This window comes from Lynx rufus, unplaced genomic scaffold (genome assembly GCF_022079265.1).
Source record: "Lynx rufus isolate CCGP_SWC_20201006 ecotype Redwood Valley unplaced genomic scaffold, mLynRuf1.p SCAF_15, whole genome shotgun sequence".
Taxonomy (NCBI): domain Eukaryota; kingdom Metazoa; phylum Chordata; class Mammalia; order Carnivora; family Felidae; genus Lynx; species Lynx rufus.
The window spans coordinates 32,953,734-33,096,110 of record NW_025814829.1 but is presented as its reverse complement, the minus strand read 5'-3'; the positions used below and the strand labels follow the sequence as shown (position 1 = coordinate 33,096,110).

Genomic DNA, 142,377 nt, shown 5'->3' with positions numbered 1-142,377 from the left:
TAATTGAAGCTCCTAAACATAAGTTTTCTTTTTCCTGTCTACTCCTCACAAGTTTATTGTCTCTTTGATGAAAAAGTTTAAAAACTGCCTGCCTTGTCATTGCTTTAGGTCTCAATTTCATTATTGGGCCTGTGTGTACACATAATTAAATTTTTGGGTTTTTGGGGTTTTTTTTCCTCTTCTGTTAATCTGCCTCATGTTAACTTAATCCTTAGACCAGATAAAAGAAGCTTGAAGGGTACAGGAAATTTTTTACTCCCGGAGAGCAGTTCATTTCATACAGAGTCACTGGCATCTAACTCAACAAATGTTTTTAGGTGGCAGTGACTAGTATTAGGAAAATGGCCAGCCCCATTATTGCAAAATTTTAAAAATGAAATTATATCAGAGGTTAAACCAGGCCCTGTCTCCCTCTGAAACGTAACTAAACACACTTTAAATTCAATTTTACATATTTGGCCATGACTGTGCATGCCTGGTGTTGTATCCTACAACCTTAGAATAGGAACGAAATGAGACCTTGGTAATGTCTGAAGTGAGTAGCTGTCAGGAAGGGGGAAATTTCCCCCCTCACCCTCTTAGCTATTTTGGCTGGTCAAATAATTAAAACAATGTAAGACAGATTAATAGGAGAAAGCAAGTTTAATTACATACGCACAGGGAATCCAAAACATAAGAGATTCCAAAGACAGGCAAAATGAGGTATATATGTCATCCTGAACTAAGGAGAAAGGAGTAAGGGTCTGGTACTTCAAAAGAAAGGAAGCGATTCAGAGGGAGGTGAAACCGGGTGCACGTCTGGTGAACAGATGTTTTCTGGGGCCTTACAGAAACAATGAGGCCCAAAGAGGAATTTTAGCAAACTGACTTGGCTAGCACACCTAGTTCATATTATAATGTAGTTAGTTGTCTGTGGTGATAGCTCCCTTCCTGGAGCAGGTCTCCTATCTAAATTATTCTAGGAAGTTTGAGGTGTAAGAATGAGTAAAGGAAACCTCATTTCAAATGGAGTCTCAAAGCCCTGACAGGGGAGCTCTCGCACCTGTACCCCTCCTTGCAGCAGGGAGAAGGAAGATAAGAATTCTCTTGACAAGGGAGGGCATTTTTCACAGAGGTATTTATCTCTTGCTTTTAAGAAAAAGAAGGAATTTCCCTCCCAGCCCCAGCAACAAAGCACTAATCACTGCTTACAGCTGGTGAGAAATTTCCACAACCCCAAACTCTTGTTCTTCTCCAATGAACTCTTTTTTTGTTGTTTATTTATTTATTTTGAGAGACAGAGAGAAAAAATGCAAGTGGGGGAGGGGCAGAGAAAGAGAAAAGGAGAGAGAGAGAATCCCAAGCAGGCTCCAAGCTGTCAGCACAGAACCCTACATGGGGCTTGAACCCACGAACCAAGAGATCATGACCTAAGCTGAAGTCAGACGTTTAAGCAACTGACCCATCCCGGCGCTCCTCCAACGAACTTTTGTTCAAAACAACCCTCTGCCATTTTCTTCTAAAACCTACTAAAAGCTGACCTTCCCTTTGTCTCTTTGGACTCGCCTATGTTCACCATAGTTTGCCTGTCCTGAATTGCAATTCCTCTGCTATTCCCAAATAAAGTAACTGGCAATTTTATTTGTAAGATTGACAGGGGAAAGGTCTTAGGTTCTTCCTGAGCCTTTCGGGCCTTCATTGTTTTTAACTCAAAATAATCTTCATGCCAAAGCAGCACATCCTGGGGTGGCCTGCCCTGAACCTCAGCAGTTTCTTCCTCTGACACTTCCTTAGATGTTTCACGTATTAAAAGTTGATGGGGCGCCTGGGTGGCTCAGCCAGTTAAGCGTCCGACTCTTGATTTCGGCTCAGGTCATGATCTCATAGTCATGAGATTGAGTCCCATCTTCGGCTCTGTGATGAGCTTGGTGCCTTCTTGGTCTCTCTCCTTTCTCTGTCCCTTCCTCTCTCTCTCTCTCTCTCAATAAATAAATAAACAAACATTTTTTTTTTAAGTTGAGCTGGTGGCTGTGGAGAGTTAGTAACTGAGTGGCAAGAGATCTGTAAAAGGAGAACACAATGCAGGTGAAAATGAGGATGAACAAACAGAAAAGAACAGATTGAAGCATGTTACCCCACACCCCGTTAGATCAGTCTCCTACTCTGGGAATAGGTCAGTCTCATATAATGGGTAAAATTAGTTTATTTGCTGAAAAATACTAATCTTTTAACAGATTTTATTCATAGAAGCAACATTTTCCCCCCATGAGTACACAAATTCCTCCTTGTTGAGCCAGAGAAACACATTTTGGGGTGGTACATTTTGCTCCTCCACAGTCCTGCCTTTGAAATTTCCTCAAGAAATTTCATCGTCCAGAAGTTGAGCCAGTAGATTGTTCAGTCTCATCGAACTAGACTCAGTCCTGATGATAGGTCAGTTCAGTTAAATTCATTTCAGAAGGCCATCTTTCAGGTAGGCTACCAGTTAGGCCTATATTATGCAAACAATCAGGTATTTAATCAGAGGCATTTCTGTGGAAACAAAAGAAAAATAATGGTTAATGATTGGAACAAGTTGTAAACCAGTTTCTGAGTTCTGAGGGTAGCCACTTGAGATTTCTAGATGTTAGATTTGAAGTATTTCTAGATGGACTGAGGGAAGATAGTAGCAATCTGATAGACTTTCCTAGTTTGCAGTTTGAGTGTCTCTGTGATTTTTCTGAGTGGCGCCCATAATAATAGTCAACAAGGATCATCCACACATGAGCTCTTGTGGTGATTTCTCTGAATTTTATATACCAAGTTGTCCAACTTTAGTTTGCATGGCTTTGGAAAAAGGGCAGTTTTAGTTCTTAATGATTTCAAGACAATGGTAGGGAAAAATTGGAAATGATAGTTTGAAGATTTATAGCTAGAAGAGTTTAGGATCCAGTCCAATTTACGATGAATAGTATTAGCTTCTAATATCCACAAAGGTATGTTATTGAAACATAATTTTTCTTTATAAATACTGTGATTTCTACCAAAGATAGCAAAGCAAAGACTAATTTGTTTGCAAAATAAATCTACTTTCAATAAGCTTGGCTTGATTATATAAATACAGCAGGAGTGATGATTGATTATATACGCTCCTTTCGGTTTGCTTGCTGGAACTTTTCATAAGGAATCTCCTTTTAACAGCTTCTCAAGGTGAAGAAGTCAAACCAAATACTTGCAGTCAAACTTTGTAATACCTATAGATTTGGATTAGTTACTCTCTTCTTGGGGTCCCCCGAATATCCTGAGAGACTTGCACCTGCCAGGAAGTGACCTTCCTTACTCAACTGGTAAGGCTGTTAGGAATCCTGCAAGGAAGGTACCATGCTGATATTTCCAAGGAGTTTTATTGACTCCATAAAGTCAACCTTAGTTCTTTAAAGCAGTCTGGTCACACCTAAATCTATGCATGTCTCTTTCAAATATGACATTCCAGTCAAAGCCTTTGTAATATAACCAGCTTCCAACTGTGTCATGTTACAAGGAGAGCAGATTCTTATTGAACTTGGGCAAATAACTATATTGCCATGAAAATATAAGAATATCACTGAGAGTTTCTGAATTCTGGAGAGATCAGATAGGGAGAAAAAGATATTTCAATTCTGGTTACAAAGGTATAATTTATCAAATTGCTATAAGTCATAGCTTAATAGGAAAGGCTTCCTTCTATCTATAAAACAGAAGATTAAAGAACCAACTATATTTTAAACAAAAAGTCATAAAATTAAAATCATCCTCATCAGTTCACTTGGTCCCATATAATTAATTCTTGTTCGGCTTGAATTCAGTTTTTTCATTAGTTCCAGAAATTTACCCAGTTTGATGCATATTTACATCTATTTAATTCATTTATTAATAATCATACTGAGAGGGGCGCCTGGGTGGCTCAGTTGGTTAAGCTTCCAACTTCAGCTCAGGTCATGATCTCATGGTCCATGAGTTCGAGTCCCACGTCAGGCTCTGTGCTGACAGCTCAGAGCCTGGAGTCTGCTTCAGATTCTGTGTCTCCCTCTCTCTCTGCCCCTCCGCTGCTCATGCTCTGTCTCTGTCTCAAAAATAAGTAAAACATTTAAAAAAATGATCATACCAAGATTACTCATGAAAAATTTATGAAACATTAAAGCAGTTAGCCACCATCTTAAGTTATTTATTTATTTATTTATTTATTTATTTATTTATTTATTTAGGCTGACAATTTTGGTAACAAAGATAACATGAGCTTGTTTGACTTTTAGTAAACCAAGGTGGAAAAGTATCATACTTAATGCTGATAACTCTAAAGACTTATTTTTTTCAGCATCTGTATCATACTTTTTTTCTCTTTTTTAAATTGAAATGTAAGTAACATATAATGTAATACTAGTTTCAAGAGTACAATATAGTGAGTCAACAATTCTTTTAATGTTTATTTATTTTTGAGAGAGACAGAGCATGAGTGGGGGAGGGACAGAGAGAGATGGAGACAGAATCTGAAGCAGGTTCCAGGCCCTGAGCTGTCAGCACAGAGCCTCATGTGGGGCTCAAACCCACAAACTGTGAGATCATGACCTGAGCCAGAGTCAGAGGCTTAACTGGCTGAGCTACCCAGGCACCCTGAGTCAACAATTCTATACTTTACTCAGTGCTCATCACGATAAGTATACTCTTAATCCCCTTCACCTATTTCACCCATCCCCCTTTTGATCTCCCCTCTGGTAACCACCAGTTTCTTCTCTGTATTTAAGGGTCTGTGTTTTTTTTGTCTCTTTTTTCCTTTATTTGTTCACTTGTTTTGTTTCTTAAATTACACATATGAATGAAATATGATATTTGTCTTTCTCTGACTGACTTATTTCACTTAGTGGTATACCCTCTAGGTCCATCCATGTCGTTGCAAATGGCAAGGTCTTATTCCTTTTATGGCCGAGGAATATTCCATTGCATATATTATATGTTATGTAATAGTCCATTGTATATATTACATATATATCACATCTTCTTTATCCATTCATCTATGGATAGACACTTGGGCCGCTTCCATATCTTGGCTGTTGTCAATAATATTGCAAAAAACATAGGGGTGTATATATTTTTTTGAGTTAATGTTTTCATTTTCTTTGGGTACATACCCAGTAGTGTGATTCCTGGATCATATAGTGTTCTATTTTTAATTTTTTGACAAACTTCCGTACTGTTTTCCACAGTAGCTACATCAGTTTGTGTTCCCACCAACAGTGTATGAGGAGTCCATTTTCTCCACATCCCCACCAACATTTGTTGTTTCTTGTTTTGTTTTTTTAACGTTTATTTATTTTTGAGAGAGAGAGAGACAGAGCACGAACGGGGGAGGGTCAGAGAGAGAGAGGGAGACACAGAATCTGAAGCAGTCTCCAGGCTCTGACCTGTCAGCACAGAGCCCGAAGTGGGGCTTGAACTCACAAACCACAAGATCATGACCTGAGCCGAAGTCACTGAGCCACCCAGGCGCTCCTGTTGTTTGTTGTTTTTGATGTTAGCCATTCTGACAGGTGTGAGGTGGTTTGTCCTTATAGCTTTGATTTGCATTTCCCTGGTGATGAGTGATGTTGAACATCTCTTCATGTGTCTATTGGCCATCTGTATTTCCTATATTTATTAAACCAACAAATTTAAACTTTGCTTTTATTAACTGAAAAATTTCCTAGATCACATGAACCTGAAAAACATTTAGCTTAGTTTCTAATATATTTTTGAGATTTAGAACTGCTTGAGTTATAAGTGCTTAATTTTAAGCCAGTTATATAGTGCTCTTTTACAAGTTAATTCTGGTAATACCATCTGGAGGTAGAAAAACACCATATTTGTAATGTAGAAAAACAGAGTTTTTATAGCTTTCCATTAAAAATTGTTAGCTACGAATCAAGTATAGCAATATAAAACTCACTAGTATATAAGTTAAGTTTATCTACTTGGATGGCTAAAGCTTTTTACCAGTAGTATTTGTGGAGAAGGCACATGATTTGTATTTGCTCTTGACAAGTAATCTTATGGAAGCTGTGGAGCACTTTGTATTTTTTAAAAGGTCATTTTTCCTGCTCCTACCCCGTTTAGTCTTAGGCAATTGTGGCCATTGTTTTAGATACCCCCTGGGGTGTTTATATTGCAAAGGCAACAAACGTAAGATTTATATCTCGAAAGGACAGAGAAAGAATGTAAGTTCCTCCGAGAAGAACTTTGGTTTTTTAAGGTCAATAATTTACAAGCCTTATAAGAAAAATGGGGGAAGTTTTAGGATTGGTGAAAGCAATAGATAGACTTTGCATTGCCTCTAGAGCTGCATTTAAAAAAAATGTTTATATATTTTTGAGAAAGAGAGAGTGGGACAGAGGATCCCAAGCGGGCTCTGTGCTGACAGCAGAGAGCTTGATCAAAAGGGGGGTGGGAATTGTTAAAAAGAAAACCACAGGCCCAAAATGGCATCAATTAGGTTAAGGTCTCAATTCCGTAACCCAAAGGCTTAGTACCTAACCTGACTGCAGTTTCAACCCCCCAGGAGTGCAAGCTTTACGTAGTCAACATGAAAAGTTCCTGGTCAGCACTAGGAAATTTACTCATGGGCCCTTCCCATTCCCTTTAAGAAGGTAACTTTGCCTGAAACAATGGATTCTTTGCAAATAATTTTCTTTTTTCCATTTTCTGTCTACCTTTAAAAACCTTTGCTTTTCTGTAGCCCGTTGGAGCTCCCCTCTACTTCCTAGGTAGGATGCTACCCAATTCATGGATCAACTAATAAAGCCAATTAGACCATTAAAATGTCCTCAGTTGAATTTTTGTCATTTAACAGGGCATATAGTTTTATTTTAGCATGGGGGGGAGACCTAAAAAAAAATTCCTATCAGGCTTTGACTATCAGCTTCCACTTTCTGATCAATTTTTAACCATTAGCTACTTAAAAAATGTTTTTTTTTTTTAAATATCCTGTCAATTTTTAGCTGGGATGGATAGTAAATATTTCTGGCAGTATTAAACAACTTTATGGACCCTTCAAAGGGTCTTCAAAGAGGGTGCAAAGATTATTACCTTCTCAAGATCCAGAATCATTCTCAAAGATAGCCAAAAGAAAGAACTGACAGCCAGCATGTCCCAGGCAGGCAGAAAGCCAAGCCAAGCTCCCAGGACACAAAACAAGCTTAGTAAGATTTTACTAGTTTTTTCCTACTTTTTAGATACCTACAGTTTCCAGGACCACAGCTCTTAGACATAAAATAAACAGGTGTGCCAGAAGATGGTCTGCTTAATTGTTTGGATCTTAAGAAGGAAGAACTTATGTTGGATGCAGAGTTTTAATTTTTGGTCTAAGGACTAATTTCTGTTTTTTCATCTTGGAAAAAGGATTCTCTGAGGTTTGCTGTTACATTCTTTTGTATCTACTTTTTAATTTTAATAAGACAATTCTTTAGGATGAGAGCTCTCTAAAATTTTTCAAATACAGTAGTTTTTCTAATTTAGAAGATCTGTTGTCTGGCCACGGATGAGTAGGATCTATTCATCTCAGTAGTGAGTCGAGCTTAAGCCTTCTTATGCCTTAACCAAGGACACAAGAGGCATCCCACAAGACAGTGTAAAATATGCAGCTCTCACAAAGATCTAGAGAGTTCATTTCCAAAGATAGACTGTGAAAGCAAAGTTTTGGATCTGGACCCTTGGTCTAAACTCCCCTTCTCTGGGGCACCTGGGTGGCTCAGTCGGTTGAGTTTCTGACTTCGGTTCAGGTCATGATCTCATGGTCTGTGAGTTCGAGCCCCACGTCAGGCTCTTTGCTGACAGCTCGGAGCCTGAAGCCTTCTTCGGATTCTTTGTCTCCCTCTCTCTCTGACCCTCCCCCATTCATGCTCTGTCTCTCTCTGTTTCAAAAATAAACATTAAAAAAAAATTAGAAAATAAAATAAAATAAACTCCCCTTCTCAAAGCCCAGCCCCATCTCCTCGAATCCTAAAACTCCAACTTCCCCAGGAAAAAAAACATTTTAACAACCAGCTGCCTGTTACAATTTCCCTTTCCTGACAATATTTGCAGAGCACTTCTGCCTGACCTCTAATCCTAGGGAAAACAACTTACTTAGGTAAATACTGAATGTCAGCAAGTGAACTGAGCAAAAGCACCCAGGAAGAGCAACAGGGCTTTGCTCTTATTATTCGACTCCTGCCACTTTCTAGGGCTCTGTAATCAAGTTCTGCCAGTTGCAGGCATTCCTGTGCCATGTCCTTTGTGGATGTATCCTGGCAAAGAATTCATGTCCCCAGGACAGCAGCAGATCTTTTAAATTATAAAGCCCCTAGGGGCACCTGGGTGGCTCAGGCAGTTAAGCTTCCAACTCTTGATTTCGGCTCAGGTCATGATCTCACGGTTCCTGAGATCAAGCCCCACGTCGGGCTCTGTGCTGAAAAATGAAGAGCCTGCTCGGTGTTCTCTCTCTCTCTCCCTCTCTTTATATCCCTCCCCTGCTCTCTCTCTCTCTCAAAATAAATTTTTAAAAAACATTAAAAAAATAAAAATAAAACCCCTTTACCTATGCTCTGGGAGGATCCTACCAAATTTACAGAAGAATTAGAAAGATTAGTGGCTATTTACAACCCCACTCACACTGGCCTAGACTGGCTATTAAGGACTGTTCTTCCCACCCATGATTATATTGACGTGGGAAAGAAAGGCAAAAGAAAACAATTAAATTTCCTTACAATTTACAGTCCACTGACAAGTCCTTGAGACAGGCAAAGTGACCTTCCTCTAGGAAGTCAGCTGCCTGGATGATGGCACTTCGCTGAGGGCAAAAGGCACTCTTAGCCAACCCCCCAGGATCCTGTAAGTCTACTTAAACGTGTAAAAACTCTTTTCGAAATTCCTTTATCTCTACCCCCCAAGATATATGTTGGCAATTATACTCTAAGCATATGGCCCCCTGAAAGATATCTAAAGGGTCTCATAACTAAGGTTTTATTAGACAGTAATAAATGGCCCTTTCCTAACCATAGCTAGCCCCCTCGAGGTCCTGGAAACCTTGCTTCCAAAATTCCTTAGAGACTTACATTTTCCCTAACCCCCTGGTATAATCAGTCACCCGTCACAACCCCAGTGCAGCTCTTTCTGCCCACCATCCTGTCCCCATGTTTTAATAAAACCACCTTTTCACATTGAAGATGTCTCAAAAATTCTATCTTGGTCATTGGCTACAATCCCCAACATTTCCACATCAATATGATGGTTATGAGACAAGCTAGATGGTCCCCTGGAGAATACCGCCCTCACTAAGGAAACAGATGGCCCTAGCCGTTCCCAGCCCCTCCTGCACATGACCAGGAAACAGTTCAGTTGGAGGCTGATATCTAAGGCTTCATAGGAGCAATGTTCGAGGTGTTCCCCCTCAGAGTAAATTGGTCTGAGGTTGAACTATGTACTTAGTTGTTCTTTGAGCACATAATAGCTCTTCTTTGAGCTCTCCTTTGAGCACTCTACATAGTACTATGAACTATGTACTTAGCTCTTCTTTGAGCACATAAAAGCCTTTGTTGAATGTTCTGTACATACTTTGCAAAGACAAACTGCATTAAATCCAGAAGCCCTGGAACATAGCAATCTTTTAATTTCTGCTTTAGTGGGAAATTTTCTCCCGGATGTTAAATAACAAATCCACCTGCTCTGTTGGTGAGGGCAACCACTAAGCATAATAATGGAGACAGCTACTTTAAAAAAAATTTTTTTAATGTTTATTTTCTGAGAGAGAGTGTGTGTGTGTGCATGAGCAGGAGAGAGGCAGAGAGAGGGAGACACAGAACCCAAAGCAGGCTCCAGGTTCCGAGCTGTCAGCACAGAGCCTGATGCGGGGCTCGAACTCACAAGCCATGAGATTGTGACCTGAGCCGAAGTTGGACGCTTAACCGCTTAACCGACTGAGCCACCCAGCTGCCCCTGAAGGCAGCTAATTAATTCTTTGAAAATAGCTTGCAGGAAAGCAGGAGAAAAAGAACTGATAGCAACAATTCCTGCTTTGCAACCTGAATCTTTGGAAAGGCAAAAGCAGGACTCTGAGAGTAATTCAAGGCCCATTCAGATCTCCCCCTATTCGCCTCCAGACAAGCACAGATATTGCAAGAATCCAGGTCACTGGAAGAGAAATTGTCCTGTATTAAGAAAGAGGAAAATTTAAGAAGCAATTTCCCTAAACCCTATCACCCTCAGAGAGTGTGCTTTTCTCCTGAGGGACAATTCCCCCTTGAATGACAGTGCCAGCCGGTCCTCAGTCACACCCCAGAGCCCACCATTAACCTTAAAATGAGGATCAGGAATTGGATTTCTTAATTGACACTCATGTGACTTTCTCTACCATCTGCTCCGAGGATTTATCTCTACCTGTCACCTCTGATTTTAATCAGGGGGTAATCAAACTAAGTAGGGAACTTGTATAGACTCCCTCATCCCCCTAAAGGCACTGGCTGAGTGAGACCATAAAGCCTCCAGATCTAAACTTCAATGGTTGCAAACAACCACTAACTACCTAGGACATGAGACATCTCAGGGCATCAGAAGCTTACTCCACAACACCATCCATCAATTTTGTCCATCTATCTCCCTGAAACAAATCAATGGTTATGTAAATTGGAGGGGGGGGAGAGGCAGCTGACTATTGCAGCCAAAGAATTCCTAATTTTGTAGACCTTGATAAACCTCTGTATGCCCTTCTCCCAGACACCAGCCAGAGCCCATTTCCTGGCTTTCAGAGACATTAACCTCCTTTCAAGCCTGGAAACTAACATTGTCAACGCCCCCCCAGCTCTTGGTTTACCTAATTTTAACAAACCTTTTCATCTATACTGCCATGAAAATAATGGCATCGCTGCAAGCATTCCAGGACAATCTTTTGCTCTCAGATACAACCAATAGCATATTTCTCATGCCAGTTAGACCCTGTGGCATTGGCTTGACCCCCATGTTTATTTATTTGTGGTGACCACAGCTGCCACCTTGATTGACAAAGCCAGTACTCTTACATTAGGCTCCCCCATTCACCTGTGTGTTCCCCATGCTGTGTCTGCTCACTTACGAGTTCATAAGACACGGCACCTCTCTACACAGTGACAGACCACTTACAAACAAGCTCTTTTTTTTTCTTTTTTTTTTTAATATATATTTTTTTCAACGTTTTATTTTTATTTTTGGGACAGAGAGAGACAGAGCATGAACGGGGGAGGGGCAGAGAAAGAGGGAGACACAGAATCGGAAATAGGCTCCAGGCTCTGAGCCATCAGCCCAGAGCCTGACGCGGGGCTCGAACTCACGGACCGCGAGATCGTGACCTGGCTGAAGTCGGACGCTTAACTGACTGCGCCACCCAGGCGCCCCACAAACAAGCTCTTTTGACTAGCCCTCCCATCATCTCACATCGTTGTAACACTTTAAATCCAGCTACCTTACTACCCCTCCCTGACAATGGAGAGCCCACGCTATTCCCAGTGATTGCTTTACAACTATAGAAATGGTCTCAAAGCCATGAGAGGATTTCTCAGACATCCCTTTAGACAACCCAGACTTAACTTCTAGTTTTTGATGGCTCCTGTTAATGACATTTATGGGGAAACATAACTAGTTATGCCATAGTTTCCCCATAGGAAACAATGGAGGCATGTTCTTTGCCCACTGTAAAGTCAGCCCAAGCAGCTGAACTCACAGCTCTTACTAGAGATGATAGTTTGACATAGGGAAAACTGCTACTATTTACACAGAGTCCAAATATGCTGTTGGCACCATTTGAAAATCCTATGGATTCTGCAGGTACTCCCATTGCTAATGGGCATATAATTGCTGCCTACCACAAGCTCTTCATCTCCCTTTTAGAACTGTCATTGTTCACTGTTCAGCCCATACTAAGAAAACTGATGCTATATCTTTCGGAAATGATAGGACTGACAGAGCTACTGTCAGTAGCTGTCTGTCAGAGCTACTGACAGCTACTGTCGGAAATGATAGGACTGACAGAATACGCAGCCCCCAAACAGACCTCTTTATCCTTTCTCCACCCAATTTTAAAACCCGCCTTTATTCCTGACTGACAGAACCAAGTTTTACAGCTGCCCAAACCAGACTATAGGCTTCCTATAACAACTATAGTATTCTGCAATCTTACAGATTGACAGGAACTCATGGATCATGGAAATGTATGAAAGTTCACTTTACCAATGGCAAAAGTCATGGAATACTCCAGACCCTGGGAATTACAGGTTCAACTCCAACCTTGTCTGTAAACCACATTGGTCTTTCTATTTTATGTGGCAACAAAGTATGTAAAGGGTTCCCACCTAAATGGTCAGAATGATGTGAACTTGGATACTTGGCCTCTTCTGTCACTGAATACTCCACCCTAAATGCCAGGCAAATTACAAACGTGGGCTCCTCTGTTCTTAAATGCGTGCTATGTAAATGTATCACTCGGGAAGTCAAAAAATCTGCTTGTACATCACAACTCCAAGGTTTTTTATCAGCATTGAGGGTCGTATTTCCAAACTTTGGAGATTATGAATTGGGAAAAGCAATCCTAAATCTCTCTGTGGTAATGGAACAAGAGTTTGATATCACTATGCAAACTTTGAAAATACTCGAGTCAGAAGTTAACAGCTTAGCCTGCATGGCACTCCAAAACCAATGTACCCTAGATACACTGCCCAGCAAGGAGAAGTTTGTACAATCATCAGTGAAAAATGCTACTTCCGTGTAAATCAAACACTGCAAATAGTATCTAGCTTATATCTGTTAAAAAAAAGGATTAATATTTTTCATCAGGTAAATGAAGTTCAGACATTTTGTTGCACCGACCTATTTCCAGAATTGGGGAACTGGTTTAACGTTGTATGGGACATGTGCTTTGATTTGTTCTTTTCTGTTTGCTCCTCATTCTACTCTGTTTTTCTCTCCCTTTGCAGATCTCTTGGCTCCTAACCCATTTTCTCTTTCCACAGTCACCAACTTAGCTTTTAATATGTAAAAATTCCAGGGAAGTTTCAGAGGAGAGAACTGTAAGGATTCAGAACAGTGGCCCCAAGATGTACCATTTGGCATGCAGATTATTTCAAGATGAAAACAATTGTTGGGAAGGAAAAATTTTCCTCTCCCATTCAAGATTCATCTAACTGGTCTAAGAATTAAATTGACATGAGATAGATTAACAGGACAGAATCCAATTTAATTATGAATGTACAGGAAATCCACATAAACATGAGAGATTCCAAAGACAGTCAGGAAAGTGGGGGTATATATGTCATCCTGAACAATGGAGATGAAAGTAGGGGTTTGAGACTTCAAAGGGAAGTAAAGAAAATCCCAGGAAGATGAAAAAGATAAATTTTCAGTAAGTAAATGTTTGCAGGGCCATATAGAAACAATGAGATATAGAGAAATTTTAACAAACTTGGCTAGGTTCCTCCCTGTCCACCAATGTAGTTCATATTATACTGTAGTTATCTGCGGTGATTGCTCCCTTTCTGGACCAGGTCCTCTATTTGAATTCTTTTAGGCAGCCAAGGGGAAAGTCAAAGTTTCTTCCTGAACTGTTTGGGCCTTGATTGTTTTTGGCTCAAAATAATGCTCATGCTTAAGCATCACATCCTGTGGTGGCCTACCCATCATAGCAAATAAGAGTAAATCTAGGAAAATGGGGATAGGATACCTTAGAATGTAGCCTAAAGTCTTTATTGGAAGAGTAACCTTTGAGCGAGGAAAAATTGTTGGCTTAAGAATTATTCAAATTGGCTCTCTTATGTGACATATGATTGCCTTGTAAAATAATGATAGAGCATTACTCTTAGATACAACACACATAACTTTCTGAATTGATAAACTAATCTAACCAATGTACATTTTAGAAAAAACTTATAATGCTTTGTTGGGGCTCAGGGAAGGCTACCCCAAAATATCCCACTTTGGCATCTTGATTATTTTGAGTTAAAGTTACTTAAGAAACAGCCAATGCAAAAAGGAGACCCTGACACTCCTTTGTCTCCAGAAAGCAAGAAATTAATCTCCCATGTGAAAGGTACCCTCCCTGTACCAGGAGGTAGAGAGACATCCTTATCATCAGAGAGAGAGAATTCAGGGTGAAGAAGCCTTTATAAACAAACCTTCTTACTTTTACTAACTTACTGCCCCAGTCCAAATTCTGTTTAGAAATTCTTACTAGTTAAAGTTCCCAAACATAAGTTTTCTTTATCCTGTCAACTCCTCACTAATTTATTGTTTCTTTGTAAAAAACAAGCTGCCAGCCTCGGTCGTATCTGTAGGACCTCTGTACGTACAAATTAACTTTGATTCTTTCCTGTTATCTGTCTTATGTCAATTTAATTCTTAGACCAGCCAGAAGAATCTTGAAGTTAGAGGAAAATTTTCCCTCCCCAACACTTGCTTTATATACTTTATAGTTTACAAGTCCCTTCATCTGTTGTCTCATTTCATCCTCACAATACCTCAGTACTGATATCAGCCCATTTCAGCTAAGGACGCTGAAGCTCACAGATGCAGAAATATTCTTCCAGGTTGCACTCTAACGAGGGAGGATTTAGCCCCTGGCCCACAGGTGCCAGGGTTGTGCCCAACTAATTAGATCTCTTGATAAGCCTTTTGGATTATCTGGGAGCTTTACAAAAAAAACAAAACCAACAGCAAAATACCTTCTTATCTTCAGCAGCTGCCCTGCACTGGTCTCATCAGAGACACCAAACTCATCAGAGTTGGGTGGTCTTCTTTTGCTGACCCTTCATATAGTTCTTTAGGGAATTCATTTCTCTGGCATTGTGAACTGCTCTCTTCAATACCAGTCTTATTTCTACTATCCTGTATTCCTGTAAAAAGAAAAAGAAATGATTACTTTTGTATTTCTGAAGATTTTTTTTACAGGGAGTCTTCCTCTTCTGATAAAAAAAAAAAGACACATGAATAAAATAATTCCCCAAGTGAAATAAGAAGTTTTAATAAAACCAATAAAAATAGCTGTGGTTTACTAAGTACCTACCTTAAACCTTTAGACTATAAGCTCCATTGGGATAGGTATCCATTTGTCCCCAGTACCCAGAACAACACCAGGCACAGAGCAGGTGTTCAACAAATATCAGTATGTGTAATAAATTGATGCCAGGCACAATGTAAAGAGCTTTCCATGCACATCTCATTGAATTCCAACTTCTTCCCTACCTCCTACAGTATACACACAAACCTACAAATTAATGAAATAGGTATCTTTATCCCAGATGAAGAGATTGATATTGAGAGATTGAGTAATTTATTAGAGGATACATGGCTGATAAGTAAATGGTCTCTCTAATTCCGAAACTTCTCTTAATTAGGGTTCTATGAATAGAACAAAGTTGGAATGGCTTAGCTCATAATGTCCCATCACCAAGGTAATATCTCAGTGGGCTGATCCAAACCAGTGGACTTCAAATAGGCTTTGGGTTGCTGTACATTAAAGGTAATTTATAATAACATACCTGTAGAAACAGGAGTATATTTTCTATATCTATGCAGTTGATTCTTGTTTTTGCAGTAGTTATGTTCTATAAAGTGGCCCCAAGTATTGAATTAGCAAATATTCAGTCAGTTGCTCTTAGGGAAATACAGGGATAGGTCCTTGTGAGTCTCTGGTAATAAGATTTTTGTCAACCAATCAATATATAACCTTATTTCATGTATGTATCTGTATGTATAATTATTTAATACATACTGTTGATTCATTAACATTGAACTCACAACCAACAGCACTATACTTGCTTGAACAAAGCTTATCTAACACACATAAAGCACATTACAGCCTTCTTGCTGCTTAGGAGCACTAGCCAGCACTTTAGCACTATACTTGGGGAGCATTCTAAAAAAAAAGAAAAACAAACAAACAAAAAACCCTAGTAATACTAAACCGATCAGGAAAAGGACACTTGTTTATAGGATGAAAGCTGAATCAAGAAGGCGGAGTGTCCCCTTGTTTGACCTTAGCTGGGAATATGCACATCAAGGAGACTCAGATTTTTGCTACTCTGTGCATTTCTGGGAATGACTATTAAAATGCCACAAGTATTGATTTTGAGATAACAAATAAGTATTTATGAGTAGGCAAATTTACAAAGATGGAATTCATGAATAATGAGGATGTACTGTATATACATGCTTAATATTTTCAAAGTCCTTTATTTTTTATTTTTGGGGTTTTTTTTGCCTATTTGTATTTATTTATTTCAAAGTTTTATTTAAATTCTAGTTAGTTAACATATAGTGTAATATTGGTTTCAGGAGTAGAATTTAGTGATTCATTGCTTACATATAACACCCAGTACTCCATAACAAGTGCCCTCCTTAATACCCATCACCCACCCACCAACCCTTGGTTTGTTCTCTATCACTAAGAGTCTTTTATGGTTTGTTTCCCTCTCTCTCTCTCTCTCTCTCTGTTTTTCTTTTCCCTTCCCATATGTTATCTGTTTTGTTTCTTAAATTCCACATATGAGTGAAGTCATATAGTATTTGTCTTTCTCTGCCTGTCTCGTTTCAATGAGCATAATACACTCAAGCTCCATCCATGTCATTGCAAATGGCAAAATTTCATTCTTTTTGATGGCTGAGTAATATTTCATTATAAATATATATACCACATCTTCTTTATCCATTCATCAGTTGATGGACATTTGGGCTGTTTCCATAGTTTGGCTATTGTTGGTAATAAGGCTGTAAGTATCGAGGTACACACACGTGTGTGTGTGTGTGTGTGTGTGTGTGTGTGTGTTTTGATTTTTAAAAAGTAATCTCTACACCCAACATGGGGCTCAAACTTCCAAACTGAGACCAAGAGTCACATGCTCCACCAACTGAGTCAGCGAGGTGCCACTCAAAGCTCTTTAAAAATTCGTATGTTTTTTTTTAATTTTTAAAAATTTTTATTTATTTTTGAGAGAGAGAGAGACACACACACAGCACAAGAGGGGGAGGGGCAGAGAGAGAGGGAGACACAGAATTTGAAGCAGGCTCCAGGCTCTGAGCTGTCAGTGCACAGCCCGATGCGGGGCTCGAATTCACAAACTGTGAGATCATGACCTGAGCTGAAGTTGGATGTTTAACCAACTGAGTCACCCAGGTGCCCCTAAAAAGTCATATGTTATACACCTTATTTATCTCCACTTAAGAGACTGTAAAACTGGGTGAAGTAACCATAGAAACCATCCTGTTACTATGTCATACACAGAGTCAGTTTCATAGGCATGTGACCTCTTCACTAACACAAGGCCCCCATGTTCAAAAGGGCCCATGAATTTTCAACACAGGGCCCTGCAATTTCATTTTTCACTGGGCCCCACAAATTATGTAGCTGGTTCTGGCTGCATGGCAAGTAAACAGATTAATAACTGGAGGGACAAACAAACAAACCCAAATGAAAAAATACTGTACATCCAGCTGAACAAATCCCTTATTTCACTGTGCCTGATATATTAAAGTTACCATTTATTGAGGATTGGCTATATTAGGCTCTTGTATGTATTAAGTTATTTAATCCTTATGACACTCTGTGAGTTGGGTATTATTTCCACTTAACATACAAGGAGAGGCACCTGGAGACTCAGGGGTTAAGCTTCCAACTCTTGATTTCTGCTCAGGTCACGATCTCATGGGTTCGTGAATTCTAGCCCCACATCTGGCTCTGCACTGACAGCATGGAGCCTACTTGGGATCTCTCTCCCTCTCTGCCCCTCCTCTGCTCACTCTCTCTCTCCCAAGATAAATAAATAAACATTAAAAAACTAAAAACAAAAAACAAAAAGCAAAACAAGGAAACTGAGTGCCCAGAGAAGGTAACTTAACTGTAGTCATACAGTTAGCGTAGCTTGAATAGGGACCAAATCGGACTCAAAACTTCATGCTCTTGCTGTTAGACACTTACTGTGTCTAATTTTAGTTGGCTCCAGTTTCCAGGTAATTTGTAATGAGAATTTAAATTTTTTGATCTCCTCAGTGAGCTTTTAACTAACACGTCTAGATTTCATTTGCAGTAAACATATATAATGGGCTTTTAACAGAATATAAATTCAGCTCGAAAGTACATAAGAGACAATTACCTTGTTTTCCTTTCTTTTTCTTTAGTCATGTCCCAATTTGATTTCATTTGTACATCTCCTAGGCAGGATAAACAATCAAAGTGTTAGAGGAGATATAATTTAAAAAGTTTAAATTCTGATCACCCTCACTTTCTCTGAAATTAATGTTCAGTTAATTCAAGTTGAAAATACTAAACACCTCTAAGTAATTAGTCCATTTACAAACCTAGCCAATACTTTAAATATTTTAAACTTCTTTCATAAATTTAACATATTTGATTTTTTAAGTACTTCACATGCCTGAAAAGACAAATTTATAGCCCTAACAAGCAAATTCTTCCTAAATACTTAACAACACTTTAGTTTTTAAGTTCATGTCCTGCCATAGCCAATTTAATGTCTTTTTTCTGTACTTTTAAAAATAAATATTGATTTATTTTGAGAGTAGGAGAAAGAGAGAGAGAGAATGAGCAGGGAAGGGGCAGAAGGAGAAGGAGAGAGAGAAAATCTTTAGCACGTTCCATGCCCAGTGCAGAGCCTAACACAGGGCTGAATCTCACAACCCTGAGCTGAAATTAAGAGTCAGATGCTTAACTGACTGAACCACCCAGGCACCCCTGTACTTTTTTTTTTTAATGTTTATTTATTCTTGGGAGAGAGAGACAGAGCACAAGCAGGGGAGGTGCAGAGAAGAGGCAGACACAGAATGTGAAGCAGGGTCCAGGCTCTGAGTTGTCAGCAAAGAACCTGACACAGGGCTCGAACCCATGAACCACGAGATTATGGCCTAAGCCAAAGTTGGACACTTAACCGACTGAGCCACCCAGGGCCCCATCCCCGCACTTTTTATAATAAAATCCCTTTAGATATTTATTGGGAAGGAAACTTCCAAAATGTTAATTTCATTGTCTCTAGACAATGATCAAGAGTGATTTTTACCTTGTCTACCTTATGCTTTTCTGTATTTTCTTAATTGTCTACAATGACTATGTATTATTTTTATAATCAAAAGAAACAATGAGGGTTCCTAAAAGCAAGAATCAATACATAGTATCAATTTCAAAAACAAAATATCTTTTCTTACTACAATCCTCTTTTTATGATTTTTTTTTCCTCCGAAGAAACATCAAAAAACAAAAAGACCTTAGGAAACAATAATAAAAATGGAGTGAGATGTGGGGTCAGGGGCACAGTGGTGGTGGTATTTTACAGGAAGAGAAGAAAGAACTGGTAAAAACCTGATGGTGAATACTGGCTGCTAGGTCAAGCAGCAACTGATTGTATTTTTTCATGTGTTTCAGGATACTAAGAATCACTTGATGATTAGTTTGTCACCATGACCTCTAAAAACAGAACCAATGAAATCATTAAAAAACTTAAAGCTAGCAAAAAACATCTCCTGGAGGAGATGAACGAAAAGCGTGACTCCAACTGTTTTGCGGAAAGAAGCAATCAAGTCAGTTTATTGAGAGTTCAAAAGAGGCATTTCAGTGGTGCCTACCAGTCCTTTACTCACACCCAAATCAAAGAACCCGTTCCTGACAGTGGCAGGAGCTCCTGGGTCACACTGAGTCTCCTGGTTCACACCGAGAAAAAGCACTTTCCTGCAAAAAGTAAGTTGTTATGTATGGTAGGATTCCATCCCCAACTGACAGGAGGGATTTATAAATAAACTTGAGGAGGATTTCTGGGGTTGAGAGAGGTTCAGTAAGTATCGTTCTGGGACAGTTTAAAGGAGGTCTGTCTGAGGTGAAAAGCATCAGTAAACTAGGTTAGTGGATGTAAGATCTGCTGTAGACCAGAGATTTTCTTTTTCTTGTGCTTCCAGAATCCTGAGCTCCACCTCTCGACTGACTCATTCCGTAGGCCCTCCTTTGGTCCTAGAATCCGTGTTTTCATCAGGCTAAGGGAATTTTGATGCTGAAGGCCTGAGAACCATATTTTGAGAGAAGTTGTTATAGATAATTATAATAGCCCACAAAAGCTCCAGAGACTACCTATCTCACCAATTTGTTGCCTGTGCAAAAATTTCATGTGCAAAATTGAGATACAATGGAAATGATTTTGATAACAAATATCAAACAAAAAGCCCTGATTAACAATAGTACAATGTGGAGGGAGGTTGGTGTGAGGGTTGATGGTGGTGGTAGTATTATTTCGCAGGAGGAGGAAGAGAAAGAGTAACCATTTTTGATTGTGAATACTTGTTTCCAAGTCAAGACAAGCAACCGATGGCATTTTTTTCATGTTTAAAAAAAAATAAAGTAGAGTGTAATTGTATTAAATACAAACAACACGCGATTAAGTTAGATCTGCAACAAGAAAAATCAGTATTTTGGAGATTTAACTTCTTTGATGACTTTACATTTACCCCCATGCTCTTGGTAAGTGGTGTGAAGAGGGTGATACAGTGTGGCATTGAAAATTGAGATTCTTGGGGTGCCTGGGTGGCTCAGCTGGTTAAACATCTGGCTTCAGCTCAGGTCATGATCTCGCGGTTCGTGGGTTCGAGCCCCGCGTCGGGCTCTATGCTGACAGCTTAGAGCCTGGAGCCTGCTTCAGATTCTGTGTCTCCCTCTCTCTCTGCCCCTCCCCCACTTGTGCTCTCTCTCTCAAAAATAAATAAAAACATTAAAAAATTAAAAAAAAAGAAAACTGAGATTCTCCATTGTGCTTTAAAGTTAATCTGTAACAGCCATGTGTTAATTTTACTCAAAAAATAACTCTTTACAAGGGCCTTTAGTGTTCCTAATTCTAAGTGGATCTGCATAATCTTTTATTCTGCTTGAATTACTCAGTACTAGGTGAGTTAAACCACATAGAGTTGGTTAGGCTCACAAGCTTAATAGTGGAGGGTAATATCCACCTTCTATAACAAACACAGTTTAACATTTTACACGAATACACATGGTTTTCTACAAAACAGGGCCTAACAAATATAATTTCCATAACCAATATTAATGATACCAAAGTTATAAGCCAATAATTCTGGAACATTAAATCTTGCAGAAAAGCTCTTTGTTCTTTTAAATAAACAGGCTTAAATAGAAATTCAAGTTTATGATGACAAGATACAGAATAAGCATGGACTTAATTGAAATGTTCTGGTAATTAGCATGTAAATGCATGCTTTTTGTTTTTTAGTCTAAACTATTCATTCTTAAATGGTGGTGTGGGAACCACTGAGTATTCAGGTCTTTTTCAGGAACCCACAGGGTCAAAGTTTTCATGAGGATGCCGTGATATTATTTGCCTTTTTTACTCTCATGGGAGTACATTGGAGTTTTCCAGAAGCAATGTGATGTGCAATCACATCATTCTTCTGACCATTAAATGGAATGTGGGCTTGTATTCTTAAGTTTTATTTTTTTCCCTCAGTTTACATTTCTAATGTAAATATTGAGAGGTACAACACCCATGAACAAAACCTTGATAAAGTCTTCAATAATTTATAGGAATATAATGGATCTTGAGACGAAAAAGGTTGAGAAACACTTGTTTGAACAAATGGTAGGTAATTACTGACCCGGTGCTGTTTATTCTCAAGCTTATTAGAATTTTTTCCCATGGTTTTCTCATTAATCTCTAATTAAAAATCAAGATCTTTCCTCTCTGACCTCAGCCGTAGCAATCTCTTACTCGACACATCCCCAAAGGCAAGGGAATTAAAAGCAAAAATGAATTACTGGGACCTTATGAAGATAAAAAGCTTCTGCACAGCAAAGGAAACAACCAACAAAACTAAAAGGCAACCAACGGAATGGGAAAAGATATTTGCAAATGACATATCGGACAAAGGGCTAGTATCCAAAATCTATAAAGAGCTCACCAAACTCCACACCCGAAAAACAAATAACCCAGTGAAGAAATGGGCAGAAAACATGAATAGACACTTCTCTAAAGAAGACATCCGGATGGCCAACAGGCACATGAAAAGATGCTCAACGTCGCTCCTTATCAGGGAAATACAAATCAAAACCACACTCAGATATCACCTCACGCCAGTCAGAGTGGCCAAAATGAACAAATCAGGAGACTATAGATGCTGGCGAGGATGTGGAGAAACGGGAACCCTCTTGCACTGTTGGTGGAAATGCAAATTGGTGCAGCCACTCTGGAAAGCAGTGTGGAGGTTCCTCAGAAAATTAAAAATAGACCTACCCTATGACCCAGCGATAGCACTGCTAGGAATTTACCCAAGGGATACAGGAGTACTGATGCATAGGGGCACTTGTACCCCAATGTTTAGAGCAGCACTCTCAACAATAGCCAAATTATGGAAAGAGCCTAAATGTCCATCAACTGATGAATGGATAAAGAAATTGTGGTTTATATACACAATGGAGTACTACATGGCAATGAGAAAGAACGAAATAAGGCCCTTTGTAGCAATGTGGATGGAACTGGAGAGTGTGATGCTAAGTGAAATAAGCCATACAGAGAAAGACAGATACCATATGGTTTCACTCTTATGTGGATCCTGAGAAACTTAACAGAAACCCATGGAGGAGGGGAAGGAAAAAAAAAAAAAAGAGGTTAGAGTGGGAGAGAGCCAAAGCATAAGAGACTCTTAAAAACTGAGAACAAACTGAGGGTTGATGGGGGGTGGGAGGGAGGGGAGGGTGGGTGATGGGTATTGAGGAGGGCACCTTTTGGGATGAGCACTGGGTGTTGTATGGAAACCAATTTGACAATAAATTTCATATATTGAAAAAAACAATGAAAGAAAAAAAAGAAAAAATAAATAAAATAAAATCAAGGTCTTTGGCTTCAACTTTAATTTTCATCAAGGATAAATAAGAGATATTGGGGCTTATTTATTTTTTATTTCCACAAGTAGAAAGTGCATGGATATAGAGAAGGGCGCTAACATTTTTTTTGAGTGTATACTTTATTCTGAATACTGTTAAGGTTTGAAAAGGTCAACAATAAGACCCTTCTGTTCCTGACTTTATATCAATTGACAGATGGAGGTTAAAATGTTGGCTTTGTTACTGGAAAACTATTTATATTGGAGAAACTGGCTTAAAAGCAGTGAATGGTGAACTCACCCCAAGAGAGAACTTGCCCCATTCCAAACCAAAAGTTTGGCCCTGCCACACTAAACTGAGAACACAGATATATATCAGAGAGTACCCCCTCCCCCAGGAAACCAACAGATGCAAAGAGAAAATCCTCATTTGTAAAATAAGGAGATGGGACATTACTTATAAAACATGATGAACATATTACTCCAGTAAACCATTCACAAATATGTACTCAATTAAATGATAAACACCATTAGCTGTAAAATAACATCCTTTTTAGATAAGATTACCTGCTTCTGATCAACTACACTTAGTTTTTAGGTGATCTCAACGCGACAGTTTGCTGGTCTTCAACCTGTTACAGGACTTAAAAATACCATCCTAATTCTGATGACTCTCACATTTCTATTTCTGGCCTTGACCTTTCTCCTGAGTTTGAAACGCATCCATGAGGACTTCCACCTCTACTTGATATCTCAAATTTACCATTGCCAAAAAGAAATCCTATCCTCCGCCCCCAAACATACATACTCACCCCTTCCCCCTCCTCATTTCAGAAAATGGTCAAAAATCTAGGATTTTTGTGTCAGATATCTAGGATAGTGTCAGAGTCTGACACTCTTCTTTGTCCCACATTCCACATCCAATCTGTCTGGAAGTCCTATCAATTGTTCCTTCAAAATCAGTCCTGAATCTGACCACTATCACCCTGATTCAATCCGTAATCATCTCTCTCCCAAAGTACAGCCTGCCAGCTGTCCTCCCGCCTCTGTGCTTGCTGCCTCCCACACTTCTTTACACAACAGCCTGAGTGATCTTTTTAAAACATGTATTAGATACATTATTTATTGCTCAAAACTGGTCTATGGTCTCACAGCACACTTAGGTGAAATCCACACACCTTCTCCTGTGCTTATAGGCTCTCAATGAACAAGCCCCTAATTATCTTTTCATCCTTATCTCTCCACTGTCCCTGGCCTCATTTCACTTAACTACCATGGCTTTCTTCCTGTTCCTGGTCCATAACATTCTGGTTCCCATCTCAGGGACTTGGCACATGCCGTTTCCTCTGCCTGGAGTTCTCTCTCTTTCCCTCACTTTATTCAGATCTTTGTTCAAAATCCAATTAATCAGAAACTATCCTATATAAATAGAACTCTCCAGTATCCTGGGGCACCTGGGTGGCTCAGTCAGTTAAGCTTCTGACTGTGGCTCAGGTCACAATATCCCAGTTCAGGAATTCGAGCCTCACATTAGGCTCTCTGCTGTCAACACAAGAGTCCGCTTTGGGTCCTCTGTCCCCCTCTCTCTCTGCTCCTCCCCTGCTCATTCTCTCTCTCTCAAATTAAAAAAAAAAAAAAACACTTTTAAAGAACTCTCCAATATCCTGCAATACCATACCTGGCTTTCTTTTCCTCTGTAGGGTTAAGCAGAGATGATGTCTGTTTTTTCACTGCTTTGTCCATTCTTTTCCAAAAATGGTGTCAGACATAAATTAGGTACATAGAAAATATTCATTTGGTAGTTGAATAAATATTAGGACATAGTATGTATTTTTCCAGAAATAATGGTAAATCTTACCTCATTCCTCTTGAGACCAGTAGTCGTGCCCTTGGGCAATGGCTCACAAACTTAGAGTCTCCCGGGGCACATTTGTTGCTGTAGAATAATCTTTAGAAATGGAAGAGGATAATAAGAAGGTATGTTTTTAATGTTTTATTTTAATTTTGAGAGAGAGAGAGAGAGACAGAGCATGAGTGGGTGAGGGGCAGAGAGAGAGGGAGACACAGAATCTGAAGCAGACTCCGAGCTGTCAGCACAGAGCCTGACGTGATGCTCGAACCCATGAACCGCGACATCATGACCTGAGCTAAAGTCAGATGCTTAGGCAACTGAGCCACCTAGGCACCCCAGGATGTATACAGTAAGAATTAGAAAGCACTTTACTCTTTTCCTTTATACATACCTGTGTTAGAGGAAGAAACACATTCATTCAGCAAATTTTTAGGAGCATCTACTTTCTGTCAGGCACTACTCTATGTGCTTGGCAATACAGTGATAGAGAAAACCTCTGCCTTATAAAACTTAGATTTCAGTGGGTATTTGAGTGGATAGATGCACGTATTATAAGTGGGTAAGTGCTATGGGGAAACATAAAGCAGGAGGATGGGAAGTGTTAGAGTAGGGATGTTTGGGCTCCCAGAGCATGGGGTTGGCATCCGGGGCACGTGGGACAACCCAGAACTCCTGGCTTCTTTGTTTCCCCCTTTGTTTTTATTTTGTTATTCTTATTCTTATATTTTCATCGTGCTAAGTGTGCTTTTTAATCCCCATCACCTATTTGACCCATCCCCCACTCACCTCCCAGCTGGTAACGTAACTGTCAGTTTGTTCTTTACAGTGAAGAGTCTGTTTCTTGGTTTCTTTCTCTCTCAGAACTCCTGGCTTCTGGAGGTAGCCAAAGTAAACAGGGAAAAGGAACAGAATGAGATTGGTCTTAATGGTCTCAAGCGGTGGTCAGGCCATGAGTGTTAAGGATGAGAAGTGTTGGGGATTTTGCTAAGAGCACTTGGGACTTCTGGGCACTCCTCTTTGCTTCTATCAATAGTGAATGATAGACCAGGGAATGAGTTTTCTTAGCCAGGGATCTCCAAACTCTTTTCAGTCTTCTAGTTGGAGATGTGGAGGCCGAAAGAGGGACAGTCTTACGTAAACATACAAGCCTTCAAAACAGAAGATGCAGGTATTTTGGTTCAGGCTGTTATAACCAGTTACAACAGACAGGGTGGCTTAAACAGCAAACATTCATTTCTCACAGTTCTGGAGGCTGGAAGCCTGATTTCGGGATGCCAGCACAGTGGGGTTCTTGACAAATGTCCTCTCTCTGGCTCACAGGGGGCTGTTTTCTTGCTGTGTTTCTACTTCTAAGAGCGCTAATCCCATTTATGAGGACTCCACTCATGTGACTTAATTACCTCCCAAAGCCCCCATGTCTTGACTCCATCACACTGTGATTAGGGCTTCGACATAGGAATTTGGGCAGGAGGACACAGACATTCAGTACATTGCATTTGGATTCAAGTTCTGCTTCTGCCATTGACTAGTCTCACGCTTTTAGTCACTTAGTGTTTCTAAGCCTTACTTTCTTTACCTGTGAAGCAGTACTCATCCTGTCTGCCCTCAGGGTTATTTTGGAACTATAAAATGTAGCATACATGGTATAACAAATACTTCTGATTTTTTATTTTTCAGATAATGCCATATTTGGATAACGTGCATCTCCAGAGACACACAGAAATACAACCTCTTTGATCCTTCTTCAATGTCTGTCTTATTTACAAACATTAATTATAAAAGAAACAAAAAAATCATTAACCAGATCACCAAGAAAACATTTTATTGTCACATAAAACACATATATATTTTTTAAAAATTTTTAAATGTTTATTTCTGAAGGAGAGAGACAGAGCATGGGTGGGGGAGGGGCAGAGAGAGAGAGAGGCACAGAATCTAAAGCAGGCTCCAGGCTCTGAGCTGTCAGCACAGAGCCTGATGTGGGGCTTGAACTCACAGTCTGTGAGATCATGACCTGAGCAAAGTGGACGCCCAACCACCTGAGCCACCAAGCACTCCACATAAAACATATTTTTATTCATTCCATCCCATTATTTAGACTTAGATGTTTTGAAGAGGTTTTAAGTGATTAAAGATAGTTTCAAAGATGAAGATAGTTTACAGTGATCTTCTCTTTTAAATTTTTAGAAGTTTATTTATTATCTAAGTAATCTCTACACCTAACATGGGACTCAAACCCATGACCCAAGATCAAGAGTCGCATGCTCTTCCAACTGAGCCAGCCAGGTGCCCCTAACCTAAAATGTTTAAAAGTTTGTTTCTGAAATTAGTAGAATATGTTGACCAATTCTACTAATCAAGTTGAAGGCTAAAGTCAACGTTTGCTTCTATTGCTAAATTGCATTAACTTACTCTGTTAAAGCTACCATTTTGGTAATTTGAATAAGTACCTACTTGAGAAGGTAATATTAGGTACCTATAGAGAATTTGTCCTATTTCATTGCCCATCCCCAAAGTGGGCATTGCTAGAGTCATCTCGTCGCCAAATCCTATTTGGCTACTGTCACCTTTGTGTCATTATTTCCTGCATAGCAGACTAATTTTTAAATTTTAACCTGCCTTGTGTTCCTTGTGGTAGTTTGAGGTAACAGCCTCTTCTATTCTATTTGGTAAGCCAAGCACTGCCTGGCTTCTTGGCATTTGTCTCTACATCAGTGAAATATTCGCCTTGTATTTGGTGGCCCTTTGCCTCCACAGAAAGCTCAGATTCATAAGCCAAGGCGTTTTAATATTGGAAGGGATATGGATCCTACTGGCCTAAATCCTACCTCAGCTAGGGCTACGCAAGGGCGCAGCGGACAGGATTCATTACCTCTGAAAGTGCAGTAAAAAGCCAGACTCAAAACTAATTTTTTGCTTCTCAAAAAGCAAACACCTAGTGTCACGAGCTATGAAGTGTTCGCCTACCAAGCTTCATGAGCGTTGACAGAGGACAGAAGACTCCTGGCTCTGAGGCAAAAGACTCTATTATGCAGAGCACAGCAAGTAGCACAAGCCTCATGTTTAGGTTGGTCCCCCTTGCACTTCCCCACCCCCTTCAAGGCGATGGGAAACTGTTCAGATAATGCCACACACAGAGGTTTTGCCTCACACCCAAGGACCCCTGCGCTTAAGAAACCCAACCTTTATTATACTGCACGGTAAATAAACCTGCCCTCTGTTACAGTGAGAGACATTATTTCTGTCATCCAAGGTCCTTGACTACAAACATCCTTGAAGAGATAGTCTAGAACAAAAGCTATCAGTGCCTCTGCTCCCAAGACATGCAGAAATGTGAGAGACCTATGGAGAATTATCTCCCAGCACCTAGCAGCCCAAATAAAGACCATCAGGTAAAACATTATTCCTTGGGTCCAATCTAAGATGAATCCTGGGGAATAAACACATAGTAAAGGAGTGTCAGGTTATGAATTATACAATTAACAACCTTTCTAACCTCATTCCTCTGTCATCCTGTCCTACCTTCTCTCCTAGGCACCTCTGGTTTTAAGGAATTATTAGTGGTTCTTTGCTTTATTCTGTTGTCCCTCCTTCACCTGATTCCTGGAATCACCACTGTCTCCTGGAAGCCATCCCTACCCCAGCCTCTTTCCCTAATAGGTGTTTCCACAGACTCCTCCTCTATATACCCTCTATACAACAGCCAAGGGCTAAAACCAGAAACCAAAATGTCACAAGACCATATGTATCTTGGACTCTGAACCTACCTGAAATCACAAGAAGTCCAGCCACCTCCTCTTCCCCCTCCCAGGAATGTTTCATATCTGTTGATGCACGTGTTCCCTAATAAACATGTGGGGACCAGCATTTTCCTCCGTTTCTCCTCTGGCTCCCTGTAGAGCTGTCTGCAGATTCTCCCTCTGACTCTCCCTCTCTCTCTTCCTCTCGAGAGAAGTCAAGAAGTTTCCAAGTCAAGGCCACTAATGTTTGTGCAGGAAGTCTTCCTGTGGCACCTCCAAGACTCCAGAAAAGACATTGGTATGGCCCACTACTGCTATTGAAGCTGCTATTGGGGTTCAGAATGAGTTGTCCTAACATGTGCCATTTTGGCACGTAGATTATTCTGAGCTGAAAACCATCAAGGCCCAAAAGACTCAAGAAGAAACTTTGACCCTCCCCCTACCTACCTGAAAGAATTTAGACAGATGACCTGCTCCAGGAAGAGAGCTATCACCATCAATAACTACTGTGTAATATGAACTAGGTTTGGAACAGGGAGGAACCTAGAAAAGTCTGCTACAATTCCTCTTTGTGTCTCATTATTTCTGTATGGCCCAATTCATCTTCCCGTGAATTGCTTTCCTTCTCTTTGAAGTCCCAGTCCCCCACCCCTTTCTCCTTAGTATAGGATGACATATATACCTCATTTTGCTGGTCTTTGGAATCTCTCATGTATGTGGATTCCCTGTACATACATAATTAGATTTGATATTCTCCTATTAATCTGTCTCATGTCAATTTGATTCTTAGACCAGCCAGAAGAATCTTGAAGGGTACAATAAAATTCTTGCATCCCAACACTGCCAACATCCAATGCCTCTTCCCTGGAGAGGGTCTTGCAGGCCACAGTAAGGGAGCTACATCTCTTTTCTGGCACTGCAGATGCATCCAAAGAGAGGCGCCAGGCAGAACCAGAAGCCAGGCAGCACCAACCAGGACTCTCAGCTAAATAAGACCTCGGAACAAGAAGGGTTGGATGGTGAACCCAGGGAATGAAGAGGTGTGGGTGGACAGGTTTGAGGACACTCAGTTATGAAAATATTGCCTAAACCTTCACTCTTCTTTCTACAGTGTGAACAACTCCACTTACAGTGCCAGAGAAGAAGCAGAGACTAGAGAATCTAAGGAAGTTTCCCTGGGGGTTTTAGTGGAAAATTTCTTTTAAATCATTCCTCTTTTACTGCAGGCACCTCTTCCACATGCATAAGTTTGTGGAGCTGTTCTAGAGAAAAATATGAATGACAGCTATCACACTGGAGTTTGAATCACCCAAAAAATGGGGGCACTTGAGTGGCTCAAGTCGTTAAGTGTCCGACTTCAGCTCAGGTCATGATCTCACGGTTCATGACTTCAAGCCCCGCATCAGACTCTCGGCTGTCAACAGGGAGCCTGCTTCAGTCTCTAGGTGCTCCTCCCCTGCTCGCTCTCTCACTCTCTCTCTCTCTCAAATGAATAACATTAAAACAAACAAACAAAAAAAGAATCACCCAAAATTTGAGTCGTGGGACTCAACTCTCTTTTTGCCTTGAGCACAGGGTGAGTAATATCCTGATTTTCTATTTCAAGAACTGATTTCAAGGATGAACTGATGCATCCCCTTTTTAAATGTTATCTTCCCCTAAAATGAAACAAACTGAGCATCACATTTGTCACGCTATATTCACACAGGCCAGTCAAAAGTGAGTCCTTCTTGCTTTAGAGTCTTCACATTGGCCCCTCTCTGCCTGGGAAGTTCTTTCCCCATTCTTCTCAGATCTGGCCCCTTGTCACCTTTAGCAACTCAACTAGCATGTCGCCTCCTCAGAGGCGTCAACTAAAGTAGAAAGAACTCTGTTATGCAACTATATATTACTAAGCAGGCAAAAATATGTCATGGAACATGTTCTATAAGTTCGTGAAGTCCTTGCCCTTGCCTTACTACTCAAAGTGTGGTCCATAGGCCAGCAGCACCAGTAACATCTGGAAGTTTTTTGAAATACAAAATCTCAGGTGTAGGAGAGAAAAACTTTCCTTTCTCCCTTTCTAGGTACTTTGGCTGGCTTAATAATTAAATGACATATTAATCAATTAATTATTAACAATATTTAGGAACATTAATAAACAATTTTAATACTATTGATTTATTTACTAAATAGATTATTGTTTATCCACTAAATTATTTTTTATTAAATAATTATTAAACTATGTATTAGATAATTGATATTATTAATCAGTTTATTATTAATAATTAATCTAATTATGAATTAAAACAGGTTAACAGGAGAGAAACACAGTTAGTTTCATATGGGAGTTCACAAAAATATGAAACTCAAGGGAAGTGAGCGAAGCAGTCAGTGTGTATACCTTTATACCAGATACAAGAAATTTGTGAGGAATTGACAAGACAAGTCTGGGCTTGGGGTAGTAAATTGGTGAAGGAAAAACAAGTGCTGTTTATACAGCCTCTCTCTGCTGCGTTCCCAGGCTCTGGTGATAAGGAGTTCTCTTTACCTCCTGGTACAGGAGGGTACCTTTCACACAGGAGACTGACTTCCTGCTTGCAGGGGGACACAGGGGGCTCCGAGTGTCCTTCCTGCACCACTGCTTTGTAAGTCACTTGAATTCAAAATAACCCAAATAATCGATCTTGCAGAGTGGCATATTTTAGGGGGCCTGCCCTAGACCCCATCACCCCAGCTCTCCTGAAATGGAATCTGTCCTTTAACCAGATCCTCAGTTGACTTCTATATACATTCAAGTTTGAAAAGCACTGCAGTTTAAGGCACGCCCACAAATGCCTTTCTTGGAGTCACTCCAGTTTTTAGCACCTGGTTCTCAACTTTGGCTGCACCTCAGAAGCATCTAGTGAGCATCTAGGAAATTCATTTCCCTAGACCTTGATTCCAGCAGTTGTCACTTAAATGACCTGGGTCATGGGAACTTTTTAAAAGCCCCTCTGCCAGGCAGGAATGAGAACCACCAGTGTAGCTGGGACTGAGTGAGACTTGCAGTTAAATTCAGGTGACAGGATCCTCTTTAGAGGCTGAATTCCAGACTAGAAGAAATCCCAGGCCTCAGGCATCATTCTGAAAAGTATAGGCCAGGGGTCAGCAAACCATTTTCTGTAAAAGGTTAAAAGGTATTTTAGTCTTTACATCCATGTGATCTCTGATGCAACTACCCAATTCTGTCACTGTAGAATGAACACAGACATTGGAAATGAATGAGCGTGTAACTGTGTTTCAGTAAATCTTTATGGACACTGAAATCGAATTTCATATAATATTCACATATTATGAAATACTATTCTTTTGATTTTTTCAGCCATTTAAAAATCTAACTCATGCAATAATTGTATATCTAGCTAATCCAAATATCTGAGCCTCACTTATTTCACCAATGAAAAGTTTTGCTATATTTAAATTTTTTTAATGTTTATTTATTTTTGAAAGAGAGAGAGAGAGAGAGAGACAGAGCATGAGTGGGGGAGGGGTAGAGAGAGAGGGAGACACAGAATCTGAAGCAGGCTCCAGGCTCTGAGCTGTCAGCACAGAGCCCAACACGGGGCTCGAACTCACAAAACTGCTAGATCATGACCTGAGCCTAAGTCGGATGCTTAACCAACTGAGCCATCCAGACACACCTATAGTTTTTAAACTTTTAGATATTTCAATGACAATTCTAGACTCCTTACCTTCTATTCATAATAAATACCACCGGTTGGGCCCAAGATAAGAAAGTCAGAAGAAGCGGAAGAAAATGGATTTACAAGTAGAATTCCACTATAGGGAGCTACTGATTTCAGAAGGTACCTGTTAAGATGGACTTGAAATTTGTTTGGTGACAGTACTGCATTGATGACCCCTGTTGTGGTGGTGAGGGTAGCCATGTAAGACACCCTCAGTCCAGAGAGGAGCCTTGAGAAGCGAGCCTGAAGGGAGATCTCTTGTGAACTTTGAAGATTGGGGAAAATTTCTGTCAGGGCTTGTTCTGTGGAGGGTTTGGGGACACAACTTTATAGGTTCAATCTTCTGTCTGATTCCAAAGGGTATATGCTTTCTAGCCAAATAAATTCCTGCCTTTTCTTCTGAATCCCCAACAAGAGTCCTTTCATTATAAAAGGACTAATAAATAGGCACTGAATTGTGGCTACCGATGAACGAACTCCAAGACATGACCAACCCTCAGGGCTAATGACTCAAGATCATCTCTGGGGTTAAGGTCAAGGGGGTCCTGCTAAATTCAACGTGCTTCTTCCCCATCCTGACATTTTAAAACTGGGAATCAGGTCCAAAATGAACTGCAAAGTGCCAAGAAGGGCAAGAAGTCATAAACGCCAAGGACAGGAGTGAAAGAAAGGAAGTTAAGCTTTGGACTTGGAGGTGGTGGAGTTTTGTGGGCTCACTGCCTACTATAGCAGTCAGATTCCTCAGTTTCGAGAAACAGAACCAACTTTGAATAATTTGAGCGGACAAGGAATTTATTAAATATGTTGGGTAGCTCGCACAAGCTGCAAGAAGTCCAGAGAACCAGGTTTCTGTAGAAACAATGCCCAAATTGGGCCACAAGGCACATGAAGACTCACTGCCTTTGGATACTGGATACTGCAGTACCCTCGATGGCACCGTTGCCTCATCTGGGTACAGAGGTCACCTCCCACAGCAGCGTGGCGTCCACACGGCCTGAATTTCTTTATGTCCCATCCAGCTTCCAAGTCTGGGTTGGGTGCAACTTATTGGAGGAACTTAGGTCATGTAACTGTCATAGTTGTGAGAAAATTTGGGAAAGCAAGTGTGCATTTTCAGTTTCTAGGGTGGAAGATGGGCTATGCCTCATAAAGGTAAGAGATTTCACAAGTACAGGAAAAGTGGATGAAAAGAAAATGTTTACTGCAGTATATCTTTGTGTTATCCCCCAAATCAACATATATCCTTCTTGCCCTAAGAATGTCTTTTTTAAATTCTTTCACAAGATCAACCACCATCTGCTATGGACTGCCAGTGTCTCACCCCTTAGCATGAACGGGACATGTGCTGCCTGGAAAGCTCTCCAGACTCTGTAATGAGTCCCAGATTTCCTTCTCTTCTTCTTTTTTTCCTTCATTTCCCCAAGGGTCTCTTGGTGACAACAACTTCAGGGCGTCAATGTTCTCATCAATCAGGGTTTTTTTTTTTTTTTTTTTTTAATTTTTTTTGTCAACATTTATTTATTTTTGGGACAGAGAGAGACAGAGCATGAACGGGGGAGGGGCAGAGAGAGAGGGAGACACAGAATCGGAAACAGGCTCCAGGCTCCGAGCCATCAGCCCAGAGCCCGACGCGGGGCTCGAACTCACGGACCGCGAGATCGTGACCTGGCTGAAGTCGGACGCTTAACCGACTACGCCACCCAGGCGCCCCAATCAGGGTTTTTAAAGATATAAGCAATGGATACTGAATTTGGCTAATTTAAGGAAATGAATTTACCAAAGGATACTGGATGGTTCATAAAATCTCCAAGAAGGCTGAAAAAAACCAAATTCATGCCACTGAACCAAAAGCATAAAGACCACTGCCACAGACCCTGCAGTGAACACTGTCAACCTTGCCAAACTGGACTCTAAATTTGCTGCTATACTGCCCACCCTCACCAGAACGGAGTCGGATCAGTCCTGGCCTCCTCACGTCCCTAGCATCATTTTAATCCAGGGTGGGTAAGAGTATCAGTGTCTTGGTGGCAAAGAAGGCTGGAGAGTGACTGCTTGGCATTTTGGACCTCTATAGTGGGAAGCAGTCTCTGCATATTAAGGTGAGAGATACTCTACAGAAAGGAATTCACATGTGCGATGGCCAAAAAAAGATAGACGTCCATCCATATGAACCTGAAGGCCCCTTCTCTCTTCTACCGCTTCCTTTAGTCACTGCCTATCCACTCAGTTTCAGAGCTCTTAATTTGTAATACCTGGAGAATGGCTTTTGAAAGATGTTAAACTCATGCAGAGATCAAATTGGGAGGTACTGGGATATTTGGAAAAAAGTGCTGGAATGGAAGTCAGGGGATTATAACTCTAAATGTATCCTACATTAGCCGTGAGCATTAATACAATTTGTTTAAATGACTTGGGCTTCAGAGCAATCCACAGAAAGGTCCTCCACGGAGGACATTAAACTTTTAACACTTTTTGTTCTTATATGCTATACATGGTTCTCCATATTTATTATACTAAACTATTAACTTGAGAAATGTTATTTGAACCGGTTTTCAAAGATTATTTATTTTTTTAAATGTTTTTTATTTTTATTTTTATTTTTGAGACAGAGAGAGAAGGAGCATGAACGGGGGAGGGTCAGAGAGAGAGGGAGACACAGAATCTGAAGCAGGCTCCAGGCTCTGCGCTGTCAGCACAGAGCCCGACGCGGGGCTCGAACTCACGGACCGTGAGATCATGCCCTGAGCCGAAGTCGGACACTTAACCCACTGAGCCACCCAGGCGCCCCGATTATTTATTTTTTTAATTTACATCCAAGTTAGTTAGCAAATAGTGCAATAATAATTTTAGGAGTAGATTCGAGAAATTATACATTATCATTCCTATGTTTAACACCCAGGGCTCATCCCAACAAGTGTCTTCCTTAATGCCCCTTACAAAATTAGCCCATCCCCCCCCCCCCCCCGTGGGGGGAAAAATAAAAAGGACAGTGAGATTTGCTTATGCTTGAAAAGCTAAGCTCTAAAAAAGCACAGAACACTCTCTGGAAATCCTTTCTAAGTTACTCAGATCCTGTAAGTGAAATGTCACTTCACATCTGCTATGCTGAAGTATTCAGTCAAAAGCATGAAAGGGGCAAGAAAGGGCAAATAAAAAAATTAAACTCTGAAGTAGGAGTGTAACTCAAGTACACAAAAAGACTTTTTTTTTTTAATAGAGCTACATGCTACTTTTCATTTTTAATGTTTATTTATTTACTTTTGAGAGAAAGACAGTGGAGAGGGAGAGAGGGAGAGAGAATCCCAAGCAGGCTTCACACTGCCAACACAGCCTGATGTGGAGCTCAAGTGGGACGCTTAACTGACTGAGCCACTCAGGTGCTCCAAGACCCTTATGTTTAGTTTGGAAGAGGGATCTGGGAGAGGCAAAGGAAACACACAACAGCTATAGGCTGGAGGATTATGACCAAAAGGGGGCGGGAGATCGAGAGCAAGCAGCAAAGTGATCAAATGAACATTTAGTTGCATAATAATGAAAGAAAAGAGCTGGTATTGAGTCTTCTTTTTTAATTTAAAAAATGATACATATTCATCTGATTCTTACCAGAATAATAAAAGACAAAAGTTGGAATAAGAAAGGTTTCTTTTAGTAAGGAAAGTCACCATGTGCTTGGGCTGGGGTGTGGGAAGAAGAAAAGTCCTCTTTGCCTTTCACCTGGGGGCGGGCATTCCTATAGGAACAAAAGATTTGCTTTTCCAGACCATAAGGCTTTATTCCTATTTTTCAGAATGTTTAACCTTTGAAAATCTTTGAATAGTATTAAATACATTTATAGGCTGGAGGAGAAAAATATGCATCTACAAAACAACAAACAAACAAACCCAACCAGCTGAAAGGTACACAGTATTAAATCTCCATTTTGGGACGCCTGGTGGCTCAGTCCATTGGGTGTCTTTGACTCGGGTCATGATCTCACAGCTTGTTGAGTTCGAGCCCCGTGTAGGGCTCTGTGCTGACAGCTCAGAGCCTGGAGCCTGTTTTGGATTCTGTGTCTCCCTCTCTCTCTGCCCCTCCCCTGCTTGCACTCTGTCTCTCTCTCAAAAATAAACATTAAAAAAAAAAAAAAGAGATCTCCATTTCAAAGAGTAGATTGAAAGATAACATACCTGACTTGTCAGCTGCAGTCAGTTGGACTTACTGCCTCCATTTGCACATTTAAAAGATAAGTGAGAGTATATGATATTGCAAACCTTGTTTCAGGCCACAGAGAAGATGCAAAAAGAAAGTAGTTCTCACATGGTCCGCAACCTCTAGATTTGAAAGACATGCACAAAGTAAGCCTAGTAAAAAGGAATGTGTGTTGAAGCACCTTGGTGGCTCAGTCGGTGAAGTGTCCTTGATCTTGATCTTGGCTCAGGTCATGATCTCATGGGTCACGGATTCCGGCCCCGCTTTGGGCTTTGCACAGAATGGAGCCTGCTTGCAATTCTGTCTTCCTCTCTCCCTGCCCCTCCTGCACTTGCGTTCCCTCAAAAATAAATGAATAAACTTAAAAAAAAGGTAAAAGGTAATGCATGTTGTCATCAGACTGGTTTTATAGAACTCTATTCCTTCTATATTATAGTGCTTCTCAACATAGTTTTGAAATTACTTTTCCACTTTATAAATTTTGAACTGAAGGCAAGGACCATGTCTCATTCCTCTCTGTAGCCTATGGGCCTAGATTAGTGGGAAACACACAAGGAGGGGCTCAAGAACTGTTTGTGTAATCAATGAAACAAATAAATTGAGGAGTAAATGAAGAAAGTGGCTACCCGATTTGGAGGGAGGGGTCATGTCTGGCTGGGATGACCAGGCAAGGGAAAGTCATGTAAGCTGGGTCTTAAAGGATTTAAAGGTGAGATATGGACAAAGGGGGTGTGGGCAGAAGGGGTGGGAAATAGTCAGAAGAAATACAGAGGTGAAAGAGAGCTCCGAAGTCCGATTTTAATGGAACCTCCCACTACATGTAGGAATTTCATCTCTCATGATGCTGATGGGCAGTTAAGCTCCTCATGAAGCACCCTCTTTGGTTTCTTAGCTAGTCTAGTTCACTTTGGGCCATCTGCCCTAGAACTAGTTTCGATTCCTACATAAATAATTTCAAAATATTAAAGATTATGTAAAATCACCTAATTTGTAGGAAGTCAATTTTTTTCTATGATAGGTACTTTGTCCAGTATTTGCTGATTGTATAATTTAGTAAAATTCAATAATGAGGTTTTGGTATGGTCATAACACCTGGTCAACTACATATAAGATTTAAAAAAAAATTGTGGTTAAAATACACACTGTGGTTAAAATCTACCACTTTAATAACTTCTAAGTGTATAGTTTAATGACATTATGTACATTCATTATGTATGATGGTGGGGACATTGCATACATCCCCACCAATCCATCCACAAAACTCTTTGCAGCCACGATTTTTAAAACTTAAAAATATAAAATATCACTACATGCAAAAATAGATACACTTTTAACAAACCTATGTACATTTTAAACATGTGACAAAATTCAGATTGGATCTTAAACTTAGTTACTACCTAACCTTTGGGGCTTAGTATTTAATGGTGATTAGACACACCATTCGCCTCACACGTCAAAGTCTAAGATCAATATAAGAACCTATACATTTCTTTCTTAAAAAAGAAGTAATTCAAAGTCCTGACAATTCAATTTTACAAACCCAGAAAAAAGAGATTTCTGACAGTATAAAAAACTAGATCTCCTTTCACCAGATAAATCCTATGGGAAATCTAACAGGTGGTGAAGGATCAAACTTTAGCCACCACGGTAGCACTCACATCTTACCCGTGGGAACCACCCTTGCCAGAAGAAATGGTTTCGGTTCATCTGGTGGTTCTACTTAATGGGGAAGGTAAGAAGCAGTGGTGTTTCCCAATCTCCTGCTAGGGCCCCAATAATTAAAAAGAAGCACAAAGTGGAATCAGAACCCAGGGTTTCAGGATCCAAGCCCAGTTTGAGGAGAAATACCTTCTCCAAAATTATAATCTTCTCTACCTTTATATAATGGCTTCTTCAGTTCAGACTCTTTTCTTTTTTTAACGTTTATTTATTTATTTATTTATTTTTTTTTTTTTTTTTTTGGGACAGAGAGAGACAGAGCATGAACGGGGGAGGGGCAGAGAGAGAGGGAGACACAGAATCGGAAACAGGCTCCAGGCTCCGAGCCATCAGCCCAGAGCCTGACGCGGGGCTCGAACTCACGGACCGCGAGATCGTGACCTGGATGAAGTCGGACGCTTAACCGACTGCGCCACCCAGGCGCCCCAACGTTTATTTATTTTTGAGAGACAGAGACAGACAGAGCATGAGTGGAGAGGAACAGAGAGAGGGAGACACAGAATCTGAAGCAGGTTCCAGGCTCTGAGATGTCATCACAGAGCCCAACACAGGGCTCGAAGCCACGAACTGTGAGATCACGACCTGAGCTGAAGTCAGATGCTTAATTGACTGGGTGTCCACCTGGGTGCCCCTAGTTCAGACTCTTAATCGGAACCTTTTTTTTTTTTTTCAATATATGAAGTTTATTGTCAAATTGGTTTCCATACAACACCCAGTGCTCATCCCAAAAGGTGCCCTCCTCAATACCCATCACCCACCCTCCCCTCCCTCCCACCCCCCATCAACCCTCAGCTTTAATCGGAACATTTCTTTCTCTCGGATGCTGCTCTCTGCAGCAGATTTGGTTTTGAAGCTACTTCTGGAGCAGCTGCCGAAGCTTGGGGAATAGTTTCAATGCATTCTGTGTTGTCACTTCTATAACTTCTTCCACTGAGATCCCCTTCACCTGGGCAATATATTCTGCTGAAATGGAAATGTTTTGGGGTTCATTTCGTACCTGAAACAGAACAAAGCAGACAGTGAATCAGACATGACACTCAAGGGAAGCAATCTTAGAGACCATAGATAGAGCAGAACAAAGTGAGTTGGTAAAAGCCAGTGAGGTTTTTTTGTTTTTGTTTTTTTCTTTTCTTAATGGCAGGGGAGGTGAGGCAAGGCTGGGGAGAAGGCCCTGAACTTCAGCTTAAAAGCTACAGCCACAACATTGGCCTGTACAACGTTGACTGTAAGTCGATGTCGTTCTTGAAAAGAGTCCTCGGGTATTAACACTGAGGCCCAGGGCCCAGCACATAAAGCAGTCTGCAGGTGGTGAACACTTGGTGACCTGCCTGTCTGATGCATTAACTGTGCTTTGGTCTGTTGTATAAGTGACTAGCTTGTAAAGGTCACTGCTCTGCTGCCTGACCTCTTCACCTCACAGGTTTATTACAGTTGGATTCAAGAATTGCTATTGTGGGGCGCCTGGGTGGCGCAGTCGGTTAAGCGTCCGACTTCAGCCAGGTCACGATCTCGCGGTGCGTGAGTTCGAGCCCCGCGTCGGGCTCTGGGCTGATGGCTCGGAGCCTGGAGCCTGTTTCCGATTCTGTGTCTCCCTCTCTCTCTGCCCCTCCCCCATTCATGCTCTGTCTCCCCCCAAAAAATAAATAAATAAACGTTGAAAAAAAAAAAAAGGATTGCTATTGTGTGTCTGGAAGAATAAATAGATTACGTACTGGTATTTCACTGATTCTAAGATGTTTAATATCTCTGAAATTGATACTGGTTTTACTTACATTCGATGGCATGTCATAGCATAATTGTCAGTGATTTTTCTTTCTTAGTTGTTACAAAACAGTGGTGTATCTATAATCAGTAGCACTCAGATTTTACAAATTATTATTATTATGTTTTCTACTCAGGATGATAATACTCAGGGGAATAAGATAACTGTTAAAATTAAAAAAAAAAAAAAACCACCTTGATAATTAGCCTAAAAAAACAATGAAAAATATGCACCAAGATTTTTGCTCAAGGATGTTCATCATGTTGTTTATCATGCTGTGTTGGAAACAATGTAAATAACAATATCAAGTTACAGATATTATGGTATGTTCACATACTGGAATATTACACAGTTATTAAACATGATGAGGAAAAGCATATTGACAAATACAGATGTTTACCAGATAAAGCAAGTTATGAAATTTGTTCAGGCTATTCTTGTTTTTATGAAAAATATATATGTACATATATGGATATTAAGAAGGCTGGAAGGACATAAAAACTAACATTTATTTAGTGCTTATTGTAGGCAAGATTTTGTTGTAAACTTTTCATAGGATTTCTCATTTATTCCTCAAAGTAACTCTATGAGATAGGTACTATTATTATCTGCTTTATTAGTGTCACTTTTTTTTTTTATAGGTAAGAAGGAATCCTAAATGGCTGGTTTGTAGGCTGGTTGAGGTTTAAACCTGAGAAATCTGGTATCAGGGTTTATGCTCGTAGCCACTGCTCTCTAGTGATAACTTTTCAGTAGTACATGGTTCTATTTTCTTGTTTATGATTTTCTGTGCTTTCTGATTTTCTAAACAAATGCACTTTACTTAACAAAAATTATATCCAGGGGCGCCTGGGTGGCGCAGTCGGTTGAGCGTCCGACTTCAGCCAGGTCACGATCTCGCAGTCCGTGAGTTCGATCGAGCCCCGCGTCAGGCTCTGGGCTGATGGCTCGGAGCCTGGAGCCTGTTTCCGATTCTGTGTCTCCCTCTCTCTCTGCCCCTCCCCCGTTCATGCTCTGTCTCTCTCTGTCCCAAAAATAAATAAACGTTGAAAAAAAATTTAAAAAAAAAATTATATCCAGCTACAAAATTCATTTATTCAACAAATATTTCTGAGTACCTGCTATGCACAAGGCTCTATGCCGGAAACCCAGAATTTTTGTCAAATCAGCTAGAGGCAAATATAAACTGAGTTAGAACAGCATTTGAAATTCATTTCTGTTTAGGGGGAAAATGCTACGTTCTGTTCCTTCTAGTATACGCTAACCAGGAAAGCAATTCTGTACCATCTTGTCCTATACCCAAACAAAAAAATAACTGGAGTTGTGATCGTCTATTTCCTCATTCCTCTGTCTTCTATATTCTTTAAAGAGCCAACTTACACAGATATGTAACTAATTGGACTTTGATTAGCAAAAGTCACATTGCAATCGTAAATAATCATAGTTTATTAAAAATCACATCACTACTGCTCCCAAACTTCTGAGTCTTGAGTGCCAGTCCTCTGAACCTGGTAGGCATGGAGACACAGATCTGATGGGCAGTCAAGGGCACTCAGTAAGCCACACTCGGAGGTCAGTGTAACAGGTCGTGTCCAAAGCAAACAGAGCAGATACTCTGGCTTCCTTTCAGTTACAATTTTAAAAGGTAGCAATACTTAAAATATGACATTTTGTGGCCTACAATAATAAAATGTACAGCAAAGATCACATCAATAAATCTATGATTACATCAATATTTGTGCTGAAAGAAACAGAGCCTCATTGTAACACGCTAATTGACAGAAGAAAAAGAAACATTTCTTGAACATCTACTATAAACCAGACACTGCTGGACATTCATATACATTATTTCATTTAATACTCACTGTAATATTCTCAAATATTTTATTACTATTTTGCCCACATTTTGTAAACGAGGACACACTTTCAAAGAGATTAAGCAACTTGCCCAAAGTCACACAGCTAGTGGGTAGCAGAGACAGGACTTGAATCCAGATCTTTCTGACTCTAGATACTGAACTTTTTATTGTACTTGTCTGGCTCTCATTATTACATACATTAAGACATGGCTGATATCCAATAATATGTGCTGGAGCATAAGAGCTATATAATTAATAAAATCTCTCAACCTAGCATTAAAATAGGATTCCACTGTATTTACACTGTAATGAGACACACGGCTAAACTGAAAATAGCTCAAAAGAAAGAGACAATCTAAATAATGTAGATTTTAGATAAGCACTTACCTGTTTTTCTGGTCCTAGTGCAGGTGAATCTGTTTCTAAGCAAATTGAAGTTAAAGGCAACTGTTTCACAAGTTTCTGCTTCTTGGAGAAAAGAGAGAGCCAGTTTAAAACATGAGCCATAAAGATAAAAAAGGTGCACTAAACCCATATACCAATGCATCCTACTCTCCAGGAACCTAAAATTCATGCTTTCCTATTCAATCAATAATTGTTCACTGTGTTCTCATCCTTCTACTACCAACTGATAGATTTAAACAGAAACATTCATTGCCCCAAATTATCCAAAGCCTCCAGGGACCCAAGCAGCAGTAACCAATAGCCAAAGATGAAGCACACCCAGCAAGAAAGCCAAACATCTGGTATCACACACCCAATTGTGACCCAAGGAAGAGACTTCTGTGGTGTCTCCACCACCACCACCCACCACGCTCAGTGTTTGCTCCTACTATTCGCTGTGAGTCACTCAAGGCTTTGCGTTTACCAATTCAATTCATGTGCACATTTACAGTTTCAGATTGGGTAGGAGATGGCTTTATTTTCCTGTTTATGATTTTCTGTCTGGATTACAAGGATTGTAATGAACTTCATGAGTTTTAAAGCAAGAACAGAATTCTCTTGCTGCCACTGCACTTTTAAAGTAAAAATGGGAAGTGAATCACTACGTTGTACACCTGAAACTAATGTAACATTGTGTGTCAACTATACCCAAACGAAAAAAAATTAAAAATGTAAAAGATGGGCGACAGATGATACAAAATGAAACATGGTTAAAGTATTTTAAGATTAAAATTTCAAAAAGCATTGAAATATTATGCATTATTGGTAGATAAACGCTAAACTGTCATAAACTTCCTTTAAGGAAATATGACAATCTAACCAAAAATTTAAAAATGTATCCCTTTTCCTCAATGATTCCGTTTATAGGAAATACTGCACAAATGTGCACGTGTATTTGTGGATGTACAAAGGTATCCACTGAAGTACCTTAAAATGTTTTTTAACGTTCATTTATTACTTTTGAGAGACACAGACAGACAGAGCATGAGCGGGGTAGGGGCAGAGAGAGACAGAAAGGGAGACACAGAATCCAAAGCAGGCTCCAGGCTCCAAGCTGTCAGCACAGAGCCCGATACGGGGCTCGAACTCATGACTGTGAGATCACAACCTGAGTAGAAGTCGGATGCTTAACCGACTGAGCCACCCAGGTGCCCCATCCACTGAAGTACTTTAAATTGAAGTATAGTTGACATGCAATATTATATTAGTTTCAGGTGTACAACATAGTGATTTGATAAATACTTACATTACTAAGTGTTACCCTAATACTGTCAGTATACAACGTTATTACAATAGTATTGACTATATTCCCTGTGCTGTACTTTTCAACTCCATGACTTATTTTGTAACTGAAAGTCTGTACCTCTTAATCTCCTTCACCTACTTTGCCCATTTCCCCACTCCCTTCCTCTCTGACAACCACTAGTTCTCTTATGAGTCTGTTTGGTTTTATTTGTTCATTTGTTTCTTTTTTTAGATTCCACACAGAAGTAAAATCATACGGTATTTATCTTTTTCTGTCTGATTTATTTCCGTTAGCATAATACCCTGTAGGTCCATCCATATTGTTGCAAATGGCAAGAATGCATTCTTTTTTATAGCTGAGTACTGAAGCACTGTTCATTAACAGTGAAAAACTAGAAATGACCTAATCTTTACTTACAGTAATGATTAAATAAATTATGGTACATCCGTAGTGTGAAATATTATGCAATCACTTTAAAGATGAAGTAGATCAATATTTATAGACACTAATATCCATGAAGCTGACTCAAAACAAAAAGACTAAGAATTGATCTGAATCAATGTTATCAATGATTATTTTTGAGTGGTAGGATTTAGGCTGACTTGAAATTTGTTCTTTTCTGAAGTCTTTCAATTTTCTATAATGTACATATACTGTCTTTAAAATTAGAAAAAATAGTATTTTCATTTTGGAAAAGAAATGATACAGCTAAAAATTATTACCAAATAGGAAATTTTTCCACACTTGATAAAAATAGGAGAAATAAAAATAATCTTGAACTATCAATTAACTTGACCTAACTGACATTTTAGAACACTCCATCCCCCAGTAGCAGAATACACATTCTTTTCAAGTTATGTATGTTCTATTTACCAAGACCGACCATATTCTGGGCCACTAAGCCTCAACTAATTTATTTTATTAAAAAAATTTTATTTCAATGTTTATTTTTGAGAGAGACGGGGGTGGGGGGAGGGGCAGAGAGAGGAGACACAGAATCCGAAGCAGCCTCCAAGCTCCAAGTCTTCAGCACAGAGCCTGATGTGGGGCTCAAACTCTCAAACTGTGATATCATGACCTGAGCTGAAGTCAGACATTTAACTGACTGAGGCATCCAAGGCGCCCCCTCAACTAATTTGGAAGAATTAAAATTACATAATGTATGTTTCCTGAACACAATAGAATTAGTGATCAGATCCTAATAACAAAGTTATCAGGAAAATTCCTAAGTATTTGGAAATTAAGCAACACACTTTGAAATAATCAATATGGTCAAAGAGGAAGTCACAAGGTAAATTAGAAAATATTTCAAGCTGAAAGAAAGTGAAAATACAGCATCCATCAAAATTTGTGGATTGTAACTATAAGAACTGGTTAGTGCTAATGCAACTATAGCATTAAAGGTTTATATTAGAAAACAGGGAAGATTTTAAATATATAATCTGAAACTTAACTATAAACTATACTTTAACTATAAAAAGGATAATATATAGGCAACCTTGCTTTACTGTGTTTCACAGATATCGAGGCTTTGTTTTTGTTTTTTTCTTTTTACAAATTGAAGGTTTACAGCAACCCTGTATCTAGCAAGTCTATCAGCGCCATTTTTCCAAAAGCATTTACTCAGTTTGTGTCACTGTCTCACATTTTGGTGATTCTTGCAATAACCCAAACATCTTCATTGTTATTATATCTGTTATGCTGATATGTGACCAGAGACCTCTGATGTTACTACTGTAACTGCTTTGTGGCACCGCGAACTGTGCCTATACAAGACGGTACACGTAACCGATAAATGTGTATGTCCACCCACCAGCCATTCCCTTGTCTCTCTCTCCCTCTCCCCAGGCCTCCCTACTCCCTGAGACACACAATACTGAAATTAGGCCAATTAATCACCCTACAATGGCCTTTAAGTGTTCAAGGGAAAGGAAGAATCACATAGCTCTCATTTTAAATCAAAAGCTAGATACGATTAAGCTTGGTGAGGAAAGCCGAGACAGGCAGAAAGTGAGGTCTCTTGTGCCAGTTAGCCGTGGCGAATGCAAAGAAAAAGTTCTTGGAGGAAATGAAAAGTGCTGCTCCAGTGAACACATGAATGAGAAGAAAGGGAAACACCCTTATTGCTGATATGGAGAAAGTTTGAGTGTCCTGGAAAGGAGACGAAACCAGCCACAACATTCCCTTCTGCCAAAGCCCAATCCAGAGCAAAGCCCTTTAATTCTATGAAAGCTGAAAGAGGCGAGGAAGCTGCAGAAGTAAATTCTGAAACCAGCAGAGGTTGGTCCCTGAAGTTTAAGGAAAGACACCGTCTCCAAAACATGAAAGTGCAAGGCGGAGCAGCAAGTGCTGACGTGGAAGCTGCAGCAAGTTCTCCAGAAGATCCAGCTCAGAGAATTCAGGAAGGTGGCTACGCTATAAAACAGATTTTCAGTGTAGACAGAACAGCCTTCTATTGGAAGAAGATGCCATCTAGGACCTGCACAGCTAGAGAGAAAAAGTCAATGCCTGGCTCCCAAAATTCGAAGGACAGGCTGACTTTCTTGTTAGGTGCTAATGCAGCTGGTGACTTTAACGTTTACCTACCATTCTAAAAATCCTAGAGCCCTTAAGAATAATGCTAAATTTATTCTGCTTGTGCTCTATAAATGGAACAACAAAGCTTGGATGACAGCACATCTGTTTACAATGGGATTTAATAATTACTAAGCCCACTGTTGAGACACAGCTTTATTGTGATATTTGCTTTATTGCAGCATACTCACACTACCTGATTTCAAAACTTACTATAAATCTAACATAATCACGGTTGTGTGATATTGGCATATGAACAGACATATACATCAATGGAACAGAATTGAAAAATGAGAAGTAGATCCAGATATACAGTCAATTATTTTTTTTACAGTGCCAAAGTAGTTTTAGGGAGAAAGGATCATCTTTCCAGCAAATTATACCAGAACCAGATATCTATAGGCAAAATAGTGAATCTTGCCTCATACTTCACAACATATACAAAATAGATCACAAATCTAAATGTAAAACTAAATCTGTCAGTCTTCTAGAAGAAAACATAAGAGAAAATCTTTTTGACCTTGGGTTAGATAGATTTCTTAGATATGATACTAAGAGCGCAAATCCTAGAAGAAAAATAGTAACTGAAGCTCATCAAAATAACGAACTTCCCTTTGAAAGACACTAGAGAAAATAAAAGAATATATTTGCGAGAAAATGAGAGAAGGCATTTGCAAAACACTTAGCAGATAAAGGACTTGCATCCAGAATATATAAAGACCTTCGCCAACTCAACAACAAAAAACAAACCAAATAAAAAGGTGCAAAATATGTGAATGAAATTTTACCAAAGAAGAGACGTGGATGTATGGATGTTAAATAAGCACATGAAATGATGTGCTTTTATTTTAAATTTTTTAAAACATTTTATTTCTAAGTAATCTTTACACCCAATGTGGGGCTCACAACTCTGAGATGAAGAGTCACATGCTGTACTGACTGGGCCACCTAGGCACCCCTGCAAAGATGTGCTTTTAAATTTTTTAAAACTTTTTATTTGAGAGAGAGCACGAGTGAGGGAGGGACACAAAGAGAAGGAGATTGAGGGAGAGGGAGTGAGAGAGAATCCCAAGCAGGCTCTGCACTGTCAGCATGGAACATAAATTTTAAACATCATTAATCGAGGAAATGCAATGGAAACCACAATGAGAGATGGTTATACACGTATCAGAATAGCTATAAAAATGACAACACCAAGTACTAGTAAGGAGGCAGAACCAAGACTTTGGCTTACTGCTGTTGAGAATCCAAAATGGGACAGCCAATTGGAAGTCAGTTTGACAGTTTCTTAATAAGGTAAACATACACTTAACCTTATGACTCAGCAATAGCACCTCTAGGTTTTAACACAGAAGAAATGAAAATATATGTCCAAACAAAGATCTGTATGTTAATGTCTATATCAGCTCTATCCATAATAGTGTGAAACTGGAAACAATCTAAATGTTTATCAACTGGTAAATGGGTAATCTGGAAAATCCACATGCAATCAAAATAAACTACATATACAAAATAGACTACTCATATATGCAACAACACGGATGAATCCAAAAGCATTAAGTAAAAGAAGCCAGATCCAAAAGCTTACATGAATTATTTCATTTAGATCGCATTCTAGAATAGGTAAAACCATAGGGACAGAAATCAGTGGTTGCCAGGGATTGGGGGTGGAAGGAGGAATTTACTAGAAAGGTGCATGAAGCAACTTTTTGGGATGATGGAAATACTCTGTATCTTGAATGTGGTGGTAGTACACCTTTGTTAAAACCATTAGAATTGTGTATGTAAAAAAGGCAAATCACAATAGGTATATTTCTCAATAAACCTGATTTTAAAAACTACAATTCAAAAAATAATAAAACATAAATAATTGTTACTGGAGATTTTTTTTTAATTTTATTTTATTTTAGAGAGAGAGGGAGCAAGGGAGGGAGCAGAAGGAGAGAGAGAAAGAATCGTAAGCAGGCTCCATGCAGGCAGTGTGGAGCCTGATGTGGGGCTTGATCCCACAACGCTGGGATCATGACCTGAGCTGAAGTCAAGAGTTGGATGCTTAACCAATTAGCCATCCAGATGCCCCTTGGAGACATTTCTAAAAAATCTTGGCTATACCTCAATTCTGTACTCTTTACTTACATTAGTTCTGAATACTGGTAGACAATTTCCTGTATTTCACAGAATTTAAGGTGCCATTGACTGTAACATGCACCTCAGTATCAAAGACAATAAAATATAAAAAAAAAAGAGTGTCTAAAAATATGGTAAATTACCTAAATTAGTTTTTGTTGCATTTTTAATTGATAGAATTCACATACCATAATATTCATTCTTTAAAAGTATACATTTCAGGGGCGCCTGGGTAGCTCTGTCAGTTGAGTGTCCGACTTCGGCTCAGATCACGATCTCGTGGTCTGTGAGTTCGAGTCCCGTGTCAGGCTCTGTGCTCACAGCTCAGAGCCTGGAGTCTGCTTCAGATTCTGTGTCTCCCTCTCTCTGCCCCTCCCCTGCTCACTCTCTGTCTCTCTCAAAAATAAATAAACATTAAAAAAAATTTTTTTAAATAAAATAAAAGTATACATTTCAATGGTTTTTACTATATTCACAAGGTGGTACAACCATCAGCAGTATGTAATTCAACTTTTCGTCACCCCAGAAAGACACGCTTTACCCATTATTAGTAGTCCCTAATGATTAGTAGCAATCATTAGTCTACTTTCAGCCTCTGTGAAATTTGCCTAGTCTGGACAGTTCATATAAATGGAATGATATGTGTTCTTTTGTGTCTGGCTTTTTTCTTAGCATAATGTTTTCAAGGTTCATCCATGTTTTAGCAGGAATGAGCACTTCAATTCTTTTTATGATTGAATAATATTCCATTATTTGGGCACACCACATTTTGTTTATCCACTCATCGGCTGATGGACATTTGGGTTGTTTCTAGTTTTTGGCAATTATGAATCCTGCTGCTGTGAACATTCATGTACAAGTTTGTGTGTGGATATGTTTTCATTTCTCTTGGGTATCTACCAAGGAGTGGAATTGCTGGGTCATATGTTAACTGTGTTTAATTTTTTGAGAAACTGTCAAACCGAGTAGGTGTGAAGTGGTATTGCATAGTACCCTTGATTTGTGCTTTCTTTTTGGCTAATGTCTTTTCACGTCTTTATGACCATTTGTATGTCTTCTGGAGAAAATCTACTTAAATCCTTCGTCCATTTTTAAACTGGGTTATTTGCCCGTTTATTATTTATTTATTTATTTTTGAGAGAGAGAGTGAGAGCAAGAGCATGAACAGGAAAGGGGCAGAGAAAGAGGGAAAGAGAGAATCCCAAGCAGGCTCTGTGCCCAGTGCAGAGCCTGACACAGGACTCGGTCCCACAACCCTGGGTTCATGACCTGAGCTGAAATCAAGGGTTGGACGCTCAACGGACTGAGCACCCAGGCACACCTATTTTTTTTCTAATTGGTGAGTAGTAATGGTGTTTTATATACTCTGGACACTAAACCCTTATCAGATATAATTTGCAAATACTTTTTCTCATTCTGTAGGTTATCTTTTCACTTTCTCGATAGTATCTCTTCTAGTATAAAAAGTATAAGAATTGTTTTACTGTGGAAGTTTTAAATTTTGGTGAAGTCTATTTTTTCTTTGACTGCTTGTGCTTTTGGTGTCATATCTAAGAAACCATTGCCAATTCCAAGGTTATAAAGATTTTGATCTGTTTTCTTCTAATAATTTTATAGATTTAGCTCTTGTGTTTATGTCTTTGATCCATTTTTGAGTTAATTTTCATGTCAGTGTGCGGTAGGGACCTATGATTAATTTTTGTAATGTAACCAGAATAAGTATTACAAGTGTGTAATAAAAGCTCGTATTTTAAAGTGTATTTCACAAAGCATAAATTGAGGCTTAATGAAAGAACTTACCTGTCCACTTCTTATGATAGAAGGAGGAATTGAGAAGAAGTACCCAGCTCTTACTCCTTCCATGGCTACAGATGGCCGGCCATCAAATGCATGCAGAAGCACTTTGTCAGCACCTGTCAAAGGTTAATGATAAGCTAGAGTTTCCTTTCATTTCCTTAATGAGAAGTTTTTCCACTAATCAAATTGGGCAACATAGATTGTAAATTTTAAGTAAATGTTGATCACAAGGACATAAGGATGAGGTTCTATGACTTCCAACGGGTAACTGTACAGTGTTCAAACAGTACAATAAAAAATACAGCACGTTGTTAATCTTCAGAATAAAATTGAAATACAATTTTTTAAACAAATTTCTAAACATCCTTTATCATCAAACCTTTTCTAGACATTTGGAAATTATTCTAGTAGGAACAATTATTGTTCCTACTACGTCTTTAAGCAGTGAAATTATCCTTCGCAAGAATGCTTGTGAAAGAGACAGGGAATCAGTGACTGAGAGATTCTGTAGTCAGGGCTGGCTTCACAAGATCACCTTCAGTTCTTAAAGGATGGCCACTCAGCCTGCCTAAAAATCCCAGTAATTTTTAGTAATCCCAGTGATTCTCATCACTGAGAAATACAATACTTTCTAGCTGCAGGCAATTACATTTACTTTACTATTTGATACTGTTTTTTTTCAAATAGTAGGTGTGATCATTTGTGGATTGCGACTATTAAGTGAACTATGAAATCAATTTAGTGAGTCACGACTGACCAGCATGTGCTTATATGTATATGTGTGTCTGCATATATGTATGCACACATATTTATATATACCATATAAATATACTGCTCCTTAAACGTTTCTCAGGTTTCTTTATGCACATATACGAAGTCTCGAAATAAAGTCATACTACAAAAAAAGTATACATGTGTATATATTGCGACTCAAAATAAAGTATATTTCTTACTGTGTATAACACTTTATAAAGTCTGAAAAGTAATTCTGTAAGATATACTTTTACTTTAGAAGCAGCTGAAGTTGACAGTGCATTTTATGTATCATGGCCTCAGCCTGTATAATTACCATTTTCTGAAGCAGCAGCCAGAAAACATGCAAAACAGTAACACATCTTTGCTCTGTTTTTTCCTGTCTTTAATCAGCTGGTTAAGCTGATTAAAAAATTGGAACTGCTAATTTTTAAATTAGGGAATATAAATTACTTGATCCAAGTTTTCATTTGCTTTATGCTGGCCTTTTAAATGGCATAGTCACACCTGGAAGTAGACTGACTTGCAAAATCACCTTAGTTGGTTTCCACCTCCACCCTTGCCCCATTTCATTCCCTTTAAGAAATCAAAGTGAAACATGGTTTATTCCGTGAGAACATGGACTGGAACTGTCAGACTGAAATATTAGGCACATTTCTCTCAGGAACCTAAATACCTTGCTCACTTAAGAGGCTGATGGTGGGTCTTCCAGCTGAGCGTGAGTGAACATTTCTGTTTAACAACAAAAAATTCTTTTTAGGTACTTAATCTGTAAGTATTATTTTGTTCTATTAAAGCAATTCAGAGAAAAAGAAATGCAAAGCTCCATCTCAGGAGAATCATTATTTAATTTGCTCCATAGCTATTAATACAGAAAGATGATTAATTAACCTACAGAGGCAAATTTAATCTTTTGGCTAATTGGACCTGTCGGATTAGGACTTGTCGCTGCTCTTCCTTCTGTTCATCAGTGCCAGCAAATCTGGGGGAGAAATCTAGTCCCACCTGTAATGGAAAAATAGAACAGATTTACACGTTTATGGTTTAATGAACCTAAAAGCCATGCCTTGGAGCCATGCTGTCCAAGAAACATGACGGGAACCATACATGCAAGCCACATGTGTAACTTTACAGTTTCTAGTAGCCTTGTTAAAAACACTAACAAGGAGCACCTAGGTTGGCTCAGTCGGTTAAGTGTCCGACTTCGGCTCAGGTCATGATGTCACAGTTCGCGGGTTTAAGACCTGCATCAGGCTCTGTGCAGACAGCTCAGGGACTAGAGCCTGCGTCAGACTGTGTTTCCCTCTCTTTCTCTGCCTCTCCCTTGCTTATGCTCCCTCTCTCTCTCAAAAATAAATAAACATTTTTTAAAAAATAAAATAAAAACACTAACAAGAATCAGGTGAAATTAATTTTAATAATATAATCCTATTAATACAATATGTCAAAAACATCATTATTATATAGTAATATTATTATTTCAATACAAAATCAATATAAGAAATCATTGTTATTTTACATTCTTGTTTTGGGTACTAAGACTTTGAAATGCTGTGTATTTTACATTTATAGCACATCTCAGTTTGGACCAGTCACATTTCAAGTGCTGAACAGTTGTATGTGGTTACTACATTGGACAGGGAAGATTATAATGCCTGTTTCCCTTGACACTATTTTGGCACGCATTGCTATATTCTAAATTTAAGTGTTACTCTTATCTTTTATCTTTGATTAGAAGTGGAGTTTATTACCAAGTGATAAAAATGTTTCACAACTGTAAATTGTATAATAAAAATGTTTTTTAATTACAAACTCTAGCCTAGTTAATGTCAGTATACACCAAGTTAACTACCACAGAGATGACCCTATTTAAGAAAAGGAAAAGAAAATAATTAGAAACGCTAACAAAGCAGTTTTCTTTCATTAACATAAGCCTATGGTGAAGTTTTCTATTGTTTTATCCGCAAGCTATTTTGCTTTTTGAGGAAGTACTGACAAATTATCATTCAGCTAAATAGGGTGAAGATAATTATCTAAGTCAGTTGTAACCACCAACAGTGAATTAAAGATTATATTCATATATCATATTTAAGTCTGGATTGGAAGTCATTTGATCGGCTATTTGGTGTTACCTCTCCAATTGCCAATAATCGATCCTTGTAATTCTCCATAATGGGCAAAGCTACATCCAAATCCTGGGAGAAAAAGAAGTAAATTTGCTTAAATAAAGAGGAAGGGAACTGATACTTTAGAAAAAACATTTTATATGCCAGGCACTGTACTATACTGGATCCTTTACATACATTCAATACCTTTAACCAGTGAAGAAGTATTAATAGTCATCCTACAATGGTACATACTACTATTTGGAAATTTGAGTAGAAACATCCCACACTCATTCAGGTTACAAGAACAAGACTTTCAATGAAAAGTTCCACCAGAACACTTCCTAATATTTAAGAAGAATTCTCTGGCATTTAAGACTGATTTGGATTTCCTCCTGGAATAGCTGAGCAAGAGAGAAGAAAGCCAACAGGTAGTCACCCTTGTAATTGAGCTTTTGGGAGTGCACTGTGGTATGTCCACCTCTGAGGATGTTTTTTTAGTTTTTTCATAGTGACAATCCTATACATCCTCCTGCACTGTTTTCACTGATTTCTTCTGTCTTTACAGTCATGCCTAGCCTATTTTTTCCCTAAAGATTCAACAGCATAAACACTAAATATCACACATATGCTTCTTTGTCAACTACTGAAATAACTGTATACTATTAGTTTCCATGATATTACTATTTCCATTTAAAGAGAATTCACCCTGTGAGAGTTCCCTTGTAAGAAAAGGGAAAGACAAATAAATACATATATGGAAAATTTGCTTCTAGATATCTTATAAACTACTTTGAGAGTTTCAGTCTCAGGATATGTAAATTGCAAAGAATTCTACTGAAGATAATCAGAACAAAGAAGAATTAAGAAGAGGGAGGTGAAACAGATGGTAAAGGAACAGGAGATTTTACAGTTCTACCTCTAGAGACAGAAAGGATGAGGGAGAGAGTAGATCAAGGCCTCAGAAATACATTCTAGTAGACTCAACGAAGAGGAATTAACATTGTTGTAGGAGCTAAGAGTATAAAACCTTAGAGACCAGAGAAGGCGTCTGACAACAGCTGAGGAGGTTAAACAGTGTCATCCAAAGTTTCTTCCATATCAAATATACAAGTTACTCTGTCTTGAAAGCTCAGAGGCACTGGAAAAGTTGGGGATTACCCAGGAAATGGCTGATATTTGGAAAGTCTTAGAAAGAAGGTGTACGTTTGGATGAAGACCAGATATAGGAAAAATTGTGCTTCTTGGAATATGTATTATCTGTGAAAAAAAACAAAACAAATTTATAATAAGACTGTTCCAACTTCTCACGAAATAGTCTGGAAGTTCTGGCAAGTCAGGGATAGTAAATAGAAATTAATATAATTCATACTACTAACTTAATACATGTGTGTATTTGTGTGTGTGGTCTCTAGTATTTCAATAGATGTAAAAAGTTTTATAAAGACATTCATAAATCTATTTCTGACTTCATTTCTGTTCCAACTTCCTCCATAAGGTCTCAAGTTCCTTAATAGCTAATGGTTCTATTATGGGGCTTCAAAAATCCTAAACCTCTATAACTATGACTAGGACTACTATTGTATAATTATTCATGGTTTATAAGTGAGGAAATTGTGGGGCATCTGGGCGGCTCAGTGGGTTAAGTGACCAACTCTTGATCTCAGTGCAGGTCTTGATCACAAGGTTATGAGTTCAAGCCCCATATTGGGCTCTGCGCTGGGCATGAAGCCTCTTTAAAAAAAAAAAAAAAAGAGGGAATTAAGACTTAGCAAAGTGCCACAGATCACAGAAGCCAGTAGGACAGGCCTTTCTGACTTCAAAGCCCATGCTGTTCCTACTATGCTGCTGACAGAAAAAAAGAGACAAGGAAGAGGGAGGAGGAAAAAAGGGGACAAAGGGCAAAAGGGAAGGAGAGATTTATTCTGACTGATTTTAAATAATTACAAAAGATTTTTTATCAAAGAAAATGTTTAGTCTTCAGAACCTTTAGAACAGGTCAGGTGTGTAACACAAATGAATGAAGTGGGCCAAGAAGGGACCAGAGCCAACTGCAGAGCACATGCCCTATTTTCAGGGGGCACTAGATTGCAGACAGTGAATTTTGGTTCCCTGAAGTGTCTCCAGGGTCCAAGCCCTGCCTGGTAATTATACTGAATGAATTAATTCAGTAATGTGCTGGAAGATTTGTGTGATCTAGGCAACTTTACACTTGATCTTAGCCAAAGGGCCGGGAAGCGATGCTAGGCCACTTTAATTTTATAAACCAAATTAACTTAATAAATGCTTACTACATACCTAGCTTTGTACCACATATTAGGGGCTTATAATTTAATCAATATGGGAAAATGAATCTAGGGTATGGACAAACACACTAGGAGTAAAATAGGAATAACTGCTTATCTGTGGTGTTTTTCAGAGGGCTATCCTGAGATTTCCTAAGTTCATATCTGCTTTAAGAATCGAGAATTACCCATCTATTGTTGGTATTTTAACTACTTTTATAAATTAAACAGTCCTATCAGTTCTACATCTGTGCCAAAATATGTCAAATCCACCCACCTCCTTTCACCCCTGCTGCCACCACTCTGGTCCAGTCTACCACCGTCTCTCTCTCTGTAATAGTCTCCTAGCTCCTTCTGTCTTCCTCTTTTGCTCCTGTCTTAAATCTCCCATTGAATTGATGAAATCCAACAAGGCCCTTACGACGTGATCCCTGCCCAGTCCCTCTGACCTCACCACTGTTACTTCCCCTTGCCACCAGTCACATCAGCACTTTATTTCTTGTTCCTACCTTAGGACATTCGTGCTTGGTTGTTTCCTTTGCCTACAACACTTGGATGCCTCTCTCTGCAGGGCCAATTCCTTCCAGGTTGCATTTCTAACATCACCACCTCAGAGAGGCTTTCCTTGACTACAATCTAAAAAACAGCATCCACAATCCCTATCACATAATCTTGTTTTATTGTCTTTAAAGCACTAAGTGCTACCTAAAGTTTTCCTGTTTGTGTATCTAATTGTTGATGGTCTGTCTGCCCCTATCTAGAATCTAGCCTCCACGAGAGGGATTTCACTCCATGCTGCTTGGAGGAGTGCTTGAAATGCAGTAGGTGCTCAGTAAACACTTGTTGACTAACTAAATGAATGCCTATTAATAGAAATCTCAAGATCAACGAAAGAAATGCTATCTTGCTATGATCCCCAATATTTTTGGAATTTTAACTCTTTGGCAATTTAGCTAATTCTATCATATCAGGAGAACAACTCAGGAGAGCTATAGGACAAGTATTTATTTTTACCTTAAGTGAATTAAAAGTAATTTTGTTTCAAAATAAATAGAGCTACCTGGCGTATCCTAATGTAAGAATACAAATTCACTATTATAAAAAATCAAAGACCTTGTAGCCTCCTTTATTCATAGGTAACAAAAAGTCTTTACTTCTTCAAAATGGGGGGCTATCAATTCCATTATGTAATAAAGCATTTAAGGAACTGTGCATCACCCTGATGTTGAGTCAGGAGACAAGTCTGAAATGTAAGGCACATTGGCTATTGTGAGTCAGTGAGATCTTGTAGGTAGGATTTTTTTCATAGAGGGTATAAAAGCAACACAGCTTAATAGATCAGAGCATTCCTATAGAAATGGCTTAATGGTCAAGAAGACACTGCTCATTTGCTCCCTTACAATACTACATCTATGAATTTGTAACTTTCTTTTTCTGGATATTTTATCACTTTTTTGCCAAAGCAATAGGACAACATGATAAAAAATGTGACAGCAAGTCACTTATAATTCTGCCCAATCATCACAGCTAATACCATTTCTGTGTTTTTCTCTCCAGTCTTTTCCTTATAGAATATATTTTTCCTTGGATGTCACTCCTAGCAAATAAACCATTTGGTATCCTGCTTTTCTCCCTATATTATACTGTTAAATATTTTCTTCATCACTAATATAAAATAAACCTTATAATTCTCATTTTCCATGCATGCATCCCATATGTATGTATGTATATTTAACATTCTACAAATTAATTTTTATTTCTGAGCCTCTAGGCTGTTTCCATTTTTTCCTCTATTACAAATAATGCTGCAACAAATACCTATGTGAAAGGTAGTATTTCCTTCTTCTGGATTATTGCCTTAGAATATAGGTCAGAAAGAAGAGGATTACAAAGTAAAAAGGTATCATTTTTTTTTATGGTTCTTGTTTTATATGACTGTTACCTTTAATGTGACACTTCTTTGGTCTTCTGGTGAAACTCCTTGCACAGGGTGAACACCCAAACATGGCAGGACAAACCCCTTATACCTAAAAATGTAGAACAAATTAAGAGAGCAGGAATATTAAACTAGTAAACAATGCTACTCTAAAGAACAAGTATGAAAGAATTTTTTAGGGCTACATCGATGTGACTTTTTTTCTTCTTATTCTCTTTCAAAATGGATGATTTCTGATATTATAAATATGACATCATAACTGCATCCTTATTAGCAACTCTTTAAATGCTTAATGAGAGAAGCAGCACCTTTCTGAAAGCTGCATAATCTTCTCAAATTCTTCTGAATGTTCAGCAACCACCACAAGAGCCATAACATTGGCCTGAAACAAAAATGAATAGTTAGAATCTCAAACAATACACATTTAATATAACTGAAGATAAATTTAAAGTCTTCTCCACTTTTAGTTATTCTTACTCACTCACACACCATCAATATAATCAGGATGGCTATCACTGGGTACTCACTATGTTTCAGGCACTATGTTCAGTGAATATAAGTATTACCTCATTTAATCTACACAACCCCATGAAGTAGGCACTACTGTAATCCACTATATAGATCAGGAGACAGTTTTGGATGGAGTCAAATAACTCGCTAAAGATCATTAGGCCTGTGTGATTCCAAACTCCTAATTAAGCTGCCATAGTGAACGATTGCTGTGTATGTAAAATGTATTGGCAACCATTCCTGACTATCACTTTTACGGAAGACTATAAAGCGGTCGTTATAATGAATTTCATAAATACTTCCAAAAATTAGTCATTTTTTTCTGAAACAAATTAAAAATGTCTCAGGAAACTTTTGTAATTTCTCCATGATCTCCGGAGCTAATTTCAGAACTGACAGATGGACCAATCTGTTCCATATAACTGGTAAGCACTGTAGTTGCGGGAACATATTTTGGATCCAGACTATCTATCTTATCTGTATCACGTTACTAGCAGTGTGTCTTTGGATAGGTTAATCTCTAGGTCTGAGTTTTCTCATCTACCAAATGGTTGGCTACAAAATAGTAGCTTCCTCCTAAGGATGTTGTGAAACATTAAATGAGACAATGTAAGAAAGGGCTTCGCTCGGGGCCTGGCATATAGTAAACAGTTAATTAATGTTACTTATTATTAACAAAGCAACATAAGCATACTGTCTCTAAAGTTCAAGCTGTTCTAGCTTGAAATTAATAGGAAAACAAAAGGCAATGATAGATATCGACTTACTTTCTTGGCTTTCTCCAAAACATCATCCAGATCCTAAAACAAGCGTAAGGAATCACAATTATTTTAGATAATAAATAATACAGCTCTTTGGCTGTATATATCAGTGTAGTTAGGCACCATAAAGAATGACAACAAAGGCAAGGAACAGTGTGACAGAATGTGAAGAGCAATAGTGATGCACCTTCTGTTTACTTCGTCTTTCCCTAAAATCTGGCTTCTGTTCCCACTCTACTAAAACAGAAACTGTTATTGTGAAATATAAAGGACACTTCTCTATCCTCCTCTTACTTTACCTTCAGCAGCATTAAGAACTCACTTGTTCACTCCTTCTTTCCTGAAATATTTCCCACTCTCAGCTTCTGCTATACTGCTCTCCTGCAAACACCGCTCTCCACTAGCTGCTACTTTTCAGTCTCCTTAGCTGGCTCTCTCTCCTCTGCCAGATTTCAGGACCTTATGCTCCTCTCTCTCTACACCTCGGGTGATCTCATCCACAGGTTTTAATACCATTATGCTAATGAGTCCCCAATTTTGATCTCCAGCCTATTTTCTCCTGAACCCAAGACTGACATTTAAAGATGACTACATGACATTTCCACTTGTAAGGATATTAGGCTTCAACATATGCCAAACATCTGCTTCTCTCAAACCCCCTTGCAACCACCATCATCTCCTGTCTACAAACAGTAAGTGCCTCCAAAAGCTAGGGTTTTCTAGCTTCCACTCTTGCTATTTGCCACACATTAGCAAAACGGTTTCTAAAATGGAAATCAGATTTGTCCCTCTCCCTTAAAAAAACAAAAAGCAAAAAACCTTTACTGGATCCACATTGTCCTTACTGGCCTACTTCACCAGTCTTGTTTCCACCCCTCTCTTTCTAGCTCAGTGGGCTCCACCAGCCTTTTTGTAGGCTGAATGTGCCAAGTTCTATCCTGTCTGGGGCCTGCAACCTGCTTGCTTTTTACACCACCGTACACCCAACTCCTTGCTTGGCCGACTCTTTGTCTTTGCAATTCCAACTTAAGTGCCCCCTCTTGAGAGGTTTTCCCCCTAAAAGACACCCTGCTCTTCCTTCTCTATCATCAGCCTCTCATCCCCAATGGAGCAGTTTGCAACTGTGCAACTTTGCAACTCTGATTTTGTGTGTTCTGTCCTTTTGTTTGCTTCTCTTCCCCATTAGAACTGAACACACGGTGCGCGGGAAAGTGCCGAAAACACAATTTTCCCAGGAAAACTGGGGGCTCCGCCAGGAGTTGCGAGGCGGGTGGGATAAACGGCCGGACCAAGGAGAGGAAGGGGGAAAGCACTCCAGCAAACGGGAAGAGCAAATAAAAGCTACGTGGAGACAGAGGGCTTAACGCTATTCAGGATCAGAAAGAAAAATCATGAGGACTGAGATTAAATACGGAGCCGGGAGCAAGTCACTCCGGGCCATAAACGGGCCTGGGAGGATTTGAGGCTTGGTCTTAAGGGAGAGCAAAAACAATCTGAAGGTAAAGGGCCGCGAGCCTCCCCGCTCCCACGGGCAGGGCCTAGCCCATACATACGCTGTCAAAGTCCGGGGCCGAGAGGTGGCAGTGACAGTCCACCAACCCTACGCCCACCGCCCCCATCGCCGCCGCCAGCGCAGCACTCCACTGGTCCGCCGAGCACCGGCCGGAACGCTGCCGCAGCGGCGGGTTGAGATTCCGGCCGGACGCGTGCTGCTTTCCCCAGTGAGACCCCGCCCTTCCGCTTCCAGAGTTCCCGCCCGCGATTCAAACAGGAGAAATGGCGCGGGCGTCTGTGTTGGTGGTCCCTTCCCCTCCGAGGGACGTGGAGACAGTGGCCGGGGCGGACGACGGGGCTTCGGTCGCCGCCACCTCCCGAGAGGACTTCCGGGTGCGCTGCACCTCGAAGCGGGCCGTGACGGAAATGCTAGAACTGTGCGGCCGCGTTGTGGAAAAGCTGGGGGACGCGCTGCCAGAGGAGATTCGGGAGCCTGCGCTGCGAGATGTGCAGTGGGTACGGGCCCAGTAGCCATCTCTTGTCTTATCATCCCCTTAACCCGCACCGTCTGAGGGCTCAGAAAGGGCCTACGCCGGGCTTCGCAAAGTTAGCGGTGCCGCCCGCTCGCGTAGAAGCGGCCCGAGAAACGCAAGGGGACGAGATAGATGCTAGTGTCAGCCGGGTATCGTTAATCGCTTAAGGCCGGCGCTGTCCAGTAGAAAAATACAAGGAGCTATGTATGTAACTTGAAATTAAAGGAAGAAAAAATAGGTGAAATTAACTTTAATGATATGTTTCATTTAGCGCGCTCTATCTGTATCCAAGGTACCGTTTTAACTTGTCATAATAGAAAATGAACGAGAAATTTCATATTCTTTTGGTAGTACTAAACTTTCCAAATCTGGTGTCTTACATTTAAAGCTCATCTCCTTTCGGACTAGCCACATTTTAAGGCCTCAATAACCACAAAGTGGCAGATGGCTCCCCTATTGGACAGTGCAGACCTAGACTCCTGGAAAGGGTAATCCTGGAAATCAGTCAGTCACTAAACTAGGTCTTTCCATTTCCCTGTTTCAGAACTTCATGTAAAGTCCGCGAAAACATTTTCTCTGTAAGTCTAAAGTAGATAAGGAGGGGGTCTTGATTATAAACTTCAGTGGCCCTCAAAACATTTCCCCTTCCTTTCTCATATTTTGCAAAGCCCTGAAGAAGCTTTTTTTTGGGGGGAAAGACACAACAGATTGAGGGATAGATACCACCTGTCTTCAGGAAGTACACAGTCTATCTGTTGGGGGGAAAAAGTTCAAAAACTCATTCACACTCTGTGAATGACCACAGTGAAAACAAACAAACAAAAAAAAAGGTTAAATGGAAGAAGGAAGGAACAGTGCCTGGGTAGTGATTCTGTGTTCCAGTTTTGTGTAGAGTAGTTCTGCTACTACCTTCTTGCAAGCAAGGGAACGATAATAGAGACATACCTCAGGACCTTTTTAGTAGTTTTTGGGGAAAGACTGTTTCATTGCATAATGATCTTAGAATTTGTCCCTTTCTAGGAAGTGCTAATGTACTTAGAACATTTACTTTACAGAAAAAAAGGAGCTTGGCTTAACCTATCATACCTTATTTAACGGATGATTAAGTGAATTAGAAGATAAAGATTTGAAGACTTAAACTACCAAGGAATTTATTGTGTTTTATATTAAGAGCAGGTAAAAGGCAGAGGCTTAAGTATGCTGACATATCTCTTTAGCTAAAACCACATAATGTAGTAATGGAAATTCGAAAAAAAAATTGGATTGGGGCAACCAGGTAGCTGTCAGTCAAGCTTCTGACACTTGATTTCTGCTCCTGTCACAATTTCAGGGCTTGCAAATTCGAACAGCGCACCAGGCCCTGTGCTGACAATGCAGACCCTGCTTGGGATTCTCTTTCTCCCTCTCTCTGTCCCTCCCTTGCTTACACTCTCTCTCTCAAATAAACTTAAAAAAAGATTAGATTGATATGATTTTGCAATGAAATATATTACAGTTTGTGTTCTGAGATAACCTTTGAATGACCATGTATAAAGTAAGGATTTTAATTTATAAAATCTTTAAAGTGTATTTAACCCATAATTATCCGTCATTATTTGATTTATGCTTATTTTTACTCATACAAAATGTGTAAAATACATTCTCATAGTAACAAAGGCATAAAACAAAAGTCTGAATTCCTCTCCCCATCCCCCTTCCTTCCTGGAAGTAACTTACTATTATGGAAGGCCTGGAGGGTGTAATCCTTCTATACTGCCCCCCCCCCACTTTTTTTGTTAATATTTGTTTACTTTTGAGAGAGGGAGAGAGAGAATCCCAGCAGGCTCCACACTTTGGGCACAGAGCTCTTTGGGGTCTGGATCTCACAATGGTGGAATCATGATCTGGCCCCAAATCAGGAGGCAGACGCTTAACTGACTGAGCCACCCAGGCACCCCGTCTATACCTTTTTATGGTTTTACATCTCTCTCTCTCTCTTTGTTGTTTTAGTTTTTTGTTTTTTACGTTAATAGTGTCATGCTAATGTAGCAGGTTAGCTTTTTTTTTTTTTCTATCAAATATGTCTTTATTATTTGGCAATGGTTTTTAGAGATATACTTCATTCTTTTTAAGTGTTGCATGATATGGATATAGTATATTTAACCATTTTCCAAATTGTGATTTAGATTTTATTTTCCCCTCAATGTTTCACAATTTCAAATAGTGCTTTCATAAATATTTCTAATGCATTTTTTATGTTTTTTGGGAATAGTTCTTTATGATACTTTGCTAGAAGTGAAATTGTTAGGTAATAGGGAGTGTGCATTTAAAATTTTAATGGTACTATCAAATTCCTTTAGTCCTTTATTTTTTAATGTACACATTTTTAACCTTACAAAAAACAGACTAGTACAGTGGACACCCTTGTATCCATCACCAAATTTAACAGTTACCAAAATCTTGTTACACTTCCTATTTTATTTATTTATTTTTTAAGTAGTTTCCACACCCAAAGTGGGGCTGGAACTCACAACTCTGAGATCAGGAGTCACATGCTCTATATTTATTTTTAAAAAAATTGTTTTTTAAGTTTTTTTTTTTTTTAATTTTTTTCAACGTTTATTTATTTTGGGGACAGAGAGAGACAGAGCATGAACGGGGGAGGGGCAGAGAGAGAGGGAGACACAGAATCGGATGCTCTATATTTATTTAAAAAAAAATTGTTTTTTAAGTTTATTTTTTTTTTTAATTTTTTTCAACGTTTATTTATTTTGGGGACAGAGAGAGACAGAGCATGAACGGGGGAGGGGCAGAGAGAGAGGGAGACACAGAATCGGAAGCAGGCTCCAGGCTCTGAGCCATCAGCCCAGAGCCTGACGCGGGGCTCGAACTCACGGACCGCGAGATCGTGACCTGGCTGAAGTCGGACGCTTAACCGACTGCACCACCCAGGCGCCCCTTAAGTTTATTTATTTATTTTGAGAGGGACATATCAGCAGGGGCTGAGAGAGAATCCAAGCAGGCTCTGCACAGTCAACAAGGAGCCCGATGGGCTCAAACTCACAAACTGCAAGATCATGACCTGAGTGGAAATCAAGAGTCAACTGACTGAGCCACCCAGGTGCCCCTACACTTCCTATTTTATTTTATTTTTGTATATTTGTTTTTAAATGTTTATTTATTTTGAGAGAAAGAGCACGTGTGCAAGCACGAGAGGGATAGGGAAAGAGGGGGACAGAGGATCCAAAACAGGCTGTGTGCTGACAGCAGAGAGCCTGACATGGGGCTCTAACTCACCAATTGTGAGATCTTGACCCTAGCCAAAGTCAGATGCCCAACCAACTGGCCACCCAGGTGCCTCTACACTTCCTAATTTAAAGCAAACTCCAGATCTCATGCCATTTCATCTCTGTATATCTCAGTGTACATCTCTAAAAAATAGAGTCCTTTATGAAGTAGAAATTAATTTCACTATCTTTTAAGCATTTCTTCCCTGTTGTTAACACCAACGCTCATTTAGCAGCATATGTAGGTAGTGCTTATACCTTTGAGATTCAACTGACTCTAAATCAGAGTTAAAATGTAGAAAGAATCAATGACTGATGGAATAGTACTTAATTGAAAAGAATATACTAATAAGCTAATCTACTTTTCTTGATATTATTTACAAATCTGAAATTCTTATTTTGAATAATGTTTTAATTCAATATTTAAAGTTATTTTTAGTGACTTGAGTATTGTGAATTTATTTCAGACCTTTGAATCAGCTGTGCAAGAGAATGTCAGCATTAATGGGCAAGCATGGCAGGAAGCTTCAGATAGTTTTATGGGTATGTGTATTAACTTCTTCCTTGTGTCATTTCTGAGTTATTTTTGTAGCTAACTTTATTTCAGATGCTAATTTTAATCCCCATTTTCAGTGTCCCATTTAAAAAATTTCCTTCACTAGGGGGATGGGGGAAGGAAATGAATCTAAAAGACTATGGAAGCCATAAATCTGAAGCAAACAATACAGTAGGTACCTTGATTCTATATATATGCTATCTGGCATTCTCAACAAGAATCTGATTAATCTTTGAAAGTACCCTTGTTAGTAGTTTACTGGAAAATACTGTACAACTATCTCCAGACAAAAAAAAAACAAAAAAACAGGCCCAGAGAATTTCTGTGATTAATACCTTATAAATCAAGTTGTAGTTTTACAGGCGATCCTTAGAGTAGATAGTGAAGTACCCTTAGAAGTATGAAGTTAAATTATAAGAGTACCATGTAAAGTATGAGGTAAATATAGGGAGAAACCTCCTTAAAGACAGATTATTTTCTTCAAAGAAGATTTGATTGTACTAACTAATGATTTTGACGTATCTGAAGAAATCAAAGTTTTAATAGAAAGTGGTCAGTGTAGGAAGGACAAAATTAGTAGAAAAGGAATGATCTATGTGGGAAGAGAGGCAGAATTTTCCAACAATGTCTGAGAGAAGGACTACCCTGACAAGAGGGTCAGAGTGTCTTGTCTTTCCCCATAGTGATGTTAGAGATGCTGACCAGCATAACTTGGTATCACTGCTTGATATCACTTGATCCAGTTATACTCTTGAGCTGATTGCAAGCCCATCAAGTAACCTCTGTGGTTATAATTTTTCTTCTCAACGTTAAGATAATACTTTGCCCAGAAAATTTCATGTCTAATCCTTGGGATTATTATAGTTATCTCTTCAGAGTCACCGATGTTCACTTTCTGGTTTATATGTTAAAATGGTAAAAGCAGTAACATTAGATTTCTCAAATATCAGAGTGATTGCCAGTTAGTAGGGGAGAGGGGGATGTATCACAATCACCTAAGAGAATTTTCAAACTACACAGCCTTTACTGTATCTTTATCTGACTCTTGTTCTGTGAAGTCACTTTGGAATTGCTTTATTGTTTGCTCCAGGATGCCTTTAGCAATATGATTCATCAATTTATAGATTAAGATATGTATTTTCTAATAAATTGGCAGCCTAGCTGGAGTATGGTTATTCTTTGTTCCTTTTCCTCCTTATAACTGTGAGGGGAAATAGTTGAGAATACTACAATTTTACCTTCTTTCATGGGCACTTGATAACACCAGGCATGATACCAAATTCTAGGACGTAGATGAGAATACCTGGTCCTTACCATTTAGGAATTCATTGTTAATGGAAGGAAATGGACGAAGAATTACTATACTGTTTGGGAAGGGGGAGAAGACCTAACAGAGTGGATTGTTATTAAATTAAATGCATTTAATAAATGACAGCATGCTAGATGAAAAGGAGGAAGGACATTTGAAGCAAAGAAAACAGCATACACAAAGGCACAAAGGAGTGATATGTTTGGAAAATACCAAAAATGAATTGGGGAAACTAATGGCAGATGTGGCCAGATAGATAAATTTGGGCCATATCACAAAGAGCCCTGAGAGTTTGCTGAGAAATTTGCATTTTATCCTGTAGGAAATGGAAAACCAGTGGAGATTTTTAAAGTAGAATTTACATGAAAAGCTTTGTGTTTTAGAAAGCTACCTGCCCGCTGTGTAGGGGTTGGATTGGAGAAGAGGGAAATTCAAGGCAGGCTGATCTTAGGGAAGTTATTACAGTAGTACAGTAAAAGATGGTGAAGACTTGCCCTAAGTAGGAAAGGAGAGAAAGGGGTTCAAGGGATATTCAGCAGATAGAATTAAAAGGATTTATATCTGATCTAATACACAGAAGCAGTAAGTAAATTTCACAAAGGAGACGGTTTTTTTGTCTGTTTTGTTCACGGGGATCATTTTAGAAATGAGTGGAGAAATGAAAGAATGAATGAATATACAAGTGAAATCAACCTTCTCCTTTCCTCTGTAACTACCCTGAAAGGACTTGATTTTAGGTTTGACCAGTTACATTTAAGAATTAAAGTGTAAGTTCCTTGAGAGCAGGGGCTATATTTATTTTTCTTATCACTATATTTCCAACACTTAGCTTGGCACATAGTAGGTACCTAGTAAATGCTTGTTACATTGGGTGACAAAATCCTCCCTCCTCAAATTGTTTATACATTTCAGTTTTTTTTTTTTTTTTTTAATTTTCTTTTTTTGAACGTTTATTTATTTTTGGGACAGAGAGAGACAGAGCATGAACGGGCGAGGGGCAGAGAGAGAGGGAGACACAGAATCGGAAACAGGCTCCAGGCTCTGAGCCATCAGCCCAGAGCCCGACGCGGGGCTCGAACTCACGGACCGCGAGATCGTGACCTGGCTGAAGTCGGACGCTTAACCGACTGCGCCACCCAGGCGCCCCTATACATTTCAGTTTTGTAGCTTTATCATTAGGTGGCGCTGAGAAACCACTTTCCTCCTACATAAAAGATTTAGCTGGGGGACTTTTTTTTAACTGTGAAATAGTACATTATTATTTCAGGCTAATGATTGAACTTTTTAAATGGATAAATTAAAATTTAGGGAGGCTGCCCACTTAAGTGAGTATTCAAAGTAAGCAATGGCTGATTTTCTCATAATACTCTCAAAAGAAGTAATTTAGTTGGACTTAATGAGTATTTGTCACATGAATGAGAGATACCTGATATAGGTCATTAATCTTTACCCAGTATGTATATATATGCTGATATATATCAACAATGTTTGGAAATGTTTCCAAAAATATGTATATTACTATTTCAGACTTCTTAAGGAAGCTTCTACTCAATAAAATAGATACATTTCCAGCATAGACTTTGATACAAATGGCCTAGCTCTTTAGTATTTTTAACTACTTATTCTTTAAGATGATTTTCAAAATAAGGTTGATGTACCATCTGCATTCATTTCATCCGGGGTGTCTAATTTTGGGGCTCCGTTTCAGAGGCCTTTGTTGAATCAAAATTTCTGTACTTCTGACAAGGTCCCCATGTGATTTTTCATTCTGCTGAAGTTTGAGAGTCACTATTTTAAAACAGGAAAGCAATGGATAACATAGTTTTAGCTAAATCAAAGAAATTCTAAAGTCACTGTGTCTCTTACTTTTTCTTACTATTTATCCAGTTGTGTCTATTTCAGATTTACCAACTCTATGCTACTGTCACAGCTTTGGTGCAGCACACAATAAACTCAAAACATGTTAGAAACTGTGACATTAAATGCCCTTTACAGTCTAGTTCTTTTGTAATTATATCATCCTTCTTTCCTTATGCTTTATCCTGCAGCCATTTAGAACTTTTAGAACAGTTTCCCCAAAATTCTTATGATCTTGCAAATACAGTTTCCTCTGACTAAAATGCTTCTCTCTGTATTTTTTTCCTACATTTTTTTAATCTAATGGATTTACATTTAGATTTCAAGGCTCAGCTCAAATGTTACTTTCTGTTTAAAGTCTTAAATTCCCCAAGCAGAGTTAGTGTTCCATTGTTCTGTGTCTGAATAGCATTTTGTTCATACCTCTGTTGAATTTATCAAGTTGTTTTGTAGTTTCCTGTTTCTTCCAGTGAACTGTGATCCCTTAGAGAGCAGGGATCACGTTATATTCATCTTTGTATTTTTCTGATTTAGGCCTAGCTTCCCATAGGTGCTCAGTAATTGATTTTTCAACGAGTAAATGAATTAATCACCAAAGTGGGGTCATACATTAACTTACCGTATTTGTTTTTCTTAATTTTTGTTTTCTAAATTTAGCTTATCTGTATGACATTACTATATAGAATATAACCAATGTATTTTAAGAAAATTTTTAATATTTTTTCTCTTGAAATAGATTCTGATATCAAAGTACTTGAAGATCAGTTTGATGAAATCATAGTAGATATAGCCACAAAACGTAAGCAGTATCCCAGAAAGATCCTTGAATGTGTCATCAAAACCATAAAAGCAAAACAAGAAATTCTGGTAAGATGATTTATCTTTGAGAGAGTAAATTTTGTGTAATGTCTATTTTACTATAATAAAAAAATTAAAGTAGAAGATCTATGTGGCATAAATGACATTTTGTTTTCTTTGCCTTTTCTTCCTCAATTACTACTGTTTGTCTCTTGTAAGATTTTTTCCTATTCTAAGTCATACTAGATTTTAAACACAGCTGATTTTAAAATAGAATTTGAAGATGAAAGACTGACAATGACTTTACAATTCTGAGACCAAGAAGGCAAAATAAATTTATCTTTTAAGCCTTTTCTTTCTGTGTGTCGTTCGTGTTTGCATATTATTTGTGTATGTTTATATATTTTGGAAGACCCTTTAGTTAAACTGATGATGAAGGTTGAGTACCTGTTCATAACACCGAAATTTGCTTTATGAATTGTGTGTAATTTGTTTTGCTCCAAAAGTCATGATGGGACGAGGGTAGGTTTGCTGGGAATGCCATTGCCTCTGGAGTGAGAAATACGTGTTGCTTTAGATTATGTTATACTGTTTGTCATTAATTTTTGAAATTAGCATACTTTCACGTATAAATCTTCTTGTTGCTTTTTTTGTCAGGAATTGTTTTAGACAGTAAAGATGGTTACTTTACCTAAAACTTTTAGTCATTATTCCATGAGAAAAAATATAAGCAGAATTTTTCATTTATTTTCTGCCATAACAGTTCTCAAAGAAATACCCTACTCCATTCCCCCCCATTGCTTTTTAGTGTTTCCTAGGGAAAACATTCAAAATGTATTTACTTTCTCTCTCCTTACTACTACCCTCTTCTTTCCTGGAAAGAAACCTAGTAATCAGTATTGCATACAAGAGAGAAAGTTAGCAGGCCTGGGTGAAATGGAAGTTTAAAAACTGATGAAAAATGGATGGATGGGGTAAGGATACTAAAGACAGCTCTTTTAGAAAACATTTTTGTCTCCTGCTGGCTTTGGACAGGAGTAAGGCGGAACATTTTCCTTTTTCTTTTTGCTGAATTGTGGATCCTGTTCTGTGTCACCCTTGTGCAAGGGCCGTGCTAGTTTTCTGTATTGTTCCAGTTTTAGTATATGTGCTGCCGAAGCCAGCAGGTGGGTCCTGTTTCTGTACTTCCGCTCTTAGCAGTCCCAGCGTATCAAAAGGTGTGTAGGCTTTAGTGTGCTGACATGGTAGCGTGAAACAGAGTTGCTGTGGACATAGGAGCTCTGAGTCCCAGACGCCTTAAAAGGAACTTTTGAAAAACAGTCTGTCCGTAATTTGGAGACTACCTTGTCCTTTAAATCCAAAATCCAGTCTCCGTGCCTTTAATTTGCTTGTTCGCTTTTATTCAGCGTTTTTAATGGTGCTATTTCTTAGTGTGCGCAGTAGGTGGCGCTACTATAAAAGACTTAGTTTGTAATTCAGACTTTGAACTTTTCGCCTCTCCAGCAGATTTCAGCATCTCACCCCCCTCCAAAAAAAAGAAGGATTCTACTGACTAATAATAGTATATGTGCTTACATTAGCTGAAGGAAATGTTTATATGAAGGATTAAACGATTAAATCTGTTTAATTTATATTGTGTTTAGAAGCAGTACCACCCTGTTGTACATCCATTGGACCTAAAATATGACCCTGATCCAGGTGAGTCAGTGTTCATTTGTGGTACAAGTGAAGCATCGCTTGTAATTTTTATGAGTCCCTGATACTCTTTTAAAGGTGTCGGCGGGGGCGCCTGGGTGGCGCAGTCGGTTAAGCGTCCGACTTCAGCCAGGTCACGATCTCGCGGTCCGTGAGTTCGAGCCCCGCGTCTGGCTCTGGGCTGATGGCTCAGAGCCTGGAGCCTGTTTCCGATTCTGTGTCTCCCTCTCTCTCTGCCCCTCCCCCGTTCATGCTCTGTCTCTCTCTGTCCCAAAAATAAATAAACGTTGAAAAAAAAATTTAAAAAAAAAAATAAAAATAAAGGTGTCAGCGTGAAGGGTATCTTCCCTTTGATGCTCTCACTACCAGTCATCTGTGTTTAGCTCTTCACCTAAGATTATGAGAGCTTGCTCCAAACATACTGACTCAGGATCTCCAGGAGTATCTGAATTTGTGTCTGAATTTGTATAAAGCTCTCCCTTGACCTAGACTATTATAAAACCTTTTCAATCTCTAACTTCTATTGTAATACCCTCCCATTTCTAGCTGCTACTATACTATCCATTCTTTGAATTACAGCTAAAGTTATACTATTAAAGTTTCGTAGTGTCACTTCCCACGGTGATAACCATCATTGGTTTCTCATCATTTACAAAATAAAATCCAATAAAAATATAATGTTGAACTTAAGAGATATGCATACTTGATATACCTTTGAACTCAACTCTGTTTCCATTTAGATGCATCCTTTAAAACACAGAGAAATAAAATTGATACAAATTTATGTAAATTTAGCAATAGAATTTGCATTGCTAAAAATGTGGATCTATATATTTTTTTAAATGCTGTATTCTTACATTTAAAAATTTGAAAAGATTTTCCTAAGAGACCTTTTGGTATTTTCCTTTGGCATTCAGAAGTACCATTTCTGAACTACTAGAAAAACAGTTAAGACCTTGATTTATTTGTATGGGCTATTTATAAACTTACGGCTTTGAGTAGTTAATCTTTGTCAAATTGTGCACTACTTTCTAACATGTCCCCTACCGCTCCTAAACCTCCTAAAGCCAATGAGATAAACCAAGAAGGGGATGTACAAGTGTAAAGATACTCTGAAGTTTGTTAAAATCACAGCATTCACTGTGTTTGACAAATAAAAATTAACCTGGGACCTAATGCTTAATTGTCATGGCTCACTAAAAAGGGTAAGTTGCCAAAATGCAGTGGTTGACATATGCTTGTTTTGAACAATGTAAAAATAATAATTGATACCTGTGGTATCATAATTACCCAAGTATTACTTTTTTTTTTTTAATGTAAACTCTGTGCTTAACATGGGGCTCAAACTTAGGACCCCAAGATCAGGAGTCACATGTTCTACTGACTGAGCCCCCCAAGTATTACTTTTTAGATATAGTTAATTTTCCTCTAAAGAAATTTGTAACCTTTTATCTTAAGAGGGAAAACAAATTTACTTAAATGATCTTTTGAAGGTCTATGTGATTTTATTCCTACCATTCCAGTTATGTAGTAATAGTGGAAAATATCCTCTGTATCATAGGATTCTGACTTCAGAATTAAGCAGAGGAATAATTAGAATCTGTATTTTGAATAAATTTTGAGATTTTGTCATTCTACATTTTCATAATATTTATAAACTTAGAATAGCATAAGTTCTTTAAGCATAGCAAAATTATCTTACAGTTTTATTAACTGTATATTTTGGGGCAAGTCCCTTGATTTCTTTAACCTCAGTTTCTTTATGGTGAGTTCTACATTTGGAGCCTGATGCTTTAGGTGTTAATTCCAGCTCTGTTACTAAATATTGTTCTGCCTATATTATAGCATTGTTCTGCCTACTTGTTGAGGTTGTATTATCAATCACAAGAGATGAGGAGTTCTATAATATAGAACTAAAATACATAAGTACAAGTTTGTAAAGAAATACGATATAATAATAACCTTATTATAAATCCCATCATTTATAGTGGCATACCTTATGATACTGTGTAGCTTATAATACATCAAACTGGTAAAATCATGCAAAATTAATTAAAATGGCTTAGGAGGAAAATAGAAAGCATAAATTTGTATAGAACCTAAAAGTCTGAATAAGCTGCATGGGAAAACTTTTATGGGAACTTCTTGAAAGTTTTTTTCTTTTTGTTAGAGTATTAAATGATACTAAATTTATTTGAAAGCTGACTTTTTTTTTTAAAGCTTATTTATTTTGAGAGAGAGAATGTGAGCAGGGGAAGGGCAGAGAAAGGGAGAGAAGGGGAAAATCCCAAGCAGACTCTGTGCTGTCAGTACAGAGCCTGACGCAGGGCTCAAACTCACAAACTAAGAAATATGACCTGAGCCAAACTTGACAGTCGGACCCTTAACTGACTGAGCCACCCAAATACCCTGGGAAGAGTTGATTTTTTAAAAATTCTTGAAATATTTCGAACGTATAGAAAATATGGAATATAACATAACGAATATCTTTGTTGCTACCACCCATATTTAAGGGCTGTTCACATTTTTGCCAAATTTGTTTCAGACCTTATTAGAAACTAAAAGCTATGGATATAGTTGAAATGTTCTCTTTACTCCCTCATCATCCTATCCTGCCTTCCTCTTACTTTAGAAGTAATCGCTATCTTCAAGCTGAGTGGCTCTTTCCTATCTGTATTTTTATGCTTTTACTTTATGGATGTGTAACCATAAATAATATGTGGCATTTGTTTTTAAATTTTTATATAAATTATATCATACTGATCATATTCTGTAACTTTTCCCCTCTTGACATTGTACATATTCTTGCCCATATTTTGCTAATAATTGTTACTGTAAAGCTTTCTATATGTGTGTATATATATATGTATATATATTATATGTATATGTATATTTGTATATCTGATATATACATATATATACATACATATACACATATTAAAAATTTTTTTTTGCCAGTTTGATAGGCATTCAGTAGTAAAGGTTGAGTATACTTTCTTATGTTTCCTACAGTTTCTTCTGTGAGTTGCCTCTATTTATATTCTTTGCCCATTTTTCTGTTGAGTTGTTTGAGCTTTTCTTATTCACTTCTAAGAGTCATACATACAGACACATATCCATACACATGTACACATATTCTGGATTGTTTGGTTATAAACACTGTAAATACTTGCTCTCAATTTTTGGCTTGTCTTTCAACTTTATTTATAATGACATTATATGTAAATTTTAATCAGATTTACCAGGTTTTTCCCCTTATAATTTGTTCTTTGAGTGTCTTTAAGAAATCCTCTACCCAAGTGACATAAAGGTCCTTTGATATTTATTGTTTTGATTATCGAGTTTAGGTCTTGTATCCATCTGAATTTTTTTTTTTTAGGAAGGAATCTAATTCTGATAGCCAGTTGTCCCAGCATCATTTATTGAATAATAGTTCCCCGCACCCCCATCTTTTCTCCACTGCTTTGTAATGTCACACTCTAATATGCTAAGTTTCCATATATTTGGGGGTCTTTTCTGGACCCCTTTTTTTTTTTTTTTTTTTTTTTTTAAGAGAGAGAGTGTGTGTGCAAGCAGGGGAGGGGCAGAGAGAGAGAGAGAGAGAGAGAGAGAGACGGAGAGAGAGAGAATCCCAAGCAGGCTCCATGCTCAGTTCACAGAACCCAACATGGGGCTCAAACTCAGGAACCCTGAGATCATGACCTGAACTGAAATCAAGAGTTGATAACTGGTAACATTTTGGGATTACATATTATAATTGAATATTGCTAATGTTTAAGAACACCATTGATTTTTATTGTTGAACTCTTATTAGTTCTAATGGTTTATCTAGTTCCAATTAGATTTTTTAAAATGTAGATAATCGGGGGCGCCTGGGTGGCGCAGTCAGTTAAGTGTCCGACTTCAGCCAGGTCACGATCTCGCGGTCCGTGAGTTCGAGCCCCGCGTCAGGCTCTGGGCTGATGGCTCAGAGCCTGGAGCCTGTTTCCGATTCTGTGTCTCCCTCTCTCTCTGCCCCTCCCCCGTTCATGCTCTGTCTCTCTCTGTCCCCAAAATAAATAAACGTTAAAAAAAAAAAATTATAAAAAATAAATAAATAAATAAATAAATAAATAAATAAATGTAGATAATCGTACCATTTGCAAGTAATGATGAGTTTTGTCTTTTTTCCTGCACATCTTTTTTTGTCTTATTACATTGATTAGAATCTCCAGTATAATGGTGACTAGTAGCAGTGATAGTGGTCATAATATTTTAAAATTATGAATAAGTGTATAATTTTATTGAATACTTTTTTGCCCCAACTGAGATCATATATTTGTTAACTAACTTTATTGCAGGATAATTTACATATAATAAAGTACATCAATTTTATGCATACAGTTTGTTTTGACAAATATATACAACTATGTAACTATTACCACAATTCAGATACAGAATGTTTTCTGCCACTCATAAAGTTCCCTTGTGCCCTTAGAGCGTATGCTTTTTGTCTCTAACTCTGTTAATATGGTAAATAAACATTGACAGATTTTTCTGTTGGTTATCTTTGCATTTATAGGGAAAACCCCATTTAGTAATATATTTTGTCTTTCATACACTGTGGAATTAAGTTTGCATATACTTTATACTTACACTTTGTTTAATATGTTTACCTCTAGTATATTTGCATCTGTAGTCACACACACAAAATGAACATGTGCTGTTTAAAACATGCTATTCTGGGGCACGTGGGTGGCTCAGTCCATTAAGTGTCTGGCTCTCGATTTTGATTCAGGTTATGATCTCACGGTTGGTGAGTTCGAGCCCTGAGTTGGGTTCTGGGTTCTGCAGTGTGGAGTCTGCTTGGGATACTCTCTCTCTCTCACTTTCTATCTCTCTGACCCTCTCCCAGCCATGCCCTCACATCCTCTCTCTCTCTCAAAAATAAGTAAATTAACTTAAAAACAAAACATGCTATCCTTTTCTAATGTCATCAAGGTTACACTGCCCTCATAAAACAGTTTGTAAACATAGAGGTTATTTGCTCTTTGAAAAGTTGATAAGATTCATCTATAAAACTGTGAGCCTACTGGGTGGTTGGGTGCTATTTGACTTAGCCATTGGCTAGGTATTCTAACCATTAATATACTTAATGATTATTTATTTCTTCAGTTTTTTTTTTTCTTGAATTGATTTTGGTAATACTTGTTTGGAAAATATTTTGGTAGTATTTGTTTCATCCATGTGCTTAGTCTGTTGGTGTGAAATTGTATATACTAGCTGCTTCTATTTGAAAAATCTCCTCCGCGTATGATTATTTTCTTTCTTAACATTGATTATGCTTTCTCTTTTTTCGTAATATCTTGCTTTAGGTTTTGTTTGTTTTTACAGTCTTTTCAAAAGTCAGCTTTTAGTCTGTCTTTTTTTTTTTTAAGTTTTCTGGTTCCTTGAATTCTGATCTTATCTTTAGTATGGTCTTCCTGCTTTCTTGAGTTTTCTCTGTAATTTATAGCTTCTTGAGTTGAACACTTTGAGAGTTATTTTTCAATAAATACATTGAAGGCTGCTAAGTCCTGCTTTAGCCATATTTCTAAGTCTTGACGTGTCTAGCTCTGAGTATTTTTTAGTTTGCAGATATAGGTGTTTTCTTTGACTACTTTCTCTCTCTCTCTCTCTCTCTTTTGCCTTCTATCATGTTGGTAGAATTTTCTTTATTCTTTTTTTTTCTGGTTTGGAAGCTATATGCTGTGTTTCTTTTCTTTTAGTGTTACCTATAAAATTTTAGCACACTAGAATTCTAAAATTATCTAACATAGTGTGGAGTTGTTCATTATTTCAAGTCCCCTTCTGTGCAAGACAAGGACCTTATTACACTTTACCCACTGAATAAGCACACCTCTTCCTCAATGTTATTCTTTGTGTCTAGAATGTTAGTTTTTCTTTTATTAAAAAACAGTTTACTCATTACTACTTTTCTGCACTCAAGGATTAAATTTATCAACAAAATTTTCCAAGTTCTGTGATTACTATTTCTTGAATCTCATGACCTTCCTTCTAGGCTCACTATCCTTGCTGATGTGCTTCTTTAGGTATTTAAGTAAAAGTCTGAGGGTGGTAGACTCTCTTAGTTTTGTGGGGTTTTTTTAATGTTTATTTTTCAGAGAGAGGGAGAGCGTGCGCATGCAGAGAAGGGGCAGAGAGGGGAACAGAGGATCCAAAGCAGGCTCTGTGCTGACAGTAGTGAACCCACTGCGAGGCTGAGCCAATGTTGGACCCTTAACCAACTGAGCCACCCAGGCATCCTGACTCTCTTGGTTTTTACTTCATCCTAGCTCTTGAATTGTATTGTACTTACTTTCATTTACCATAGGGAATATATTACATCCTTATCTTTGGCACTCATGTTTTGGATGGCTTTATTGAGATATAATTTATATATCTTACACATTTACACATTTATTTATTTATTTAATTTTTAAAAAAGATTTTATTTTTTTCTTCAAGTTTTTATTTAAGTTCCAGTTAGTTAACATACAGTATATTATTAGTTTCATGTATAGAGTTTAGTGATTCATCACTTACACCCATTATTTTATTTTTAAGTAAGCTCTACACCCAGTGTGGGGCTCAAACTTAGCAGCCCCAAAATCAGGTATCATGCTGTATGGACTGAGGCAACCAGGTACCCCTCAATTTACATTTAAAGTGTACAGCTCGATGGCTTTAAGAGTTATACAACTGGGGCGCCTGGGAGGCTCAGTCGGTTAAGCGTCCGACTTCGGCTCAGGTCATGATCTCAGTCCGTGAGTTCGAGCCCTGCGTCGGGCTCTGTGCTGACAGCTCAGAGCCTGGAGCCTGCTTCAGATTCTGTGTCTCCCTCTCTCTCTGCCCCTCCCCTGCTCATGCTCTGTCTCTCTCTGTCTCAAAAATAAATAAAAACATTAAAAAAAAAGTTATACAACCATCACCAAAATCAATTTTTTTTAATTTTATTTTTAATTTTTTTTAATTTACAACCAAATTAGTTAGCATATAGTGTGACAATGATTTCAGGAGTAGATTCCTTGAAGCCCCTTAACCCATTTAGCCCAACCCCCCTCCCACAACCCCTCCAGTAACCCTCAGTTTGTTCTCCATATTTATGAGTCTCTTCTGTTTTGTCCCCCTCCCTGTTTTTACATTATTTTTGTTTCCCTTCCCTTATGTTCATCTGTTTTGTCTCTGAAAGTCCTCATATGAGTGAAGTCATATGATTTTTGTTTTTCTCTGACTAATTTCACTTAGCATAATACCCTGCAGTTTCATCCACGTAGTTGCAAATGGCAAGATTTCATTCTTTGGTTGCTGAGTAATACTCCATTGTATGTATATACCACATCTTCTTTATCCATTCATCCATCGATGGACATTTGGGCTCTTTTCATACTTTGCCTATTTTTGATAGTGCTGCTATAAACATTGGGGTGCATGTATCCCTTCAAAACAGCACATCTGTATCCCTTGGATAAATGCCTAGTAGTGCAATTGCTGGGTCATAGGGTAGTTCTATTTTTAGTTTTTTGAGGAACCTCCATACTGTTTTCCAGAGTGGCTGCACCAGCTTGCATTCCCACCAAAATCAATTTTTAAACATTTTTATCACTTCAGAAAGAAATCCCTAGCCATTCTCTCCATCTCTCATCTCTTTCCCCTGGCCCTAGGTAGTCACCAATCTCTTCCTGTCTCTATATATTTGACTGTTTTGGACATTTCATATAAATGGAATCATGCAATATGTAGTCCTTTAAGAATGGCTTCTTTCCATTAATATAGTGTTTTCAAAGTCCATCCATGTTGTAACATGTATCACTACTTCATTTCTTTTTATTGTCAAATAATATTCCCTTTCATGTATATAATTTTTATTTATCCATTCATCAGTGTAGGGATTTTTTAAAAAGTTTATTTATTTTGAGAGAGAGGAGGCGGAGTGGGGAGAGAGAAAGGGAGAGAATCACAAGCAGGTTCTGCACTAAGCTTGATGCAGGGCTTGAACTTACAAACCATGAGATCACGGCCTAAGCCAAGGTCAAGAGTCAGACACTTAACTGACTGAGCCACCCAGGCATCCCAAGACTCTTTTTTTTTTTTTAATAAGCTCCATGCCCAATGTGGGGCTTGACTCATGGCATCAAGGGTTGCATGCTCTACTGACTGAGCCAGCCAGGCACCCCCAGTATAGAGACATGTCTCTAGTTTTTTTGTTTGTTTGTTTGTTTTTGGCTATTGTGAATAATGCTGCTACGAACATTTGTGTACAAGTTTTGTGTGTATATATACTGTCTTGAGTGTATATAACTAAGAATGGGGTTGCTGATAACTCTGTTTAGCTTTTTAAGGAACTGCTGAACTATTTTCCAAGGCAGCTGTACCATTCACATTTCTGCCAGGAGCATATGAGGGTTCCATTTTTTCTGCATCCTCACCACATCTTCTTATGTTTGTCTTTTTGTTTATAACCTTCCTAATAGGTAGAAAGTGATATCTCACTATGATTTTGATACACATTTCTCTGATGATTTTTAATGATGAGCATCTTTTCATGTGCTTTTTGGCCATTTTTTTTTATCTCCGTTGGAGAAATGTCTATTTAAATCCTTTGACCATTTTTAAATTGTGTTATTTATCTTTTTATTGTTGAGTTGTAATTGTTCTTTATTATTCTGGAAACTAGTCCATTATCAGATACATGATTTGCAAATACTTTCTCCTATTCTTTGGGTTGTCTTTCACTTTTCTGATGGTATTATTTGCAGTACAAAAGTTTTAAATTTTGGTAAGTCAAATTTATTTTCTTTCTTTTGGTTGCTTACACTTTTGATGTCATATCTCAGAAACCATGGCCTAATATATGGTTGTGAAGATTTATACTTGTGCATTCTTCTAAGAGTTTTATAGTTTTATCTCTTACATTTAAGTCTTTGATCCATTTTGGGTTAATTTTTGTATATGGTGTGAGATGGGAGTCCAACTTCATTCTTTTGTATATGTACGTATAACTGTTTTCAGCACCATTTGTTGAAAAGGCTATTTTTTCACCTAATTGAATGGTATTGGCAACTTTGTTGGAAGTCAGTTAACTGTAATGTGCAAGTTTATTTCTGGATTTACAATTCTGTTTCATTGATCTCTATATCCTTAGGCTGTTTGATTATTAAAGTTTTAATAAAGTTTTGCAGTTAAGTTTTGAAATCAGAGTGTACTTTGATTCTTTTGTTCTTTTTCTCCTTTGTTCTTTTTCAAGATTGTTTGCCTCTCCTGGGTCCCTTCAATTTCCATATGAATTTTAGAATCAGTTTGTCAATTTCTGCAAAGAAGCCAGCTGGCATTGGCATAGGGATTGTGTTGAAATTGTAGATTAATCTGGGTGTAAGGCTATCTTAATATTAAGTTTTCCAATCCATGAACAAAAAAATGTCTTTCCATTTATTTAGGTCTTCTTTGATTTTTTTCAACAAAGTTTTCTAGTTTTTAACACTTCTTTTCTTGCATTTATTCCCAAGTATTTTATCCTTTTGATGCTAATGTAATTGGAATTTAAAAAATTTTTATTTTCACTTTGTTCATTGCTTTTATAAAAGAGTGGAATTGATTTTTACTTATTGATCTTGTATATTGCAACATTGTGGAACTCATGTATTCTATTATTTTTTTAGTGGATTCTTTAGAATTTTCTATATAAAATATTATATCATCTGCAAATAGTGATAGTTTTATTTCTCCTTTTCCAATTTGGGTGCCTGACATTCATTGTTGATGAGAAATCTCCTGAGACTCTAAATGCCATTCTTTTAAAGATGGTCTGTTTTTTCTTTCCTGACTTTTTAGATTTTCTCCGTGTTCTTAATGCTCTGCAAGTTTACCACAATGTGTCTAGATGTTTATTTTTATTTATCTAGTGTATTGTTTGGTGTGTATTTTTTCTTATTTTTTTAACATTGAAAATGACTTTATTGCTTTTTCTTGATTATTGTAAAATACATTCACATTCTAAAAATGTTAAAAGATAAGAAACACATTATATGAACATACATGATTATTGCTTGACTCCCATACCTTCAGTCCACCTGCAGATTTTTCTGCCCATACCTTGAGAACATATTACAAATTCAGCCACTTTCCACCAAATCCATTACTACCTCTCTTACCCATATTCTCTCAGCAGGATTACTTCAGTAGTCTCCTCGCTGGTTTCCTTCCTTTTATTCCAGTTTTCCACACAGCATCCCAAGGATTCTTTTTAAAGCATAATCAGGTCATGTCACCCCCTGCTTATCACTCTGTAGTGACTCCCCATCCTGCTTCCGTGGTCTATAAGATCCTCTCTGACCTGGGCCATGGCTGATTCTCTGATTTCATCTCTGACTTTGGTCTCTTCTGTCACCTTTCCTTATTGTGCTGCAGCCACACTAGCATTCTTGCTGTTTCCCCAAGGACGTGCCACACACTGGCACTGTGTCTTTCTCACTGGTTCCTATCTGGCTGTTCCCTGGTTCCTATCTGAAACCACCTACCTGACTCACCTCAGTCAGCTCTCTGTTCAAGGCGTTACTTCATCAGAGACGTCTTTCCTGACAACCTATGTCACATCCTCTTCTGACCCCCTTGCTCATACTCTGTCCCCTTAACCTGCTTTTGTTTTTTCACCACTTAACTATAATTTCTGTTTATTTTATTGTCTTCATCTCTCCCCCCACTGTTTTATAAACCCCCTGTGAACCAAGACTTTGTTTTGTCTACTACTATATCCCTAGCTAGCTCTCTACCATCATTATCTGACATTTTACGCTCAAGAAGTATTTGTGAAATAAATATATAATATTATGTATGTGTATGTATATATATATACACATATATGTGTTTGGTATATATGTATGTATATATATGTGTATGTACATATATACACACATATATGTGTGTATATATGTATATACATACATAAAATTATGTATATATATGTGTATATATATGTATATATATGTGTATGTACATATATACACACATATATGTGTGTATATATGTATATACATACATAAAATTATGTATACGTGTATATATATCATGTCATACACTTAAAAAAAATAAGGATAGCATTCTATTTTTTACTTTTTGTTTTTGGCCTCCTCTCAGATATACACTGTTAACTTGGTGCGAATTCTTTTATCCATTTTTCTCTACTCATATAATCATACAGGAGTATATATGCACTGGACATTTGGGGCATAATATATTTTATAGAAAATTGATTCGTGTATTCAAATTATGTGCAATTTACTCTTTTAAGTATATGGTGGAAGTCTTCCAATTCAACTGCCATAAATCTTTGTTAGTATTTTAAATTATATTTTTGTAATTAGTTTTTGTGCTAATTAGTTTTATAATTAGTGAAAGTAAGTTTAATATGAAATTTAAAATAATAGTGTATATATAGTAGTAAATGAAAGTCCTTCCAAGTCTGCCTGATCCCACACACCTTCAAATAAACAACTACTTTAACAGTTTGATATGTCTGATTTTAGATCTTTATCAGTTTATTTGTTTTTTGTTTGTTTTTGTGGGGGGGGGGTTTGAGAGAGAGAAAGTATATACCTGTGTGAAGTGTGAGCCGGGCAGGGGCAGAAGGAGAGGGAGAGTGAGAATCTTAAGCAGGCTCCACACCCAGTGTAGAGCCGGACGTGAGGCTTGATCTTATAACCATGAGACCATGACCTGAGCTGAAATCAAGAGTCAGATGCTTAACTGACTGAGCCATCCAGGTCCCCCATTAGATCTTTATCAGTGTATTTGTATATGGGCAGACAGGCACAGGGAGGTTTGAGTTATTATTTATTTTTTTTAAATTTTTTTTTACATTTATTCATTTTTGAGAGACAGAGACAGAGCACAAGTAGGGGAGGGGCAGAGAGAGAAGGAGACACAGAATCCAAAGCAGGCTCCAGGATCTGAGCTGTCAGCACAGAACCGGACACGGGGCTTGAACTGACAAACATGAGATCATGATCTGAGCCAAAGTTGGACGCTTAACCGACTGAGCCACCCAGGTACCCCGAGTTATTTTTTTTTATGTAAGTATTATGTGATACATTCTATGACTTTTTTTTCACTCAACAGCGTAATAAATAGTTCAACTCTATTCGTAATTTCTTTGTACACACACACATAATTTTATTTAAATATATATATTTGAGGGGGGTGGGATTTTTTATTTGTTTTGTTTGCTTCCTCTTTCCTCCCATCTTCCACTCACAGTTCCAAGTATACTTTTAATCAGAAGACTCCTATCTTCTAGAAAATCTTTAACCTAATCTTTGAACTTTGCTTCTTTATCATTTCTTCTATTTTTGTATTCTCATTTTTATTTGATAATTTATTTTTCTGCTGTCATGTCTATTATGATTTCCTTTAGCTATGAGAGGATCCTAAACTTTTAAAATTGTTTTCAGATTGCTCTATTTTTATGCCCTCTGCAGTAAATTTCTCACCTTCAAATTAGTTATATTGGCTGTCATTCATGGTTGTGATTTTTTCATGTATTTTGGAATTTTGATTTGCAAACACTCATTAAGATTATTTATGTGCTTATTTTCATATTGTCACTGCTTCCCGCCCCCCCCACCCCCCTTCCTGTCTGGTAGTTGTGTGGTTGCCTTTCATCTGCTCCTGAACAGTCTCAGGCAAGAGCCAATCTTGCAATGGCAGCATGGGGCCCCTGTTCCAGTATACTTTAGGAGACACTGAGTCTAGTCACTAAGTCAGCAGGCAGCTTGGTCCAGGCCCAGGCTTTGAAATATTGTCTGCCTCCCATCACTTCTAATGTATGCCTCAGCTCCTGACTGTGGTTAATGGCAGGTCTTTTTCAGGGTAGGAAAACTCAGTATCTCAACCTGTGGTTTCATACTGCAAAGTTGACTCTTCCCATTTCCTGCTCCTCTGGAGCACTTTGGGCCCCTTTTATGTTACAGGAAGCAAATTCCTAGTTACCTACTGCCTACCTACTGTCTGCCTACTGGTGGGTCTGCAACTTTGGCCTGACTTACAGCTTTTTCTCTTCTACTTTTTTTGGTTCATAGAAATGTTTATTTTGTATATGCTTTGGGATATGTCTTTTTAATTTTCTGTATTTATCCCATGATATTTTGGACAAAGCTGGGGAGTTTTGTGAATTTCCAAGAACAACTTGACCAGAAGTCTACTTTTAAAAACACAGAGCTTTCATTCCTCTGCTGAAAATTCTAAAATCTTCCAATTAAAAAAATATATGGGGGTGCCTGGGTGGCTCAATTGGGTAAGCGTCCAACTTTGGCTCAGGTCATGATCTTAAGTTCATATGGGTTCAAGCCTCACGTCGGGCTGGACAGCTTGGAACCTGGAGCCTACTTCAGATTCTTTCTCCATCACTCTGCCCTCCCTTGCTCACACTCTGTCTCTCTCTCAAAAATAAAATAAAATACAAACAAATTTTTAAAAATCAAATATGTATACATATATGTACATATACAAAATACATTTCAAACTTCTTAACATTCCCTTATGTGATCTGGCCCCCACTTTCCTTTTTGCTGTAGACCTATGGTCCACCTTTCAGTTCTTTGAAAGTGCCTCACTTTCACACATGCTTTTTCTTGGTGCTTCTAAAGGTGGCATCTTCTTTTTTTTTCTTACTCTTTTAAACGGTACCTCCTCAGAGAGATCTTTCCTAACCACCCTAATGACAATAGCCTTTTCCCAGTACTCCATCATAATACTTGTTTATTTCCTTAATAGCACTTGTTTACATTTGTGAATTTTCTTGTTTATGGTCTCACAAAAGTGAAAGTTCCATGAGCTTTTTTACTTTGTGTTTGCATTCTACGTGGCCAGTGTATAGCACCATGCCCAATAAATACTAAGTGACTGTTATTCATCCATGTATTCAATGTATTTATTGAAGGCCTACCATATGCCAGAACTGTTTTCACTGTGGAGGAGATAGTGGTGAACAACACAAGCAAGGTCCCTGCCCTATGGAGCTTATGTTCAAGTGGGAGAAGAAAAGTATAAATAAATATAAAAGTAAACAAGTAATCAGTGAGAGGGTGATGTGTTTACGTTGAGAAACACTTTCTGAGGAAGTAACAAGAAGGAATTTGTCTTATGACAATCAAGAGGAAGAGCTTTTCAATCAGGGAAGAGCTAGAACAAGGTTCCTAAGTCAAGACTGATCTTGAGTATTTATGGAATAAAGACCACTATGGCTAGAGTGGGGGGAATAGAGAGGAAGAACATTACAGGAGAATGTTAGAGACTTGGCCCAGGCCAGCAAACACAGGCTAGGAGTGTGAAAATATATGCTACCTTAAGAGAGAGACATCTCTTCAGTACTAAAGATGCTGGTGAGGAGCAGGTGGGAGTGGATACAGAGGAATATGTGTCTGCTACCCAGAAGGTGTGTTCAACAGTTATGTTCAAGTTGTAGCAAAGTGTTATCTTCTAGAACGTCATAAATCACTGCTAGTTTTTTGTTTCGTTTTCAGCAGGGGTGCTACTTTTCAATTCATGGTTCTCATTCATGCCTTTGGTTATCCCTTTAGAAAGGGCTATCCCTTGGTATGCATGCTTGCTCATTTGTGCACATAAAATGCATTGAAAATAGAAAGGAAGACCTCAGTTAATGCTTTTTTGCTGGATGTCTGAATTTGTGCAGGCTTTTAGATGTTCATGTTTCCCGGTTTAGTCAGTGCAGTGACCTGAAAGCAAAACTAGGTTGATTACCCAATCTTTCATTTCCACTTTTTCATTTCCCTATGTTTTAGAAGGCAAGTGACTAGGGAAGGCAATGTCCTCAAGGGTGCCTAACTTCCACATTTTTAAGAGCAAACTTTTTTTTTTAATATCCTTGCAGCAATCCTCTGATTAGTTGTCTACCTATGAGTTTTCGTTTGTCAGTTATAACCTTTTGTGATCCTATTAGTAAAACTAATAATTGCTTCTATATTGTCTTTTTTTTTTTTAAGTTCTTTGATGTTAATTGAAAAGACTGCCTTCTTCCCCCTGTCCTTCACTAAACATATAGTGATGACAAGGAGCTATTTTAAGTTTCTCTATAGTAGACTTGATACTTGCAGTTCTTTTGCTGACCCTACAAGTAGAAGACTTAGAGATAGTTCCTCTTCTTCCCTAATAATGCCGGCTTGCTTAAGCCACTGCCAGAATATTTACAGGTAGTAACCCGCTTTCAAATGGTTATGTTTCAGAAGTTCTTATTTAATCTGAGCTTTGGAATTTGAAATACATTTTCCCCCCTGAAAAAGTTCGCAAGTGGTATTTTTATAAATGGGTAAGTTTCTAGGCTACCCTTTAAAGACCATTTTTTTCCTGCAATGTAGCTGAAATACTACACATTAATGTTGAAAAATATTAGGAAAATCACATTTCAGATGTACATTAGTTCCACTACAGATGTTTAAATAGGATTTGGGGGGAACGGTTTGGATCCCTAAACACCTTTGCAGTGAGAGGGAAGTGGTGTCACAAAGATGTTCCCATGAAAGCTATGGAGAGAAGGCCATTGGGAATGCTTCTAGAGGAAACCCATCCCCAGTCTCCTACATGGCAGGTGCCAGCTCTCTGCATGTGATATATTCTTAAGTCAGATGTTTGTGTAACAGGGGTACATACATGCTTTTACTAGTGACAAGTGAAAAATTGATTTAAAAATCTTGAGTGAGGGAGTGAAAGTTTTATATATTTTGAAATTTTCTAAGCAGATATTAATGTTGGAAAATGCTATTTTGATGCGTTTATAGGCAACATATTCACATATGTTAGTGATCATTTTTTTTTTAATTTTTTTTCAACGTTTTTTATTTTATTTTTGGGACAGAGAGAGACAGAGCATGAACGGGGGAGGGGCAGAGAGAGAGGGAGACACAGAATCGGAAACAGGCTCCAGGCTCCGAGCCATCAGCCCAGAGCCTGACGCGGGGCTGGAACTCACGGACCGCGAGATCGTGACCTGGCTGAAGTCAGACGCTTAACCGACTGCGCCACCCAGGCGCCCCTGTTAGTGATCATTTTTAATTGTGTGTTTGTTTTCTCCCCTCTTATAGTGCTTTTTAAAATCTTTGTGTGCTTGGTTTTTTTCCTAAAATTATTGATGTTCCTTAATTTTCAATGAAAGGAATTTAATTCACTTAAAAAAAAAAAAGAAGGTACTATAATGTTAATAGTTAAAGCAGAGTTAACTCTAGAATTGTTCTATTTTTAGTTTTTACCAGACATAATTTATTTTTATTTCAAGAGATTTTTAATATGTTAGAACTAATTTTTGACCATTTGTTATATTCTTATGAGTATAGTATAATTCCAGACAAAATGGTTATTTTGGAAAGTTACATATAGAACATAAAAGAGCATGTGCTTTGAATTCTAGGAAATGTGGGTTCTAGTTCTATTCTAGATCATTTCTCAGTTCTCACAGCTCTGTTTTCTTATCTATAAAAGGAGGCTGATGAAACCTGCTTGCCTCACAGGGTTACTAATGGTAATACACAAGATTGATTGTTAATGGATGCCACCCCACACTACTACAGGAATGGGCTGTTGGGATTAAGTAGACAATTACTATGCCATTGGGTTTCTCTTCTCTGTGCTCCTATTTCCTTTTCATAGCCAAGTTTCTCAAAGAATAATCTACAGTCATCAGCTTCGCTTTTAATCTCTCACTTTTGTCAAGAAATCAGTAATATTTAGTATTTATATTGTTATGACTATATAAGTGTTCTTCAGTATGAGTCAGGTAATCATTACTATGAGTATATTTCTTTCTTGAACAGCTTCCCATCCTCCTTCAGAATGATAATGGCTTTATTTTTCTGTTTGCTTTGTTTGCTGTTGTGTCTATCACTAATTCTTTCCCAAACACTTCAGTAGAACTATAAAATTCCTCTCAATGTGGTAAACACTTTAGGTTATCCATCAAATCCATTTTAAACCTTTTCCTTTTTCTTGGAGATATTCCTCTGGGAGGCTTTTGTCTTCCTATTCTAAGCAGGACTGGTTGCTCTCTAGGCCTGCTGCAAAACTTTTGTCCCATTTGTCCCTTTCTCATCATCCTAGGAATTTCCTGTACTTCTGTTTTGAATCCTGTTTCCTGGTTCCTGTGTTTTCTTCTTTCTTGATTTATTCCCTTGTTTTGGTGTAGCACATCCTCTACCATCCACCTCCTATTCCCACTTACCCCAGCCATCCAGCACCAGATCCTTTTTTAAGGCAACTCTTAGAGCACCTCTGAAACTTATACTCTCCTTTCAGTTTTCCTGTTGGATTGACCTCACCCCTCTTTTGCCTCCACAGCGCACTCTTATCATAGTCTTGTTCCATCATACGTACTGAGCACCTGCTCTACATGTCAGGCATTGTGTTCAACACTTAGGGAGTCCAAGGTTAAGAGAATGATGTTCCCAAGGAAGTTCTAAAAATTAAGTTAGAACACTGGTTCTCACTGGTGGCAGTACTGCCCCCTAGAGGCAGTTTTGAAAAGTGGGGGAAGTTTTTGGTTACCAGAGTAATGGGGAGGGCACAGCTGGCATTCTATACTCAGGAGCCAGGAATACTAAATGTCTTATATGTCCAGCACAACTTCAGATTATTCCACCAGAAATTCATGTGTGAAAATCTGTTTATAATTATCCAAGTCTCTGACCTAACTCCATTTTACACTTAAACTACTCTTGGCGACTTTTACATTGTCATTGCTTGTGCTACAGATGGAGAACAGCTATTGTGTCCATCAGTGTAGGCTTATAGACAGTTTTTTTCAAAGAGGCACATGTCTATACAAAAATTAGGAATCCCTTGGGTAATAGATTATTTTGTAAATCATGCAGTAACAATGAAGAATAATATTAATTACCATATCCTATAAATAAAAGTAAGATGAGTTTCAAGAGTAAATGTTAAAAAATACTCTGTTCATTATTGTGTGTGTGTGTGTGTGTGTGTGTATGTTGAGGTATAACATACAGTGCACAGCTTGATGAATCTATATACACACACATAAACACATGCAGCTTCCTCCTCAATCTAGATATACTGAGTGTCTGTATAGTTAGGAAACATGGGACAAACTTTTTTTTTTTTAGAGAGAGAGAGATAGAGAGAGAGAGAGAGAGAGAGAGAGAGAGAATCTTAAGTGGGCTTTACGCTTAGCACAGAGCCCAACATGGGGCTCAATCCAATGACCTGAGCTGATCGTGACCTGAGCTGAAATCAAAAGTGGGACGTTCAACCAGCTGAGACACCCAGGTGCCCCAGGACAAACTTATTTTTAAACAGTATGTTACTTATATTTTCAAATAAGGTGCCCATTATGTTTTCATGTATACAATAAGCACAATTGAAAGTGGCCAAAAAGTCTAAAAACAAGGAAAATAGTCTATTTATTGTAGTTTTCATGTATTAACAATTGGACCCATTGTCTTAAATTTAGAAGTATTTTACCTGAAAAGGTAATTTGAGTTTAAAGAAAAAGATAGTATATTATCTGAAACTAATACATACTTATTCTGCTTCCTGACTTTGTGGGCAGTCTGTACTATGTGATACTTCCAGTACCCAAAAAAGTTTTCTTATCTTCCTTTCTGGTCAGTAATCCCTAGCCATGAGAGGTAACCACTATTCTGACTTACATCATTACATCATCGTATTTCTTCAGATACTCGTTCTCTGTTTGTTAACATGTGCAGTAAAGGAAAACAGAACTAAAAAGAAACAAACAGATCTTTGCAGCCAAAGCCATGTTTTATCAGTTAACAACTTTCATACTCCCTTTTTTCCAAAGACAATTACTTAGGAGCATTTCCAAAATTTTTAATTGAAAAAGTTTCTGGTACAGTATGTAGTTATTACAAAAGCAACAAAGCTGATGGAAAATATGTAATAGAAGACTTGAGACTGCTTTTAAATAGGACTAGAACCAAATGTTACTAAATTAATGGAAACATACAAAAGTAGAAATCTCATTTTTTTTTTAATTAGAGGTTTTAAAATATTTATTTTGAGAGAGAGAGAGCACCAATGAGGAAGGGGCAGAGAGAGGGAGACACAGAATCTGAAACAGGCTCCAGGCTCTGAGCTTTCAGCACAGAACCCAATGCGGGGCCCGAACCCAGGAACCGGGGACCATGACCTGAACTGAAGTCACAAGCTTAACTGACTGAGTCACCCAGGTGCCCCTCATTTTTTTAATAGAAATGATTTTCAAATACTTGCTATTATACGGGCGCCTGGATTGCTCAATCAGTTTAGCGTCTGACTTCAGCTCTGGTCATGACCTGATAGTTCGTGGGTTTGAGCCCTACATTGGGCTCTTTGCTGATAGCTCAGAGTCTGAAGGCTGCTTTGGATTCTGTGTCTCCCTTTGTCTCTGCCCCTCTCCCGCTCACGCTTTGTCTTTCTCTCTCTCAAAATAGAATAAACATTAACAATTATTTTTTAAATACTTGCTATTATTGCCACGCTAAATATTAAAAACTATATTTTTGTATAATGATAAATTATGTGACTATTAAAAATTTTAATATGAAAAATCTATTTAAAATTCCGATTCTATTTTTGGATTGTTCCTGTTTATTCTTACTCAGAATGTATCCATAAAGAGCAACCACGTATCTGCTCTATATTCTTGTTTTGGCCCAGTCTATCCTGTGTTCCTCATCACCTTTTGACAGTATGATCACTGAAGTCTTTTTAAGTAAATGTGTATACTGAATGTAGTCTGAATTATGGTGGAATTTCTAAGTAGGATTTAATTCCCTTATACCTTACCATGTTATAATATGGTGAATTATTTTGACATGACACTTTCAATAAGGCCATCTCATTTGTAGTAATACTGCACTTCCTAATTTTCACCATTTCAACAGCCTATACTTTGTCTTGGTAGGTTATCCATACTCCATTATTTCCTCTTTTTTTTTTGTCATATTCAAGTAATATAGACTGTTATTTCTTATAAAACACTAATTTTTCTTTTTAAAAAAAAATTTTTTTTAACGTTTATTTATTTTTGGGACAGAGAGAGACAGAGCATGAACGGGGGAGGGGCAGAGAGAGAGGGAGACACAGAATCGGAAACAGGCTCCAGGCTCTGAGCCATCAGCCCAGAGCCCGACGCGGGGCTCGAACTCACGGACCGTGAGATCGTGACCTGAGCTGAAGTCGGACGCCCAACCGACTGAGCCACCCAGGCACCCCAAAACACTAATTTTTCTATTTCTGCGTATGATCTTTTGTTTTCTATGTAGAATGACTTCTAATATAAATTTTCTTAAATCCAAATTTACTCAGGATAATAGGTACAATTATTTGAGTACTTCATTATATCTGTTTTTCCTTTGTATTTTTATTTATATGTACAGAAATACTATCTTTTTTTTTTTTTAGAATAGTAAAGGGGACTTTACGAAATATGTTCTAAAGGGGGAAGTTGAGTCTCAAAGGGTTGAGAAACTATTCTAAACAAATCAGTGCAATGAAGTTTTCCAGTTATTCTACTAGAACTGTTCAGGAGACTGTGGGAGTCTGTAGCAGGGGAATGCTCATTCAGGCAGAGGGTGGAATTTGTGGCAGAATCATGGAAATGTGAGGCTGTGCAGGACAAGTTTAACCTTTTCAAAAACTGGCTTGTTTCTGTGTGTTTCTGTGTGTCTTTCTTTTCTAACTGGTAAGTTCCTTGAGGGGCAGAGACCCTTTTTCCTTACTCTGAGTACCCAGTGCTGGGCCTAGTCCATGGAAAATACATAATAAATGTTGGAAGACTCAGCACCTCCCATACAGGTATGCAGGTTTGAGGGGGAGAGAATAAGTGAGAGCCTGGCTAGAAGCCAGACTGCCACAAGAGTCCCAAGGGATGGATCACTGATACGCCACGCTCAGAAGAAAATTTAATAATTGCCTAAGTACTTTGGGGATATATCCCCTAAATATCCCCAAATCTTAAAAGATTGGAAATTAGCATATTATTCTAAGGCAAGGGTCCTTAGAATACAGGGAGATTATTAATTTGGATAGAAAAAAATACATTGTTATTTTTACTAACCTCATACTGAAATTTAGCATTTCCTTCAGTGTTGAATGTAGATCATGGTGGTAGAATTAGCAGTACCTGTAACTTTTTGCTACTAAAAGCCACAGATATTTTCAATTTTAGTTATTGCAGATACCTCACAATATTGTTGATGCTCATTATTTTCGTATGATGGTAATTATTAGACCTGCCACTTGATCTTATTTAAATCATTAATAAAGAAGCACATGTATTACCTATCACAACACTTCAATAGTTGTATTTTAAATTTTATTGTAAAACACTCTAAAATTCTAGAGTAAGCAAAAGCGATGAATAATGACAGAAATCAGATGAGTGGTTGCTTCTTGTAGAGAAGGTTGGTTGGGAAAGGGGCACAAGGGAACTTTGTAGGGTGAAGGAAGTGCCCCATGTATGGTTTGCATATGTCAAAGGTGACTGAATGTTAAACTTGAGATCTACATTTTGCTGTATGTAAATTGTACCTCACTTAAAAAAACTAACACATTTAGAACTATTCTTAGAAAGGGTCTGTAGGCTTCATCCAAGTGCCAAAGAAATCTCTGGTAGCAAAGCGGGTTAAGAACCCTTTTTCTGAGGCCATCCTGTTACCTTTGCCTTTCCCTTTCTTTGAGTACCCTCTTTCTTCCAGGTGCTTTTGCTATTCGTTTCCTTTTTTTTTCTTTTTCCTAAATGTGGTCTACATTTTTGACCTAAGGAAAGTCAGAAAAGAAAATAGCAGCTATGAAAGAAATTTTTCTTGCTTGGCTTATCTGCCACTTTCTTGAAGCCAGTAAGGTTGTAGCTCTCCTAACATGGTTATATATTTGCTTAGATCTGAAGTAATTTCCAGTGAGAACTACTGTTCTAAAAACTAATTTGTAGATAATTTCAAAATGGAAGGATTTTTCTTATCCAGTTTTGCTTGGAGTTTAGTAGGATTTTTGTCCTTTTATATCATTGCATATGCGGTTCTGTTATGAAGTAGCCATGAACATTTATAACAAAGATTGGAAGAAAATAAAATGTATTAGGAATCAGTAAAGCACCAAGGAATTAGGAAAGAACAGATGAACATAAGGGAAGGGAAGTAAAAATAATATAAAAACAAGGAGAGGGACAAAACATAAGAGTCTCTTAAATACAGAGAACAAACTGAGGGTTGCTGGAGGAGTTGTGGGTGGGGAGATGGGCTAAATGAGTAAGGAGCATTAAGGAAGACACTTTTTGGTATAAGCACTGGTGTTATTCATAGGGGATGAATCGCTGGAATCTACTCCTGAAATCATTATTGTACTATATGCTAACTTGGATATTAATAAAAAATAAATAAATAAAATTAAAAAAAATAAATAAACATTAAAAATTTTAAATTAATATTATTGACAATCTATTCCAGATTTTTTTCCAGAAATTCCATTTAGTATCCTCAATACAATGTGATTGTTTATTCCAAATTCAAATGTGTTTTACGTGTATAAAATTCAGAGTAATAAATATCAAATATTAGCCTATATGTACTTTAAAATGGGATGATAGTGCTTGAAGATGTTAAATACAGTGGTAGATCACATATAGAACAAACATTAGGCTATTAGGGGCACATAGTGTTAGGACTACTCCTAATAGAACTCTTGTTGCCTATCATACCTATTAGTTTTACTCTACGGTTCTAACATTTCCATAGTCTTTTTATTTATCTAGATAAATTTAATGGGACACTTGTTATAATAGATTACAAAGTATGCTAAGAAAGATTGAGCTAAGGTGGGTAGTCTTAACGGATTTTTGTCCAAATAGCATCTGTGTATCTTTTATGACTTGGTATTAGATAAAGAACCTAAAATACTGTTTGGTGGTTTCTTTGCAGCCTCTCGTGTGGAAAATTTGAAATGCAGAGGAGAAACAATAGCTAAAGAGATCAGTGAAGCCATGAAGGTAAAAGCTACATGCTAACAGTTATAAAATGAATGAAATGTGTAGCTAGGTGTTCGTTTTCAACATCTATGTGTATTTTAGTCTATTGTAACAGGAATTCTCAGTAGTCTTTTAAGTAGATCTTTAATGAATTTATGAAGTGACAATAACATTCAGAATAACTACCATTTAATAGGAAGTATATGCCAATATATCTGACTTCTTTGAAGATTGGTTATATTTTTTAATTCTGAGATTTAGCGGTCTATCAGACAGTTTTGGATAATAATACCACCTAACACGTAGTGAGCATTTATGGGTCAGACACCATCTAACTGCTTTACATATATTATCTTAATCCTTAAAATAACACTATGAGATAGGTACTGCTAATTTCTGTGTTTTATAGTTGAGAAACTGCGGCTCAGAGAAGCTCTAGATTGCCCAAGTAAATGAGTCAGGACTTACACCCTGGATATTTGGCTCCCGAGCCTTTACTTCTTTTTTTTTTTTTTTTTTTTTTCAAGTTCTATTTATTTAGTTTGACAGAGACAGAGAGAGAGAGAGAGAGAGATCACACATGTGCACAGTGGGGAGGGGTGGAGAGAGAGGAAGAGAGAAAATCCCAAGAAGGCTCCTCGCTGTCAGTGCAGAGCCCTGTGTGGGGCTCAGTCTCACGAGCTGTGAGATCATGACCTGCGCTGAAATCAAGAGTCAGACGCTTAACCAACTCAGCCACCCAGGAGCCCCAGTATACTCTTAATCACTGTATTATGTATGCTGCGTATTCAATTTGGAGTCTTAGTATTATAATAAAATTGTTTATCTTCTCGACATTTATTTTATGCAAACAAGAAAACATTTGGATTTCTAGTACATGAAAATTATTTTTAAAAAACTCCTGAATCTTCCTTGTTCTGATAATTTTCTATGACATTCTTCTGTGGTTTGTATTGATTCCATCATTTTCTGGTGCTCATGCTTCTCCCATTGCATGTTCTTTATCAGGAGTTAGCAAACTAGTGAGCCAGGCAAGAACCCAGCCTGCACTTGTTTTTGTAAATAAAACTTCATGTCACAGCTCTGCCTATCCATTTACTTATTGTCTGTGGCTTCTTTACATTACGATGGCAGAGTTGAGTAATTGTGACAGGGATGTGAGGCCCTTTACAGGAAAAATGTACTGATCCCTGCCTGGTCTTGATGATCGGGATTTCCAAAATACTTACTATCCTAAAATATGGAATCTCAGACATCAAATCCTTGGCTCTGAAATTCTGTTAACTTCCTGTTGCCAAAGTTTTGTTTTATTTTATTACCAGACATTGTAGGAATAGAATATATCTTTTTAGTTTTAGTTTTTGGTTAAAATCTCTCAGCATTTAAAATTGGTATTTTAAGGTAAAAGCAAATATCCATGACCCAAATAATTAGGTCTTAGAAAAGCCTTGACCTAAAGAATTAAAATCTCGAATGTTGTATCTGTTTCTATGTGGTTGTGTTTCAAACTGAGATTAATGTTAAGTATTACTGTTGTTTGTTTAAGTCCTTGCCTGCATTAATTGAACAAGGAAATGGATTTTCCCAAGTTTTAAAGATGCAGCCTATTATCCAGCTCCAGAGAGTCCACCAAGAAGTCTTTTCCGCTTGTTACAAGCAACCAGATGTTAAACCTGAGAGCTTTATTACACAAATAGAAACCACACCAACAGAGACTTCTACCAGGAAAGCCACTGATGTGGTACTGAAAAGAAGGCAAACTAAAGACTGTCCCCAGAGAAAATGGTATCCGTTGCGGCCAAAGAGAATTAATCTTGACACCTCTTGACAGCTCTTTTTGTTTATCTTGCGAGTTGAAATTCGGCACTATCAACATTTAGATTACAGCCTAATGCCTAGACAGGGCTTCCTTTAAAAAGACAAATAACTCTTTAACTAGTGATTCCTTTATACAAATATAGTAGCTCTATGCTGACATAGAATGTAATCATTGTGTTTCCTTATCATTTTGTCTTTAGTGATGAAAAGCATATTTTTTGAATATTGGCACAAAGAGATCAGTGGGTATTAAGAGTGCAAACTTTTACTGTCCTTAAATGTAATCAACTCTTGGCTACCTTACAGCTTTTGTGGAATACCACGCGTAACACATTCTATTAGATTTCTGGTGTACATCTTTCTCTAAAAAAGAGCAGTGTAACAGGTATCTTTATTTAAATGCTAAAAGTAATCCTCTGTTCTGATTAGGAGCCAGGAGCAGATGCATTTGGGTTTTGTTTTTGTTTTTGTTTTTTTTCAATGCAGTTTTGACTTATCACATTGATATGCAGATGAGAAGACTGGCTTTGACTTTGTTACTCCAAGTTCAGCTAATTTGGATTTGTGGTGTTATTTTTAGGATTTTTGTGTTTTTGTTTTGTTTTGTAAGACAAAGAAGACTTATTTATATAAGACTTTCTGTTAGAAATAAAAATTGGCATGGAGCCAGTATTTCTTGTTCACACTTCTGTTCTCCACAGGCCTTTCAACTTTTAAATATTATTTGACTTAGGACTAGTAGTTTCTTTTTAGGGTTTTTCATTATTTCCACATGATTGCAGTTCAAAAATATATATCGCATTAATACATTAACAAATTGTCATTGCGGAACAAAAATAGATGTAGGCATACTGAACTATCTTACATTTAAGGATGCTTATTTATCAAGGACATAATTATTGGTAGAAGTCTGAGAAAGCTATTTGCCTATACTTCTAACATTTCACTACAGTTTCTTACAGCTCTTACTGTACCTCTTTGTCACAGTAATACAATGCAGACAGGGCCATCTAACTTTTCTCCTTTTGATGACTGTACGACTTCATTCACTTGCAGAGGAATTTACTAATCATGAGGTTGGAAAATCTGTACTTGCCTTGTTTATTATGACTTAATCATAAATGTCTAAATGTGACAGAAAATCTGTCTCATTGAAGAAAGTTTATAAAGCCACTGTATTTCACTCTGTATTTTAATGTTACAATTTGATATCTGTATATTTGTAACAGCAGTGTGTTTTTTATTAAAATAATGTACAAAGAACTGAAATCTTAAAACTATGTATTTTTTAATTATCTCAGGCATCTTGAGCTCAGCTTTAGTTGAATGGTAAATAAGCATCCTGCATTTCTCAACATACTAAATTTCACTTTAAAGTTGTTATGAGGCTAACAGGAGCACCTGGGTGGTTCAGTTGGTTAAGTGTCCGACTTCAGCTCAGGTCATGGTTTCGCAGTTCGTGAGTTCGAACCCCATATTGGGCTCTGTGCTGACTGCTCAGAGCCTGGAGCCTGCTTTGGATTCTGTGTCTCCCTCTCTCCCTGTCCTTCTCCTGCTGGCACCCTGTCTCTGTCTCTCTCTCAAAAATAAACATTAAAAATTAAAAAAAAAATTAAATTGTTGTGAGGCTACAGAATATTGCTATTCTAATATAGTGCTAAGTTTTTTATGGCATAAAATTCTGTATGAGGTGTTTCACTTCAATAGCCTATAAACAATTGTTAATTTTCCTGGATAATTGCATTGATGATTATATAAGAAAATGTCTTCCTTTTTTTAAGATGTCTATTTACTTATTTTTGAGAGAGAGAGAGAGAGACTGCATGAGTGGGGACGGGCAGAGAGAGAGGGAGACAGAGAATTCGAAGCAGGCTTGAGGCTCTGAGCTGTCAGTGCAAAGCCTGATGTGTTGCTTGAACTCACAAACCATAAGATCATGACCTGAGCCAAAGTCGGATGCTTTACCAAGTGAGCCACCCACATGCCCCTAAGAAAATGTCTTCCTTTTTTAAGAGATACATATTGAGATACATAGAATTTAATGACTTCATGTCTTGGATTTTCTCAGAAATATGTCAGCAAAGAAAAAAAGAATAGATTAAGTAAATGTGGCAAAAATCTTAATAATAGTGGATCTGTATAATGTAACCATTCCTCTACTCTTTTTTTTTTATTTTTTTTAACGTTAACTTATTTTTGGGACAATGTGAGAGACAGAGTGTAAGCAGCAGAGGGGCAGACAGAGGGAGACACAGAATCTGAAGCAGGCTCCAGGCTCTGAGCTGTCAGCCCAGAGCCGGACGCGAGGCTCGAACTCACCAACCGTGAGATCATGACCTGAGCTGAAGTCGGATGCTTAACTGACTGGGCCACTCAGGCGCCCTATGACTCTACTCTTTTGTCTGTTTGGAAATTTTTATAATTAAAAAAAAAAAAAAAAAAAAGTTTGTTATACCTTAAAGGTCCCAGACAGCTGAAACTTGAAATCCCTCAGAGAGCCCAAAGTTCCACTCCACAGTTATAGGAGAGTTCCGAATTAAAGACCACTGGACAAGACAGTATGTTGCCATTTTTAACTAGGATAAACATGGCTGATACAAGTAAAAGTATTGGTTAAGTATACGTTTCTAAGAGAGATTAGAAGTATTTTCTTCTAAGAAGAGAGATTGAATTCCTGCATAAAGCATGAATTAGCTAAGATGATGAAAAGGAAGAAAATCTATAGTTGTAGGCAGTATTGAAGGAAAACAAAATCAAACATCAGCCTCCTTGTGGTATAAAGAAGGCTGGGTTGCATGGAGTCTTAAAATTTCCTTTAAACAAAAAACAAAAACAAAAGTACAACACAGGAAGGTCAAATCCAGTTCCAAAGGAGAGAAAACACATTAAAGCAGCTGGTTTCTGGAAGAAGTGAAGGAAAATCTGTTTTCCATACTTCAGCCATTACAAACTATATTAGTGTACTTGAACTGCTGTAACAAAATATCAGACCGGGTGGCTTCAACAACAGAAATTCAGAAATTCAATTTCTCATATTTCTGGAGGCTTGAAATCCACGATGAAGAGGCTGGCAAATTCGGTGTCTGGTGCGGTCTCTCTTCCTTTGTGTATACGTAGGGGTAGAAGTGCTGGTATCTCTTCTTGTAAGGACATCAATCCTATTGGATCAGAGCCCCACCCATATAACCTCATTTAATCTTAAATTATTCCCTTAGAGGCCCCATCTCCAAATAGAACCACACTGGGGGTTAGGGCTTCAACTAGCGATTTTGAGGAGATGCAAATACTCAGTCCATAACAGTAGACAACAGAAATTTTATCCTAGCCCCCTTTCTCTGGGTCGTTATGGCTTGGGCTGCAATGGAGAACAAAGTCAATAAAATAAAACTTTTTGTTGGCTTCAAAATATGGCTATCTCTAAGACTGAATTTGTTTGACTTCTTTTGAAGGCTATGGTTTTTCCTTCTCTACCTTCACGTTGATTCATCCATTCAACAAATAAATGTTAGGCACCTACTCAGTTCAAAAGTCAGGTTCAGAGCATAGTCTCAGAGCCAGATCATCTATTGGTTTTGGCTTTTTTTTTTAATTTTTTAATGTTTATTTATTTTTAGAGAGAGAGAGAGAGTGTGAGTGAGGGAGGGGCAGAGACAGAGGGAGACACAGAATCCGAAGCAGATTCCAAGCTCTGAGCTGTTAGCACAGAGCCTGATGCAGGGCTTGAACCCATGAACCATGAGATCATGATCTGAGCCGAAGTCAGATGCTTAACTGAGTGAGCCACCCAGGCGCCCCTATTGGTTATTATTAAGAGTTAAATAACATTGGGCAAGTTACTTAACCTCTCTGTGTTGCTGTCTTCTCTAATGTAACATGGGAACGATGTTAATATTATTATGTGAAGTAAATGTGTTCATAATATAAAATCCTTAGACTACTACTTGGCACAAAGTTTACATAGCATTCTGTAAGCACTATTAATAGTTGGTTTGATGAAGGAAATGAAAACGTTTATAGGATAAACATTGTCTTCAAGAAGTTTATATTCTACTGAAGAGAATGACCATATGAACAATGATCATGCAAAGCAGTAAATGCTATATAGACGTATATGTGGCAAACTTTGAGAAGTCATGGAAGTCTTTGCGGAAGAGGTGACATTTCTGCAGTTTTGGATATTTTAGGCAAATAATCAGGAGGATTCCTGGCAATGTGAAGGGAATATCCCAAGGGATATCCCAAGGGAATATCCCAATCCCAAGGTTGTCAGACCAAATGCATGGTGTACTGAGGACCATCAGGTAAGGCTTGATGTATAGGTCTTGTCTAAAAAGATTTGTTATAAGGAAAATTAAAAAAAGAAAACAAAAACTTGTTATAGGTGAACTTGAACAGAGGCAGGGTCAGCTCTTAAGAACTTTGTACATTTTAGGTGATGAGAAGCCATTAATTTTGACAAAGGAGGTGAAAGGAAGTGGAGATCTATTGAATCCATTTTTCTCCTTGTGTAGCATTTACCCCAAAATAGCAAGAGTAAGAGAAACACACACTCATCTTCTGAAGAAACCAAGAGGTATGTTGCCCAGACCATAGCATATGAAGAAGGAATGTGTATGGAGGAAAGAGTAATGAATTAGCAGGTCAGAGGAAGATCAAGTCTAAGTGTCTGCAGAGAGAGACATTGGTAAGAGAAATTTGCCAATTTGCTCCCAGAATCTCTAGAACACTGAAGAATGGAGGACACTGCAAAAGGCTGAGATGAGATAGAGGAACCTAAAAATGAGATCATGTCTCCCCTCCACTCACTGTCAGTAATTGCCTCTGCCAAAGGAACTTACTTTCTGGAGAAAATTGAAATAAAGAGTCCCTGGACAGTAAGGGTGAAACTCAGGGGGGAAAAAAAAAGGTCAGAATAAAATGTTCCATTGGAATGGTAAGACTTGGAAGTTCCAGAATACTAGCAGTTTGGCTCATGTATCTTAGACGATCCTGTAGAGAAATTGAACAACCTATACAGATAGTGGTATTTGGAGATCCCAAACCACATGTCCAACTGACCACTCCAGTCACCCTACTGTAGCGCCATTTAGTGCCTAAGTCCCACTTACCTAGAACTTCCAGAAGCATTTTTGTATTTCACTTTCAAAAGTAAGTGGACATAATAAAAAACTGGAAGCAACCCAAATATCCATCAGTAGTAGAGTGAAAAAATAAATTATAGCATATACTTATAATGAAACCCAACACAATTTTTTTAATGAATTACTGATATACACACAACATGGATGAATCTCAAAGACATTATGTTGCATGAAAGAAGCCAGGCACAGAAGAGTGCATACGGTGTATGAAATCAGAATAGGCAAAACTAATCTATGGTGGTTATCCATGGGGAGAGGGGAGATATTAATTGGGAATAACCACCAGGAATTCTTTTAGGTGAAGGAAATGTCCTAGATCTTGATCTGAGTGTTGTTCACATGGCTGTATACATATGTGTAACTATTTAGCTATACACTTATTTACGCATTTTATATAAGTTTTAAAAAATAATAAATATACAAATTGAGATTCACCAGACATTTGAGGAAAGTCTAAATGCAGAGACCAAAGACTGAGTCCCATAAAGGCAGTAATCTTTGTTCTGATGTATCCCAAGCACCTGGAAAAGTACCTGGCATATGATAGTTTCTCAATTCATATTGATTAACTGAATGAATGAAAACAAGAACACAAAAACCAAAGAGAAAATAGGACCTCAGAAAAGCCAGAGATAAATACAAAACAAAGTTCCAGAATAATTGCTATCCTCCCAGAGGTAACAAGATATTCCATTCATTAAAAAAAAAAAGGGGGGGCGCCTGGGTGGCGCAGTCGGTTAAGCGTCCGACTTCAGCCAGGTCACGATCTCGCGGTCCGTGAGTTCGAGCCCCGCGTCGGGCTCTGGGCTGATGGCTCAGAGCCTGGAGCCTGTTTCCGATTCTGTGTCTCCCTCTCTCTCTGCCCCTCCCCCGTTCATGCTCTGTCTCTCTCTGTCCCAAAAATAAATGTTGAAAAAAAAAATTAAAAATTAAAAAAAAAAAAAAAAGTTCTCGATATTCTATTCATTTAAAAAAAAATTCTTGAAAATTAAAGGTGTAAAAGTTGAAAGAATTTCGGTATGAAGGCTGGAAGATAATAATGAAATTTTCCCAAAAGTAGAACCAGATTAAGAGATGACAATTTAGAAAAAATAAGAGTAAAGAGAATAAATTCAGAGGGTCCAATATCTAATTGATACCCTTTTCAAAAAAGTGCAGAAAAAAATCCAGGAGTCAAAATTCTTAAACATAATGCAGTTACCATATGACCTAGCAATTCAACTCTAAGTTCTAAACCTCAAAGAATTGAAGACATGTCTACACAATAATTTGTACATGAATGTTTGTAGCAGCAACTCAAATGTCTATCAACTGATAAGTTAATAAAATATGGTATATCCAATTGATGGGATATTATTTGGCAATAAGTACGGTACATATTAACAATGTGGATGAAACTTGAAAGCATGCTAGGTGACAGAAGTCACTCACAAAAGACTTTTGTGCAATTCCACTTACATGAAACCTCTAGAATTGGCAAATCTATAGGAACAGAAAATTGATTAGTGGTTGCCTAGGGATGGAGAAAGGGAGAGATTAGGAGGAATGGGGAGTGTATAGGGTTTCTCTTGGGAGTGATGAAAATGCTCTAAAACTGACATGGGCAGGGGCACCTGGGTGGCTCAGTTGGTTAAGTGTCTGACTTTGACTCAGGTCATGATCTGATGGTCCATGGATTCAAGCCCTGCATTGGGCTCTGTGCAGACAGCTTGGAGCCTAGAGCCTACTTTGGATTCTGTGTCTCCCTCTCTCTCTGCCCCTCCCCTGTTCACACTCTGTTTCTCTCTCAAAAATAAATAAACATTAAAAAAAAACATTGATGTTGGTGGTGGTTGATTGGTGAATATACTAAAACCCATTGAACTGTACCTTTTTTTTTTTAATTTTTTTTTCAACGTTTATTTATTTTTGGGACAGAGAGAGACAGAGCATGAACGGGGGAGGGGCAGAGAGAGAGGGAGACACAGAATCGGAAACAGGCTCCAGGCTCTGAGCCATCAGCCCAGAGCCTGACGCGGGGCTCGAACTCACGGACCGCGAGATCGTGACCTGGCTGAAGTCGGACGCCCAACCGACTGTGCCACCCAGGCGCCCCTGAACTGTACCTTTAAATGAGTGAATTAATATGGTATGTGAAATATATCTCAATTTAACAAGAGTAAAGAAATAGAAATAATATAAGACACTAGCCCCAGATGGATTCCAAAATTCCGAAAGGAAAAGGCCCCACTGAGTATTCAGCACAAGGAATGAAAAAAGACAAGAAACAAAAAACCAAAATCACCCATACCAAGGCCCATCACTGAGAAATGTTAGATAAAGAGAAGTTCCTAAAAGCTTCCAGTAGAGGGAAAAGATCATAAAGAGACATTGGCATGGCATCAAACTACTAAACACTAATTTTTAATCTAGAAGTCTCTGGAGCAATATAACCTGGAAACTCTCAGTATAAATGATTTGCAACCTAGCAATCTATACCTAGCCAAACTATCAATCAAGTGAGAGGTTAACCTAAAGCCATTCTCAAACATGCAAAATCTAAATAAGTATATATTTAAAAAATATATTTTGGGGGCACCTGGGTGGCTCAGTTAAGTGTCCAACTCTTGATTTCAGCTCAGGTCATGATCTCAGGGCCATGAGACTGAGCCCCAAGTTGGGCTCTGGACTGGAGCCTGCTTGAGATTCTCTTTCTGTCTCTGCCCCTACCCCCTTTTCTAATTTTATATATATATATAAACTACATATATATATGTAATTTATATATATATAATATATGTAATATATGTAAATATATTTACAATATGTATGTAAATATATTTAAAATATGTAAATATATATATAATTTACATGTTTATATGTATAAATATATAATATATATTATAAATATATATAAATTATATTTAAATATAAATATATATAAATATATAAATATATATTATATTATTAATATATAATATAATTATATATATAATTAATATATATATTAATATACTAGTATACTATTATATTATATATTATTATATATATTATATATTATATATACTATTATATATTATTATATATATTATATATTATATATACTATTACATATTATTATATATATTATATATTATATATATTATTATATATATTATATATTATATATATATTTTATATATTATATATTATATATATATTTTATATATTATATATTATATATATATTTTATATATATATATATATTACACACACATATATATATATATTTAACGCCAAAAACATGCTGTTTGGGACACTGCTAGTGAATGTGCTCTGCTACATAGGGTAAACAATAAAGCAGCAACCATGGGGTCTAGCAAAGAGGCTACAAGATGGAGAGTGGCAAGCTCAAGTCCACAGGACACTTCAGCAAATCTGGAGAAGAGTCCAGTCAGACCAGGTTGGAATATGAATATGTAGGACTAGAGAAGAGTATTTTCAGGAAGAGGAAATATAACTGACAAAATGAGTGATGGTTTACCTGGAAAATTGTATAAAGGAGATGTTGTGTGGTATTCAGATGTTCAGAGAAAGAAAAAAATCAGGCAATTATTCACTATAGTAAAAGCAGAATATTGTACAAGAAAAGAAATGTAGTCATAGTCACAAATGAGTCACATAGCCTCACAGTGACCCGTATTTATATAGACAATAAGGAACACCTCAAATCTGAATTCAATAAAAAATTGGAAGAGTTCTATTAGGATGAAAGGATTGGGAATTAGTAGAGGAAGGACACTGGGCAGTCAGGGCAGATAGTGGTCAACACACTGGAGCAGCTAGGGTGACAGGGACTGGGCACAGAGGGAGCTTCAATGCCAGCCAATATAGAAGTTCATTTTGTAGAGTTGAAACAACTCATTTGGTTGTAACTGTGTCACCTGAATATCAGCCATGAAATGGGAATGCTGGGGAGTGAAATCTTCACCACAATGAAAAGTCAGTGCATGATCTCTGAAATAGCTGAATCAAAAGACAGCATAATGTGGATATTATTCAAGTAAATACCAGAAAAAAGAAAAAAAAAAAAAACAGCTAAGAGAGTGGAAAGTGAATGAACCCAGGTGGGTGAAGCAGGCCAAGGGACTGGTGTTTTTTGCTTATAAGCCTTATAGATTTGATTCTTTATGTGCATGTAATACTTGCATAAAAATAAATTTGATTTTTAAGTGATTTAAAAACTCACACAGTATGCAAGTGAATATGAATAATCTTTGACTCTATCTTCCATTCTCCCTATCATTAAGAATTAAGAGACAAATTACACCCCAGGGGCTTTTACAGGGTTTCAGTTCCATTATCTCAGTATATTTCAGATAAGTCTTGTAGATTTTGTTTTTAGCTGAGGGTTTTAGTTTTGGTTTCTTTGGAGGGTTGGGTTTTTTTCTGACCTATTGTTTTGCAAATAGATTCCATTATCAAGCCTCTACATACCAAAATGATGAAAAAGTATCTTTCTAGAGAACCACTGGAGACGTTGGTGAGATTTTATGAAAGGATTTGGGGAAGCTAATGTTCTATTCCTTTGAAACTTCAGAGCTCAAGAGTCCTCCCATAATTCATTGCTTGTACCCTGTGGGCTTTTCACTAATATTGGTTGAATGAATGAATGATTTCATACTACAAATTTCTGACTTGTCGGTTCCCCCTAGATCACAATCTCACACGTTAATGACTTGGCATTCATGTTCATATTCATTATTAATTGAGGTTAGGAGATGGGCTAACTACCACGAGAGGAGGGGAGTGGAGATATGGAAGGGGGTGGGGTCTAAGGGATCTAAGAGACTGGCAAACTTGCCTGAATGAGAGCTTTAGAGTCTCCTGGCTACTGAAGCTGACGTCTAATCCCCATATCCCTGAGGATGTCAGAGCAGAAGGTGGCATTCACACCCCTCGGAATTGACTCCATGGTTCTAGCGGATGTATTTTCCCTCCAGCCCTCCTTTCTTTTGGTTGTATTCCTTTGACTTCTGTGTGGCCTGGCATAGCCAGAGAAGACAACCTGACCCCTCAGGGTCCCCTGATCTGGCTAATCCCCATGTCTGTGAAGGATCAGTCTGTATTTTCACACCTCATTCAGAGAATGGCTCCCATGCCTTTGGGTTCCTACCTAGTCACAGATTTTAAGGCCTCCCTTGCTGCCCACATGTGTGGCTCTGTGGCCCACTCCTGCCATGATGGCCCTGGAGCTCTCCGTCCATTTCTGTTCCTGGTGCTACCTTGATGGGAATCCTCTCCGTGCCCCTCCTCACCAGTTGGTAAGTATACAAAACTTGAGCATTTCACTTTTTTTGTTCCTTCAAACTCTTCTGAGGTTTGGTTTCCCCATGAAGCAGCCAGTGGTTACCCTCCCTCTCAGAGTCCTTGCTGGCTGCATCACCCAACTGCCTCTCTGTCCTCCCCTGCCCTTGGCTGCACCGTTGGTTTGGTTACTTGTTCCTGGGTTAGAGCTTCCTTGCCCCTTTGTTCCTGCATTTCAACCTCCTTTTCTTTTGAGTCATTTTGCAGCTCAGCATCTCCCAGGATAGTAGGTAGAAAAAGGAGAAGAAGGATGCATTGATCTGTGTATCTTGCTTCATTTCTCTCCCTAATTAAAAAGAAAAAAAAAATGGTGGACAAAAGGTTAAAATAAGTGTGGGTATGAACTTTTGCTGACATCTGCCCACCTCTGATCCTGTGTGGGTATAGAAATTAGGGGATCACAGGGGCAGAATAATAACATTTGGACAACTTGTAGGACACCTCTGCTCCAGGTCCCGAAAACCCCACCCTCAGAGTCTTGTGGTCTTTCCCACTTACGTGCCAAACAATATTTTAAAGTCATTTTTCATACATGCATTCTTTTATTCCATAAATGCCCAGTGGGTCCAAATAGTGTGCTAAGGTATGTGTGGATATGCACATGGCATAGAGCCTTCCCACAAGCAGTCTGCCGTTGGTCATGAGAGAATCCAATAGAGTGGTACAGGGGGAGCGGAGGGAAAGATCCAGGATTGGGGGGGAGGGGGGACACATCTTACTGTTTGCTGGGGTTCTAGGGTCCCAGAAGGAAGAGGAGAGCGAAACCCATAGGTTTCTGAGACTTCTGAGGAATTAGCTACTTGCAAGAAATTGGCTTCAGAAGCTATGATGGAGTACTAAGGAATTCCTGTACTTTACTGGCAAATTTTGATACCGCAATTTCTCTTTGTTGTTATAAGCCCAACCCAAGAGCTTTTCTTTTTTTTTATTTTTTTAAAAAATTTAAAAAAATGTTTATTTATTTTTGAGACAGAGAGAGACAAAGCATGAACAGGGGAGGGTCAGAGAGAGGGAGACACAGAATCTGAAACAGGCCCCAGGCTCTGAGCTGTCAGCACAGAGCCCGATGCGGGGCTCGAACTCACAGACCGTGAGATCATGACCTGAGCCAAAGTCGGACGCTTAACCGACTGAGTCCCCCAGGTGCCCCAGGACTGTTCTTTTAAAGGAAATCATCAGATTTGGCAAATGATTGCTTCTCTAGAAATACTGCTTATTAAGATGAATCCTCATTTCTTTTGTCCTCTACACCCAAAGGGAAGAAAAGTTCAAGAACACAAATAAATGTTTCATTCTTTCTGCCTGGGTGATGGACTCTGTGACCCCTATCTCCCAACCCTAGCACCCCCAGGCTGCCCTCCCTGAAACACTGGACTTAATTTGCTGGGAGTTCTGCCCAGACTCCTTTCTCCCCCTTCCACTAGCTGTTATCTAAGTCACAGGGAAAAGAAACAGAAGAGGGATAAGCTGAGATGTGGCAACAAAGGGACCATGATCGGATCTATCCCCTATATTGTCTATGAAGGTATTACACTCTCTGGGGATCTCATCAAGTGGTATATATAATATGCAGAGAAACCCGTGGTTCCCTTCACTATTTAATACATCAGATCAGTGCCTTAGAATTCTCAGAAACCATTTGTTTTCCTCTAACAAACTCCTTTTCTCTTTCATATCTCCCCGTAAATCTGATTTGAAAAAAAAAATTGTTTAAACAAACCCATGGTGTCAGATTTGTTCTAGCAACATGGGGTCACAATACATTCTACTCTTGGCAGTTCAAGATAAAAATTACCCAAAGAAAAGGAAGAGATTAAATGAAGCCACAGCTCTAACAGTGCAGCACAATTGGGTGAAAAGCTATTAATATATAGTGTGAACTTTAGAACTGTTGAAAGGAACATACTTTTTATTTTATTGTTTTATTATTTTTAATGTTTATTTACTTTTTGAGGGAGAGAGAGAGACAGAGTGCGAACAGGGAAGGGGCAGAGAGAGAGGCAGACACAGAACCCAAAGCAGGCTCCAGGCTCCAAGCTGATGCAGGGCTCGAACCCACGAACCACGAGATCATGACCTGAACCGAAGTCAGACGCTTTACCGACTGAGCCACTCGGGCACCCCGGGAACGTACTTTTTAAACAAATATATGAAGAGTCCACTATATGCCCAGAATTGTACAAAAATACTTTCCCTATAAATATTTAAATGTAATTTTATCAACATTTTTGCTGAATGTAATAGTAATAAAATACTAGTAGTCACCATGTGTTGAGTGCTTCCTATGTGTTAGGAACATGCTAAGAAGTCCACATGCATCATCTCATTAAATCTCAAACAATCCATGAGATAGAGGCGATCATCTCCATTCTCATGATGCAAAGATAGAGGTGAGAGTGTTCACACCCAGCCACTTTCCCAAGGGTCTGCTGACTATCATAGTAGGGCAAGTCTGTAGAACTCCAAGCCCTGCCTATGTCTCTCCCCAAGGTCCACAGGTCCTGGGTCTCAAACCTCCTTGCCATTACGCCACAGCTACCTTGCTGGCTTTTCTTCCTCTTCTCCTCCTCCTCCTCCATGACTCATGGCGACATAGGTTAACAACAAATATTTCTCAGCCTCCTATGAGTTAATGAACAGCTAATATTCCCAGATAATAGCAGCGTCTAAGAAACTGCCCACAGTGGTTTAAAGCAGTTGATTATCTTAAGGAGATTCAATACGGTAGTCTCCCCACCGCCCCCTCATCTGTGGTTTTGCTTTCCTTCATTTCAGTTATCAGTCGGCCGTGTTCTGGAAGCAGATGATCCTCCTTCTGGCATCTTGTCAGAAGGTCAATAGTTGCCTATCCCTGCATCACAGTGCCTGCATTATTCACCTGACTTCATGCCATCGCGTGGGTATTTGATCATTCTGTATCATCGCAAGAAGAAAGGTGAGTAGAGTACAGTAAGATATTTAGAGAGACCACATTCACATAACTTTTATAACAGTATGTTCTTATAATGGTTCTATTTTATTATTAGTTATTTGTTATTACTACTAATAATATTACGGTGCCTAATTTTTAAGTTAAACTTTATCACAGGCATGTCTATATAGAAAAAACACATAGTGTGTATGGGATTTGGTACTATCCATGGTTTCAGGCATCCACTGGGGGCCTTGGAACATATCTCCTGAGGGGAAGGGGGAAGCTCTGTATGTCCTTTTGCTGCCAATTGCTTGGGAAATAGCCAACCACCCCTTCATTGTAGGAAGCTAACCATCGTGTCTGTTCAGAATTACATTATAGGAAATTCTGAACTGGCAAACTGTGACTTAATAAGGTTTTAAAGCAACTTCCAGACAGCTGAGTCATCAAGTGTTTTTGGAAAATTATGTGCCGTACATTGAATTCATTGCCCTATCTCTGCACTGGCATAAGGTATTTATCTGAATTATAAAAGAAATGATTTTAGTTGATAGCTGCTCGAAATTGTCTTCCAAATTTATGTACCCTCTGTGACCAGAAGATATTCTGCAAACACTGACCTGACTTATTTTTGTTTCCCCAGTTTACTGTTGTTCCCTCCTGGCCTTCCATGTCTAAGGCAGAGCCCTAAGGCTCACTGCCGCTCAGTAATGAGGAGGGGGATATGGGCCCTGCTTGGAAGAAAGGGCTGTGGGACAAGTGGACATCAGGGCAAGTCCTGAAAGCCTTATTCTGTTTACAGAGAGAAGGATTTTCTAAAGTCCATTAACCTCCATGTAACACGTCAAGAGCCAGGGCTCGGAGACTAGCTATAGGTGCAGTCTAGGAGAGGAAGGAGACCTTTTCCCTCTGGCCCCAATGAACTGTAAGAAGATGAAAAAAAATGAAGCTGGTAGACTCAGAGTACCCCACTTCCCCTCTCTGGGGAGTGGTCTCAGACTCTGAAAGGACACAGCCTGGAAGCACATTGTCCCTGTGCTCCTCATCTAACCACAATCAGACAGGAGGGTAAAATCAGTGCCGTGTGGTCCTCCACAATTCAGCCCCTGAACCTGCCTTAGCCCTGTTGTTTCACAGAAGGCATTTGGAGATCCGCACGTGCTGTGGAGGATTGTGGGAGTAGCCAGTGGAGGTGGCTGGCAGCCTGTGAGAGGGACACTGGGGAGAGTGACTGAATCATCCTACACTGGTCTGGACACTAAAGGGGAATCACAGCCATCCTTGCAGGTAACGCAGTGCCCGTGGGAGCTGAGGTGAGCCGTGCCAGGGAGGGCCACAAACCTGAACTAGATCCCATAAATCACAGTGTCAGATGTTCCCAGACACAGGTGGACAGGAGCATCTCCATGGAAGCTGGAGACACCAAAGAAGGTACAAGGCTCTGCACAGATGGCCCTAGAAACCCTTCTTCCCCCTACATCCATATGCAATCGCAGCGAGAAACAAGGAAATCGAAAAGATACTAAGTCATCCAAAAGAGCCAGAGTTACCACCTAAAAAGTGTTTAAATAATTGGATCGAGTTGGATTTTCTAAGTTGGACTAAGGCTAGTGTTTATTATTTTTTTTCTCCTGTCAACCAACAGAGTAGTAGTTTACAAGGGTGACCTGATCGCTTCAGATGGGTAACTGCCAGTCCTGACACCGTTTATTTAATAGTACCTCTTTTTAATAGTGCCTACTGGTTTCATATGCCACATTTTCCATTTAGTAATATCTAATATATATTTGGGGTCTGTTTCTATTCTGTTCCATTCATATGCCCATACCAAACCGCTTTAGTTTTTACAGTTTTAAGATATATTTATTTTCTCTTAAGACCATGCCTCCTCCGCTTGTTATCATCATTTTTTCAGAAAGTTCCTGGCTGCTTCTGCGTATTCCCACACATGAACTTTAAGTTCATAGACTTTAAGTTCATAGACTCAGGGGCGCCTGGGTGGCGCAGTCGGTTAAGCGTCCGACTTCAACCAGGTCATGATCTCACGGTCCGGGAGTTCGAGCCCCGCGTCAGGCTCTGGGCTGATGGCCCAGAGCCTGGAGCCTGTTTCCGATTCTGTGTCTCCCTCTCTCTCTGCCCCTCCCCCGTTCATGCTCTGTCTCTCTCTGTCCCAAAAATAAATAAACGTTGAAAAAAAAAATTAAAAAAAAAAAATTCATAGACTCAGATTCAAGAAGAGGTGGGTGTGGGGGCTACACAAAGGCCTGGATGCTGAGAGGCAGGGTTCAATGCGGGCCGCCACAGTAGTCTTAAAAACTTCCGGTACGCGCTACATCTTGAGTCACTGACACAATGCTAGGCTCACCGTAGATTCCCAGCAAACATCTGTTGAATGGCTACTACTGAACCATCTGGCTAATAACATTGCATACATAAGCAGCACCACTGGAAACGTAGAAGTTCAGTTTCTGAAGACAAAGTCTGAGAAACTACGCTTGCTGCTCTCATGTGTTGGGGTCATTTACACCTCAGTTAGACCCCATTCTACTTCTTGGAAGGCATCCTACTTCTTGGAAGGCATCACCTATTATTATGCCTCAGGAAGACATCCTTCCTGAGAATCTATTCAAAATACACATTAAACCAATAAATAAGTTGCAGCATTTATGTTCTGTGGAAACAAAGGGGAAGTTCTTTGAGGAGAGTGGTTAGTGTAGAGGGAGGCCAGGAGGTTTCATTGTTCTAGTGAGTCAGGGAAGACTTCCTGGAAGAGAAACCCTTTGAGAAACCCTTTGAATGATGGGAGAAGATAGAGGTTGATTGGGGATATTCTGGGCAAGTGGTATGACCTAAAAAGGAATATCCAAGACACAAGAGGAAGATGGATGAAAGGGTTGGTGAAGAGCTACAAAAAATGGAGGGCCATATGGGGAAGGTGTTTGACAGGATTGTGCCGGCGCTTTCTGCAAAAGCTTTCCAGTGCCTGAAACACTTTTGCAAAGGTGAACATTTATTGAGTCTGAGAACCCAGAAGGAGATCACTTCGGCATTGTCACTCCACTGCTCGGGCTCCCATTCCCTTCCATTCCAGAAGGGAATGGAAGCCCTTTCCTTCTGGAAGGGTTCACGTTGAGGCACAGGATGAGCATGACTGTATCGCAGGTTCACAGGTGCCAGAGTGCAGCAATGCACAGCCTCAACAACACAGGTTTAAAAGTGGTTTCCCTGGGGTGTCTGGGTGGCTCAATCGGTTGAGCATCCAACTGTTGATTTTTGGCTCAGGTCATGATCCCAGTATTGTGGGGATCAAGCCCTGCATTGGGCTGCATGCTGAGCGTGGACTCTGCTTGGGATGCTTTCTCTCTCTCTGTCTCTCCCCTGCTCACTCACTCATGTGTGCTTGTGTGTGTGCGTGCATATTGTGTGCATGCTCACACGTGCTTTCTCAAATAAAATAAATAAAAACAAAAGTGGATTCCTTGAAAAGAAACACTGATACTAAGAGGAGGCAACCTGGGTGAGCCCCAACTGCCTGGAGCTCTATTCCATGTTGAGTAAAGCTGCCTATAGGAAGCCTGAGCTCCTTGAAGAACATAATACACAGGGCATGTCCCCTGCCAGAGAGCACCCTGCAAGGGGCAATGTGGGTTCCTCCGACCATTCTTTGTGACCACCCATTTCACAATGAATGTGGGAAGAAGTGGCTGGGAAATGGCAGGAAGCAGGCACTGTTTTCCCTGCTTGATCCAACACTGCTGAGTAACCAGCAAATTCCTGGAACTGCCTTTACCATTTGTGGCTCTTATTTGGAACCACACTCTTGAGTCAGACAGCCAGGAAGGCTTACTAAATATTTGCCACATGTAGAATCCTCAGCCAGTTTCCATAAAAAGATGCATGAAGTCACAAGTGAAAGTAAGCCCCAAAAGTCATCTATCTAGTTCCCCTGCTATCAGGAAAGAGAATGCCAGATAACCAAGCCAATTAGTTATTAGGAAAAATGTGCCTTGGTCTCAGCCCTTAGAAGTTTCTGGGAATACCTCAAAGTGATAAAATAATTGGGAAATGAGACCCAAACACCATGGAGAAAGAGGATTGATTCGCCCTGGAGAAAATCAGGTTGAAGGCACAGTGTTTTAGTTCTATGGAAGATTCTGAGGCGGAAGAGAGAGGTCAACACTTCTCTTCCTCTGCTGGGGAGAGAGCAAGAGGAAATGGGTCTAAAGAACAGCATGTGGAACTGAAAATAAACACAAAGCACTGACAAACATCAGCATTATTACATCCTGGAACACCAAGGGTAGGTATAGACTCTTCATTAAAAAAAAAAATCTATCCGTTATACTCTTGTCTGAACACAGACCAAAAGAGATCTAGAACAACCTCTCCAAAGTACTTCTATGTTATGGTTGTTAACAATAATTATTTATTAGTTAAATACCTAATAGTTTATTAATTATCAATAGTAATTATTATCATTATTATTTCTAATTCTCTATAATAAATGGGTTTCATTTTATGCTAAGATAAGAATTCTTAAAAAAATTTCTTCTAGTCTTCTGTGACTTAAAAAAATTATAGTTAGACTTTTAATAAAGACTGGAATTGCCTGGTATATGAAAATGTGAGATATAAAATTTCACTACTTTTATGTAGATAAGTTGTATGGCCCTTACTTTAAAAATAACATAGGGTATTATTTATACTTGCTTTTTTTTTAAGTCCTGTTATATTACACAGTCTACTGAAACTATCACCTGGCTTAAAGAAACAAAAGTGCAAAACTCACTGGAGTGTTGCACACTTCCATAAAACAAATCATATTTTTAAAACACATTTTTCGGTTGTTTTGCTAGTTCATGTCCCACACTCAACTGACATGCATTTGGAAATCACTTCATAGCATGAGTTTATCAGTATTCTAAATGATTCTTTTAATCTGTTCTCAACAAATTGGTGATTTGCCTAATGTACTACTTTTGGTGAATTTGGTCATTTGAAATAGAATTCTAACGATATTCACTATGTGAACTAGAATATCAATAAAAAAGAGGCACTTTGCCTACAAGCCAAGATATAGATGTAAAGTAACAATAACAACACAGTTCTGGTCTGAAGCACGGACATGAAGCCACCCAATGGTTTATCAGATATGTGCATTATGATACCAAGCAATGCACCAAAATAGGGCAGATGTTAGAGGACAATGGAAAAAGGCAATCACTTCCGGCTGGAATGATCAAGATAGTCTCCTAAGAGGGAGCATTTGAGCCACATTTAGAACATAAGTAGGATTTTGATTGACCAAAAGCATTCTAGGCAAGGGGAATGACATGAGCAAAAGTGTAGAGGCAGGGGCCAACTTATTAGGGAACAGTGAGGCATTGACATAGCTGAATTAGTTAAATCAGAAGTATATCATATGAGCTTTAAATGTTATTCTAAGGTTGAGGACTGCATTTTTCAGAAAATGGGAAGTCATTGGAGGTTTTGTTTTTTTTGTTTTTTTTTTTACCCAAGTGTGTGTCTAATTACTTGTGGCACTATGCCAGATGGAGATACACCAGAATTACCCAAAGACATATTCCTGACTTTCCTATTCGGATGCATCACCAGGGTTACTACATATGTAGGAACAAAAACAAGGACAAAAAAAAAAAAACAGAAATAAGAGGGAAAAAACAAGTTTGAACAATTGGTAAAGAAAGTCTCAACTACATGTTTTAAAAAGTACAATTAGGGAGGAAGGAAAATATTTAATTGACCCTCAAGTTTAATAGAACTCAGGGAAATGCAAATCAAGACCACAAAATAACATTTTCCACCTACTAGACAGACAAAAATTAAGATATCTGACAATGATTGGTAGAATAATTAGACAAAAATCAACATGGATATAGAAGAACTCAACAACACCATCAAATAGATATTTTTGGAACATCCCACCGAACAACAGCAGAATACACATTTATTTCAAGTGCCTGTGAAACATATAGCAAGATGGACTATGTCCTGGACCATGAAACCAACCTCAACAAATTAAAAAGAATTAAAATCACAGAATGTATTTTCTGACAACATGGAATCAAACTAGAAATCAATAACAAAGATAACAAGAAATCTTCAAATACTTGGACTAAACACTCTTCTAAACAACCCGTGGGTCAAATAGGAAATTTCAAGAGAAATTTTAAAAATACCTGAACTGCATGAAAATGAAAATAGAACATATCAAAATTTTCATGACACAGCTAAAGCAGTGTTAAGAGGGAAATTCATAGTGTTAAATGTCTCAAGCTTTCACCTTAAGAACCTAGAAAAAGAAGGGAAAAAGCCAAAAGCAAGCAGAAAGAAGGACATAATAAAAATCAATGAAATTAAAATCCAAAAACAACAGAGAAAACCACTGAAACAAAGAGTTGATTCGTTGAAAAGATAAACAAAATTGACAAACCTCTAGGAAGACTGACCAAGGAAAAAAAGAAGGCACAGATGACCAATATCAGGAATGAAATGTAATATACTAGAGAACCTCCAGATATCAAGAGAATAATAAAGGAATGCTATGAGCAATTATACACACATAGGGCAACTGAGATGAGATGGACCAATTTCTAGAAAAATATTAACTACAACAACTCACCCAATATGAAACAATTTTAATAGCCTTATAAATACTAAAGGAATTGACTAAAGACCCCCTCCCCCCAAATCTCAAGATCCCAGTGGTTTCACTGGAGAATTCTAAACATTTAAAGAAGAATTAACACCAATTTTATACAATCTGTTCCAGAAAAAAGAAGAGGGGGCATTTCCCATTTCATTTTGTGAAACTGGACAAAGTCTCTTATTCCAGAGGTACAAGTCAGTTTCAAGTCAATTTCAATATTTGAAAATCAATATAACCCACTTCACAGACTAAAAAAGAAAAATCACACATATCAATTGATGAGGAAAAACTATCTGAAAAAATTCAACAATGATTCATGATAGAAACTCCCAGAAAAACAGGAATAAAGGGGAACTTTATTTCCCTCAATTTGATCAAGAGCATCTACAAAAACAATACAGCTAACATTGTACTTAATAGTGAAAGACTGAATGCTGTCCCCTCTAAGATCTGGAACAAGGCAAGAAAGTTTTCTCATATTCAACATAGTGCTGAATATTTTAGTCACTGCAGTAGGCAAGAAAATAAAATAAAAAGTATACAGATCAAAAAGGAAGAAATGAAACTCTCCATATTTGCAGATGACATGATTGTTTACATAGAAAATCCCAAGTAATCTACAAAAAATTCCTAAAACTAATAGGTGAGTTCAGCAAGTTCACAAGACACAGGATAAACCTACAAAAATCAAATGAATACATGGATGCCAAAATTTAAAATTTTTAAATAGTAACTCAAAAGAAATATTTAGGTGTTACTCTAACAAACACATAAAGACTTACATGCTAAAAGCTACAAAATGTTGATGAAAGAAATAAAAAATCTAAATAAGTGGAGAGACATACTATGCTCATGGATTGGAAGACTCAACCTAGCAAAGATGCCTATTTTCCCCAAATTTATGTACAAGCTAAATGCAATTCCTATGAAAATTCCAGAAAGATTTTTTTGTAGATATACACAAGATTATTCTAAAATTTATATGGAAAGACAAAGAAACTAGAATAGCTGAAACAATCTTGAAAAAGAGGAAGAAACTGGAAGGAATCTATGAAATTTCAAGACATTATATAGCTATAGTAATATATATTTATATTTATATAATATATATTTATATAACATATATTTCAAGACATTATATATCTATAGTAATCAAGATATATATAAATAATATATATAAGTATATAACATATTTATATAATGTATAATATATATTTCAAGACATTGTATAGCTATAGTAATCAAGACTATGAGGTATAGGCAGAGACACAGACACATATCTAAATAGAACAGAATAAAAAACCCAGAAATAGACCCACAGAAATAGACCCAAATAAATAATATGCTCAGCTGATTTTTGACAGTGATGCAAAAGCAATTCAGTGGAGGAAAGATCTACTTTTGGAGAAATGGTGCTGGAGCAAAAGACCCTAATTAAGACTCACATCTTACAGAAAAATTAAGATGGATCACATCCTTAAATCTAAAATGCAGGGGCATCAGGGTGGCTCAGTCAGTTAAGCATCCAACTCTTAATTTCGGCTCAGGTCATGATCTCATGATTCTGGAGCTGCAGCTCCGCGTCAGGCTCTGAGCTGGCAGTGAGTAGCCTGCTTGAGATTCTTACTCTCTGCCCCTCCCCCACTCACTTGCTTGTGTGCACGTGTGCACGCTCTTTCTCCCTCTCAAAATAAATAAATAAACTTAAAAAAAAATTTTTAATTTTTTTCAACGTTTTTTATTTATTTTGGGACAGAGAGAGACAGAGCATGAACGGGGGAGGGGCAGAGAGAGAGGGAGACACAGAATCGGAAACAGGCTCCAGGTTCCGAGCCATCAGCCCAGAGCCTGACGCGGGGCTCGAACTCACGGATCGTGAGATCGTGACCTGGCTGAAGTCGGACGCTTAACCGACTGCGCCACCCAGGCGCCCCTAAAAATTTTTTTAAAGTACATAAAATGCAATGCAAAAACTATGAAACATTTAGAAAAAAAAAGTGAGAGAGAATCTTTAGGATCTAGGGCAAGTCAAAGAGTTCTTAGACGATATCAAAAGCATGACCAATAAAAAGAAAGATTGGTAAATGGAACCTCATCAAAATTAAGAATTTTATTCTCCAAAAGACCCTGTTAAAAGGACGAAAAGACAAGTTACAGAGTGGAGAAAATAGTTGCAAACCACACATCTGACAAAAGACTAGTATCTAGAATATATAAAGAGTTCTCACAGCCCAGTTATAAAATGGATAAAAGACACAAAGAGACACTTTACTGAAGAGCACATACAGATAGCAAACATATGAAAAAATATTCACCGTCATTATCCGTTGGGGAATGCGTATTTAAGCCACAATGAGATATACTACTCACCTATCAGAATGGCTAAAATAAAAAATAGTGACAACACGAAATGCTGGAGAGCATGCTGAGAACCAGTATCATTCATATACTGCTGGTGGGAATTTCAAATGGTTCAGCCACTCTGGATCCAAAGTACTTTGACGGTTCTTGAAAAACTAAACACTCAACTACTCTCAGAACTTGCAGTTGTACACCTGGACATTTTCCCAGGAAAACGAAAACTTATGTTCACAAAGTGAACGTTTCACACAATATGTTCACACAAATTCCTGTACACAAGTGTTTATAGCAGCCTTATTCATAGTAGCTAAGAACTGGTGCCTCCCGATGGGTGAAGGATTAAATGAACTGTGGGGCCATCCATACCATAGAATACTACTCACCAATAACAACAACAATGAACTGTTGATATAGGCAACAACCTGGATCAACCTCCAGAGAACTATGCTGTGTGAAGAAAAGTCAATCTCAAAAGATCATATATTGTATGACTACATTTACAACATTCTTGAAATGACAAAATGATAGAAATACAGAACAGATTAGCGGCTGCCAGGGATTAAGGATGGGGTGGACCAAGTATGAGACCGTCTATATCTATGACTATAGACGGTGCTGCCGACACTCGTGATCTTTGTGGTGAGGGGAATGTTCTCTGTCTTGACTGCATCAATGTTAGTATCTGTTGTGATACCGTACCAAAGTTATTAAAGATTTTACCACTGGAGGAGACTGGGTGAAGGGCACGTGGGATCTCACTGCAAGCGAATCTAAAATATCTCCAAATAAAAAATTTAATTAAAAAAAACCAAAAATGATAAATACAAAATTTAAGATCGTGAAGGGGGAAGGGGATAGAATAGGGAGGAGCATAGAAGTGAATGAAAGAGATTGTCGGTGTACTGGCTCTTGGATTACATGGTGAATTTAGAGACGCTTTGTTATACTATTAATGAGTAAAAAAAAAAGTGGCAAATAACTAAAAGATCCAATGATGACAGAATAGAAGTATAGAATAAAGAATAAAGGTTAACTGAATTTTGTGTACCCGGGATCTAGGAGGTAAGTGACAAACTAGCCCAGCTCCTTTTGAGAGGCAGACTTTGGGCTGCTTTTTACACAAACCTGAGGCTCTTTCAGCTCTAAAGAGGCCAAGAGCATGGGCGATTGTTAAGAGAGAAAAAAGATTTCTTGAAACAACCCCAGTCACTCATCTTGAGTGTCTGGGGGAATAGCAAAGCTATCGCTCTCTTTCTAGTGAAATCTACCGCACTGTCAGTGGAAGTCACTCACAGTTTTTTCATGCAGCAGACGTGCGATCAGTGCTCTGAGCCCAGCCCTGTGTTAGACACAGCAAGCAGCTGGAGCTGTCCCCTGGGAAATTACAAATTAGTTGTAGATAGTAGTAGGTTGTAGAGGAAGAGTGAAATTACCTTAAAAAGGGAGTCACAAATGTCTCGTTCATTGTTTTAAAGAGAATAATGAGTAATCTCTTCAGATACTAGGCTGTTATAATTCTGATGGTATGCTACAACTTAGGGCTGCACTAGATATTAGCATTACATAACTAGTGAAAACACTCTTACTAGACGTCGTTCTGTGGGAAACAAAATTGGGGGGGGACAGAAGAAAAAGCAGTCACTTAGTTATTGTGTGAAGTATGCTACCACGGTGCTTATGTAAGCCAGTAATGTGCTGTGATGGTAGGTGCTGGACCTTCTCTGGGGGCAGCTCTTCTAATCCAAACGCTACTTGCCCCAATGTGGGTGTTCATTATATATTAATTACAGATTAATCATTAATATTAATCATGTTAGTGAGTGCATGTTCTACTTGAGTTTGAATGCCAACTCTGCCACTTTTCTGGGTAAGCCGGGCACGTTCCTTAAGCTCTCTGTGCTTTGATGCTTTCATTTCCAACGCTGGTTATTCCTACCTCCAGGCACTGGGCTGGGCAGTGGGGCCAGAGTGATAAGACATTGCCTTTGCCTTCGTAGGTTTTCTAATCTAGTAGGGGAAGAAAGACGTGTAAATAAGGAATGAGGTGTTAATATACATAAGAACTGGAAAAACACACACAAAACTAAAAACTAGAATTGTGGATGGTGCTCACTCTTAATTTATCCATAATGGTTGAGTCTCCCCTTTAAACATTTTTTTTAATTTTTTTTTTTTTTTGAGAGAGAGAGAGAGAGAGTAGGAGAGGGACAGAGAGAGAGGGAGACACAGAATCTGAAACAGGCTCCAGGCTCTGAGCTGTCAGCACAGAGCCCGATGTGCCGCTTGAACACATGAACTGTGAGATCATGACCTGAGCCAAAGTTGGATGCTCAACCGACAGACTGACCTGACTGAGCCACCCAGGCGCCCCGAGTCTCCCCTTTTTACAATGGAAAAGTATTCATGTATTTGTTACATAAATGTAAACATTTTAACTTCATAAAGAAGTAAAAAGATATGTAGTTCATTCTGATTGTCAGGGAAAGTTTGTGGAGGGAGAGATGCTTAAGCTATACTGTGAAAGAGTAGATGTTCATCGAGTCAACTGAGCTAGGGGTAAGAAGGGGATGTATGTGGAAAAAAGAAGACGGAAGCAGAAAGACAAAAGCCACAGAGAGTGGAGACAACTGGGCATGGTCTGGAGGATTGCAAGCAGTCATACTGCATGAGCATAAGGGGTGATGTGGCTCTAGAAGCAAGAGAAGTTCAGAGAGATGGAGGGAACCATGGAAGCCAAGAGGAGTAGTGCTTCATCCTGGTGACAAAGGACATCCTGGTGACAAGGAAAGGTTTTAAAAGCAAGAGTCACGTGGCAAACTTGCACTTTTAGATGGTCTGGAGGCCCACAAGAGCAGAAGAAGGAAGGCCTTTTATAGGGCACCTGGGTGGTTCAGTGGGTTAAGCGTCCAACTCCGTATTTTGGCTCAGGTCATGATCTCATGGTTTGTGAGTTTGAGCCCCGAATTGGCTGCTGCTGCACTGACAGTGTGAAGCCTGCTTGGCATTCTCTCTCTCCCTGTTTCTCTGCCCCTCCCCTGCTCGCGTGCCAGCACTCTCTCTCTCTCTCTCTCTCTCTAAGTAAATAAATAAACACTTAGAAAAAAAAAGAAAAACGAGGCAGAGGTGGATTTACTTTGAAGCCAGTGAAGTGTGAGCCCATCACGTAGACCTGTCCAAGGCCCGGGAAGGGGTCATAGCACTATGTTCACTTGGTTACATATTTTCATAAAATCAGCAAAAGAAAGAGATTTTAGCTGCGATTAATCAAGACTGGTTTCTTTCCACTCCAGCTTTCTCTCTGACATATTTCCTCTCTGGTCGGGCGGCACCGGGATGATGGTGTGCATTTTTGAGAGACAGCAAAGGGCGGTTGGGGTGGTATACATTTACGTTGGGAGTAGAGTTTTTACGGATAGGAGACTGGTATAGGAATGGTTTCCAGGATACTCTTAACGCCCACTGTGCCAACTCACGTGATGTGGCCTGCGAAAGCGCAGGGCAGGCGTTATTGCGATGTGAACGTATCCTATGGTGTTGGCACCAGAAGTAAACAGGCAGTGGAAGTTTGAAATATACTCAGCCCAACCTAGTGGGGGGCTGAGTCTTCCAGTTATCAGCCGTGTAACGGTGGAAGATTCGGTTCTCATGGATGCCTAGTCAAAGAGGAAGTCCTCACTGTCCCGGGTTTTACCTGATGATGCAGCTGACACTATTATATATACATAAACTTTTTGGTGAGAATCATAGGAAACAGAATTGACCAGAGCTCCTGTATTTTGAGGATGTGAGCCGCAAGCACACCACGCTATAGAATCACGTGATTTGTGTAGCTCAGCTGTCAATAACATAGTGCCCATCAAAGAAAAGATGCAGTGATCTTTCTAGTCTCTTCTGGACAAGTGACTTCCAAAAGCATTGTTATATATTGTGATAAGAAGGGGTGGTCAAGGAGTACACGGCCGAAAAACCTATGTAATAAAAGCATAAGGAGTGCGTTAGCTATTAGTGACAAAGACTCCGAACGAGAGAAGTAGGGCCGAGGACGGAGGACGGAGCTCAGGGCAGCACTGGCTAGGAGGCAGGCAGAACTGCTGAGATGAGAGAGACAGAGGGACAGAACAAGGATGATGAGCCAGTCATTTAAATTTCCCAGCCTCTTTTCCAGAATCTTCTAGGGTCACTCACTGGCATCCCACGTAAGTATTATCCTCCTTCTTTTCCTGTCTCCTTTTTCCTCCTTTTTCCCCTTTGGCCTTTTTCTTTTTCCCTCCCTCCTTTTTCAGGGCCAATTCTACACAAAGGAGTAAGACGGTAATAACCTAACACAGTGTGATTAAATCACTGTCTCCCAGTCTCTTTCCACTCGTAAAGCCAGGGAGCCTAAAATTCCACTATTTGAAATCCGTCCTTTGCGTGAATGCATTATCAATGCTTTTTCCTTTTAAAATGTAAACACCTTCAGTAGAGGTAACTCGAACGCCCAGGTTTGGCTGGCTGTCTTTGTCTTTTCCTCTCTGAGAGCTGCAGGGGAGAAAAGCCTGCCGGGTGGGAAGTTTGGCTGGAGGAAATGTCGTGAAACATCGTGCTGTGTTTTGGATTCTACAGAGTCCAGAACTTCACCTTGGGTTGCACACCTTTTGGGCAATCCCAGGCACCTGAGAGACAGCTTCAGGGAGTGGATGTTTCTAGAAGGGGCTATGAAAGGGAAGTTGCTAAAAACAACCCTTGACCTGTTGTTTGGGGCATGTCTTCATCTTATATTTATCTGTTCCTGTTTTTTTGTTTTCTTCTTTACCAGGAATCCAACAAGTGACCCGAGAAACAAGCAGTCAACTGTAGTCCACCTAAAAGAGTTCCCTAATTAGCTAGTAGGATTTTCATACACAGCTGGCAGGACTATTGATTGTAAGGTCATTTTGCAATATATGTCAAATACCTTGAATATACGTATATTCCTTTTGATTAGCAATTCCATTCCTACAAATTAAACCTAAGGCCATAATCAGAGAGGTGCAAAAATATGTGAGTGTAAGGATTGATATGGACTGTATTGTGTCCCTCCCTAAATTCATAGGTCAAAGCCCTGGCCCCAAATGTGACTGGAGCTGGAGATTGGGTCTTTAAGAGGGAGTTAAGGTTAAATGAAGTCATAAGGGTGGGGCCCCCATCTAATAAGCCTGTGGCCTTAATAAGAAGAGGAAGAGATGGGCGCCTGGGTGGCTCAGTCGGTTAAGCGTCAGGCTTCAGTTCGGGTCGTGATCTCACAGTTTGTGGGTTTGAGCCCCACGCTGGACTCTGTGCTGACAACTTGGAGCCTGGAGCCTGCTTCGGATTCTGTGTCTCTCTCTCTCTCCCTCTCCCCCACTCACGCTCTGTCTCTCTCTGTCTTTCAAAAATAAATAAATATTAAAAAAAATTTAAAAAAAGAAAAAGAAGAGAAAGAGAGAGACATCTCTCTTTTCTCTCCCTGCCATGGGAGGACACAGTGAGAAAACAGCCATCTACAAGCCGGGAAGAGGGTCTTTACCAGACACCCAACTGACCAGCACCTGTTCTTGGATTTTCTAGGCTCTAGAACCGTGGAGAAATACATTGTTTACATCACCCAGTCTGTGGTATTTTGTTATGGCAGGCAGGCTAAGACAATGATTTTTATAACAATGTTGTTTGCACATATGGAAAAATTGAAAACAACAGAGTAATAGATATCTAGAGCAGCTATGGTATATCTCTACAATGGAGTTTTATGCACGTTTAAAATGATGATGTAGACACGTATTTCTTGTCACGGAAAGAGGTATAATAAGACGGGATTTATTATAGGAATTGGCTCAGATGGTTATGGGGCTGAGAAGTCCCATAACCTGCCATCTACAAGCCGGCAAGATCAGGAAGGCTGGTGGGATAATTCAGTCAGAGTCCAAAGGCCTGAGAACCGGGGGTAGGGGGTGGTGTGAAAAGCTGCTAGTATAAGTGGTCCCAGAGTCAGAAGGACCAAAAACACAGAGCTCAGGAGCTCTGATGTCCAATGGCAGGAGAAGAGGGATGGACGCCTCAGCTCAAAAAGAGAAAGGGAATTCACCTTTTTGTTCCGTTTGGGCCCTCAGTGGTTTAGACAGTCCCCATATTGGTGAAGGAGGATCTTCTTTTCTCAGTCTACTGAGTCAAATGCCAATCTCTTCTAGAAACACCCAGAAATAATGTTTTACCAGCTGGGTGTCCTTTTGCCCAGTAAAGTTGACACATAAAACCATCACAATAATGCCAAAATACTAACAGAGTGATCTCTGTATGGGTGCTTGGATAACACGCAGTAGGTTTCTTCTGTATGTTTTTTAATCAATTCTAGATTTTACTATCATATAGGGCCTATAATCATAAAAATATCAAAGGTTATAAAGTCAGCTAGCTGACTCTTAGCCAGTTGCACTATTGGGCTTTGTACAATAATTGGCTGGCATTAAGAAAAAGCAATTTTCTCATTCTAAAAAAATGTACAACAAACTACAAATTTTAAAAATCTGACAAATACCAAAAACAGCAGAAAAATACCATATTTTTATTAATTACCTCCCTGACATACCTCTCTAATACTCCTTTCTTACAATTTTAAGCTGTGTAATCTTTGTTGTCCTCTTCATGAGACAATGATCCTGTAATGTAGTTTTTCTATAACTAGAGTAGAAAGATAATCCAGTGTTTCCAGGGGGGGGGGGGGATGAAAATTTGACTTAAAAAATATTCAGATAACTTCTTTCACCACACTTCTTTCACGACACATTGTCGTTTTTTTTTAAAAGAATTTTCATATTTGGAAAAACCTCTAAGTTTTTAAATGTGTGAGTTGTAATATTTCAGGGCAGTTCCTTTTCTTTTCCACTGATTCATTCTAAATATTCTTAGAACTGATGTCACTTGTTAACCAATCATCACCCCTGTAATGGCACATCATCCTCATCAATGTGAGTAGTTCAGATGAGAACAGCAAGAATTATAAACGTTAATTCCATCGTGTGTTTGGTCCGCTCTACTCCATCATTGCATAATCAGACCCTGCAAAGAGTCTGTTCTTGCTTCCATCTGACGCTGTTCTTCTGATGGCTTTGCTTCTAGTATTCTCTGAAATCCGTGTTTACGGTTTGCTTTCTGATGTCAGAAAGTTTTCTATTGATCTTAATTGCTTACCTTTTCCCCTTTAGTTTACATTTCATGAATTTTATATATTTTTTTCTCTCAGTTCTTTAATACATAAATACATTTAGAAATGATAAACGACGGTGCCCTTCATACGTGAACAACTCAGGAGTCTGGACTTTTCTAACTTTCATTGAAAATATTATAGAACATATTTCCAAACAGCAATTAAAATTATAATCAAGCTTTATCAAGTATACTACGTAGCAAAGAAAAAGACCCTAAGGTATATTTTATAATCCTCTAAGCTGTACGGTTGATTTCATTCCCAACAGGAGAGGATGCTGGTTTGACAAGACATGCAAGAACTCAGTCCCCTGCTTACAATTTTGCATGTGTGATGATCTGAAGAATTTTCCTAGATTCACTTCTGAGGTCATACATTTCAAACCTTTCTCCACCATCCACATTGGTCTGGTGCCGGGCAGTGTGAAAATGTTCATTTCTCAGTACAAAGAACCTTCTCAGGTGAGTTAGCATGGTGGGCAGTAGGAATATTCCTGGAAGCCTATAGCTAGTGAGAGTATGACTCTAGACAGAAATGACTGCAGAACACATACATATATCCCAATATAGAAATACAGCTCTGGTGAACCTTTCTTGGCAACCCCCCACCCCTCAGATGCCCACACAGCTAGTTCAACATCACCAGACATGAAGGGAGCGAGGGAAATTGGGGCGAAAAGAGATAGTGGTCTTAACCATTTGTACTTAAAATATCCCACTTTTACAAATTTTATTGCAGCCTATTGCCATATGAACACATTGCTAGGGCCCCTTCTGGGTCTTGAAAGAGGCCTGTCCAAGTGAGGAACCTTAAAGCCTAAGTACAATGACTTCCTGGCAAATGTACCTTGGCCTCCATTGCTCTCAGCATCTTCCTAGCCCTCATCCCCTCTCTCCTAGATTATTGCCATCACCTCCTGTTTCTTCCCTACCCCTTTTGGACTGTTCTTAATGCCACGCTCAAGGAAAACCTTAAGTCAGATCATATCACACCTCTGTTAATAGTCCAATGTTTTCTCGTCTCACTTCAAGAAAAAGGCAATAGTCCAGAGAGCCCTGTATCACCAGGCCCTTTGCCTTTCTGACCTCATCTCCTGGTATGCAGTCCTTCCTCACTGCACTCCAGTCTCCTACAGTTTCTGGAATGGTCAGGCATGCTCCCAAGAGGCTCTTGCATTTGCTGTTCATGCAGCCTGAACCATCCCACCCACATACTCACATGCCCCCCTCTCTCACCTCCTTCAGGAAAACCTCGCTTGGCCTTTCTTCACAACTCTCTATTTCTCATCCCTCCTTTGTATTTCTCTGTAGGACATACCACCATCTAAATACCCCACTTGGCTTATTCTTTGTCTGCCTCCTCTACAACGTGCAGTCCCTGAGTTTACTTTGTCCAGTGCCATATCCCAGTGCCTAGAACGCAGCCTGACACAATGACTGATTTCTGGTAAACACAGGGGGCTCTGCCTTAAACTTTCCTTTGTCTAGCCCCACAGGAAGCCCACAAGACCACCTTCTGAGAAAGAGCAGGGAAAATACAGTTACTGGAAAGCCAGTTTCCCTAAAAGAGAAGAACAGAGGTGAAGTAGTGACAGGGTTTTCTAGCATGCGAGCAACTTGTTTCTATAAAGAACTGTCATCTTGTGAAGTGAATCACCAGAGGATTTGATCAATGAGCTAGATCTCCTGCACCTCCTCCCCCTGCCGCTAAAGATGTGATCCAGGGTCACTGGGGCAGTAACGGGAAAATACCAAACCATATCATTTCTCTTCATGGTTCAAAGGAAAAACTACATAGGAAAAGGAAAGGCAGAAGAAGAAAAGGAGACACTTGAAATGTCTATTCTTGTTTATCTTTCCTTCATTTTCATTGTTCTTTCTCCTTCTGACCTAGAATAAAATGAACCAGAAAATATTACAGAAAATAGGCTGTTCCTAGAGCATCCCATTTGGCCAAACAGGTGTTGGCATTCTGATGTGACAAATGAGCTTAGTGTCAGGGAAGGCAGTAGTTAGTGCTTGTAAATATAAAATGTTTTAAGATGTTAACGTAATAAAATGTTCTCCAAAAAGTTAAATAAAGGAAAAGGAAAAGGAAAATTACTTATAATCCCACCACCACAGCAGAAAAGCTAGTAGTTTTGTATATTGTCTTTCAATGTTTTCTCATAGGCGTATACTTTGTCATTGTGGTATAAAAACCCCACAGCATGAAATTTACCATCTGAACCTTTTTTTAATATATTTTAAAAAATCTTTATTGCTTATTATTTTCGGGAGAAAGAGAAAGAGAGAGAGAGGGAGGCTGAGAGCAAGCAGGGAAGGGGCAGAGAGAGAGACACAGAATTGGAAGCAGGCTCCAGGCTCTGAGCACTCAGGACAGGCCCTACATGGGGCTCGAACTCACAGACCGCGAGATCATGACCTGAGCTATAGTCGGCTGCCCAACCGACTGAGCCACCCAGGTGCTCCTCATCTGAACCATTTTTAACAATAGTGTTTTACTCACATTTTTATATACATGATATACTTGCACTTTTTGTTATCTGACTTTTTTTCTTATATTACCTATGTCCAATAAATCTTCCATGTGGCAAACTGGTCCACATGCTTGTAATTTTTTTTTTCACATGCTTGTAACTTTAAAGATGCATCCTGTTCTGTCCCATGACTAAAACATATTTTAGTCGGCCATTCTCCAATAATTGGACATTTATGTTGCTTACAATTTTTCTACTTAAAAAAATATGATGAGCTTTCAGTGCATATAGTATTTTTCCCTTTAGTCATTTACAATCATCTTCCTATGATTTTCTAGAAGTTTTCTGGGGAAAATGAAGTCACAGGTGATGATTATTGCATGGTTTCTTTAAAAATTACAATGAATTTGTTTTGCGAGTGAAATATGAGGGCACCAATTTCAGCACACTCTCACCAACATTTGATACTTCTAATTTTGCTAATTTAATATTTTTAAATTTTTCTTTTTCTAACGTATATTTTTTCCTATATCTGTTTTCCTTGAGCATTTCCTCTGATGGGAAATGCCAGTTCATGCCTCTTGTGTAGGTCGGTTTTGAGAGACTGTCTCAGTATTTTTCTTATTCCTTTTCAAGGGCTGTGTATGTAGTAGAGATTTTAACCCTTTATCATAACTGTAGTGAACATTTCCCCCCATCTGTTTGTAATTTATTGTCATGCTCTCATCTATAGCAATTTAGCATTCTTGTACAGTTCAGATCTTTCCAGTGTGATTTCTCCTGTCGCGTTGTCTCAGAAAATTCTCTCCATGTTGTCTCATCCCAGGGCTTTACTAAAGAATTTAATTCTCTGAAACCGACCTGTTCCTTAAATGCTCACTGGTTAACCAAGATCCCTCCCTTATATTTGAGTAACGTAGGCTAGTAGGCCTATGCCTATAGGAAGAGTTCTGGTGTGCTGGGACCCGGATCCAGGCTCCGTGGGGAGCGAGGTGGAGGGCACAGCCGCCGCTGACCCAGGCTGCAGTGTGACTCCGCGGGAACACAAGAGTGGCAATACCCAGAATGAAGGATGGGACTGCACCTAAATGTCCGTGCTTTCGCCTTACCCTTTCCCTTCCTAAACAGCATTGGGGAATGAAAGCACTTCTGAAAATTAAAGATCACATGGCCGGTAGGTTTTCCTATCTTGTTAGAGTCCTTATGTTTCCAGAAATGAAGGCTCCCAGTCGACCTACCGCAATGCATTTACTGCGCCCTTGGTGTGCGGAGCCCTGTCCTAGGAACATTGTGTGTATCCGTGTGGTTTGCAAGTAATAATAGCTCCGGGGCAGCCATGAGTTATGTGGCACGGTGGAAAGGATAAACGGGAGATGAGAAGATAAATCTAGGCGGATAACCGAATGTAGAGATGGCTCCGTTGTGGATTCTTGATGGTATGAGGGATTAAGCACGGTCCCGTTGCACCCACCCTCAGTCCTCCCCGCTGCCTTGCACCTCAGCCCTGTGTCCAGTTGGTCGAAGCCCCTGATCCCACAGACAAGATCGTCCTGCCCCCAGCCAGGCAGTCAAGTTCACTCACGGTGCGTCTCAAAGCTGGTGCCAGGGTCTTAAATCCTGGCGGAGAGCCACGTGCGCGGGACTGCGAGTCAGAAGTGCCCGCCCCCCATCCCTGCTGCTGCCCACGAGCCTGAAGACTTAGGCGACCGCAGTGGGAAGGCACATCTGACCTCTTGGTCCTGGTTCCCACCCGCCCACCTAGGTTCGCAGTTATCTTTCTTTCTCGGTGCAGACCACAAACCCGAAACCGCTTGTTTTGTTCTTTGCTGGGACCAAGAACAGCACTGCTTGACTCTGTATCTTTTCCCTGGCAGGCAGGTGGAGGGGAACGCGCCACACCTCCACCCCGTCCCCATTTGGGCACTAATCCACTCATGTTAACTTGTAGGCAAGAGCATCTGCCACTTTCATCTTGAAAAAGAAAGCATCAGAGGTTCAGATCCCCGAACCTGTCAATAGTGAGGTCCACCGCGGCAGATTCGCTCTCAGTCGCTCTCAGGACAACCTCCTCCCTCCCATCCCACACTGAGGGAATTCACCCTCGGGGCCGTCCGGCCTCGCGCTCTCCCCCAGCCCGGCGGCGCGGGTGAAAAGGGACGCAAATGCCCCCCGCAGACAGGCCCTGGGGTGCCCGCGGCTCTCAGGGTGCGCAGAGGGACCCGGCAAAGCCGGCTGTCCCTCCCCTGGGCTGCGCCTCGCAGGTGGGTGAACGGCGGGTTGAGGAAGGAGTGAGAGTGGCGCCCGCGCGACCGGTCACCGCGAAGAAAGTCCCGGAGACCGTGACCCCTGCGCGAGGGGGAGGCGGGGCCGGTGCGCAGGCAAATACCGAGATGGGACCGCTTAACAACCCCGCGCAAGGCCACCCCCTTGTGTTTCGCAGCCCGCGAGGTCCCCGAGAGCGGCCGGAGGACCCCAAAGGCTGCGCTGCGTCTCCCCGACCCCTGGGCGCCGCAGCGTCGCCCCTCGTGGGTGGGCTTCGCGTTCCCTCCCGGGTTTCCAAGCTACCACGTGACTTCCACGAAGTGCCGGGGCCCAGCGGAAAGCCGCCGCAGGGGTGGGATTTGGGACCCCGAGGTGCGGCGAGAGGGCGGGGAGAAGAGGAAACGGGGCGGGGGTGGGAGCGGGAGGGGCGGGCAGACTCGGCGACGCGCCGGCCAGCGGCCCGGGCCGGGGGCGGGGAAACCCTGGCGGCGCGCGGCGGCCGCACGCGCCGGGAGAGCGGGAAGCCCGAGGGGGCGGGGCGGAGGGCGGCGGCCGGCAGGTGCGGGGGCGCGCGGATGCGGGCGGCCAGAGAGTGCCGCTAGGCAGCGCCCCGCGTGCAGGGGGCGGCGGGCCGCGCGGCCGCTCCTCCGCGAGGCTGCGCGGCGGGGCGGGGCGGGCCGGAGGAGCGCCCGGCATGTCGCAAGTGCTCCCGGCGGCCGGCAGCGTCCTGCAGAGGAGCGTCTCGGCGCCCGGGAACCAGCCGCAGCCGCAGGTAGTTGAAGGAGGCTCAGGGAGGTCCGCGGGCCTGCGGGGATGGGGGCGCCGAGGGGCACGCGGAGGTGGGTGGGTCTGGGGTTCTGGAGTGGTGACCGCTGAGTGTCGGGGTGGAAGGCGCTGCGGGAGCCAGCGACCAGCAGGAGTGGGGGCGTGGGGTGGGTCCAGGGCCCCCCGGCGTGCGCCTCTGTCCGGCGGTCCTCCGCTCACGCACGGTGCCCGCGGCGTCCGGAATGGTGACCCGTCTCTTGTGGCCCGGGAAGCGGAGAGACTGGAGGGCGCGGGGACCCAGGCACGGTCCACGTTTCCCCGCACGTGGGATCCGCGCTGTCCCGGTGTCGCCATCCTTGCGCTGGCGCCCGTTGCCACCCCACCGCCGGCGCGCGTGGCCCTTCCCGGGCGCCAGGGTGCGCAGAGGGGAAATTCAGCCCGAAGGGGCAGCTCGTGTCCAGGCACTTCCAACATCTACGGTCCGAATGGGGAACTCAAGACCCGTGCCTGAGGGTGCGGGGTGGGGGCCCGCAGTGGGCGGACTCCAGCCCCAGCGCTGGTGGAAACCCCTCGGCCCCCATCCAGTCCTCTGTGCTGTCCTGGGCCACATTTACAACTGTGTACTTAGGAATCTGAGACGAGGTTGCCCGCGGGGATGGCCATCAGAGAACTTCCCACTCATTGTTATGCTCCCCTTCCCAATTTGATGCCTTGTACACGGTGTCATCAGGTGGCTCTCAAGAGTCACACGTTTCTGAGTTTGGACCTCGGTTTTACCACACGCACGCTGAGTAGCCTCCGGCATTTTGCTTAACATCTTCGAGCCTCAGTTTCCCCCCCTGTAAAATGAATATAATAATAACCTCTCGTGATTTTTATGAGGATCAATTAAGATATGGTTAAGAGTTGATGGCTGTCTCAACACTTTGCTCTCCTTTCTGTTTTGATTAAATGTTACTGCTGGGTTGTCAGGTGTGAGCATATGGATAGGTATAGAGTGTCCCCTCCCAGAGGGCAGGACACAGGCTGCTTCCCTGTGCCCTGTGACTTTTTGATTGCGGACAAAAAGGCGTGATTTGGTGACAAGCACTATGGGGAATTCAAAAATAGCAGCGACCTCTACAGAGGTTGCTGAGGGCGTACCATGTGCTGGGAGCTTTAGGATAAAATCTCACTTTGTCCTATGCTCGTTCCAGGCGTTAGGCTGTTAGAATGATTGCTACAGTGATTACCCATCAGTTGTTCAGGGCATGTCTCTCTAGTGCCTAAAACAGTGCCTGGCACATGGCAGGTACTGATTTAATACTTAGTGAAACAATGAATGACTCACACTTACAATAAATGAGAAAACTGAACATTCAGAGAATGTAAGCCCTTTCCCCCAGGCTGTAATGACAGCAAGAGACAAAACCAGGAGCCACGTATTTCTAAGCTGAAAGTCTGTCCTGTACACCACATTTTGCCCATGTGGTGTTCTGGTTATGTTTACCAAGACTTCTTTGCCTCTAAAAAACTATGCTTTGACCCCTTGTGCCTGTTCCCTTAAGCACTACCTTCAGACCGCGTCCATTTGTTATATTATTTATGTATGTTGTTTGTGTCCTTCTGTAGACTTAGATTCTTCCATATACTGGAAATTCTTTACCCACTGGAACTTGGGGGGAAACATATGTCTCTCATATTGGAATACAAGACCATATAAAATGATAACTGCAGTTACCCATTATTTTATATTAATGTTTGCTTCCCAATAATATTAATAATTGAGTAGCTTTCCTGTGTTTGTATCCTACTAACTAACCTCTTAGCTTTTAAACTGTTTAAAGGTAGCATACTCCCCCCCCCCCCCACTTCCCCCGCTTGGTACCTTCTCACAGGGCTCTGGAAGGCAAAGAGTCTCTACTTCTCCATGTTTTTTCTATAACTGAGATGTTTTTACCTTGGTAGGTGCATTTTGTGAGCCTGCCTGTTTCAGGATAACTCTTAAAGGATTTGACTCGGTTTGGTTAAATCTCATACAGAGCGCTAAGAGCTCTCAAGACACATCATCAGTCTGCTTTCTGATTCACTCTGACCCGTGGAACAAAATGGCCATCAAGTATTGTTCAAATGAGCATATTGTCTGTGGTGTTTAAGATCATCTAGTGTGTTGGCAGAGTTGTGTGGTTGCAAGTAGTTACAAGCGTGATGTGATTTGCACGCATCGAAGTACCTGTTTCTGTGGTGGCGTCAGACCTCGCACGTGGCAGTTTCCAGACAGCAGATGCCTTCTGCCTTTCCCGTCCTCAGATGGACAACGTTGACACCACACCTCTTCCAGGCACACACCCTGTGGGGTAGAGGTTTATGAACGTTGGTTTGGAGTCCAACAGACCTGAGTTCCACTTCCCACTTACCCGCTTACTAGCTGTTATACCTGGAGCAAGTTCCTTAACCTCTCTGAGTTTCTTATTCCTCGTCTGTTAAATGGCGGTCACACCACACATTTGTCAGGGTGGTCACGGGGGTTGGCAGCTAAGCTCAGCCACGGCACGCGGTGAGCAGCAGGTCCTCTGCTGTGACTTCAGGTAAAACGGGGAAGCTCCATGAGCCATGCAGAGGAAAGAGGCAAGGCTGAGGAGGGTGAGGCAAGGGGCCTGGACAGCGCACCTGACCAGACATTTCCCCCCAGAGTCCGGAGGACGATGACCGGAAGGTCCGAAGGAGAGAAAAAAACCGAGTTGCTGCTCAGAGAAGTCGGAAGAAGCAGACCCAGAAGGCTGACAAACTCCATGAGGTGAGCCTGTGATTGGGGCAGAGCCACATTAAGGCCACGGAGAGGAGCCACCTTCTGCCCTTGCACTGTGGTGGCGGCCCCAAGGTCATGTCCTGGTCATCACCGATTTGGACACACAAGTCTAATTCCGCTGCGTCCTTCAGCCCAGTGTTCTGATTCTTCACTCGCCGACATCTTGCTTTCTCCCTCGTCCACTGGTTGTTCCTCACTCTCGATTTCTTTCATTATAAATCAAAACAAAATAAAACAAAACTTCCTCTTGATCCCAATTCCTTTTCAAGCTACCACCCCACTTCATTTCTTTCCTTCCTCACTTCCCTGCTCCTTAAAGAGAGACCTGCTCTCTCCACATCTTCAGTTCTATTTATTCTCCAGTCCCATGTGATATTGTTTCTACTGCTCCCTCCCCACCCAAGGTGCCTGCACGCATACACACACACACACACACACACACACACACACACACGCACCCTTCCTATGGAAGCTGCTCCCACTGAGGCCCCTAGTGCCCTGGCACTGCCTGATCCAGAGGCCTGTTTCTAGTCTCATCAACCATGGCCTTGCTGGAACATTTGACACCATTGACTCTGTGCTTTTTTTAAAATAGATTTTTAAATGTTTATTTTTGAGAGAGAGAAAGAGTGCACACAAGCGGGGGAGGGACAGAGAGAGAGGGAGACACAGAATCCGAAGCTGGCTCCAGGCTCCGAGCTGACAGCAGACAGCCCGATGTGGGGCTCGAACCCATGAACCATGAGATCGTGACCTAAGCCGAAGTCAGATGCTTAGCCGACTGAGAGCCACCCAGGCTCCCTAACCCTTCCCTCCTTGAGACCTTCCTCAAGGTCTTTAGCTTCCAAAAGACCACACTTCCCACTTGACCCTCTTAACCACCTTTCTTCTCAGTTTCTTCACTACCTTTTCTCCCTCTGCCTGTTTTCTTAAATGTTGGTGTTGACTGGGCTTTCAGACTCTGCCCTTTTTCCTTCCCATCCTGGAAGATTTGATCTATTAATCTGTTCTCTCAGCATCAGCTGCCCACATTGATTGCTCCAGGCAAGACCTCAGTCGCAGGCCCTCGACCCCATATCTCGAAAGTCTGCTTAGATGTCTCCAAGTGGGTCTGCTGTAGGCTGCTTGGATGCAACATGGCTGTGACAGTGTGTGTTCACCCTGAGACTCTCTTCTCGCTGTCTTCAATTGCAGTTAATAGAGCTAACCACCTTTCTCATCACCCACATCAGGAACCTGGGACTTATCCTAAACTCTTCCATTGCTCTCCACTCTCTATCCCACATAATCTCATAGCCAGGATTGGGAACTGCCCCATATCAGGAACTGGCCTCGCAAGCATCCGAGGGCCTGTGCAAAGAATTGGTGACAGTTCTGAGCTCTCGTCTATACACAGAGTTGGTGCAAGTAATTGGGGATTTTAGTTTAATGTTTCCCCGCCTGCTCTCTTGCCACATCTTGTCTCCACAAGGCGAGTCTGGGGGCACTGACGGCATAGCTGACCGAGGTATAATGGGGGGGGGGGAGGACAGCAATCTCTGGAAACCCTTTCACAGTGAACCGAGAACAGATTGAGGATGCACGTACTCCAGGGAGAGGTGACCCACTGGTATAAATTCACAGTGGGCATAAATGACACGTTAGACTCTTTCCCGGGAGCAGGAAGACTGGGCCCTAAAAAGAGAGAGGGTCTTCAGATGAGGGTCAGGGAAGGTCCTTCCCAGCCTGTATTAATCCTGGAAACTTCCCACAGAAGAGTTGGAATGTCCTTTGAGTGCTTTCTTCCTTCCCCTTTGCTGCCGAAGCAGTCTTGGGTCTAGCGTCGTGTTACCAGATAACCCCAGAGGGCACTTTTGGCTCAGTTAGTGCATGGTCCTGTGTTCAGACCACATGTGCCAGCCAAACAGTGAGGGTTCTTCCCCTCAAGAAGCTTCTCGTCCAAGCCAGGTGCATTCACTTAAGAAAACACTAGGGGACACTCTGTTGTAAGTCCCAAGTAACTATGTGTGTGGTTATGAGTGAGCGACTTGGACAGGACCTTCCCCAAATATTTGTGAAGCTCTACCATGGCCAAGGCGTTGCTGCTGGGTCACAAGGAGAGGAGTAAGATCTCATTCCTGTTTTGGGAAGCATAGGAGTTTTCAAGGAAAGTAGCTCGTTTCCGGTGGCCTCGGTAACAAATTATGACAAATTCGGTTGCCTTACCACAACACAGGTTTATTATCTTACAATTTTGGACGTCATCTGTCTGGAATGGGTCTCACGGGGCTCAAATCAAGGTGTCCAGAGGTGCTGTATTCTTTCTGGAGGCTCCAGGGAAGAATCCATTTCCTTGCCCTTGCTGGCTTCTAGAGGCTTCTGTGTTCTCTTGCTTGTGGTCCCTTCCACCTTCAAAGCCAGCACTGGCTAGTTAAGCTTCTTTCATGTTATATTACTCTGATACTGTTTCCATTGTCATCTGACTCATGACTTCTTCTTTCACTTATAAGGACCCTTATGATTACATTGGGCCCACCTGCATAATCCAGGATCATCTCCTCATGTTCAGATTCTTTTTGTTCTTAATGTTTATTTATTTGTTTTGAGAGAGAGAGAGAGAGAGAGAGAGAGAGTACGTACGCATGAGTTGGGGAGGGGCAGAGAACAAGGGAGACAGAGAATCCCAAGCAGGCTCCGTGCTGTCAATGTAGAGCCTGACGCAGGGTTTGAACTCATGAACTGTGAGATCATGACCTGAGCGGAAATCAAGAGTCGAATGCTTAACCGACTGAGCCACCCAGACGCCCCTCCCCAAGTTCAGATTCTTAATCACACCTCCAAAGTCCTTTTTGTCATGTAAGGTAACATATTCACAGGCTCCAAAGAGTTGATGGATGTCGACCTCTTTGGGAGGCCCTTATACTGTGGAGGGCCTTTCTTTTTTTTTTTTTTTTTTTTATATGAAGTTTATTGACAAATTGGTTTCCATACAACACCCAGTGCTCATCCCCAAAAGGTGCCCTCCTCAATACCCATCACCCACCCGCCCCTCCCTCCCACCCCCCATCAACCCTCAGTTTGTTCTCAGTTTTTAACAGTCTCTTATGCTTTGGCTCTCTCCCACTCTAACGTCCTTTTTTTTTTTTTTTTCCCTTCCCCTCCCCCATGGGTTCCTGTTAAGTTTCTCAGGATCCACATAAGAGTGAAACCATATGGTATCTGTCTTTCTCTGTATGGCTTATTTCACTTAGCATCACACTCTCCAGTTGTGGAGGGCCTTTCTGTTCACCTAGCCTCTTCTGCTGTCCCTATACTGTGTCACGTGACCAATTGTGCCAGGTGCTCTTTTGGGAAATGGGAATAACTGATGTGAAACCCAGCCCTTCCATGGGAGAGCACTCCCTTCTCTGTCTCTGTGGAGCCAAAGAGTAGTTCCGGTTTAAGTACCACTAGCGGATCACCTCATCAAGGATAGTCTTTCTGAGAAACACAGTGTCAAGGAGGCCAGGACAGTGGCTCCACCCATGCACAGATCCCCAAGCTGTAGCCCTTAACTTTACTGTCACTAGCTACACACAAGTGTTATTGGTCACAAGAGGGTGTGTGGGGGAGCAGGTGGCTGGCTCAGGAAAATGGAAATACATCCCAGTCCCGCTGTAGAAGAGGAATGTCTTCTTTGGACCGAAGGGTAGCACATGAATTCTGTCTCCGCTGTTAATTCCTCCCATGGAGGGCAGCACAGCTGTGTGGGGGTCTGTGTTCTGCAGGGCAAACATAGCAAAACAAAATAAAATAAAACAAGACAAAAAAACAAAAGTAAATATAGTAAAAAAAAAAAAGTACTTTTTTAAACTTTGAAAAAAGTCTACATATTGAGGGTGGGATATCTGGTTAAAAACTGCGGTAAAGAATAACTTTGTTGTGCTCCGGTGAGTGAGCTGAGGGCAGAGCACCTAGCAGGCTGCTCTGGGTTGTGGCAGAAGAGCCCTTCAGGCCCCCCCGGGCTCCAGGCCACGTGAAGGACAGGAAAGTGAGAGCCGGACACGTTTCTCAGAAGCCTCTTCAAACCTGGGACCAGGCCCCTCTCTAGGAGACACTAAGGGGTGCAGAAAGCAGCACTTGGTAGCCGTGGCTGCCTGTCACTCCCTGGGGAGATTAGCCCATGAAAAGAGCTTTACTCGGTCCTTCCTCTGTCCCATACTGTGGGGTAGCATTGCTGCATATCTCAAAGTCACTCGAGATCTTTATTTGCCTTTCTTGAATACCACGAAGGGGAGTATTTAGAGCTCGTTTAAAATTCCCACCTTTCTCTCCTGCCCACCTTGTTCACTCACTGGAGTCTCTCTTACCTCCAACACCTGAGATACCTCCTCCAGTCCCAGCTCCCAGGAGCCTCTGGGCCACCTCCCACCTCTCCCGGCTCTCCGTCTGCAAAGCTGGAGGACAGTCCGTCAAGGCTGGGCCTCCCTGGAGGGCAGGGCTGGGAGAGCCGGAGCAGGCCATGCCAGGGACAGGCTCAAGTCACTCTTTAGTCTGAATTTTCCCCTCAGCGAGGTGGTTGCTGGAAGCCCAACTGTGGTGACGAGAAGCTGTTCCTAATGTGTGTCTGTGTGCCCCAGCGCTCACTGTGGCTTTTCAAATCATCTCGTCAAGGCGCTTACACCTCTCATGGGGATTTCAGCCTCTATTCATCTCTGAACATTAGGCACACGCCTGAGTCCACATTCACAAATAGAGACCCAAGTGAACGGTCCAGCTTTCTACGACGAGCCAAAAGGTGTCTCAGAAGTGGGTCAGACTGGTTCGAGCCAGGCATCCGAAGGTGTAAGACTGAGAAAGAACGTTGAGTCAGAAAAGGAAGGCAGACGATGCCATCCTCAGGAACCCCAAATGTCACCAACTGACGGATTTCTTAGGCAATTTGGTTGTGGTCTGTGTTGCCACGGTTTTTTCAGATATTGCATATTCAAAGAGAATGCTTCATGTCAGTCCCTCCTTGGTTTAGAAACTGATGATGACACTAATTTGTACGGCCCTCCCTGATGACACTAACTTTCTTCTGGGAAGGAGATCAACCTAGGGCTTGGGAATAGGCTCACTGTAAAATCCTGAGCCCTCACAGCCCTTTACTGCCAGTAACCACCACGGGGAAATTTGGGGCCAGTCACGGCCAAGTGAAAGCACAATTGCTGTCCTTGCTTGAGGATTGCATTTGACCTTGAAATCAGGTTCCAAGTCTGCATGACCTTGGAAAAGTCACTGCACCTCTCAGAGTTTCACTTTCCTCGCTTGTGAAATGGGGTCTGTGTGTGGCTGTGCCCTCCTGATGGCCTTTTCCTCCCCCTCATCTACTTCCTGCCTCTGTTTTCCTCTCTGGTTCCTGGTACCCACATTAGCTTGTCAGTTGTTTTTTTTTTTTAATCCTGGACCCTGGATGCCCCCAGACAGCCCCTCGCTCCCCAGTCAACCTCTCTTAGATGCCCAGACCAGGGTTCCTCAGCCTTGGCACTACTGACATTTGGGGCTGGATACGTCCTCGTCTGGGGGCGTGCTGTCCTGGGCACCGTAGGCTGTCGAGTGGCACCCCTGGCCTCTACCCACTGGATGCAGTAGCGCCCTCTGGTCCAGTTGTGACAACCCAGCTGTCTCCAGACATGCCGCCTGTCCCCCGGGGACCACCGCAATTGCTCTGGTTGAGGATGGCTGCCTCAGACAGTCTCATTTCTGAGGCAGAACTGGGATTTGCAGAGGTTTCGCCGCCGGGAATGTTTAGGTCTCTGCTTTGCGACTGTGTCCTGCGAAACGCCAGGGAAGGCAGCGCAGTGACCTCCAACCCTCCTGCGCAAAAGGCTCGAAAGTCAGCAAGATTTGAGCTAAACTGATCTTTTGGAAATAACAGATGGGCTAATGTTCTTGCTTATTTTCACATATGTCAAGTCCAAGTACTTTCTTCTCCAGGTAAAGTGGGTGTTACTCTTTCCCCTTTGTTCTCTGCATTCTCATACCTCCTCTCCACCTGCTCAATATTTATTTATTGATTTATTAAATATTTATTTATTTATTAATTTATGAGTAACACCCACTTTTATTCTTCTTGAGCTGGCCTCACCTGGAGATCTTGACTTCTTCTCTTTTTATTCTCTCAGCTCCATGAAAGTCCCTCAGCAGGTTTAGAAGTAAACGTCAAATCCCAGAAGAGAAAGTCCCTGCAGAGAAGGCGGATGAGGGGGCTGCTGGGCTGGGGTTTAGAGGAGGCAGCTGTACCTTGGGAAGACTTTAGGCAGCATGGCCCTTCATGGCTTCTGGAGCTAAAACTCAGAAGCTCACAGCGTCCTGCCACAATACAAAAGGACACTTTGGAATGTTCTGCCATGGCAAGTGATCTTCCTATGTTTTGGAATCTAGTTAAAACGTTAGCTCATTAGGGGTGCCTGGGTGGCTGAGTCGGTTGAGCGTCTGACTTCGGCTCAGGTCATGTTCTCACTGTTCATGAGTTCAAGCCCCGCATCCGGCTCTGTGCTGGCAGCTCAGAGCTTGGAGCCTGCTTCAGATTCCGTGTCTCCCTCTCTCTCTGCCCCTCCTCCTCTCACACTCTGTCTGTCTCTCTCTCTCTCAAAACTAAACATTAAAAAAATTCTTTTAAATGTTAGCTCATTGGAACCATTCGCATCTATTCTCCATTTTACTTGGAGGTGAAGAGCATTTCCAGTTGCAGGGTGCAGCACGTGAGCGTGTATGTGTGTGTGTGTGTGTCTGTGTGTGCGTGCATGTGTGTGCATGCACGTGTGCATGCGTGCATGTGCACGTGTGCGTGCGTGCATCTGTGCTGCATGTGCATGCGTGCGTGTGCGTGCACATGTGTGCCTGTGTGCATGTGTGTACGTGTGCCTCACAGAGCTGCAGCCAGTCACCCTGCTGCTGCAGGCAGGCTTCCCACGATGACTGTCCTGTCTTCCCTCCCCTTGCCCACAGAGGGCTTGTTGCTGCTTTGTAGACTGCATTCGGGCTCCAGGACTAGAGTTTGTCAGAGGCCAGAGGGGAGCTGACAGGCATGGAGGAGGGCTGAGGGCAGAATGGGGCCCGTGCGCTAGTGAAACCAGACTGACCCAGGATAACCTGTGAGAGGAAGGGGTGCAGCTGGTGGCCTTGGAGAGTATTCCAGACTATCCTGAGGGCTTGCCTGGGGAAGGCTCAGATGGCCTCTGTGTGTGCAGCCCCTCTGCCACCTAGAGGGGGGAAGGAAGCAGGTGAGAGAAGGAGGCAGAGGACTGGGGCTGAGTCGTCACTGGGCACTGTGGCCCATCAGGTGGGGCTACCGCAGAGGGTAGCAGAGGCTCTTACATTTCTGATCTTTGGGGAGAGACCTTATTTAGTATAAGTAAGATTGAATATGATACAAAATTGAATAGAACACATAATAATGAGGGATGTGGTTCCATTAGGTGCTGTGCTCAGGGAAGCCTTCCTGGAGGTGTTAGGCTTGAGCTGGGCCCACACAGAAAAGGAGGTAGGTAGTCCAGTCGAGGAGAACAGCATTAGCAAAGGGGCAGAGTTGAGAATTTGTGTGTGCTTTAGGGAACTGTAAGAAGAACAGACATTTTTAGTGACATTTTAAAAAAGTTACTAGTACAAGAAGAGATGTGATGGTTAGGAAGGTTGGGTCCCCACCCCGGGAAATGCATGGTAAACAACACTGCAGCAAGATTTAAATAAGATTGTCAACTTTGAGATGGTCTCTACTGGCGTGCCCTAGGGCTCTGCCATTGGTTGAGAATTATACTATAGAACATACTAATGACTTGGATGGAGAGAAGGAAGACCTGCTCATCAAGCTAATGGACAGCTTATAGCTGTGTGGCATCGTGATCCCTGAGCTGACACGTTAAGATTCAGAAAGACTTTGCTAACCTGGAAGATGCCAAGTGAACAGGGTGAAAGTCAGGAGAAGTGGATATAGAGCCCACACCTTTCATCTCCAGAACACCAGTCATCATCCAGATGTAGACAGAGGAGCAGTAGATGCAGACAAAGCCTGCACCTCTCCGCAAACTCAGGGAGAATCCCCAGAGTGAGGGGGCTGCAGGCTTGGGCCCAGCCCCAGGGTGGGCCACCTCCAAGCATCTGCCCTCTGCATGGGCAGGCCACCTGCAGAATCATGCACTGTTTTGGGTATGGCGTTTTTCTCCGAGATCCTGGCAAATTGCAGTGTGTATTGGGATGACCTCCAGGAGGGCAGAAGGACCAGAAGCCCTAAAACCCAAGGAGTTCAGGGGACCTGAGACAGTTGAGCTGAGAGAATACCTAAGGGGAAGTGGTATGGGGCTGTCTCCTAATATTTCAAGAACTGTGATGTTGAAAAAGTATTGAATTTACTCTGTGTGGTTCCATAAGGTGGAACCAAGCCCAATAGGTGGGTCTGAAGGAGAGAGAGAGATTTTGGATCGGCACAAAGACGAGCTTTCTAGTAGACCAGCGTGGAAATGGCAGGGACTGCCCTTTGAAGAAGAGAAGGCCCAGCACAAGTTGCATGTCCGGTTTCTGCATTGTGTGGGTTGGGCTGAGGGGTCTCTAGACCCCCCTCCAGGTCTAAACCTCTGCAAACTCTGGTATAATGGAAACTTAACAGAGTGTTGGGGCGAAACCAAAGCAAGGGGTATTTTTATTCATTTACTCATGCAGCCAGCAAACATCTGTTATGTTCCAGGCACTGTTCCAGGTGCTGGGGCCACAGCAGTGACCACAACAGAGATCTTGACAAGGCAACTCAGCAGTTGGGGGAGGAGAGGCTGGCTGCAATGGGGGCCCTGAGGGAACTTTTAGGAGTGATGGAAACGTTCTCTCGACCAACGTTTAATTTGCCAAAACTCATTGAATTATATACATCCTTACAACAGGTGTGTGTTATTTGATATAAATCATATCTCAATAAAGCTGATTCAGAAAGCAAAGCCCCACCCTCACCAACCTTGCATCCTGGTGGGAGGAGAGAAACGTGAAGCTAACAAGGAACCACTAAGAGCGGTGGAAGGGGGCTCAGTTAGCGAGGAAGCGTTCCTGGGGAAGAGCGAAGCATCAAGCGAAGGGAGTGTGCTCGCAGAAACCATTTTCCCCGTTCTCCTTGTCTGTGCAGGAGTATGAGTGCCTGGAGCAGGAGAACACTGTGCTGCGGAGAGAGATCGGGAAGCTGACCGCGGAGCTGCAGCAGCTGAGCGAGGCCCTGAAGGAGCACGAGAAGATGTGCCCGCTGCTGCTGTGCCCCATGAACTTTGTGCCGGTGCCGCGGCCGGACCCCGTGGCCGGCTGCCTGCCCCGATGAAGCCCGAGGATCCTCCTCCTCTGCTGAAGGAGGAGCCTTGGTCGTTTTCACACCTGGCAGGAGGGTTCCCTCCGCATCTGTGTACAGGGGGGCCTGTGGCCGGGTCCCCTTCTCGGAGCTCCTGGCCGCGTCCTCAGCAGATGGCTCAGCATGACGCTCCCGCCGGCACCTCTCAAAGCCTTGAACCGATCCAGGCAGGGAGGCCACCCTCAGGAGTCACCTCGAATCCACTTTGGCAGCTAATAGGTTCCATGTTGTGCAGAATCATTGCCTGTAGATTTTGGATAATAAAGATGGTTATGACGTCTCCTTTTGCTAACTTCTTGGAATTTAGAAATATAATAGGTTTCCTCGTCCTGGAGAGGTCATCTTCTGTCTCCTCACACGGTTTTGTGGCTCCTGGGTCTTGCTTTCCCCTCCTGGTCATCTTCCCCATGGCCATGTCTGTGCTCGCTGCAGGAGACAGCTGTGGAGGCCTGGAACTTGCGGCCACCCCACCGGGGTGATGTCGAGGTAGTCATGCTGGGTGTGACCCCTGCCTGCTTTGGGTAGCTCTCCATCTTGGTCAGCACCCAACCCCTGCTGGACTGTCAAGGCAGATTTTCTCTTCCAGGCCCTGGAAGCTTTCGTGACTGCTCTGG

General features: G+C 40.1%; 4 protein-coding genes and 1 pseudogene across 5 annotated transcripts; 3 read left to right on the top strand and 2 right to left on the bottom strand.

The window, feature by feature from the left end:
- Nucleotides 1-19,346: 19,346 nt before the first annotated feature.
- SPATA45 (spermatogenesis associated 45) lies at nt 19,347-19,783 on the top strand. Its single transcript, XM_047076439.1, has one exon. It carries the CDS (start codon nt 19,426-19,428, stop codon nt 19,759-19,761), a length of 336 nt encoding a protein of 111 aa, XP_046932395.1. The 5' UTR covers nt 19,347-19,425; the 3' UTR covers nt 19,762-19,783.
- A 19,042-nt stretch (nt 19,784-38,825) lies between these two features.
- Nucleotides 38,826-59,928, bottom strand: TATDN3 (TatD DNase domain containing 3). 2 transcript variants are annotated; one of them, XM_047076821.1, is made up of 10 exons: nt 59,758-59,928; nt 58,211-58,243; nt 57,242-57,315; nt 56,940-57,024; nt 52,740-52,802; nt 51,503-51,612; nt 51,284-51,339; nt 49,858-49,970; nt 42,054-42,134; nt 38,826-39,042 (listed from the first exon to the last, which is right to left on the bottom strand). In XM_047076821.1, exons 1-10 carry the CDS (start codon nt 59,821-59,823, stop codon nt 38,899-38,901), a joined length of 825 nt encoding a protein of 274 aa, XP_046932777.1. In that variant the 5' UTR covers nt 59,824-59,928; the 3' UTR covers nt 38,826-38,898. The 2 variants fall into 2 exon arrangements, with proteins under 2 accessions (XP_046932777.1, XP_046932778.1); XM_047076822.1 differs by having other exon boundaries at nt 42,054-42,131.
- Nucleotides 59,924-95,972, top strand: NSL1 (NSL1 component of MIS12 kinetochore complex). Its single transcript, XM_047076820.1, has 6 exons — nt 59,924-60,214; nt 63,965-64,040; nt 67,956-68,086; nt 69,661-69,715; nt 92,671-92,738; nt 94,264-95,972. The coding sequence occupies exons 1-6, from the start codon at nt 59,981-59,983 to the stop codon at nt 94,543-94,545; spliced, it is 846 nt and encodes a 281-aa protein (XP_046932776.1). The 5' UTR covers nt 59,924-59,980; the 3' UTR covers nt 94,546-95,972.
- Nucleotides 69,087-69,182, bottom strand: LOC124510562 (uncharacterized; annotated as a pseudogene).
- A 33,607-nt stretch (nt 95,973-129,579) lies between the features above and the next one.
- On the top strand, nt 129,580-142,043 carry BATF3 (basic leucine zipper ATF-like transcription factor 3). The gene is made up of 3 exons (XM_047076819.1): nt 129,580-129,660; nt 132,325-132,429; nt 141,551-142,043. Exons 1-3 carry the CDS (start codon nt 129,583-129,585, stop codon nt 141,734-141,736), a joined length of 369 nt encoding a protein of 122 aa, XP_046932775.1. The 5' UTR covers nt 129,580-129,582; the 3' UTR covers nt 141,737-142,043.
- The last annotated feature ends 334 nt before the right edge of the window (nt 142,044-142,377 follow it).

Excerpts from the sequence above, each read along its gene's own strand:
- SPATA45 (XM_047076439.1), top strand. The coding sequence starts at position 19,426 with ATGACCTCTAAAAACAGAACCAATGAAATCATTAAAAAACTTAAAGCT.
- TATDN3 (XM_047076821.1), bottom strand. The coding sequence starts at position 59,823 with ATGGGGGCGGTGGGCGTAGGGTTGGTGGACTGTCACTGCCACCTCTCG. Across the intron at positions 58,244-59,757 it reads CGGCCCCGGACTTTGACAGC|GATCTGGATGATGTTTTGGA; the intron begins GTATGTATGGGC and ends CGCTTGTTTTAG. Across the intron at positions 49,971-51,283 it reads CAGCCTCTTAAGTGAGCAAG|GTGCTGACAAAGTGCTTCTG; the intron begins GTATTTAGGTTC and ends AACCTTTGACAG.
- NSL1 (XM_047076820.1), top strand. The coding sequence starts at position 59,981 with ATGGCGCGGGCGTCTGTGTTGGTGGTCCCTTCCCCTCCGAGGGACGTG. Across the intron at positions 64,041-67,955 it reads AGCTTCAGATAGTTTTATGG|ATTCTGATATCAAAGTACTT; the intron begins GTATGTGTATTA and ends CTCTTGAAATAG. Across the intron at positions 68,087-69,660 it reads AAGCAAAACAAGAAATTCTG|AAGCAGTACCACCCTGTTGT; the intron begins GTAAGATGATTT and ends TATTGTGTTTAG.
- BATF3 (XM_047076819.1), top strand. The coding sequence starts at position 129,583 with ATGTCGCAAGTGCTCCCGGCGGCCGGCAGCGTCCTGCAGAGGAGCGTC. Across the intron at positions 129,661-132,324 it reads GGAACCAGCCGCAGCCGCAG|AGTCCGGAGGACGATGACCG; the intron begins GTAGTTGAAGGA and ends ATTTCCCCCCAG. Across the intron at positions 132,430-141,550 it reads AGGCTGACAAACTCCATGAG|GAGTATGAGTGCCTGGAGCA; the intron begins GTGAGCCTGTGA and ends TTGTCTGTGCAG.